Below are 143,082 nucleotides of genomic sequence, written 5' to 3' on the forward strand. Positions count from 1 at the left end.
TTATAGATCATCGAAAACACCAACTCGCCCAACAACTGTTTTCGTCGAGCTTTTTGAATGAAAGTTTTACTACACATGGTAGTTCCAGCCATTAGGTATGCACGGTTTTTACCTTCAAGTGACCTTGTCAGATACTGTGCCTTTGCTTTCTTGTAAGCTAATTTACGATGGAAACTAAACCTTCACTATGCTAAACAGGTCTTCATGCGACACTAAATTTGCCCTTCAAATGACCTTGACCTAATTAAGTGTGGGTGTCCACGATTTCATGGTGTTCACCCAAATGTATACTGTGCCTACCCAGCCTACCTTTTCGCAGTGGTTAAGATGCCCAGCTACTGTGCTGGAGTACCCAGGTTCAATTCCTAACTGCCCTGGTGGCTGCGTTTCCATGTAGCCAAAACAGAGGCGTCCATGTGCTGTGTGACATACTTTAAAGATCCCCAAGTGGTTGAAATTAGAGCCTGGCGGCTGCGCTTTCATGTAGCCAATACAAAGAGGCGTCCATGTGCTGTGTGACATACGTTGATCCCCAGGTGGTGGGGGGGAGGGGGGAATTGAGGTGTCCACAGAACAAGTGTAACAGATATTGCACCCTTTCCTCTGAACCAATTACTATTATCACTATTCCTTTCCTCAAAACCTAACAAAAAGAAAAGCCTGGGTTGTGCGATGTCACCTTGAACAACCTTGAAGGTCAAAGACAGATACTGCACCTTTCCTTTTTTATAAACCAGTGTACAACATAAAAAAAATGAAAACTGTAGGTGCCCACAATTATGTGGTATCCACTCAAAAGTATAAGGCTCCTTAGAACCTTTCATGACACACTACTGTACTCCACTGCAGGAATGAAGAGTGATGCCGATAACAGCAAAACATAATGAATATTTTTTTTAACATGATGCCAATAGACCGATCCCATCGGCCAGTTTCACGACGCCACTGTTGTCATGATACATACTGGTACATGTAGTCAACCGGCCGCTCCAGCCGCACGGAGAGCTTGCGCGCCATGCTTCCGAACAATTTTTAGCTCGTGTGTATGCTGGAGTACATTGGGAAAATTCACCTCTCGTTCCTGGGTGCTATAACAGCACATGGCACATATATTACTCTAGTTTTATGTATTTAGGCTGGCTTATACAGCTTGTTCGGCCAAAAAGCTGTCGGCGTTGTACTAGGAGAAGTAATAGTTGTCAGCACCGCATGCTGGAAATAAAGAGGGCTGCGTAAAAACCCATATCATGGTAATTTGTTCTACTGATTGATAATTGATTGCGTTTGATGACGACGACGAGCTAGTGGAATCAATGTGATTATTCAATTAAATAAGGAAGTTAAAAGATTGGAAAATGAGTGATTGAATATCTCAAAATGCTGCAACATGAAAGGCCAATATTTGATGATGCTAACTTAGAATATTTAGTGTAATTTGCCACTTAATTATTTGAAATAATTGAAAAAGGAAAACTTATGCGTGCTATTTGAATGAAAAGCCAGTGCTAGATGATGTTTATGAAAATTTAAAACGTGTAATTGAATTGAAAAAATAAAAAAATTGAAGTGGGCCTCAAAGGTGTCTAAAATAACTGTCACAATGAAAAGCCAATGCTTGATCATGCAAATTAAGAAAACTTAGTGTTAATTGATCAAATACTTTTGTAACAATTGAAATTGTGAAAAATTGGAAAATCAAGGTTCAAATGTGCTAAAATTCTGAAACCAAAAAGCCAATGCCTAATAATTGTAAAGAAAATTTAGTGTATAATTGATCAATTAAGTAATTGAAATATTTCAAGAATGAAAAATTAGAAAAAGGGGGTTGAAAGGTGCCAAATGCTCGGAATGAAAAGCCAACATATGATGATACTAATTAAGACAATAAAGTGTGAACTGAAATAGTTGAAAAAAGTAAAAACTCAAAAAAGTGTGTTCAAAGGTGTCAAAATGCCTGGGATGAAAGGTCAATGCTAGATGGTGCTAAATAAGAAAATTTAGTGTGAATTGACCAAATAATAATTTGAAATAATTGAAAATCTTGTTAATAGAAACTCCAGTTCAAAGGTGTCAAAGTCAGTTTGACATTGCTAAATGTGCTTTTTCATATACAATCATTGAAATTTTTAGTTGGTCACTTATACACTAATTTTTCATTATCATCATCAAGAATTTATCTTTCATTATGTGCATTTGATCTCTCCATAATTCTTGTTTTCTTTATTTTGAATAAATAATTGGTCAGTTTCACCCTCTAAATTTTCTTGATTAGTATATCAACCATTGACTTCGTTCTATGCAATTTAGCACTTTGAACCTTACTTTTTTTTTGTCCTTTCAATTATTTGATGATTAGTTTGGTTTGGTTTTGTGGGGTTTAACGTCCCAAAGTGACTCAGGCTATGAGACGTTGCAGTGGAGGACTCCGGAAATTTCGACCACCTGGGGTTCTTTAACGTGCACTGACAATGCAATTACACGCTTTAAATTTTCTTTATTAGATCATCAAGCATTGGCTTTTTATTGTGAGCATTTGGACCCCTTTGAAACCCCTTCTTCAATTTCTCATTTTTTAATTAGTTTGCTTAATTGATCAATTACATAATATAAATTTTCTATTAGCATCATCATGCATTGACTTTTCATTCTGAGTAGTTTGACACTGCTGAACCCCTTTTTATCCAATTCACTCATTTTTTTTCTTTAATTCATCATTTAATTACAATGATTTCTTTACCTCGCCATCGCCTATCACACACTAATCAACCATAAAACACCAGAATCACAAATTACCATGATACAATTTTTTGTATGCAGCCTTCGATTATTTCCCACAAGCTCTTCATAACTGAATAAGGCTACTGGTTAAAAAGCAAATTTAAGGCCGTTAAAACGCTTGCTTTGCATGTAACAGTCACAGTAAATTTCTGAAATAATGAAAACAAATTTTTCTTGGCAGTGAGGTATGTGAAATGTGCGTTGAGTTCCTGTGGAGTAAAGATTGCAATAGTGTAGTCGCATGTGCGCGTGCTGACCAGCCGACAGCCAACTACAACAAACATGGTGTTGGTGCAACTTCCGGAAAACTGGTGCATGCGCAGAATGGTCGGTGGGATCAGTCTATTTGCTCATGAACAGCTCAATTTATAGAGCGGTTCGTTTCTGACTGCTGCAAGTTTGGCAATTAAAGTGGCATCAAAACAGACTCAATAATGTTAAGAGCAAAGGCTGTGATGACTGTACTCCGTTTCACATTCTCCTCACACTAGAAAGAAAGCTAGCGGAAGGCAGCATGGAATAATTAATCTTTTTGTAATTCTTGCTTTTCATTGCTGTGTCATCTGTGAGGGCACAGTAGTCCAGGTAGCTAATGCAGCTTTTTATGCCTCACAAAGCTTTATCGTTTCATTTTTATTTCTGCGTACTGTCAATCCGATGAGGGTTTTTAGAGATGGGTGCAAGGAACACAGATTCCGGATATAGCAGTTATGGAATTGTAAGTAGTTATACAATGCAAACAATGGGTCTAGATAAAACAAAGGCAAGGGCAACAACTTTAGGAATACTAGTTGTACTTTAGAAAGGATATATCATCAATTCTTTACCACCCATCAGGTGGTAGGTAATACAGACAATTCGGCAAGCTACAGATGCATTACAACTGTAACATCAAGTGTACTCCATTCGCCAACTGCATGCGGAAAAACTAAAAATTAATGTGGAAAATTAAAAAAAAATGCTATTACAGCAATAAAATTCCTCAAGCATGAAAGGGTGTTCGGGATGGGCGATTCTTGAGTGGCTTATGTTGGCGAAGTCTTCATATTTAATCTTAAATGAATCATGTAGAAGTAAGTACGGGAATTACAAGCGATGTAGTTTACATGGGATAGATAAACCTGCACGATGCGAAAGTTCAGTGGGTGAATCTATGTGTATGTATCAATTATATATAAATAACACGGCATTGTGCTGCACACTTTCTAGTGTTGCTATACCAGTAACTGAATAAGGAAACCATGAAATGTTAGCATATTCCAATATAGGACACCTAAGCGAAACGCATGCCTGTTGCTTTATTTCGGGAGGCGAGTTTTGCAGAGAACATACGAGGAAGAACAGCTTATTCATTCCCTTTTTTTTTTTTTTTTTTTTGCTATGCACTGGACGTGCGTTGTCAAATTCAGGTCGAATGTGAAAAGGATTCCCAAGTATTTTGTGAGTTTGTAGCACAATATTGCACGAAGCACATACAACTTGTTCGGTGTGTCGGAAATATTCGTGCAAAAATAATCCTGATTAGTTGGCAGGGTTACAACGTCACAACCATATGACCTCAGACAGGAATTTCAAACATTTAACATTCAAATTAAAGCTATATGACAAACTGGGGAAGGGCCTAATGAAGCCAAAATTGGCAAGGATGTTCCTCTAATTGAGGTGTTTCAGAAATTAGAAGTGACTCAATGAAATAAATCTGTTGACATTTGGGTTTGAACCCAGGTCCTCTGTATGTCAGACGGCAAGCGACGAATAGGCCATGAAGGGCCGTTGGTACCAAGTGTGTTAAAGGGATCCATAGTGAATGCTTCGTGGTGCGTATGACTTACTAGCGTGAGCTTAAGATGTGTGCTGATGTTACAGTAATATTATATTTAAAACTGAAGTGATTTAACCAATAAATATTTTTTGAAATTCACGTAATGAAAATGCGATGTTAAAGGCACTTCGCGCCTACTCTTACCAAAGCCATAAGTGAAATTAAGAGAATTTTTTTTCTTCTTTGTGACGGACATTGAAACTCTCTTTTCTTTTTAATGATCATGTCCCAATCATGACGCCAGTGAAAAACTTTATTTAAGGTTCTGCTTAAGTTGATCTGGTCAGAATGATCAGCAAAGAATCTCATTTGTACATCACTTTAGTGAGTCATGTCATTAATATATAGCAAAAATAAAAGTGGCCCCAATAAAGACCCTTGGGAAACATCAGACAGCATGGCAATTATGCCAGAGGTATGCCCATTGAACTAGACAGTTTGTTAACGGTGGGTTGAGTGTAACGGGACCATCTCCATTTAAGTGCTCAAGCTTGTATATCAATTTACCATGGGATACCCAGAAGTCTAGAAAAATGTCACATTGCGACTGATTGCTAGCACCTTGAGCAAGACTGTGCACGAATAAAACTAGTTGTACTATTGTGGATAGACCACGTCTGAAGCTGTGCTGGCAAGGGTGGAATAGTTTATTATCCTGTATGTACTGAATTAGAAATTTGTGGATAACGTGCTCCAAATTTTGCCACACGAACGTGTCAGAGATTGGTCTCTAATTATTTGGGGGTTTTTATCACCTCATTTGTGCACAGGAATACCTAGACAATTTTCTATTCTGAGGTGAATGCGGCACTCATGAATTGATTTCTGGAAAAGGAGACAAAGATATTTACTGCAAGGCTCAGCATAACGCTTTAGAAAACTATTGGGAATATCACCAGGATCACTACTTTTCTTTTTGTTAAGATTTAGTAGCGAGGATAGCACTCTGACGATTGAAACTGCAGGGTCCTGCTGATCAGTTTCTCATGGTCAAATTGTTGTGGCACAAAGTGGCTAACAGGACCATTATCAATAGTGAAGATAGACTGAAAGTATTTATTAAACGAACCTGCTTTAACTTTGCTGTCTAGAGATGTCATCGGAAAACTTGTCTTTTGTTTTGAGTTCAGGTAACGCCAAAATTTGCTCAGCGCTATTTTAATAAAGTTGCGTAATGAACTTTGGAAGTGTTCTTCTGCACCTTGCATTGCATTTTTAAGTTGTCCATTTAATGAATGTAAGTGGCAGCGATGGTCAGGGTAGTGCAGAATTTGTTCCGCTGTCAGTCTTTTGATCTTCCATTTAATGTGAATTATTTTGCACATTATCCAGGAATTGTATTTTTTGACAACTTTCGACCAAGAGCATGGTCAGCGCACAGCAGTGACCGCTGCTACTTGACCCTTGTTGTTTCTCCTACTGTGCCAACAAAATGTGAAGTGGGCAATGCAGAAAAGATTTTCACCTAACTCTGCTAGTATCATTTACACGCACATTATTAATGTCAGAATATTGAAATCGTAACAAACCAAAACCACATTACAGATAACAATTACCAGACTTTCTTCCCTTTCCTGCATGAAGTAAAAGCCCCTACCCCCCACCAATGCCTCCACTTTCAGGCTAATCTGGGCTGCATGAACACACACATTCTTGGAAGCTGCAGCAAAGATCTCATACTAAGCACAACTGAGCGATGCTCATGCTTGAACTGCTTGCATGATTGCAGCTGATGACTCCATTTTTTTTTCTCTGCAGCACCCACCAGCGCTAGCTTCGGCAGACCTTCCATTTCTTTTTTATAAGCAGGTCTTATAAGCAGCACTGCACTCTTTGGCAAAATTGAAAAACATGGTAGCGGCACTATACTTCCTCATGTTTTATAAAATGCGTGACCTCCGATTCCGCCTCCCCCCACATCACACACACACCCACACAAAAAACAGGACAAAGCAGGCAAGATTTGCTACTTTGTTTGAAACGTGCACTGCAAAATTTGCATCACATAACTAAGCTGTGATACACTTCGTGAGTATGTGCCATTCTGCAAGGGCAAAACAACAATGTATTTTGCTGCTTTACGACCTCTAGTCAACCTGACTACTGTGTCAATCCTGTAATCATGTCGTAATAAATTTGTGAAGGTATGGGTGGCAATTATGAAATGTGAAATTCTACAATTGATGCATGTGAAGTAACAGAACTCCCAATCATATCCACTGTTTTAATAAATATTCCTGTAAGTACTGGTTCTAAACTAGAACATTCATTAAACAGTTTCTCATGGATGTAGTTACTGTGGTTGGTTTATGGGGTTTAACACCAAAAAGCAAATTTGGACCACCTCGGATTCTTTAACCTGCACTGATATTGCACAGCACACGGGCGCCTTGTTTTTCGCCTCAATCGAAAAAGAACCGCCGCGACCTGGACTCGATCCTAGCTGCACCCTTTGGACAACAGCCAAGCATAACACCAAAAAGCAAATTTGGACCACCTCGGATTCTTTAACCTGCACTGATATTGCACAGCACACGGGCGCATTGTTTTTCGCCTCAATCGAAAAAGAACCGCCGCGACCTGGACTCGATCCTAGCTGCACCCTTTGGACAACAGCCAAGCATCCTAACCACTGGACCACAGCGGTGGCTATATGTAGTTACTGAAATTTTTAATGCTAGGACATGGTGGCATATATTTTACCCTTCGTAAAAAAAGTTTGCGGGCGCTGCTAGAGTCTGCTCGAACGTTGCATTGCAAGAGTCGTTTTAAACGCAAGGTTACTACAGCATTTTAACAGCGTGTTAATTTGTCACTTGCGCCGCTAGCATAATGACGAAATCGTTGTTCACGGGTTCACGCGCTTTCGCTACTTTCGCTACGCTTTCGCCACCGACGACGAGCAAGAAAAAGAAAACGCGTAGTTGCCCCAACCAAGCGTTACTGCGGAAATCACGTGCCTCGACACAACGCTCCAAATTATGGCCGAAGACAAAAGGCATGCGTCGAAATTCAAAGGTGAGAACTCGCGCAAGTGACAGCCATGGCACTTAAGCATGTTAAAAAAGCAGCAGCCTTATGAAACGACGTCATGGATGATAAATGCGCAGTTCGAACGTAGTGCCAGTAGTGCGCTTGACGACAGGCAATCTTCCCTCAACTGAAACTAACCGCCAGAATCATTCATGCGCTGTATTCTGCTGTGATGCCCTAAAATTCGACGAAGTTCGACGCGAAGGCAAGAAGAAAAAAAGATATCTGAGCACGGTTGGCGCAGTTGGGGTTTTCAGGAACAGGTTGTGACGTGAATCATTTCGAATAACCACAGCTGGGACTGCAGACCGAGAGGTGCGTATTTTCTCCTGACGCACATGCCAAGCACAGCAAGCATGCTGACATGCCAGCTCGCAGAAGAGGCGGTTTTCTCATATTGGCACTAGACGTTAAATGGGAAACGCGTTAGTTGCTAAGCTGGCAAGTGCTACGCGAATGCTGTGTTTTGCAATTCACCTTGAATGCGCGCCTCGGTTCGAAGGCGTAGCTCTCTGGTAGGGTGCAAAAATTAGCAACTCCTCGAGGTTGCAGAAGTCAACGGTCTTGCGCTCTCTGTTATTGCTTCCTGGAGGGCTGCAATTTTTTGTTGTTTAATATTTTCGAAACTCTTCACTCAAGCCATGACATTTTCAGAGGTGGCTGCCCTAAACGGGTTCACCACCAGCTAAACACGTGCAATACCCAGCATTCGGGTTAAGCATGAGTGGAACGACCTTGCTACAAGTCTAGTACGCGTACTTCGGCTAATTTCAGAGCATTTCGGCTGCAACGTCACCTGCCTGCGGCGAAGATGAAAGCAGTTTTTTTTTTCTTTCGTCAAAAGCTTGCGTCACTGCTACCGGAAAATCTGTTAACGTCACCGCAGGAAGTGAAATAGCGTTCTTGAGCAAGGAACGTTAGCAGCGCCTCTGTTTCTCCTCCAATCACCGCCGAGGTTTGTGGTCACGTGACAAAATTCTGATCTTTGATTGTGGCAATCTGCTGCTCATCACGAAAGCGACGAAGGGCTGAGCATTGTCCCTTCTGTCCGTGGGCTGCTGTTGACTCGGCAGGATGTATTTTATTTCGTGAACCGCAAGAGACAAAGAACTTCAACGGCGTTGTCCGCGAATGATGCTTTTGTAGACTGGACACTCTTCGGCTGTGAAATCTCTTCGGATACCTGTCGCTTTACGTGGTGGACGCCATTTTTGCCTCGTCTTTCTGGTGGATGTGCACTTCGCTCTCAAGGAAGCGTTTATTGCGCCAGCCTTGTGACCTATTGCGGACTGTTCGTGGTTGCTACGGGCCCTTCGTCGGCACATTGTACCTGGAATATTGCCTCTGAGCCAAGTTAGGTGAGAAACCTCTATCAGCTGGGGAACAAGTCAGGCCTAAAACCTTGCTACGCCCAGGCATTTAATGAGGAGGCCCTTGGTGTAATAACGCAGCTGCATATTTGGTCGGGCTTTGGCAGCCGCAGTTTTGTGCGAGAAAACTTGTTAGCTTTTGTTTGATCTGTACCGTGATCGAAGACGTTGTTAGTAGCGTTTGGATTCCGCAATTGTAGGCCTATTGCGCAGGTTTGGTGTTCGGTTGTGTCGTGACTTGTGTGAAGTGTTTGCGTTCATTTCGTGACACGCAGCCCGTAACATCGATGCTTTCTGTACTTCATTCCCTCGAATGCCCTTTACTGGTAAATTTCACTGCTGCTGTTTGAACAGTGTGTTGCTGTTGAGCTACTGGGCATGACAGACAGGGTACGCTTTAGTGGCCTTGCTGCCTACGTGCCGCGGACCCCGCTGTTCCGTGCAATGAATTGCCGTTGTGCGTGACGCATACCTCGCTTTCAGCCCGGAACGCTTTGCGAACGTGATAAATACAAAGCCCATAAATGCGTACTCTGGCCTCGTTGATGTGCTAGCGTTCGCTGGTTTCCTTGTTCACGTGTGCTGATGTCGATGGCCGTAAAGTTTTTGGAGTTGTTCGTATCGCATCTCAAGGGCAATGACTCGCAGCGGGTTTTGCCAACGCGGGTGAAAGCCGCCGCGTTTTGCGCATGGTCTTTACTTGCCGATGTCCGGCCTGGCATAGTGCCTGGAGCCTCACGCAAGCCATTGTTCACGGGTTCAGATCAGGTGATGCCCTTCACCTTGCCCCCCCCCCCCCCCCCCCCCCCCCCTCTATTTTTTTTCTTTTTTCGGGTAGCGCATTGTCAACTTGTTGCTACGCGCGTCCTAGGGAAACGCGATGGGACGAAATTTATGGAAGTTGAGAAAATTGTTTAGTCGGACTGCGGACTTCGGAGTGCCTTGCCGGCTGACTTGTGCACGTCGGCGCTATTGCGGTAACAAGGATGAAAATGTGAGCAAACTTTCTTTTGAGCTTCGCGCAGAAAAGCACGCTCATTTGCATCGTTCTCGAGACATTTTATATAAGTTATATTAGCGGTACTACCGTAAGCATGGCCTTACTGACGTCGCTGAGTGTTCGGCAGTTTTAGTGCACAGCAGCTTCGGTTCTCAGCGCTTCTCTGCCTGGACTTATTTGAAGTTATTTGCAAGTGGTTGCTACAACTGCAGCTTGAACCTTCTCGGTTGTTGGTTCTGCATGATTTCCTCTCCCTTCTGCAGTGGGCTGGTTGAATGAGAATGTTGTCTGAACATTCAAGGGGGTTCTGGTAAAATAAAAGCATGGCATTAGTACTGCATGGCAGCACTAATGTGCTCACTGTTCCAGACGTCTGAATTTGGAGGATGGCAGGTGCTGAAGGCATATCTTAAAAGGGATGTTGGTGAGCTTGATGTAGTTGCAGTGATGAACATAATCGGTACTGGTGTCTTGCATTATTGATATGGCCAGCACATGTGTCCAGTGAAAACTGAAGTGTACAATGCACGTGTCTCTCTGGTTTATTTGACAGGCGTGTGGCAGCTTACCTGGTCCCCGTGTGGACGTGACTAAGTGACGCTGGGCGGAAGAGGTATCATGGAGCGAGACACGAATCAGATGTCTCAGAGTGGGGCCCTGTGTCGGTCCGGTTGTGGCTTTTATGGCAGTCCGGCCACAGATGGGCTCTGCTCACAGTGCTACAAGGATGCCTTGAAGCGCAAGCAGACAACTGGCCGGGGCAGCCCAACAGGTAGGGCAGTGTGTGTACACAGCATGGCTTTGAGGTGCAAAGAATTGAACTTTATAGTTTAATGAAATGGCGTATTGACATCATGAACAGTTGGAAGAAGTGACAGTTGAAAGATTGCATGTTTGTTTAACGGTGTTCTGAAATAGGAGTAATTACTTACTACCATACACCCAAGCATCACTATAAGGACGCTTTACAATGCGAGAGTTGTGTTCCTGCATCACCAAAGCTACGATCTCACTCCAAACGATCTTGGTAGCATTGTTGAAAGACTACCCTTTGCTGCTCGTAACCTCCCAGAGTGTGTCGTCTAGTTCCACGAAGAGAGTTGCTTGCGAAGCATTTCCTGAAAGGCTGCATGCGAATAGCTGATCTTTTTCTGCGGCACCACACGCCGAACTGTCGCTGAGAAAGCGGCCATGTTGCCGTTCGCTTCGGCAAACATCATTTTCCGGAAAGCCACTGTAAACTGCATCCACATGCCGTTATTCATTACTAAAAGCGCACATGAAGATAAATGCGCTTGGGATGGGAAGACAAAATGCCAGAAACTGCACGTTGTCGATGCGGTTTTGGCTGTCCGTTCACCAGCAGGCACACCACTTGTTGCCAGACTGTGCCTCAAATTCTGCTAAAGACCACTATATAAGACTAGGGGTGGCTTTAGCTTGCTTTTCTTGAGAAAAAAAACGACCTATATTCCAGTACACGGTTATTAGTTCTACTATGATAGAATTCCATGCTAGGATTGCGTGGCAGAAGAGAAAGCCATTCGCAAAGATGTGAAGCATCCCTCTATTGAAAGTGTGTATCGCATGTAAGCAATGTCTTGAAGCACGTGGGCAGTACGCTGCTGAAGAGCCAGCATTGTATGCAAGGGTGGCCTTCTTCGCCTGTAACAGGGGAGAAGTTGCCTCATTTGTTTTGTCTGTGAAAGGCTTGGTGGTTGGTCTTGCATAGATCTTGTGCAGTGAAAGAGCCATCGTTCACTGTCACATTGCAGATACGTGAAGATTATGCCAGGTCCCTGGACCTGATTTGTCAAACGTAACATACTTCTGCATTCTACAAAATAAATTCTTGGGTCATGATGTCAAAAGTGAACATGAGTTAGGGTGAGTCAATTTAGGCGGCTCCTGGATGCAAAACATTTGGTGTTGCATCCTTTAAGCCCCTGAAAAGGATGGATTGGTTTTTAGGATATGTTAGAGAAGTGTACAGAGTGAATACTTCTTAAATCTACTTTTTAAATACTAAGCATAGTTGCTGGAACAGAGCTGGTGTCTAATTCACGCCAGGTCAACCTCCAAATGGCAATTTTTGAAAACCTTTTTTATTGAACTTTCCTCTTTTTTTCTTTTTCCAAAGAGGCTTGTTTCAAGCCTGTTGATGTTGTGGTGAGTGACACTGAGCCCGGTTCTGCCATTCTCTGGGCATGATGTTGTGGCTACACTTTGAGGCAGAAAATGACAGTTGTCTCTGCAGCTGTTGGTCTGAAGGGGAACAATGGACAGTTGCATCACAGTTGGCCTGTGTGGCGAGCGGCATCCATGATGTCTTTGATGTTGAGGAAGTGAGATCAGAAATTGAAAAAAAAAAAGCCCTAGAGTGTGCCAAAAGAAATGTTGTTCCGTGTGTTGGCATGTGTGGACCCTGCCAATTAGATACTCAGCGTCAGATGTAAGCAAGGTTTAGCACGCGCAATCCTATACAGCTGAACATTTTTCCTTGCTATTTTGCACTATTTCCAGATAGGATGGAAAACTAAAAAAGAGCACTGTAGAATCTGCATTGGAGTAATGCGAAAACACAGATGCTGCTGTTCGTTGCTTCTGGTTGCTTCTAATTGCTTAATTCACTTCTTGTTTACCCATTTTAGTCTTTGGTACTTTCAAATTGCGCGGCAATTCCTTCCTATGCCCTTTTTCGGCTCTACTTCCGGTTGCATGTCGTCACATCCTCTACCTCGCATTATTTCACTTCTTGTTTACCCATTTTAGTCTTTGGTACTTGCAAATTGCGCACCAATTCCTTCCTATGCGCTTTTTTCCAGCTCTACTTCCGGTTGCGTGACGTCACATCTTTGGCGTCGTATACACACGGCACCCCTTTCTTTCTCTCTTTCCGCTTTCACTCCCACCTTCTTCACTTCTCTTAGGCACGGTTAGGCACAGGTCAGGTGTCCACAGAACAAGTGTGGCAGATACTGCGCCTTTTCTTTCCTGTGAACTAGTTATTCTAATTAATTACATAACTGACTTATTGGTCTAATTATTTTTTCTTCAGCAACATTACGTCACCCTCTATCCATTGACACCACTCATTACCCTCTGGCACTTCTCAATTACTCGCAACTTCTGCAGAGACGGTCTGGGGACAGAAGTCTGAAAATAGCGAATTAATGCTTTCACATTAAAAAGCCTCTTTTCTTTGTCTTGCCAGTCATGATAACGGAAGGCGCAATGTCTCGCATTATAACCAAGTCCTGGTAGTTTCAGTCACTAGACACTTCAGAAGTTTTACCCCAAGTCTGCCATTTGCACATGGATTAGTTACCCTCTTTCCAGCGAAAATGACAGGGCTGGAAGTGCTGCTCCAATTGCTCCATTCTGCTCCAAACTGCTTTTCCTGCTCCATCTGGCTCCCAAATGAAATATTGCTCTAAACTGGCCGATTTGATGTTCGGCTACCAAATTTAGCAGAACACGGAAACACTGTCATTGCATCAATGGCAAAGATATAATGCAGCTTGCACAGGGCTTAATCCAAATGAAATTTTTGTAAGGGAAAGAAGCATGGAGCATAATGAATATTTTTTTCAAGTAAATATAGTATAAGACATCGGTGGTTGGAGATAATTTTTCTGGGGGGGGGGGGGGGGGGGGATGCGCTGTTCATGTGACATAGCACCTCCTCCTCAGCCGAAACTTGTCCAACTGCAAAAGCTGCACAAGTTATTCTAATGATTCTGCTGTGAAGACAGGCAGGTACTTCACCATTGAGCCTCTTCGTCGATGACATGGATGGAAAAACTTTATTTTCGTCAGAGAGCATGTGTGGACGATTCCGTGTCAGATGGCCATCAACCCATGGCTGACGGCGACCTGGGTAGCCCACTCCACGGCCCTGGTCTGGACGACCGGGTCTGAGTTGGCCAACACGGCCTCCCACTGTTCGAGGGAAGGATCACGCATAATATCCACCGGTGGCGGTGCTATGCTGCAGCTCCATAATATGTGGTCATAGGTTGCCAATTCCTGATACCATTTGCACTCCGGCTGAATGTCCGGGTAGATTTTGCTCAACATGTATGGGTTGAAGAAATATCAAGCTTGTCAGGCCCACAGCAGACAAAACCATACTTGAAGCATTATGGGTTGGTACGCCAAAGCTGTCAATCACTAGTGAGCTTCTCGAGAGTGTTGCAAAGGCATACGGGGTCTATCGCCAAAATATTAAAGATGAGTCCCAGCATTGCTCAAGCTAAGAATGATGGAACTATTTGGCAGGAGGCAGTGCAGTAAAAAAGCTGTAGAATGGAACGGCTACCATGGACAAGACTGTCGAGGTTGTGCTGCAGTCTGCGATCCCACGGTAGGCAAAAAGCATGGGAGCGGAACTGGCGCCAAGCTTGTCAAGGCACGTTATTGTGGTCTGAAGGTGTCTTTTTGGCAGACGAAATACCCATGTGCTCAGGAATTTATCAGCCCAGGATAGGACCAAAAAGGATCATGTAATACCCCATATCTAGGGGCTTTGAGGTGTATTCTAAATAAAATAAAATAAGATGGATATGCACAAACAAGGTAGGGAGCTGAAATGTCATGCCCGCTAATCAACTCCAAATTAGTATCACTGCTAGAGCGCATCGAAGTGGTAGACTCGACATATGAATCTATCCAGTCAAAATAGGTAAATGCATTAGGTCAGACCAGATGTTGAGTTATGAAGCGTGTTTGCTGCTAGTGTTCTCCAGGTTTTTGTTAAGGTCGGCCCGTGTTATATATTTCTACATGCTTTGGCTGTTTGTCTTGTCAGAGATGAGTGCAAAGCTGGAAAGGCATTGAACTTGCATAAAAAGGAATCAAATTGGAGATTTTATATTTTAGAAAAAGAAAACTGCAGTTATCAAAGGAGTTTGACCTTAGAAACTTGCTCCAACATATAATTCAAATGCTCCAAAATGGCTTTACTACTGCTCTCAAAGCTGCTCTAAAATGCTGAAGCCTGCTTTCACTTCTGGAATGAGAATTGTACCAAATATGTCAAATATTTGTTTCTTTGCTTAGGTCATAGAGCTTTTCTCCTGAATAAAGTGGCACCATTCTTTCAAGTTCCTTTACTCGGAAATTTCTTAAATATAGTTTGAATGGTGCTTCACTGTTTGCCAATAATGAATTGCCAAAAAAGCATCTTGCAGGGTTCGATACAGGAAGAAAGTAATCTAGATGGTGCAAAAAAACTCCATATGGATAGTAGCTACTATTTTGGAGCTTCTAACATTTAGGAGGACATCTTTGTACGGTAGGATTCGTTATACAGAGGCCAACTCCATATCGTTCGCACCAACATTGCATTTTCTTCCTTTGCAAATTATCTTTGTTGCGAGATTTGTAGCAAACTGCACATTTCCTTTGAAGTGTTTTCTTCTCTGCAGAGGGGTTCTTCTGAGGAAACATTTCATGGGATCATTGCGGTTTCATGTATAGATGTCTGAAATGGGAATGTAACGAAAGGCAGGACAAAAATGGTCCATCATGGACAAATGTGGCCATCTTGTGCCAGAAATTGCAATTAGATGCAGTGGGATTTGGTACAGAACCTCATGACTACTGTACTTGTCAACGGGAGGGTTGATGCCATGTATGCATGGGAATAGCTTTTGGCACACATTGCAGAGGAAAACCATTGGTAAAGAAAGTGCGCATTCCCCGCGTAACATAAATTGGCAACTCTGGTGAAGCTGGAGTTGGGGGCCCGGTGTATAGTGAAGGGATGAGAAGGAAATGTTGGAATAGGAGGTAAAAGGTGGTGGCAAGGTGCAAGAATAGTGCTATTTTTTGAAGAAAAAAAAAAGGGGAAGGCAATGTGGCACTTGGCAGTTAAGCTCGATGACGTGGCCGCAATTGAAACTTCCTGATGCCAGGTGTACTTGTCTTCCCAGGTGATCGAAATTATTCTGTAGACTTGCACTGCAGCGTCCCTCATATTTGATGTTGTCACTTAAATACTAAATTCTACATACTGTGATACTGCATGAAGTGATGACAATGCAGCTGGACAGGCGACAGTGCCCAGAAGACACACCTTCGCATAGGCAAGGACCATGCTTTGTCTGTCTCTCCTGTGCATTGTCGCCTATTCAGCTGTGTTTTAGAGCACAGCTCTTTGGTGCCCGTTCCTGGGTTTCGCAGAGTCGGTGTTGTCCCTCGTAACCAGCTCCAATTTCGCTCCCACCTTACTTCCTTCCCTTACGGTGTGATTCAGGGGTCCATAGAAACAAGTCTGACAGATACTGCGCCTTTGCATTCCTGTGAACCAATTGTGAAAGGTGCGCTTCAGACCTCAAGTGGAAGACGTGGCCACACATGGTACACACTGCAAAGATAATTCATGAATAAGGCGAGCGCCCACACCGAACTGCAGGGTAGCATGTGCAGTAACAGAGAATTCACACACTCACTGAGGAAAGCATCATATTTTGATATAGTTTGCGTATATACAGCTAGTTTGATAGTCCGGAACTCTAGCCGATCGTCCGTTGGCTTTCGAGGAAGCCAGGAAGGCCTGGCCCGGATCTAGCCCGCCCTCATTTTCCTTTAAAACATATTGTTAGAAACTTGATGAGACGCTTGCTAACATTGGCTACAGCGTTTTCAAGTCGGTTTAAGATATTCTGGAAAGTTCTTTCTTCTCCTCTGCAGCTTGTGGCATTAGTCTCTCCACCATGCACCGTTCCTATGGGCCCACGTGCTGCCTCCCGCAACTTCCAGATAACTTAATTGCTCTCTTCATTTCTTCGACCACAAAGCTACCTTCATGACAGTCAAGAACTGTTAGCGGAGTGTTTCTTGAAGGAATATGTATGAAAAATGAAATAGTTGTCTGTAATTGTACATACATGTCTTGCTCGAAATCTTTGCCTTAATCTATCGAAAAAGGTAAAACAGCTGATCAGCTACGCTCAAATTTCGCTGAAATAGCATAATCGTCGACAAATTTTTATTTCATCATGTGCGCAGACCAACTAACTCAACATTCCACTGTATAAATACTGTGTTTCTTGGGAAAACTGATTTCTAAGAAGTATGCGGAGCCATTCATCATGGACTACTCACTTGGCTTGCTAGTTGCTGTCCTTGTCAGTATTAAGTTGCATTTTTCTTGTTTTGGGTGTCATTACAGTGTTGGTAGTGATGTCTGCTCCTTGGACTTTCAGCTTCATCGTCGTCCAGTGAGAGTGCCTCTTCCGCCAGCATCGCAGCTGTGTCTGATCCTGCTTTGAACACAGCCAGCCCCACAGTTCCTCCCGTTGTGGCCTCCACCTCCCAGGACGCAGCCGTCAGTGAGGTGAGACTTGCTGATTTTCTGCTTTGTATCCATGTGCCCGAAAATGTTGCGCCAGTACTGACGAAAAGATTTTGGTACGAACAAAATTTTCTTTGCCAAGCTGTGCCAAAGGGATTTTCGGAGATACCCATAAGTTTGAATAGTTTACGAATGGCGCTGAATTTCTACTCACTGCACTTTCGTCATTCCATCTGATTATTTGGGAGCATTTTTGTTTTGTTCATTTGAACTTGGCACCTCCTTGCACGTATGGCATCAGTTGTCATACTTTGCAAAATGACTTCCTCCACAATAAATAGCAATCGCGCAGTAATTTTATGGCTGCCGTAAAAAAGAGTGCTTTGACAGCCGTCAAGAGCTGCCTCTGGTGTGGCGGCATGCTGCATGCTCAGCACTGCGCATGCTGATCACTGCAGTGTATGATCGACAGTGGAGAAAGGCAAACAAGCACTATTTTGCTGTGATCGCATCACACAACCACCATGTGAGAGGAGGCGTTCATCTGAAGCGGGCATTAAGAGGATAGTGATATGCGAAAAACTGTGACACGTCGACACTCATGTAGTTGCTTGGAAACCTGTGCTAGCCTTAGCAGTCACATTAAGGGAAAAAGTGGATGACAGGAACAAACACCTTTGAGCTGATGTGCCGAACTGCTTATTCAGATGTATTCTGAAATTGTAACAGAGTAGGAGTACCAGCAGATACAAAAACTCTCACGTAAGAGACGCTGGACATGGACGGCACTGGTCCATTTTTAACGGTTCTTGCGTACGTGGAATTTGTGTCTGGCAGTACTCCCATTTCGTTGCAGTTTCAAGATGCAGTATCTGGCCCAATAGCTTGCTGTATTTTACATGTAGTGCAGGTGGTGCGTCCTGCGGTAATCTGCGGTATAGTTTCGTATTTCGCACTTTAGATTGCAACAGCATATGGGCCAATCCAGTGACCTGCAGTAAAGCAAAACTGGTGCTCCAAGCGAAGCAGTTTATGTCCCGTCGATATCTGTTCATGAGAGACATCAAAGAGTTTGTGAGAAACATGTAGATGATTGACTTGCTTGTTTCTATTCCTAGGGACACTATTGTGTTTTAAAACTGAAAACATATTGCTTATAGCCAACAGTGTAGTGTGCCGTTGGAATGTGGCAGCCTCATCCCAAAATTTGCATCAGCAAACTGGGCTCAGTATATCATTATTCTGCAAACATCACAAAAAAATTTGAATATATGGTTTTAACGGCACTGTCTCGCTGGCACTGTCTCGACGCCTGATGGGGTGGTGATTGGCTGCATTGGAACTGAAGGGGAAAGTAGGCTTCCACAGTGCTTATTAGCTTTATTATTTATTATTAGTACTTGTGTGGAAATAATTTTGTGGGATGCTGGCTTTTGTCTTGGGTCTTTGCAATACACTAAAACTTGGGTTAATTTGGATCTGGAGGGTCTGAAGGTATCTTATACCCCAGTCACACGGCACTTCTCTAAGGTCCTTACTGCAATGGAGGTTTACTGCATTAAAGAAGCAAAACTAAAAGGGAAAAATGCACTTGCACTTGCTTACACAGCAAGTGCAAAGGAGATCTATCGAACGGCAATCACAACGGCTGTTAACCGCTGCCCATGAAATGGCGCTAGTAACAGCTACCAAAATTGAAGTAAACAATATCTTTCAGCTTATGTAATAAGTGAACAAGACTGCCCTCGTTTATGCTAGTAAAAGTAACCAAATCATTAATAAAGAGATCCTGAAAGTGAAGCGGATGTTTAGTAACAAAAGTTTTTCTTTTTTCCTTTCTATTCTGACCACATATGCCGGTGCTGCTGCTGAAAACGTTCGAAGTCTTTTGTCAGCACTCGTGATTCTAAACGTTCATTGAAATGCAAAGTTAACTCCTAAGTAGAATAAATTAAGCTTAAATGTAATATTAAAAATTATATTTGCAAGCTTTTTTTTTTTTAAGCCCGCCTCGTGGTGCTCAGGTTTGGGCTGCTCCTTTACGCAGCCGAAGGTCGCTGACGACTGCCTTTCCCGGTTTGGGCCTTCATCGCAAAGGGCTCACGACTTTGCCATGTAGCTGCACATCAACCGCCTTTGGAGCAAAGAACATTAATTCTCAAAGGCCTTATTCGTGTGACTGGTATGAAAGTTCCTCTAGATACAATCAGGTGAACCAAAAACTGCCAAAACCCGTTTACCTAAGAAATTTATTGCTGAAAGACGGCAGTAGAAGTAAAAGGGGTTGACAGCAGTCAAAATCACTGTGTAGGCAATTGAGGATCTCTGAGGGCAACTCAGCGAGTCATTTGAAAGTGCAACTGGCATTGGCTTCTAAACCCCAGCTTTAGTCTAGACGAGTCATGAATTGTTTGATTTGCTTCTTTAGTGTACTTTCGAGCTGCTGTAACAAACCTTTGACCTTTTATTTTCTGCGGTGGCTGTTTTCATACTGCATTGTGCTCCTTAAAGGCTAGACTGTGCCAGTTACACATAAGCTTGTGCAGATTTGTGCCTTTTTTGTGTGTTTGCTTCATGCCTTGTTCCTAGTGCCCATTGTCTTTTGAATTGTGTGTGTGTATATATGTGTATTGTGAGAGTAGCTGATACACTGTCTCTCTGTATGGGTCCTATAAGGCCTGTTCCTTGTTGCAGAAGACAGACCTGAACCTGGATGCATGCGGTGCACCGTCAAAATCAGCAGAGAGTGTGACCTCTGAAACAGGCAGCCAGCAGGATGACCAGAAGGACCAAAAGAAAAAGAAGAATCGGTGTCGGATATGCCGCAAGAAAGTTGGCCTCACCGGTGAGTGATTGCTTGGTGTACATTTTTATTTATTTATTTATTTTTTTTTTTTTGACAGTAATAACACAGTAGGTTGCCTTTGGTAAGTTGAGGGCTGCAGGCATTCTTTAATAAAGGTTAAAGCTGAGCGAACAGTCTGCTAAACACCCTACCATGGCAGTTCCATTTAAAGCCAGTTTGGCCCAGTCAAGCAAGAATTCCAGTTTCATGAAAACACTCAGGACAAGCTTAGGTTTGACACATAAATACTGGGGGCGTGTGAATATTGAGATTTTTTAATGCAGATCGAATACAAATATGGGGGGAAAAATCAAAGAAACATTGTCTTTAGTTCAGAATTCATGTGGTATTTGCAAATAAAATTATGCTAGAATTGCACAGAAGTGTGCATCCCACTGAAAAATCCAGTACAAATTCTGTACAGGATTTCATATACCAGTTTATATATATATATATATATATTGTAATAGGGCGTTTATTGACGCTCAGATGGAGAGCTGTGAGGACAGGACCTTGCAACGGCGAGCCCAGCGTACTTCTTCTTCGTCGCACAACGCACAGGTGCATGTCGATGGCGATGACTATCACAGTACATTTTCCCCCCGGGTAAAAAAAGGAGCCATCCTGGCGACTTATGGCGCGGAAAACACAGCGGGGTCATAGAATGGCTTCAATCGGTTCACGTGAACTGTTTCACGACCACGGCGACGCAAGTCCGCAGAGGGCGTGACGGGCTCAACTACGTAGTTGACTGCAGATGTTTGCTGGAGGACCCTATATGGCCCGTGGTAGCGAGCAAGAAACTTCTTTGAAAGGCCAGGGGTTGTGGAGGGCACCCAGAGCCACACCAGTGTGTCCGGGAGATATGACGAAGCTTCGCCGGTATCACGGAGGTATTTTTGTTGCCACTGATTTTCTGTTGTGAGAGAGCGGGCGAGCTGACGGCATTCTTCTGCGTACGTGACGGCATCGGATAGCGGGGAAGATTCGGAAACGTCAGGGCGGTAGGGAAAAAGTGTGTCCATAGTACAGGGTGGCTCGCGCCCGTAAAGGAGAAAGAATGGAGAGAATCCAGTAGTGGCCTGTGTCGCGGTGTTATATGCGTAAGTAACAAACGGTAGAACTTGGTCCCAATTGGAATGGTCGGTGTTCACGTACATAGCCAGCATGTCACCGAGAGTGCGGTTAAAACGTTCTGTCAGTCCATTCGTCTGAGGGTGGTACGAGGTAGCGGTGCGGTGTATGATGCGGCATTCTTTCAGGAGAGCCTCAAGAGCGTCTGATAAGAAAACGCGTCCGCGGTCACTGAGCAGTTCGCGAGGGGCACCATGGCGAAGAACCAGGTTTTTCAGAATAAAGGCAGCCACGTCGCGTGCGGAAGCAGAGGGCAATGATGATGTCTCAGTGTAGCGGGTTAGATGATCCACTGCCACGATAATCCAGCGGTTGCCAGCTGAAGTTGTAGGAAGGGGACCGTATAGATCTATGCCGACACGATCAAACGGACGGGCAGGACAGGGCAACGGCTGCAACGAAGCAGAGGACTTGAGAGGAGTTTTTCGGCGTTGGCAAGACTGGCAGGAGCGGACAAAATGGCGGACAAAGCGGTACATTCCACGCCAGAAGAAGCGTAGACGCAAGCACGTGTAGGTTTTCAACACTCCGCCGTGGGCGCACTGGGGATCAGTATGGAAAGCAGCACAAATTTCGGCGCGGAGATGACGGGGGATGACTAAAAGCCACTTCCTTCCGTCGTGAAGATAATTGCGGCGATAGAGCAGCCCGTCACGAATTGAAAAATGGTGAGCTTGGCGGGCAAGCGCCCGAGACAGACGACCTGGAGAGTGACTTGAAAGAAAGTCCAGAAGTGTAGATATCCACGGGTCGCGCCGCTGTTCCGTGGCCATGTCAATAGTGGCAAGCGAAGACAAATCGTAGGCGCAGATCTCATCAGGCAACGAAGAGGGAGGCAGCGGTGAGCGCGAAAGAGCGTCCGCGTCAGTATGCTTGAGGCCTGAGCGATATGACACGAATGTCATACTCTTGGAGGCGAAGAGCCCAGCGAGCAAGGCGGCCGGACGGGTCCTTGAGGGACGCCAGCCAGCACAGAGCGTGATGATCAGTGACCACATAAAATGGTCGGCCATAGACATACTGACGGAATTTGCCGATGGCCCAAATAATGGCCAAGCATTCTCTTTCCGTAACAGAATAATTGGACTCTGCCTTGGTCAAGGTGCGGCTTGCGTACGCCACCACATAGTCTCGGATACCAGGTTTGCGTTGGGTGAGAACGGCGCCTATCCCAATACCGCTAGCGTCAGTGTGAATCTCAGTTGGCGCATTCGGGTCGAAGTGGCGGAGGATGGGAGGCGAAACCAAAAGACGGCGTAAAGTGTTGAAGGCGTCATCACAAGCAGGTGTCCATGCGGAGAGGTCGGAGCTACCGGAGAGGAGCTGGATGAGAGGAGCAATAATAGAGGCGAAATTTAAGATGAAGCGGCGAAAGTAAGAGCATAGGCCAATGAAACTTCGTAGCTGCTTCAGTGATTTTGGGCGTGGGAATTCGGCAACTGCACGAAGTTTGGTGGGATCGGGAAGAATGCCATCCTTAGAAACGACATGACCTAGAATTGTTAGTCGGCGAGCAGCAAAGCGGCACTTCTTCAGATTCAGTTGGAGGCCGGCGGTAGCGAGACAAGTGAGAACGTCCTTCAATCGGAGCAGGTGGGATTGAAAATCGGTAGAAAAGACTACGATATCATCGAGATAGCAAAGACAGGTTCGCCACTTGAATCCACGAAGCACAGTGTCCATGAGGCGTTCAAATGTGGCCGGGGCGTTGCAAAGCCCAAAGGGCATGACGTTGAATTCATATAATCCATCTGGTGTGATGAAGGCAGTTTTAGAGCGGTCAGCGTCAGCCATTGGCACCTGCCAGTAGCCAGATCGTAAATCCAACGAGGAGAAAAACTCGGCGCCCTGCAAGCAGTCTAGTGCGTCATCGATGCGTGGCAGAGGATAGACGTCCTTGCGCGTGATCTTGTTGAGCCGGCGGTAGTCGACACAAAACCGGAAGGAGCCATCTTTCTTAGGTACCAACACAACTGGAGACGCCCAGGGACTGTGGGATGGCCGAATGACACCCCGACGGAGCATGTCGTCCACATGATCAGCAATTACTTGGCGCTCCGAAGCCGACACGCGATAGGGGCGCTGGCGCAAAGGTGCAGTTTTACCGGTGTCGATGGTGTGCTCTACGACAGACGTGCGGCCCAAGTCAGTTTGAGGAAAGTCGAATGAAGAAGCGAAGTTCTGCAAGAGGGCGACAAGTTGATCACGTTGCGCAAGTGGAAGATCAGCATCAATAGCATGTTGGAAAACGTCGGAGGGCGTCGAAGCGGTCGCAACATCGCAAGAGCACAGACTAACGTCGAAGGAGGGGGTTGAGTCAGCAAGAGTGGTGATATGACTGGGATCAAGCTCTTCAAGACGTCCAATGCATTCGCCACGGAGCAGGACTGCTGGGCAAGAAAATGGGTTCGAGGCGTAAAGTGCACTCTTGCCGTCTTGAATTTCGAGAACAGCGAACGGAAAAAGGAGGCAGGGATGACGGGAGGTGGCTTCGGAAGGTGTAAAAATCGCAGTCAAAGGAGTTACCCACTCACAAGACAGTGGTACGAGGGCAGCAGAGAACGGAGGAATGTCGGTGTCATGGGTGACGAGAAGTTTTGCAGTGCGGGGAGGGGTATCACAGAAGGGGGCATCACAGAGGGGGGCGAAGGAAATTTGTGCACGAGCACAGTCAATAACGGCTTGATGAGTCGATAGAAAATCGTATCCGAGGATGATATCATGCGAGCAGTTCGGCAGAACAATAAACTCGATGGGGTACAAGACGTCTTGAATGAGCACACGGGCTGTGCAAGATGCGGAGGGGTGAATGTGCTGTGATGAGGCGGTGCGGAGCGAAAAGTCGGAAATCGGAGTGGTCACTTTGTGAATTCGACGGCAGAGCGCTTCACTGATGACGGAGACGGCTGCACCGGTATCGACGAGAGCGAGAACTGTGGCGCCTTCTACAGAAACTTTGATAACATTAGCGGGACGGCATGGAGGACTTGAGGAATTCGAAACAAGCGCAGTTCTTGCCCCCGGAACTGCGACTGTTAGTTTCCCTCAACGGTGCTGGTAGAACGTCGCAGCATTGGAGAAAGCGATCGGCGCCGAGGAGAATGTGATCGACGAGTGGTATAGGTTTGGCGATCTTGTGGGACAAATTGAGAACCGGGCGGAATCATTTGCGAGCGTGAGTCGGTATCGTACGGGTAAAATCGCATGTCAGGCTGTGAAGGTTGGAGGCGCTGGCGACAAAGGCGCGCAACATGGCCCGGCCGACCGCAGGCATAGCAAATCGGAAGGTTGTCCGTAGTACGCCAAGGTTTCATAGGATGTGGGCGGAACCTTGAGGGTGGGGCTTGAAACGAAGGCTCAGCATGCGGCGGTGAACGGTAGGCAGGGACCTGCACATAGGAGCCAGACGTGGGCGAAGGTGGTGGCCTAGCCGTTACTTGGGCATACGTGAGAGGTGCCGTCACAGGCGGCACCACGGGGTTGGACGGCAAGGCATCAGCGACGTGTTCTTGCACGACACGGCGTATAGCAGGGGCCAAAGATGGAGCCAGTTCAGGAACGAGGCGGCCCGAGTCTTGAAAATGGGGAAGGAGTGAGATTTGACGTGCGACCTCTTCACGAATAAAATCTTTGATCTTTTGATTCAGCGGGCTCCCTTCAGAAGTTGGCGAACCACCCAGGGCTAATGCGGATACGCCTTCGTCGCACACACTGGAGCGGCGCCTAGAAGCGCGCCGCTTGCGGAGCTCGTCGTAGCTCTGGCAAAGCTTCACGAGTTCACTAACGCTGGTGGGATCTTTCGCTACCAGCATCTGGAAGGCGTCCTCAGAAATGCCCTCGGGGATGTAGCGGATTTTGTTTGCTTCCGGCATGGCCGGGTCGACTCGTTTGCAGAGATCAACGACGTCTTCTATGTAGCTGGTAAAGGTCTCATCAGCGCGCTGAACACGATCGTGTAAACGTTGTTCGGCACGAAGCTTACGCACTGCCGGGCGGCCGAACACTTCCGCGAAATTCTTTTTAAATGTCGACCAAGATGACAGGTCAGCCTCATGGTTGCGAAACCAGAGGTTCGCCACGTCCGTCAGATAGAATATGACATTACTGAGCTTGTATGAGTCATCCCACTTGTTGTAGGTGCTTACTCTTTCATAGGATGACAGCCAGTCGTCGACATCTTGATCGGCCGTGCCGCTGAACAGGCAAGGGTCACGCTGGCGCACGACGCCAGCACACATGATCGTGGGTGGAACGGCCGGCTGCGTCGAATGTCTTGCATGGCGGTCGTAGAGGGTAGTGTACGGCTTCGCAGTTCCAGTTTGGGTGGGATCGTTTCCGGCACCTCCGCCAATTGTAATAGGGCGTTTATTGACGCTCAGATGGAGAGCTGTGAGGACAGGACCTTGCAACGGCGAGCCCAGCGTACTTCTTCTTCGTCGCACAACGCACAGGTGCATGTCGATGGCGATGACTATCACAGTACAATATATATATATATATAAGCAGATAAATGAAGGGGAAATGAGGGTGCTCGTTATGATACATGAAAGAAAGAAGCCAACAGTCGGCGAGGCCAAAACCTCGTCGACTGTTGGCTTCTTTCCTTCATACACGCGCGCGTGCACACACACACACACACACACACACACACACACACACACACACACACACACACACACACACACACACACACACACACACACACACACACACACACACACACACACACACACACACATGCAGGAAGATGCATGAAACCGGGTGGAGCTGTCTTATCCCTGCTGAATACAGCAAGCTCGGTAATTTGACCTTCGAGGGACAAGAAAAAAAAAGTCCAAATTATCCGAAACCTAAAATTATTGAATGGGCCTAAAAGAAGTGCCATAAACAGTTTGCATCGCAGTAATTTTATCTGGTGAACATTTGTACAGTGGATGTCTGCACTTGAGATAAACCGAAGTAAGAGCAATGTTTTTTTCTTGGCTTAGTGAGGTGCTTTGTGCACAGTTAGGACGGCCTTCACAAAAGGCAAGGTATTCATAAAGCTGCCCCATCGAGTTTTGAGGATGCTTCACTGTAAAGGGACACGTTCAAGCATTGCGGTGAAGCACACAGTGCGGGGAAACTGCGGTGAATTGGAAATTTTTTGTGTATTTGGTACGTTTCAAATACAAATCGAATAACAAACCTACTCGATTTGTATTCGAAAGTTTAAATATTTGCATACCCCTAATAAATAGCCACTTGAAGATCCAGTAACTGATAAGGTTCTGTTGGAGTATTTGCTTGAAGCTGGGACAGGCTGAAGGTTTGAATAGGTAGGTTATATATTGACTGCCCAAGCTACCGCATAGATGCCACAGTGCCTCAGTTATGCGTTGCTGATGCTGTGCACCTTGTGACTCTGTGCAGGCTTCCAGTGTCGCTGTGGGGGCCTGTTCTGCAGTCTGCATAGATATTCCAACGAGCACGATTGTACTTTTGACTATAAGGAAATGGGTGCCCAGGAGATCCGAAAGAACAATCCTGTGGTCGTCGGGGACAAGATCCAGAAGATTTGAGGGCCCTCAAGTGTAGGAGGGTGCTGCATCCTTTTTGGTCCGTGGGGGAGGAGGGGTTGTGTGCTCACGAGGAAGGCAGAAGAAAAAGCATCACGCAAGCAAGATTGCAGCCAAGTTGTTCTTTTTTCTTTTTAAAGCCTTAGCAGTCCTTCGCTTGCCTTCAGTGCTTCTTTTTTTTTTTTTTTTTTTCCCCGTTTTCACTCCTTGTCTCTTGCCATTGCCAGCTGTTGCTGCCTGCTCCGCTGCTGTTCTGGTAGTCGTGCCCTCTTTTTCGTTTCTTTTTTTTTTTTTAACTTTGTGAATGAACTGCTTTCCTTTGTTTCTTTCAGTTTGCTGCAGTGCTACTGCACTGCTCTCTCTCTGTTCTCATCTACTCAACATGATTTTAGCAGGAACAAAAAGCAGACCAAGAAGTGTTAGGAACATTTAAGAAATTCATAGCGTGCCCACTCTTTGGTGCACTGTTGTAAAGATTTTTCTTCTCCTTTTTCCTCTGCACATCTTGCTTCACTCTTTCTTGTTTGTGTGAGACTTCTGTTCTTTTAATTTGGAGCGAATGTACACGTGCGTGCATGTGTGTGTGCGTGCATGTGTGTGTGAATCTGACAAAGACTGACTTGCCCTGCCATTGTGCTTATACTGAAGTGAATGCGTACATCTGGATGCAGGCATTTTTTCTCGGTGGGCACCAGTGGTGTGCGGGTGTCATTGCCTCACAGAAAGATATGTTGGTAGTATGTTTCTGTACTTTTTTCTTTTTTTTCCTGACCAAGGCTACGCCAGTGCGCTGCCTTGCAGTAAACGGTGTTGCATTGTTGTGTGCTATATGCTGGCTCCTTGAAGCTTTGTTTTCCGTCATTTTTTGTTTGGGAAACAGTGAGAAGCTATGCATTGCGACCAGGGCTGCTGGAAACCAGTGTTCATTGGCTTGCACTGCTAGTCCTAAGGCAGATGCAGTGACTGCTGCAGCAGGTCTTGGCTTACTTGATGTTAAGAATTCTTCCCTAATTTACATTTAGACTGGCAGATACATTTCCCAGGCTTGCTGTTCATTGGCTAGCAAAGTGAGGAGGTTGTAGAGTTGCATTGCAAGTGATTTCAAAATTGGGCTGCTAAGATCATGCAGCTTGAGAGCTAGTGCTTAGCAGGTTTTTCGGGTGCACTGCAATTTTGTTTTTGTATGCTGTGAACTGCATGGTTTATAGTCCGAAACCTTTTTGACTGCTGTTTGACCTTGGCGGTACAAAGCTAGCACAGTAAAAATTGCCTCTACTTTTTGTGCGTGCATGTGTGTGGTGTGAGCGCTGTTGAGCGCTGTGGCCGGTCATTCACTTGGGTATTGGTAAAATTATACTGTGCAGTGGTAACTGTCGGAGTTAAGATTGTTTCTTTTTCTAGTAATAGGCAGTGGTTGCTGAATGCAGAGACCACTTTGTATTATATCTTCTTGTACAAATAAACATTTCGAAATCAGCTGGATTTATTTTACTTTGAAACACTGTATTAACTAGTGCTTTACCTGTGAAACGTAATGTTTATCATCGTGTTACAGAAAGTATGCATTTCTTAACATGTTTCTTCCCCTTGGATTTCTTTGGGTGGACCGTGCTGAGCATTCTTGGAGCTTTTTATTGCAATAGAAGCTGTACAACTTATAGGTGTGGGGATTGAACATTTTGGCCAATAAGAAAATTAACTTTCACTGTTCAAAAGGAGAGCTGGGAACTATCTGCAGACTGGTTAGAGGTTATTGGTTGAACATTAGGTGTGTGTTTACAAAGAAGTGAAAAGGATATATTAATAAAACCTTTAAGTGCAAGGGGATGGCAGGGTTGCTAGTGCAAAGGTAGGCCACTCCACATTACATTGTGACAAAGGTCAATCTTCCCTTGTGTAGCCATTCCCGTGCCAGAACAATAATGCTCTGGACACCTCTACCAGAACTATGGTTCAAGACCGCCTGCTATGTGTTGTCAGAGACAGGTGATCCTTGTCAGATGAACTATATGGGTCAATATATGTATTGATTTGGTTTGTATACCTATTTAGCCCTCTTTTACCTTTTTCTTAACAATCCCTTGTTTGCCCACAAGTCCTCTTGAAACTAAGTTTTCTCCATATCCGGAGAAGCTAGCCATAGGCAGGGGGTGGAAGTTCTGCTCCAGACTGCCTTTCTTGCTCCAAACCGGCTGTTGGGATGTTTTACTATCAAATTCACTTGCACATGAGAATGCTGGCAGTGCACCAGTGGCAGAGGTGTAACACGTCTTGCATTCTGCTTAATACAAAATTTTGGAAGCTAGGGAAGTGTGGAGCGTGGTAAATGTTTGCTAATAATGAGAAGTGATTGGAGGCATGTGATAAAGCACATCCTCCCAGTGAAGCAAATAATGCAAACTTCATACCAGAGACCATAAGGAAATTTGTCCAGCTGCAAAAACTACACCAGCGGTTCTATTTTTTCCTGTGGAAACAATCAGGTACTTCACCATCGAGCCTTCGTCAATGGCCAGCGTGTCGGGCCTGCATCGGACAAAAGCATACATGCATATTAAGAGGTACTGTGCCAAAGGTACCACTCGCTAGAAACCTCGAGAGAGTGTGAAAACCATACAGGGCCTATTGCTTAGAATGTTGAAAACAAGCCTAGCAGTGCTCGAGCAGACTGTTATCGAAGAAACTAATAAAAAGGTTACCCTTCAGTGCGCTCTATCCTCCCTGAAGGCCCTAGTAAACTGTGCTTGGAATCTGCACAGCTATACAATCTGAAAGGATATGCACAAGATAGAGTGGAAATGCGTCCATTGATGTGAACTTTGAACTAGTGCTGGTTGAACGCATCGAAGTTATCAGGTTAATAAGCAAAGTCTAGGTCAAACTGTGTTTTGTCAAGGAAGAGCATGAGCAAGCGTTTGCTGAAAGTCTGCTTCAAAATTGTTGCTTAGGTTAGCCTGTGTTGTTTTAAATATCTTTACATGTTTTTGAAATAGGACTGAACAAGGGTAGAGCGGGAGCCTCAGTTTGCAAACAGCCACGTTTCGACAAGTGCACTTGTTTGGCCCAACTGACTGAGGCTTCCCCTCTACCTTTGTCCAGTTCTTTCTCAAGTTCTATCCTGGATTCTTTACATGTGGCCATTTTTCTTGTTGTAGGTCCAGGCATAGCCTATAAAGCATTGAACATTGTATAAAAAGAAATAAAATGGGGATTCCTATGTAGGCAAACATTGCGATTATCGTAACTGTTCAATCCTAGAAGCATGCACAGAAACTAGACTGCTATAAAATTCATTGTAACTCTCCAAAGCAGCTCTAAAATGGCAATATTACTGCTCCTTAAACACCCCAGAATGCTTGAGCATATTTTTGTCCCTGCATAGGAGTCCTTTTGTGCTATTTCAACACGCATCAGTAACTGATTGTCCCTGAACCTCCTTTGTTTTTGGAACCAATTTTTTAGTTCCCCAGCGCCCCCTCTCATTCTCTACCCATGCCTGCAATTAGTTCCTTATAATCTGCATCACCACCCTGTAAACCATTGACATCACTGTTTGGAGATGGTAGTATGTATCAGGTATATCTCCTTTCATATGCATTTAATTGCATTAGCTGAAACATGAAAATTCGCTCCTTAAGAAAATATACAAAAAGGCCACAAAATATGCTGCATTACATGCAGCCTTCCACAATATGAGGGGTAAGATCCATAATGAGTCGCATATTCGCAAAAAGGGCATATGTTAAGCGTAGCGTCCAACTTCTTTGAAGAACACAAAACTGCTCTAACTAGTCGCTTTTATTGTCGACGAAATGAAGGGGCTCAGTAAAACAGGCCGCAGTATACTGACGTCCCTGGGTTACAATCCCCGAGCTCCTAGTCGGCAATCGTGCGAGATCAGCGATGAGGCGCGGGCCCACATCCACGTGGACCCCATCCCGAAAAACATGCACCCCGAGTACAACCAAGAACGGCGGCAGGCGCGGGCCAAAGTCCTCGTCGAGCAACATGCCCAGGACCCGCACGCCCGGTTCGTGGACGCTGCGGAATACAAGCGAGAAGGATTCGTGGCAGTAGCCGTTGCGGCGGCTACCGGCATCAAAACAACGGCAGCGAGCGTGCGGTGCACGGACGCCACAGACGCCGAGGAGGTTGCCATCGCTCTGGCGATCTCGGAGGCCGAGTGTTGCACCGTGCTCAGCGACTCGAGGAACGCTGTGCGCAACTTTGCCAAGGGGCGAGTGTGCGCGCAGGCGGCCGCCATGATCAGTAAGCTCCAGCTTCAAGACCGCGGCAACACTATCCGCATCAAGTGGTTCCCGGCGCACGCGGGAGATTGTGCAACCTCACCGAATCACAACGAGACGGCCCATTCGGCGGCGCGAGCGCTTACCTTCCGCGCCCCCGAGAAGGACCGTTCCGAATGGTGGTTCGAAACAAAAGACCGAATGACCAGGTACGAGGAAGTGACAAAATTTTACCGCTTAGCTCGACGGACAATGCCGCCGCCTCACCCGGCACTTAGTCGGGAGGAGGCGGTCATCCTAAGGCAAATGCAAACCGGGTCACTCCTAGCCCCGGCAATGCTACACGTCCTCCACCCAGACATCTACACGAGTGATATGTGCAGTGTATGTCAAGTGGGTCCGGCGGACCAATGGCACATCATGTGGGACTGTGCCAGGTTCCCGACCGAAGCTGCATCCAGGACATACCCGCCGGAAATTCAAAGTGCTGTGCAGAATACAGACAAGGACATGCAACTATGGGCCGTCCAGCAGGCCCGGGGTGCGCTCGAAAAGCACAAGCCTCACAAATGAGGTAGTGCAGAGTAGGGCTTAACCACGGGTAGACGCTTGGCCAGCGTCACGACGCTTTAACCCGTCGTTTGCCGGCTCCCTAATAAAGTTATACATACATACATACATACATACAAGGGGCTCAATCAACACAATGTTAATTGCATGCGACTCTGATGAATTGTACTAGAAATAAAATGACTATTCATGAGAATGTTTTATATAACTGCTCATCTGCAGTCTCATACCTGCATATACTTGGATGCCCTTGTGGAGGAGTATATATAGAAGCACTTGAGAAAAGTGCTAATCGCAAGAGTTTGGAAGTGTGTGTGACTGTGCTCTGTGTGTTACCATAGTATGCAACATTCCTTGTGCATCTAAGACAATGCCCCAATACTAGGTATGTAAATAACGCTGAATTTTAGGCTGAAGCATGCAGTGTTCAATGCCCTCCAAAATTGCTTCGGCATACGGATGTTAATCGAATCCATAGATTTTTAAAGCTGTTGAATCGGCGCATATTCCAACTTTGAGTTCAACACGAAAAATAAACTAGAAATAATGTTGAGAATGGTCAACTACAGCACGGTGGCCACCCTTCCGTTGAAATTCAACTCTGCTTCAATATTCTGCTCACACCAGCGCTTGGTCCCAACAAAGATGACATGTCTGCTTAGAACACCAACACGAGCTTGGAATTATATTGTAGAGAAGACTGGAAACACAATTTCAGACACGATTGTATGCTTCTTGCAAGACCTTGCAAAAGATGGCCTGGAATAATAATATGCAGAGACAAGCCTACTATAAATGTCCAAATGAGCTCCTAAAACACTCCAAACATGTCCCATAATGAAATTGTTTGGAACTTCCTGAGGAAGTCCCTTCTTGGTTAACTTCAAATTTCTGTGGGACTTCCCTGGTCATCCCAATCTGCCATAATTAGTCCTTGGGACGTCTGTGTTGTCTGGGTATATGCTCGGAATAACTGGACAATCAGTTGCAACCCCCTGACAAACTTGTGGAAGCGCAACCAAGAATTTAGTCACCAGACAACACAAGGGAAGTCCAAATAAATCCCAAAACATACCATAAAAAAATTTCGCTATGGGACACGTTTGGGGTGTTTTGGGAGCTTATTGAGACATTGTTTAGGAGGCTTTCCTTGGCATATTATATGTTCTGCCTTTTGCAGAAGCATGCAGTTATGATGTGCTCCAAAAATGCTTTCTGTTTCGTGTTCTCCCTTATGAAATAATTCCAAGCTTTTGTTGGTGTTCTGAGCAAACTCAACATGCCATGGTTGTGTTCGGACCAAGCAAGGCTGGTGTGGGCAGAATACTGAGGCAGAGTTAATTTGAATGACAAAGTGGCCACCATGCTATACAGGTGACTATTCTCAACAATATTTCTAATTATTTTTGTGTTCAACTCATGTTGACATCATGGGCTTATTCAACACATGCATATCATATTTGTCCGAATAAAAAATAAAAACGAACGCTACTGTGCAGAAGCAATTTTTGGGATGTTCAACATTAATTGCTGCAACTTTCAGTTCTAGGGGTTTTAGACACAAGGAATATGTGACAAAAACTATTATATATACATTAGCAGCTCACACATAATGCAAATTCTTGTGCACACATTCACAGGTTGCAAAGCATACTGTCACAAGTGCATATCTCAAATGAGTCTGTATATATATACTCCAAAAAGGCATCCCTGCATGCGCAGGTATACCATGGACTATAGATTAGCAAAGTTACATAAAGTATTCTCGTGAACAGTTACTTATTTTATTTACAGTACAATTATTCAGGTTCACATGCAACATTCTGTTAATTAAGCTCAATTTTTTGTTTACAATAAAAATAATGTGCTGTGGAGAAGTTCAGCACCATGTTAGTTGGGCGGCATGCGTATATCGTAACATATGCCTTTTTTATTGTGTATGGCCTTTCATATTTCTTTATCAAGGAGCTAATTTCCACGTTTAGCTAATGCAATTATGCTTACATTTGCTGTTTATAATCTGAAATATCACAACAGACCATTAGGTCCCCCCCCCCCCCCCCCCCCCCCCAGCCGAAATTTTAGTTCGTAAACTGTTGAGTATTGCAGCAGGGACAGCGGCAGTTATTTCTAGCTACAATCGAACTGTATGCCTTTTGTTTTTTGCTTTATAATAACGAAATTCTGCGGCGCTCGTTCACTCGCTTTCGTGCGACATATATAGTGCATGATCGCAGACAACTACATATCCTCGGACATCTCGGGATCACCCGGTTAGGATGTGGAAGGTTGGGAAACAAATGGGACGACCATGGAAAAGTTGATATGTTGTCTGGGTAGCAACTATTGAATGTCGTAGCAAGGACAGCGTCAATTATTTCTAGTTGCAATGGCTAACAGTGCCGTTTGTTTCTGACATCAAATTGTGCGGCTCTCGTTCACTCGCTTTTGTGCGACATGATGCAAATGATATACAACGTCCTGTAATGTATTTAGGTGATCCTCCTTGGAGGTTCGAACATACATCCCAGTTCGCGGGGACGTCCTGCGGATTACCTTGTTAGAATGTGGGAGGTAGGGACTTAAACAGGACGTCAATGGGAGTTGGCGTGTTGTGTGGGGAGCAGCCGCCCGTCTTGAGAAGTACTTATATAAAGTCTTTCTATATTTTCACTCATAACGTCGGCGCTGTATTTTCTGAAAAAAAAAAAAATAATAGGGCTTTCACCATGTTCGCTTCAGAACAGTATGGACGTCTCTTCTGCTTCTTTTCCTTATTTTTTTCATCGCACTCATCTTTGCTTCCACGACTCTGCATCATCTGCATCCGTCGCCACAGAGATCTTATTAGATCCTCCCCTGTACGAAACCCGAAGTGCCTGGTATGCAGCGCCGCAGTGGAGGCTTGTTACGGTCGTACGGTCTTGTGGCACACGAATAATCCTATTACAAACTTGTGGCCGTGGCTGTTTCTACTTTCGCAGGCGTCATCGATAGGCTAAATTTGGCACCTTACTTTATAACAAACTTTATATAACGGCTCTAATTATGTGTAGTTATTACTGTGATCTGAAATCGTGGCTCATACTAGCGCTGCATAGTTGTAGTGATCTGGGTATATAACTGAGGCAAGCAGCGAGCGAGGGCTATTCTGCGGATGCTAGTAAGTCTTTTCCACTTCACATTTCAGAACAGTTACTTTAGCTCCGCTCTGAAAACATCTGAAGGGCTGTTGTTTATTAGCATTCGTTCTCTTGCATATCTTGTTTGTTTGTGAAATGAAGTGCTAAGTGAACGCAGTATGCGATGCTCCGTCAAAGTGTTCTCCATGACCACGCACAACATCCGTCTTGTTTTAGTTTCAGGTCAGAGGGTTGGTTACTCTGTGACACAGTTTATGTAGCGGATTTTCTTCGAAGTTATTCTTTTTGTAGCACCGACGGGAACCCGTTCAGCTAGTATGTAATCGCATACATGCAGTGGTTTTCTCGAATATAGGGGTGCTTGTTTTGGTACGCTTTTACTTCTGTTGCTGATGTTCGATTGCCGTGGTAATAACGCACCGCTATTTATAGCGTTTAGTGCACTCCGAATTTTATCTGATCTCGTTGCTGCGCAGTGAGGACACTTTCTTTCTCTGCGGCAGTGCGCATGCTTCTTGAATTAGCTAAAGAACCAAAAGAACCTTGTCGGGACGTGCTGTTCGTATTCTTTTCTGACCGACGAACAGAACGCGTTTCGTCCGTTTTATACTTCATTTTTAAACTCGCATGTGTGGCATGACTAAGACATGAGTCTTAGTCATGCCGTTCGACCTACATATCTAATAAGGCTAATTAAATTGTTGCGGAGTCCGTTAATCCTACCCCTAACTTCGCAACGCGCTTTGTCGTATTGATTATAGAAAAGCCTTAACTGCTTTGCATCCAAACTAGCTCAACGCATGTGCTAAGAGGCGCTGCAGGCTGTATATATGTATGAACGAAGAAAAATAAGTATGCAGTGGTTTGTTTCACCTTGGAGGGGGAGTAACGATTACCTGCAGGCAAAAATAAATTCACCATGAGCCTATACCTTAGTTGAAATTATTTTTCAGTCCATTTGTGTCCAGGTTACAATACTGCTTTAAAAAAAAATTCTATTGACTTGTAATTTCTGTTGATCTGGCAAAAAAAAGAGTTAAGTCCAATCTGGGTTAGCGAACTACTGCAGTCGTAAACAAATGTTATAGCTTTCTGAGCAAGTAATTATCATGGTCAGCATGTCTGGTTTTGTGCAGGATGCTTAGATATGTGCCATTGGACTTGGTTTGTATGGTTTGTAGGGTTTAACGTCCCAAAGCGACTGAGGCTATAAGAAACACCATAGTGGAGGACTCTGGAAATTTGGACCACCTGGGGTTTTTTTAACGTGCACTGACATCTCACAGCACACGGATGCCACTCCGTTTCGCCTCATCCAAAACACAGCTGGCAGCGGTCGGGTTTGAACCCGGGTACTCCGGCGCAGTAGTCTGCGTCGTAACCACTGCACTACCACAGTGGGGCGCCATTGGACTTCATTGAGCAAATACTATATGACCTGTTATCAAATCAGAGTTTTCAAACAGCAAACAAATTCTGGGAGAATTACGTGGATCATTATGAGATATGTATGCTATATGCAACATAAATATTTCAAAAAGATTGAATAGCTGTTGCCGTATCTCACTTGGGTAGAGCACTGGATGAGGAAGTCGGGGGTTTGGATCCCACTGGCAGCATGCAGTTGTCTTTTATTCTGCTTTCTAATCAATTATCTCCACGACTGCGTTATTACTTCACTTTTATCAAAAGGGAAGAAAAAAAGTCTCCTATGCTTTCCCTTGTGTCAACAGAGTAGCCAAACTTAAGGATGTAGAATTGGCAAAAATGAGAAAAAAAATTTTTAATTTGTGGATTTCTGCTAATCTCGAATGCCAAACGATTCCTGGATATTATTTAGTGATATATACTGTTACATTGTGGTGATAGTGTCAACAGAGTTGCCAAAGTTGCTTAAGGATGTAGAATTGGCAAAAATGGGAGAAAATATTTTTAGGTTTGTGGATTTCAGCTAATCTCAAATGCCAAATGATTCCTGGATATTATTTAGTGACATGTACTGTTACATCGTGGTGACAGTGCCGTAGGCGACAAATGAAGCACTAAAAGAAACACACTATTGGGCTGACTTGCGCCCGCAAGATAATAAAACAACATGGTGGCGTTGATAGTTGTAGTCGTGCTTGTTGATCATCGAAATATGAATGCCTGTTGCAATTTTTAGTGCCCGGTTCAATATTGGTGAAGAAGCATCTAGATAAAGCTGTGAAAGATGACTAGTTCAACTTCAAACATTGTAGAAACAGACGCAAGTGGCCACAATCATTTAAGATACATCTCGTCGCATCTTGCACGATAACAAAAATCATAAAACCGCATCTTGATGACACTGAGGATAATAAACTAAGAACATAAGATTGTTCCTTGCGGCACGTACACAGTGAGAAGGCCACATGCAGCAGTAACAACTAAAGGTTACAAGGGTTCGTGGCAATATGCTTGTATGTCCTCTAGTAGAGTCGGAGCAAGTCTTGAATACCTAGTGGCTGGGCCTGCCTGATTTCGCCGGTGCTTGAATTCACTTGTGCTTGTGCTGTAAAAAATGATTTTGAGCAACACAAGGAATGTGTGTTGTATACTTGGGGCATTTTACTCTGCACTTCTTATCTAGTAAGGCATGCAATTACTTTACTATGTGATCGTTTTGAAACCTTGCTTTTCGCTTGTGACCTCAGAAATGTGTAGGTTTCTTTAAGAAAGGCCATGCATTTTCTTATGTTGGCTACTAATAGTGAGGGATTTTGCATGCTTTGTGGAAAGACTGCGACACTTTGTGTGCATGGAGGAGCCAGATGATGAATGGGCCTTTTTTCACAAATGCATGCCTAAGTCATTTTTGCATTCCATAAAGTCCTCTTGTCAGCATTCAGGTCTCAACAGGTTTCTCCATGGGGCAACTCAAGGTTCCAAAAATTCATTTAATGATGTCTTCAGGGCATGCACATTAATGAAGTACTTTTGAAGGGAAGCAATCTCTAAATTGCTATCTTGGATGCTATCTTGGATGCAATTCTCACTTTTATTTATGGCAATGTGGCCGAAGTTAACGTCTGCAGTATTCTTAGTCAGTGGTGTCACTAAGTTTTTGGCATCGTCTGATGTGGTGTCTAGCAACACTGTTTTCGTGATGATTCATAAGATTTTAGTGATTCATATCAAACAATGGAGATCTTTTTGTGCAAAATAGAAAGTCTTTTTCTAAAGTAGGGAGTATTGTACGAAGCTTAAGAAGCTGCAGCCTTCACAACTACGTCCTTTCGAGTGTGTGGCTCTAAATGCCAATACTGCTTGTCTTCAAGTTGCAGAGGCTTTCTGTGCAAAGATCATTGCTTCTTTACCAGCTCCTTCACTGCAAAATGTGCGCCCCACCTTTGTCCCATCGCCCAACACTTCTTTCCTAGACGAACTGTTTACTATGGAAGAACAAGCCGCGCTAGCAGTTACCAACAAAAGATCTTGCCCAGGACCTGACCGTGTAAGCTACATTTTGCTATCACGTCTTGGGAGGAAAGCCAAAACTCAGCTGCTTGCCGTCTATAACAACTCTTGGATAGTCGGTAGTCTTGTAGAGAGCTGGAAGACTGCACGTGTAATACCAGTCCTTAAACCTGGTAAGCCATCAATTGACCTAAACGTTTATCATCCTATTGGACTATTAAGCTGTGTCGGGAAATTGATAGAAAAAATGGTTCATTCATGCCTTACCTGGGACCGTACAAATAGGGGACTTTGCCCCCCATCAATGTCTGGCTTCCGAAAAGGCCGAAGCAGTATTGACAACGTTATTGCTCTCACCAACTGTGTCGGGCGCAGCAAAGCTGAGCGGCCTATAACCATTGCTGTCTTCCTTGATGTTGAAGGAGCTTTTGACAGTGTCACGCATGAGGCGATTCATTCAGCCTTGCGTTCGATTGGAATTGGTGGACGAATGTACAACTGGCTCTCTGATTATCTTTGTGATAGGACAATTTACATTTCAACGGATGAAGGGAACATGTCCCTACATCATGTGTCTAGTGGCATTCCTCGGGGAGGGATTGTAAGCCCAACCCTCTTCAATATCTCTCTTCTTGGTTTGGACAGTTCCTCGCCACCTACTGTTGAAATCTCCCTCTACGCAGATGATATCTGTTTATGGTGCACTGGAAGAAACAGGCGCATTGTGCATGCTCGGCTACAGAAAGCAATAGGGGGCATTGCATTATTCTTAAACAAGTGAGGTCTTGTTATATCTCCAGAAAAGTGCGCAGAAATTACATTTTCACGACGTGATCTCTCTCACTACATACTGAAAGTTGCTAGCACTCCTATACCATATGTCAGCCACCAAAAATTTCTAGGTGTGACCTTTGATAAGTCTTTTTCATGGTCACCACACGTTCAACAACTTAAGATCAAACTCTCCTCATACGTATCTATATTCCATATGCTCGCAACAACCAGAAGAAGCTGCTCTACCGATTCTTTATTAAGACTTTATGGAGCACTTTGCGAAGGCCTTCTGCATTATAGCCTCCCTGTTCTTCAATGTCTCTCGCAGGCAAGCATAAAACTACTTGAAGCCATATAGGCCAAAGCTTGAAGAGTTTGCTTTGGTCTTCCAGAGAATACCTTCAAAGTGGGTACTCCGGCGGAGAGCAGACGTCTGTCTGTAACCGTGCTGATACTGCAGGAGCTGCTTCGTACCTAGCTGCATTTTGCACGTGAACCTACCCATCCATTTTCAGAGCTGAGTATGACAGCACTGCCTGCGCAATATCAACGTGCAGTACCGTCAACTTTCCCACCGGGGAGGTTTGCTTCATGGCAAATTTGAACAACTATACCTGGCATCAAAAGAAAAGCCCACACCCCAGGGCCTGGACTTAAATACTCCGCCCTTGAGCACATCTGTGCATGCTACAGTCAACATTGCGACATCAATACTGATGGCTCGGTTACAGCTGTTTCTTCATCCATCGCCGTATGAGTACCATCAATGCACACCACAATCTCGACAACACTCAGTCCCTGCACTTCAGCTTGTGGCTACTGAGTTAACAGCTCTGAGAGAAGCTATTATATAAATTCTTCAACAACCCCCTGCAACATGGGTTATCTTCAGTGATTGTCACGCTGCACTACAATTGCTTAAATCATCAAGAATTCAGGAAGAGCTTGTCACTGACTTAAATAAGCTGCTTACTGAGACCTATGACCTGAGTCACCACATTGTGCTACAGTGGTTACCTGCTCACTGCGGCATTGCGGGCAATGACTGCGCCGCCGCCGCTGCAAAAGTGCTACCAGAAGACTCCTCAAGGACAATCCCATATCCATTCTCACGAAGAGATGCAGCAAGACTTGTAGCCACTGAATCATGGCGATTGCGATGCTCTCTGTGGTGTGACCCGAACCATCAATACCGACCTCTGCACCGAATAGATCCCACTTGCGTCTTTTGAATTCCTCACAATTTGAACAGGTGCCATCATAACTGTCTACACCCAATCCGTTTGAATGTGTCATACACAAACTACTTCTTACATAAAATAGGCATAGCGAGCAGCCCTCTGTGCTTTACATGTGATGTGTGTGAAGATTTCAAACATTTGGTAACCTCCTCTCAGTGGTTTACTGCGCTTCGCAGGACACTGCGTAATAATTTAGGCTTGACTAAAGACACAACCTTGCACCTTGAACATGTCCTGGGTCTTTGGTGCAACGGGTCGTCGGCTGCGCGAGCTACGAAGGCCTTATTAACTTTTCTCAAGGACACAGGGTTGATCGAGACCCTTTCAAACTCATCTGTGTGTGATTATGTGCGTGTGAAAGTGTACGACAGTGATTCTTTTTTTTTTTTCTATTCATTTTCCCCTTCCCTCCCACAATTTGTCACCCTCATCCCTCACCCCTTATCAATAGTAGCATGCTAGGCTCACCATCAGGCAGACATCTCTTGTTGTCATTAAAATATCTCTCTCTCTCTCTCAAACGTCAATTCGCTGCGAAAGCCGGGGTAGTGCAGTGGTAAGACGCCCAACTACTGTGCCGGAGTACCCGGGTTCGAACCCGACCTCGGCGGCTGCGTTTCGATGGGGTCGAAACGAAGAGGCGTCCGTGTGCTGTGCGATGTCAGCGCACGTTAAATATCCCCAGGTGGTCGAAATTACTCCGTAGCCCTCCACTACGGCTCCTCTTTCTCTCTTTCCACTTTCACTTCCCATCTTCCTCCCTTCCCTCATGGTGCGGTTGTGGTGTCCACAGAAAACAAGTGAGACAGTTACCGCGCCTTTCCCTTCCTATAAATAAATCAGTTAAATCATGAATGCTTGCACCTGAGTAGAAAGTAGGTTGCTAACAGCTTAGCCAGGAGAGTTTAGATATGCTTAGGAGAATGCCGGAGGCTACTTTTGTTAAATATTGTTGGGGATAAAGTAAGGTCCACAATCACGATCTGGAGTTTAAACAGGCATCCATGCAATGAAAATACTAGGTTCCTCAATTTAAAAAAAAAAACGTTTTGGCAGTGGCGTCGCGAGGGGGGTGCTGGGGGTGCGGTCCGCACCGGGTGCAACGCTCAGGGGTGCTGCAGCAGTCGGATGGGGGAAGGGTGGGGGGTGAAATAAATTTTGTGTAAAGACACGAAAAGGCACGCATTTCACATTTCACACTATTTCCACATAGAACTTTTTCTTTTTAGACTCAAGTTGTTTGATCTTGTATATTATGATATAGTGTTTTATATGAGATTTAGTGTCTTAAACCTGAACATGTTACTGAGGTTTAAGATTTATTTCGTCCACCTAGGGTTCTTTAAGTGCACTGACATTGATTGCACAGAGCACAGGTATTCCTACATTTCGCCTTCATCAAAATGCAGCTGCTGAGCCACTGTTTCAGGTCTCAATTTTTCTTGCATTATCTTATTGCTTTCTTTTCCATGCCCAGAAAGGTATAGTCACTAGTCACCCAAGTTGGAAAGTAAAGCATGTAAACAAAAGCTTAGCCTTCATTGTCATCATGCCTGCACTGTGCAGTTTTATATGAATCTAAGGTCATTTCTTGACCGTTTAGCTTTCCATGACAGTGATTGGTTCCTTGCAAGTGCCTTAAATGTCACATACTACTTTGCTTGCCTTTTTGATGCACATAATTATATCTATGCATTATAAATTGCTTTATATGAAGGGACAGAAAATGCCTTTATTAAACAGTGACAGTTCAAGCCCTCAGAAGATCCTGTGAATGGAGAACATGATGCTTGGCTAGGTGTGCTTTCATGATCTACAAAGTGCTATGCATACGAAGGACTCACAGCTTGTCTTAACATCACCCGTGTCTAAATGTGTCTTTGCCTTTTGTATATGAATAGTTCACAAAATGTATGCTTTTTTGTGTGTGTATATGACTTTATGCTTTTAGTATAGGGATGGTTTGGTGTTTTACTGTGCCCTTGATTTCTTATTTTTCTTCTTAGTTGAAAGGAGTGTGCTATTCCTCGAAATATTTCCTCCTTGCACCCCCCTCTTGCCAACACATGCACACATGCATGCACACACACGCACGTACACTGCCCCCCCTCCCCCCCCTTTTCTCTGGAGTAAAAAAATGGCGTGCCTCATGACAGGTGGTACTTGGCAGGTGACATGGCTGGTCGGCAGGTTGTGTATGTCATGCTACCACATGGCATGACTGATGGATCCCAAGTTACTGCCCATAGGCTACACAGGCACATCCATAGGGCTTGTTTAAAGCTGAGCTTTATGTCGCGTGCTCTTTCACATAATGCAGTAGCTTGTGACTGTATGCTAGTGAATACCTGTGAGATAATAGAGGCACAAATTAAATGATTAGGAAAAAGTACAGTCTTTGTCGAAAATATACAGGCTAGGGTATTTGCTTAGATTCTAAGCCCTGTAACAGGTTCATTGCACATCTCCAGTGTTCGCAGTCTCGCAGGTGACGAAAAATATAGTTTTTTATCTGCAAGTTTACGTATTCCGGGAGTGTTTCCAGGAGCCCGTTGCAGGGCCTAGGAAAAAAACAACAACCCTTAGGCTGTATATTTTTGACAAAGGCTGCACACATAAGCAAAAGAAGATTTGTAAGGGGAGCTGCAAGGAGGAAGCCATTAATACTTTTGCATCATGGCTATGGCAGCTGTGTTTCAATGGAGGTGAATTGCAAGAGACATCCGTGTGCCATGCGATTTCAGTGCATGTCGAAATTTATCCAGAGCTCTCTACTGTGGTCTCTCTTTCTCCCCTGCCGGGGTGGCACAGTGGTTACGGCGCTCGACTACTGTTCCCAAGGACGCGGGATCGAATCCCGGCCTCGGCGGCAGCTTTTCGATGGAGGCGAAAAGCAAGGCGCCCATGTGCTGTGCGATGTCAGTGCACGTGAAAGAACCCCAGGTGGTCGAAATTTCCGGAGTCCTCCACTACGGCGTCTCTCATAGCCTGAGTTGCTTTGGGACGTTAAACCTCATCAACCAACCAACCATCTCTTTCTCCCTTCTTTCTTCCACTCCTTCCTTTATCTCTTCTCTCAGGGCACAGTTGAGGTGTCCACCACGAATTGGGACAGTGATTGTTGTCCTTCGTTTTCTCGGAACCAGTTTCCAGAATGAGGAGTTTTGATGGAAGCAGTTTGTGCTCTCGGCAGGTGGCAGAGAGAGCTGGTCCAGTGCAGACACAGGTTCCTGCCCTGTGTTGAGCATGGAGACATCGCCGCCCCCTCAGGAGAGGGCCTCCTTGCCCCTGGCGCAGCCCTTCCTCTCGCAAGTCTGTCGCCATGGCCATGAGCCGTCCTCTCTCAATGTTTCATCAGCACACAGGCACGGCAAGTGTTGCTTCTCCCTTTCTTTCGTCACTGCAGGAGGTTGTACGTTGCCAGAATTTGAAAAAACAATCTGGTTACGAGCATGATTGTAGTCTGCACTGCATGCTTTCATGGAACGGTGCAATGATGGTATATTAATAACCTGAATGTTCTGGCACTGCAATCTGTATTAACTTCAAAAAAGGTTCCTAAACTAATGATTTTGTTTTGCAACCTAGCCATTACCATGACATGCTGCTTGAGGTGTTTCTTCCAGGGGATTGTTCCAAAACTATGCAAGGAACTTTTGTTATCCACATGCACCTCTTTGAGCTGTGCTAATACTTAGGTGGGGCATCAGATTTTAGCATCAGTTCTAAAGGGCACATTTCTTTATAGCAGCTCTGTAAATCTCCCATTTTTCTCATTTGCTGCAGTCAGGTGGGCCCTCTTTCATGATTCCTGCACGCATTGCTTTTAAAGGATGCAAATATTGTTACATTTCCTTTTTTTACCTCGGTGTTCTTGTGGGCTAAGGGTGAGGCAGTGGAGACGGGTGGGCTGCCTGTTTATTATGGTGGTTGCTCTGATGATGCAAAAGGGTCCTTGAAGTTTCATAATTTTTTTTTTTAATTAAATGAACACTGAAATCTGCACTGTCTGTCTGGTACTTTTGTATTACCTTTAACTTCTTACTAAGCTCTTAGATGGTTTATGTACTAATGTCTTATTGCCGATGGTAACTAACTCTGATTGCATGATGGTCAATCATTCTTAGAGCAGGAAATGTTGCTGCTGTGAAAATGCAAAGTGTAATGCTTTGGTTCCTTTGCAGCTGAGGCCAGGTCGTCTCTCTGGCTGATATGGCTGCGCAAGTATGTCATTCTCTGCTTGGTGTGCGGTGGCTCGGCTGTCTTTGTCGGGGTGCTCTTCATCGCCATCTACTTCACCCTGAAGTCGTATACGTCGTCCCTGCAGTTTTTTGAGACCATTCCCACCTACGTACCTGCTGCAGTGGTAAGGGCAAGCATTTTACTACACCTATTGAGAGTAGTTCAGCACAATGAAGTGAACAGTGTTTGTTTTGAGCGTCATTTTATTTGCAAAACGTTTATTTATAGTGTTTGATTTTTTTTATGATCAGCTGTAAATATGCCACATTGGCAGTTTTCCTATGAGAGTAATGTTCACGTCTCTCTGTTTTGTATTTCTAGCTTATTCTGACGGGGCTGATGGTCATGTGCTTTGCCAAGCGCCGTAACCGGTACACTTACCTGGTTAGTATTTGACAATATTTTTCTTTTTTTGCTGCAGATTTGGAAGTTGAATCTTCCTATGTGCGATTGTATTCTGCAGTTCTGCTTGTATCTGCTTTGTGTCTGTACTTGTTCATTGATCAGAGCGCTGTCTAAGCAGTTTTATGAGACAGCAAAAGAAGACAGTCAGAGCCCTGTTGAAGCAATATTTATGTTATTACAGGACAGAAATAGTTGGCTTTTAAAGTTTAATCGAGTAGGACGTGTGAAAGCTTTCGCAGCCACATGGAAGTTTATGGAGACGACAATGCGCAGTGCGATGGTGTGTTGCAGTCTGCACGCGGGGCATTTGGCTGCGGCGATCGATAGCTATGATACTGCATACTCACTTCCCACGAGAAATTCCTAGTTTCAAATCCTCTCCACTCTGACGGTTTTTCTTTTCTTTTTTAGTGTGAAAACATTACTAGTGGACATACAAGCGTTCAGTAATTTTGTTAGGCTCTGAGCATCCAGATTATTGCTTTTGCTCTAAAAACAAAGGAAGTTTACAGTCCAGAAATAATGTTTTAAAATATTGATAGATTAAGCCAGTTGTTGCGCACACTGTTTGATTAGATGTAATTTTCAATGCTTGTGCAATGACCATGTTCCTAGCTTTTAGCTTTTGCCTTTTTTAAATGCCAAATGTGCCTCGTTATTGTTTCGTTTTTTCTCAGACAATTGACATAAGTTTGCTAAGTGTCTTTTGTTTTATTTGTATAACACAAGAAGATTGTTGTGCAGCAAGTTTCGAGAGCTTCCAAAAGGTGGATATCCAGCCTTTGCTTTTGCATAAGCACTTTGATGCATACGTCGGAAGAAATAAAGCAGTAGTTAGAGTGAAACTGTTGCAGTACAGTTAGTGCCTCGCATGACACATGGCTGAATCAGCATTGGGGCTGTTGATGCTGTGGATTACCTTGCTTTGCTAGTTTGTGAGGGTGCATGCAAATGATTTAAGGGCCATGGGCCTAGCATGAGCATTCAGCCTGGGCAGCTGCTCGCTTTTTTTTTTTGTTTTTCTGTGACAATATTTTGCCCCCAGCTTACATTTGCTGAAGCTGAATTTTGACAGAACTTTGACAGTGTGGAACCGCAGCTGCTTTATATGCTTACGAGTATACAGGCATGTTATGAGTATTGGAAGACTTGCTGCATGGTGTGTAGAAATGGGCAACAGCTGGCCATGTTTTGGTGTCGTTCTGCTGAAATTTCTAGTGTTCTTCGGCAGTGACGGAGACATGGCAAGATAGATGTCTTGAGACAAAGCTGTTGTCGCGTAGGATAATCACACTGCAAATGCTTCATTGCCTGTTTTTGGCTCAGTTCTTAGAAGGATATGAGCAGCACCACATTCTACAGTAAAGGTTGTTCGTAAAATCTTGCTGATAGTCTATAGCCACCAAGGAAACATTTTTTTTTTGGTCCCAATTCAGGTCATCTGTTCCAGTCCGTCCTGCTTCTTTCAGTGTGATACAAGGGCAGTTTATGAAGCATAGTGGTGGCAGCGCGGTTGTTGTCCCACTTGCTCAAAAAGTGTCACCATTTCAGATATGTTTTTTTATAGAGTGTTGATTTCTTTTGTAGAGGTCACTGCACATAACCTTGAAGGAATGACCTTTGTTTTAGTCAAGGAAAGGCGCGTACAGTTGTCAATAATCTGTGTTCCCTTGATGCTTGTTTTAATGAATGAACTCCATGGAGTGACATCTGTGTTCTTTTACCCAGGTGAAGTTTGCAGGTGGCTGTTGCCTCACGTGCGTGCTTCTCTGCGTGGTCATCACGGTCACCACTACAGTTGTGCACATGAACAGGCTACAGACACTGCACAAGTGTGACTACTCGTCTAAGGACAGGGCCTGCATGTGCTTGTCAGCTATTGCCGAGTCTCCTGCCCAGGATGGTGAGGATGCAACCTTGCCGACTTCAAAAATGATGAAATTAAGATGGAAAAACTGTGGTTCACTACAGTTGAAGCTAGTTAATTCGACCAATCTCGGCCAGTGCCCGTGTAGCACTGTGGCATCAGAGTCGCTGGTTCAAACGCTGCGGATCTGACTCTAAATAATTTGAACGGAGCTCCTAAAATGCAGCCGAGTCTAGTTATGACCAGCGTGGCAAAAGTCGATGAAAGTGATGAACGTCCAAGGGGGGGCATGATAAAAAAGAGACCGCTGTCTTTGAGAATAGCATGCCGCATAGTTTCGTTTTCACTTTTCTGAGCTTCTTGCCAGCCCGCAGCAACAGTGGTTGTCAACGAAACATCACCGGCCAGTCAAGCCCTGCAGCATGGTATTTATGATGCAAATTGGCGCTGCTGCGCGTTTTTCTCTCTTTTACGGCTAAATTTTTTCCTTTGCATCAAAACTACATGCTCATCACGTGCCATTTGTTCTTCGCCCAGCGAAGCCTCCTCTCAAGTGATGTAGCTGCTTGTGAGTGGTCTCATCACTACAGCCCCGAAACATGAAGGGTGTTTATTATCTTGGAGGAGTTCAATCATTGTTGCACTTTTTTTATCTCAGAAGCAGGCGACTATTGCCCAATTTTCCGGCAATAAATTTTTCGTGAGGCAAGCTGCTGTCGTTGCTTGCTTTTTTCTTAGCCAGTATATTATTTTCATGGAGCAGTGATTGGTTTTCATTGGTTTTAAAAGGGGCAATCTATTGTACTAAAATAGTCATTTATAGTTTACCTTGGCTTGCTTATTAGCAATTTATATACAAGTAATTATCACCAATCATAGTGCTTGAAGGAGTTGCAGTACAAAATGCTATTGTTGTAGAAACAAAGACAGCTACAGAATGGAAGTGATCAAGACCATAATGCAAAGACATAGATCGAAGTTTGTGCTGCTTAGTGAATATTCGTGGTGAAAAACAGTACCAACTGAATGGGCCGTACAGCTCATGCTGTGTCTACCTTCTTATATGTCCCTTCCAGTTTGCATTATTTTTCCCATGTCTGAGAACTGGGTTTTGCAGAAGGCCAAATATTAAGAGAAAAAGAAAACAAAGCAAAAGCAACATGCAGAGGTAGAACCAGACTTTTTCCTCTTCTCTTCTTTAGGCACAGGTTCACCGCCTTATCCAGCATACTTTTTTATTTACAATACCCTTAAAGACCCGCAGAGGGGTATTACTACGTGTTGTTGCAGCGAATTCCTGGCTTCTGCAGCTTAGTTCTCTCTTGTGACCGCTACTTAATAACTAGCAAGCTGTGCTGTGTTTGTGGAACACCCACCTTTTTGGTTAAAACTGACCTCCAGAAAATGAATTCAGCTTATGTTTATGTGTGAGAAGGGACCCAGAATTAACCGGAATTTCTTTAAAAGCATGGACTTGATTTTGTTTCATTGAATACAACTTATTTCCAAATCCAACTTTAATCACCCTCAAAGTACTCTCCATTAGTACTAATGCACTTGTCCAGACATTCATTCCATTGTTGGAAGCGTTTTGCAAATTAAGCCTCCTTGGTACCTGCTATAGTGCTCTCCCGACATTGCATTTTGACTCTGTCGACATTGGCAAAATGCTTGCCCTTCATGACCCTTTCTTCATCTGACGAAACAGGAATAAGTCTTTTCAGTGCACGTAAAAGAACCCCAGGTGGTCGAAATTTCCGCAGCCCCTCACTAGGGTGTCTCTCATAGCCCAAGTCTCTTTGGAAACCCCATAAACAACCAAACCAAACCAAACCCTTCCCTCTGGTTTGCCTGCAGGAGAACACCAGTTCGTGTTCAATGACACACCCAGCTGTGAAGTGGTGCATGGTAGCCTGTACGGTTGCCTGCGTGCGCTGTTCGGCCTGTCTGTGGTTGGGATTCTGGTGTGCATCTTCTCCTCCATGCTTGTCTACCAGCTCCTCAGCCACGAGCGGAAGAAGGTCTACCTCGAACAGGTAGCTTCATAAGTGCCGTGCCCCAGGAATTTTGGCCTGTGGAGTGCATCATTTCACTTGTTCTGCCTAATCTTATCGGTGTCACCTTACTTAAGCCTGTCTTGGAAAATTTTGCAAATTGCACAGCATTTGGAAGGTTCAAGAGTGTTTTTTGCGAAAGTGCTGTAGAGCAGTTTGTCTTGCATGTTCTTAGAGTGTATTGTCAACAGTTGCATTATTTGCTGCACTATTGTTGTTGGGGCATCGTCGTACCAGCCAAAAAGTTTCTTCTCTCGAGGATGAATAAGACGCAACAACAACAGCAAAAAAGTTGCTCTTTGGAATTTGAAAATGGCCGGCGTGAAGGCAGAGCAGTTTGACATTCAGGCAACATGCTTTTTGGCGACAACATAGAATCATTGACGTTGACAGGAAAGGCCCTTATAGAATGGATGAATTATAAAACTATAATATTGATACGTGTAGTAGAGGAAGAAGAAGAAAGAGAGTGCAATCGGTACAAGTAGAGGACGCGGAAGTGTAGGTCCGTTTTCTGGTGTCCTCGTTCCCTTGTTCAGCTCTCTCGGTACTCTTCTTCAGCCACTGCAGTTCCCTTTCAGTGTAACAACTGTTTACAATATCAGGCAAGCAAGGTGCAGAATTATCAATATGCTTGCTGCTTTTCAGAAAACAAGCTAGATAAGTTTTCCAGTCACTCTTACCGAAGTTTTAATTAGCCAAAATGCACCGATGCATTTTTTTCTTGCTCATAAATTGCATTAATTATATGTTAATAAGTATCAGTATTGTGTGTATAGCTAGGAAGAAGTGACAACAAGGTCATCTGTTTTTTGCATACTGTCTTCAGTGAGTACATATATTGAGCCGTGGATGAAAGGCGCTTAATGAACATAAGGCAGCTGCATCATGATTCTTTTCTTGCTGTCGTCTTATCTTTCCACCTGAACCCAACACCAGTGAGGGCATGGGGCAATTTAAAGAAGGGTCATTCCACGCCATCTGATCCAAACTTGCACTCAACGACCTTCAATTTCGTTTTTGAAAACCACGGCCTATTTTGCTACTGTCACAAACATTGTCCCAGCTTGTTCCTGGCGAAGAAAATTGTTTAGGGCAGTGGCCGCCATCATAAGTCTGCAAGTGGTAGCAAAACCTAGCACACTCACACAAGAAAAAGTAATGTTTTTTACACATAACTATGAAACTTTTTCGTAAAAAATATACCTTGCACTTTCATATCAATTAAATGTAATGAATTTGTTTAATTGTTGTTTAAATATAAACCATAAAAATGGTACAGAGATAACATATTGATTTTTTGTTCTCACAGTCGTCATGTCAGCTATTTTTTTAGGTTGTCTAGAAGGATAAAGAAGTGTATAAATCAGAATATGTCAGAGAGAGAAAAACACTAGGTTTTTCAGCCAATGAGAATTACCCCCTTATTAGAAAGGCTCTAATTTTGAGGAAATTTGCTTTCTTTGTTTTAGGCATGTTGAGCCGTCAATTGCATGATGAGGTGGTCCTAGCAGGGGTGTAAAACTCCCTATATCTCCCAGTAGCCACGAATTACAGACGCTAGCGCCAAACTCCCCATTATAGCAGGAGGGGGAGCGTAAAAAATGGACTTGACGGGGGAGGCCGTATAGCCGACCAGTCCAAAAAAACGGTGCGCTGAAAGGGGTGTCGGTAGGTTGCTTCAAGCAGCGCGGGTCATGCGCTCGAGTGCGCCCGCGCCTGGGAGAACGCTCTGCCCGTGGATTTTCTACCGCATCATCGTTCTGCCACAGCGTGACCGGCTCGCGGCAGGAACAGAGTGATGGAAAGAAAAACCACAAGCATAGCGCTCTCGAGGGCGCAGGCGCTCACGAGCAAGCGTACCCGACTGCAGCAAGAAATAGCACAGAGAACAGCAGATATTGTTTCCCTTTTTTATTAACTGCACGTGAAACAGAAAATGAAAAGATGCGACGAGGTATCTCTCTCTCTCTCTCTCTCACACACACACACACACACACACGCGCACACACACACACACACACACACACACTTTACAGAGCCAACAGTTTACAGTAGTGTTTTGTGTTCTGCGCTAACATTGTAATCTTGCATGCTTGCTTTATCACTACAAAAGAACCCAGTTTGCCGGCACTGCTTCTGTCAGCATGTGTACAGTTGACATGAAATTAAATAAATGATGCACATATTCATTCTACGCATTCCATACCATCAATGCAGTGTAGAAACATGGAGCAAATACCTGCGTTCTAGTTACCTAGTGGTTGGTATTTGATGCAAGTAATCACATGTAACTGTCCTATACATAACCAAAATGCATGATTAAAAATTTACACTACCCTTCCTGGAAGAACCGTCTTCTTCAAAATGCACTTACGTCTCTCCACAGCACATGAAGGTAACAAGTTCAACAACACGAACCACAGCGGTTATCGCAGAGTGTAATGGCCAGCACAATCAGCAGACGAGATGGGTCCATGAAACTGGAGCTGCACGCAGACAAGTCTCGTCTCACAAAGGGGCGAAGAGCCAGCAGGAGTGAGATGCACAGAGTAAAACAACCGCGACGAAAAATCGCGACTTTGGCCGATAAGCCAACACGCAGAGAATTCACAGCGCTAGGCTACGCAGACGACCGACGCAGATGACGGTTCTAATTCAAAACGAGCGGAGCAGCGGTTGCAGCGGTTCACGCGAGGATGAAGCAAGCCACGCAGCGGAGTCGGCGGCACCCTCAGTGCGAGGGGAAAATTTAGGCGCGAGGAAGAAGTCCTCCTCCCAGCTTTTTCTTTCCTCCTTTCGCCCCCGCTTGGGAGAATTAGACGGGACGGAAGTGCCGCTGACTTTTCGCGGCCTTGTCCTAGTAAAGATGTGAAAGGTAGTCAGTTGCATAGTGCCAGTCAGTGGCATTTAATTAGAATAATTGTTGTTTTAAGTGAGAAAATAACTTTGCAAGTTCAGTCGTCATATTCAACTATGGCATTGCTCCGTGTTGGCTTTTCACTACAGTGTACTCCTCGCCAGCTGCAAATATACACCAAATGAGCACTGCGCTGCTCCAGTGCGACTGTGCGCTATGGTAGTATACAATTTGCTAACTGTCGACTGAACAGTACACGAAATCAGTTTTTGAAATTGGACTATCGTTTTTACTGCACAATGCTCGCACTTGCGTAATGCTCGCACCCCCCACATTGGGCGTTAAAAATTGGAATTTTTTTTTCCTCGCATAATCATCGCACCACCAATATTACCACCGGGAGAGTCATCTGATGATGATTTGTGACTGTACCCTTTGTATCGGGTGGGCTCAGTAATGTGTCCTAGCCGGGTGAAATAGATAAACTAAAAAGGTACGAGAAGAGCAAAAAGTAATAGAAATGAAAGAGGGTAGGATGGAGCTGCTATGGACACTATCAGCTTCCAACTATTGTCCACCACATACGAAGCCGGGCTTTCGTCGTGCGGATGGCGCCACTGTGCTGTCCTCGTTCAGCCGATTCGAAACCCAGAGCGCGCGGTAGCGTGGTGTCCTCTGTCGGCTGGGGCGATAGTTTTGTGCAACGGAGAATGATGTGCTCCGCCGACTCATCTGCACTTCCACATGCCCTGCACATCGCCGCCTGTGCTTCTGGGGAGGGGTCAGATCGACGGCGGTAGGTCAAAGTGCGGAGTGCTCCCGCCCGTGCCTCGAACAGGAGCGTGCTACCGACGTTGTTGTCGTATAGCGGCTCCGTCGATACTGCTTCTTTGTGTTCTAGGTACAGTGCCAGTGTCGTCTTCTTCTGTGCTGAAGCAATCCACATGGTATTCTCCTCTTGGCGTACTTGCGTCCGTATGGTAGTTTTGCATTCGGCGTCGTCCGCTGTACCGTTCGACCAGAAGCCGTATTTCCGGTGCAGGGACTGTACACGGGTACACCATTGCGTGCGGATGCCCTTTAGGTGCACATAGCGAAACGCCTTCCGTGCCCAGCGAATGTCCCTCATTGTCCGTAGGCGTGCCTCATATGCCATTTTTCTGTGGACTTCACGGCTTCAAAGGTCGACCATCCTATGTCGCCCTGAATTGCCTCAACAGCAACTCAACCGTGACAGCCAAGCGCTATCCGGCCCACTTCGCGCTGTCCGTGCTCAAGCCAATCTCTTGTGGGGTTGGAGAGGCACACGATGGCGTTGGCGAAGGTCAGGCCTGGCACATGCACCCCCTTCCACAGATCACACACCAACACATATCGGTTGCAGCCCCACAGGCATTGTTTGCGTAGGATACTAGTTGCACGGGTGGATTTCAGCTTTAGGTGTTGTTCATGTGCTACGTATATGTCACCTTCCGTGCACAGTTGTACTCCCAGGTACCGATATTGGGTTGCTTGCGGTATGCTGTCTCTGTTGGGCAGCAGCACTGCAGGGTTGGCGTCGGACAGGCCCGAGAACCGGAGCACAGCTGATTGGGTGGGGTTAAAGGACAATCCCAGTGTAGCTAGATGTTCTGCACACACTGTTACCAGCCGCTGCAGCTGTGCCTCGGTTTCAGCCAACAACACAATATTGTCCGCAAATGCTAGCCCTGGCAACGTCCACAATTCCGGGAGACCTGCCAACAGGAAAGGGGAGCGGGAAGCCTATACCAGAATCGAGTAGCAATTGTTCTACTTCTGACGTGTACAGCATGTACATGAGCGGGGATAGGGGACATCCCTGCTTTAGGCGCCGTCACACAGTGACTGGTTGCGATATGCTGCCATGAAGGCTGGCCACCACTGTGTTGCTTGTGTATAGGCGGTCCAGCAGGTTAGTCCATTCCTGTGGCATACCCAACTCCTTCATTCGACGTAGCAAGGGTTCATGGGGGATACTGTCGTATGCCCTTGCAACGTCGAGGAAGCATCCGATGAGTCCCCGTGACTCCTGCTGTGCGATTTCGATGCACTGAGTCAGGGTTGTCGTCTAATCGTCGGTTGCGTCGGAATCTGGACTGTAGTTCAGTGAGGTGACCATGTGTTTCAGCCGAGGCGGCCATCCATTTCTTCAGGATGTGGGCGAAGATGCGGTACAGCACACTTGTCACTGTGATCGGCCTGTGGTCTCGCAGAAGGCCTTGGTCGCCTCCCTTCTTTGGCACGAGTGACACTCGCCCTTGAAGCCAATCGGCGGGTATGGCATCCCCTGCGATAAAGCCAGTATAGATTCCAGCGAGTTGGTCTTGTGCCTGTGTTTCCAGACATTTGACCAAGCCTGCTGGAATGTGGTCGAGGCCTTGTGCCATGTGTGCCCCAATATGAGCAATAGCTCGTTTCAAGGCTTGTGGTGTCACCTGCCATGACACTTCCATTGGGGCACTGACGGGTTCAGGGCGCTTCTCTGTGTGGTTATCGCATGGCTCATATGTCGGCTGGTCGTAGACCTTTTCCAGGTGGCGCGTCAGCAGTTGGGAGAGATCAGTGCCTGGCAATCCTGTAACCTCGTCCCTGATGTCATACTGTGGTGGCTTGTGGTCGAGCGTTTGCACGTACTTCCAAAACCGCCGGCTGCTGTCGTGACCCGCACTCGTGATTGCTTGTAACTGCCGATGGTTGCACTGTGCGATTTTTCTTTGCACAACTTCTTGCATATAGTGCTTGCAGCAGAGATATTCTTCCCATGCTGGGCGGCAATCTTCGGCCGGGTAGAGTCTGAGCTGCTTACGGTGTGCCCTGTTCGCAGCTTGCCTCGCTCCCAGTGCCTGTTTCACCTCTTGGTCCCACCACGGCTTCCTTTGAGTGTCACCCTTCGAGCTGGTGCGCACCTCGTGCTGGCGCATGATGTGTTTCAGCTCGGTGACATACGCATCGTATGTTGTGGCTTGTGTGCATATCTCGCTCTATTCGAATTGTCTGGCCACAGCTTCGTATGATGTTGTGGGTAGGTATCGACGGGCTGGGTCGCGGCGTTCTGTATGTCTTTTGTGCCAAGAGGAGGGTGAGAACGATAGACGGAAACGGTTGTGGTCGCTCCCTAGGCTGAAGCGTCCGTCTTCGTCAATGTGCACCTGTGTTACGTGCGCTGCCAGTTTCGGGGACATTAGAGCATAGTCTATTGTGGTGCGGCTGTTGCGAGCACACCGGGTGAATTCACCTTCACAGTCAGCTCTAAGGTTGGCTATTTCCAGGCCAAGCTCCCGCGCACATCTGATCAGTAGCTCACCATTCCTGTCCTGGTATCCTTCGATGGGCTGTATATGTCCGTTGAAGTCACCCATCAAGAGTACTTCGTGCTGTGGGGCCCATCGCTTGACGTCTTCTATGATGCACTCCAGGACACGGTCATTAGCTTCGTGTCGCCCGTGTGCAGCCGTGAGGTACAAGACGCCTACAAGCACCGGGATGCCTACGATGCTTCCGGATATCTAGATATGTTCATCACAGACCCGCCATTTGTACCCATGTGGAGTTTTTTCGCCACAGCACACCCATGCCACCACCTTTGCGGTTTGCACAAGAGCGGTTGCGTCCTGCCCAATTTCATTCCGGATGTATTGGAGGCACCTGTAGGTCACGTAGATGGGTCTCCGCAACATCGTACAGACTGATATCCTCGCTGCAGGTAGTAGCAAGTGCCATCTTTGGAGCGCTATTGAACCTAGCTGGCCTTGCGTGCTCGCGCTACAAGGCGGCTATAGCATGCTCGGGTAGATTATCGTCATCCTCATCATAGGCTCGTCTTTTTTTATTTCCTACGTGATGCTCATAGTCGTCGCCATTTTAAGAGATGTCTCCGCGTTTCGTTATCGTTGTTCCTTCATTCCGTCCGTGTTACTTGCTTTGTTCTACCGTTCTACATAGCTTTTTGAGGTTCTTTGCCTTCTGGAAAACTTAGGAAAATAGTTGACATGACTGCTGTGAAAACATGGTTTGATAAAAAAAAAAATAAAAAATCAAAATTCGATTTTTTTTTTAAATTTTCTCCGTGGTCTATATTTGAGCAAAAATAAAAGAAATTCAGTTAAATTTTTGGCATATGAAAGTGAGAAGTGATTTGATTGTGCGAAAAAGTTTCATAGTTATGCTTAAAAAAGGTGTATATTTAAAAAAAATTCTCATTGTGTGATTAGGTTTTGCTACCACTTGGAAACTAAAGATATCTGCCATGGCCACAAAAAAAGGTGCTCTTTCCACAAAAACGAGCTGGGATAATGTTTGTCATAGTAACACAATAGACAATGATTAAAAAAGAATCTTTGTTCAAGCGCAGTCTTGATCAGTGCTTCAAATGACCCAGAATGGAAATAAAATCTAATTTTGAAATCATTACATAACCCCCTCTCCATAAATAACAAAGCACTGTATTCATAACGTGCGCATGCCATAATAAGGGCTGAAATTACAGAATCATCCACTGAAGTTTTCAGTTAGAACACGCCCATTAGGCATGCACTCAGCTCATCTTTTATGCGAAGGCCCAGTTAGTCCAACAAAATCTTGCCTTGTTTTGGTCCTGCAAGTGTTCTATTACAGCATAGAAACCGTCCATTCCCATGCTCAGTCTGTATTGCTGGCACAGAAAAACTCACACCACGACAGTCGCATGCAGTTCTATCTTGTTAGCTTGTAAACCCTAGTGTAGCCAGATAAGCTCTGGCAGAATTATCTAGAGATGCCAGGGAACCACTTAGGCAATGGGACAACAAATGGTGCAATCCTACGCACCGATCCTTTGTGAACCAGTTTGCGGCGTCATTTTTATGAAAATTGTCAATTGCTTAGCTTTCAAAGGCTAATGTGCCTCCCTTAATAGTTCGCTTGTGTTTCCATGCATTACGCTCTGTCTTTGCTACTAGTGTGCTTCTTTTTGCGTGCAGTTGGAGCTTCGTCGCCGGCTGCTGTACCGGCGCCACCCCAACCATGGCCTCTGTGCTTGCTACGGTGACATGTGCCACCCATGGCCACTCTGGGATGTGCTAGACTACCGGCTACTCGCACATCAGCAGGGCTCTCATGAGCAGCCCGAGGAGTTTGGCCAATCAAGACACGCACGGGGCCGCACGGCACTGCGGCGACGCCGCCCGCCGCTCTGGTGGTTGCCATGGACACGACGCACTCGCTCTTCATCCTCGCGCCCCGGCTGCAACGCTGTTGAGCGACTCTTGGTTCGCGACGGCTGGCGGTGCAGCTCCCCTGCTGAGCTGGTGGGCCCCCCCGGTTCACCTAGCCCGTGGCGCAATGGCTGCAGCCATGCTGGCGCACGGGCTGAGGCACGGGTGTCGTCGCGCACTGCAGCAGCGGCTCGTGCTGCGCATCGGCGTACGCGGTCTAACGATGGAGTGTTCCATCACCTCCAAATGAACCCCAGGTACGGTCCGCAGTCATTTCCCGAACCACCGTGTGGTTACGCCGAAGTACCAGCTTACCTTTGGGGCCCACCACCACCCTACTCGCAACCGCCATCTTTAGAAGATGTGGCCTGCCTTGGTGGGGAAAGTTCGCCACCCGAAGCTAGCCGCTGCAGTGTAGCCGAAGGTGCACTTCAGGGAGAAGGCTGCTCATCCAAGAGAAGCACTCCGTCAGCAGAACGGCATGTTGTAGTTACAATTGGTGGCGATTTCCCAGAGGTGCACTGTAGGGCAACGACAGCACGTGATGGTAAGCATGGCACGGCTGAAAGCAGTTCGTTCATTGTGGAGGTACCTTGCTTTCTGCACAAAGGGGGCCTGGTGTTCCACACGCTGCCGGCCCGTAGCCGCCGCAAGCGACAGCCTAGCCCATTCAAGTCCTTGTCTAACATACCTCTGTGCATATCAAGGAGGCTCAGCCTTCTGCGCCACGAAAACCTTCGCAATGGTGGGAGCCTTGCGTTTCTCCGTGGCAGAAAAGCATCTGCGCTGGAGTGGCAGGACGAAAATGCGATAATATCTGAACTGGGCCGTACAGTTCGCGTCATCTGTGAGAAGCCTCCCAAGCAGACTTCCATCGAGGAGAGTAGCAACAATGCGACGGAAACTGCCACACCCACTGTTGTGACGCTGCCATTGGAGACTAGCCAGCTTGCACCCACTACGGAGCCTTCTTGGGTGCCCGCAGCCAGCACCAAGGTATTTGCACCAGTGCATGCCCACTCGATGCCAAATCTGAGCATAACGGCATCTTCAGGCTCAATACGCGGTTCACACCACGATGAAGAGGAGGAGGAAGAGGAGGAAACGTGGACATCGCGGGACTTTGCCGACACTGGCAGCGATGGCAGCCAAAATTCAGATGCCACATCGGCTCCTTCCATACCTGACGAAGAGGAGTACATTTACGAGGGAGAGTCTAGTCAGGCCAGTGCAATGCCTCCGCCACTGCCCCCCAAGTGTCTCACTTGGGGGGAGAGGCGTCAGAGGTATGTGGTGTTGTCAAAGCGGCCAGGCTTGCCGCCTTTGCCCGTGACAAGGGACCCGGTGACGTTTCTTCTCGAGACTGGCAGCTGCTGTGCGTGCCCCTCGCAGCCGCAGGTGCGTGCAGTGGCTGCAGAGACGTCCACATCAGCTTGGGGCTCCGAGGGTCAGTGGCCAAACAGACGACTGTGCAGTGACCACGAACTGCTGAATAGCTCACGATGCTGACGCCCGGCCACCGCACGCGCGTACAGTGCCCCGGCTGGCTCCCACCTGCTTAGCTTGAGGGTACAGAGGTGCTCAACATGCGACTAGATGTATGTTGGAACATTGCGTGTGCAGTGGCGTGGGCAGCTTTTCAATTGGTTGCATGGCAGTGGGGCATTTGTCACCACTTTTTACAGCTTAGGAGCTGAAAGCGAGTATGTTGAGTGTGCTGGCGTTGTGTTATATGCCTCATTCCCTCAAGTCTCACACATTGATCTTCCATATCACGTTATGCTTTTAAAGGAATTGTAGTGTTCCCAAACAACATGCGTGTCACAAACTCAAGCAGTGGCATTGTGTGGCCACTTCCGTTAAGCACTGGATTGTCAATTTTCCTTGGCCATCTGAAGTTCTTAATATTTCAAATCGGCATTTATGTGCTTCTTTTATTTTCCAAGAACTCTTGTACACAGCAAGACCCTGCTGCATGCTGGTGTGCGTTATTTTTCGTGGTGGTCACGCGCATTTGTTTTATGTTTTTACTTAATTACACCCAGTACTTTTGCATTTATTTGCCTCTTAAAAATGTCGGCATACTATGGTTGCTACTTTGTCTGTGCTAATGAAATGGTGCTTTTAGAACATCAGTTGTGCTGCTCACAATTCTTTACATTTTAAATACCTTATGAAACCATTGCCCTGTTACCAGATATGTTTTTTGAAGATTTGGGGTGGGCAACTTGATATAGAGGTTGTGCTGTAACCAAAGAAGACAAAATTTAGAAGAATTTTATTCCTTTGACCAGAATGTAGGGCTGGCCTAAATCTCAATCTTTCTTCAATGGTTTCCTTGCCTTTCGAAGTGAGAGAGCCTTGTATATGGTGTAAAAAACTGAGAAAAATGCCACGAATCCCACCATCACAGTTCTTCTGTGTTCCTATAAAAGAATAAAACATTCTGTCACAAAAGTCTTGTGTTTTAAAACAAAATGAACTGTGGATTTATGTCATTATATACAGTTGCATGAAAGTTATGCGTATCAAACTGTAGCTACCAGGTGTTGTGGAAAAGCCTGTCGCTAAATTAAAGATAGGTACAGAGGTAATCAGCTGGCTTTAGCAGCATAATGATGCCATGGTTGGTGAACGTCAGAAAACAGGTGAATCATAATTACTAAATTTTAATAGTTAACCATTTCAGATTGGCACCTGGATGCAACTGAATTTGTAACCGGCCATTACTACGAACCATACCAGTTTTTTATACCGCTGTCACACATGCACTTCAGATCGTGATCAGATCTATTGAAAACGAGCTCGATGCAGATCCGGCTTTGCTATACAGCGAATTCAATCACAATCTCCCATAATCCTGCTCTATCGCCACGACAGCGGTCGAGCTGTTGCTTCCATCCTCGTTTGCAAGGGTCACTCAAAAGATTTATTATAGAATACAATTTTAAAATAACTTTATATTTAAATTTATGCGATTTAGACTGCAATATGTTCAAACTCGGTAAACAAACGTGCTGGCTTGACTACGTTTGCCAGTTTTCGCGTGTGCTAGCCTGCGTGCGCAGTGGATGACACAACTACTACTTGTCCAACGAAACTGTGGTCAGAAAATAGTTTTAATCAAGCTTGTATTTTTACAAATTAAATCACAATTTTCATCGAGCACGCAGCGCCATCTCTCGTGTAGCGATCTACTTTGTCGATCGGAATCGAGTGGGCGCGTGTAGTACAGTCCATCTTGACCGGGCTTGAACCTTCAATCAGAATCGTTACCGATCTGCCCGTGTGACAGCAGTATTAGAATTTTGAAAACATGCATTAGCCTCAAGTGTTTTGACCATTTCATGTAAGATTCGAAAAGTGCGCACTTTTCTGTGCATTTCACTTTATGACTTGAGTGCCATACAACTACTTCTGCCCTGCCTAGGCCAGCGCAGCGAGCACCTTAGGACGTACGGAACAGAGGTGGTCACACGGCTTATGAAATGGGGTAAATTTGCGCACAATTTTCGAATTGAACATGAAATTGTATGATTATCTTGTGAAACCAACTTATTGAAATAACTTATCTGTAGCTGCCTTGGGAAATTTAATGCTAATGTTGAAATGCATGCATTTCGTTGTTTCCTATTTCACAATTTGCTTGCAGGAACGAAGTTATAAGCTGTGAATGGGGAAATTTTTAGTGTTTTTTTTTTTTCCCTAACACTTTGACTAGACATGCTGAGCATTAGCATTCAAGGTAGAAAGATGCCAAGTTGTAACAATTTGCATGTCGCTGAATGAGGCTACAAGCACCCATGGTACTTTCCCCGTAAAACATATTCCATGTAGAAGGTAGAACAGATTTCAATCAAGGGAGTAATTACTCACTAGCATCACCTGAACACAGTTCTGCCACAAAGGAGAGTTCTGAGAAAAAAGTGCAGTATTTTTAGAAGCAATGTTGAAGGGTGCCCAAAATATGAGATACACTATCAACAAGATAACTGCTGACATTTTCCCTTACATTAGGACAGCTGGGCAACTACAGTTGGTGACAGCAACATACACCTTGAATTTAAATTACTACTCTGAGCATCTTTATGCAAGGTAACATACTCCTGTGACACATGGCTTTGATGCTTGGCAGGATGGCAGGGCTTTCAAGACTTGCAAAGCTTTTGCAACACTGTTGCAAGTTTCCATATGAATATTAGCCATGACTCACCTTCAAGAACAGTGCAATCTTTTCAACCATTTTATCACTGCAAAAAAAAGAAAAAGAAAAAAAAAGTGGGCACAGGTGCCAACAGGTGGTCAGTACATGAAAATCTAAGACGAAAGATCTTACAATGGTGTCCGAGGCAGTGGTACTGGATGAGCCTTCATGTTTTTATACAGGCCGTCTGCGAAATTCTTTAATGACTTGATCTCCAGCTTTTTGAGGTTGTACTTGTACATCTTGCCAAGTCGGAATCTGGAAATGAAAATGCAGAGATGAAATTATATTCAGGTGAATGTATTCAAGCGTGTCAGGTACAGTCACAATCATCCATCACACTTACAAGTATATGGTGGGACATTCCTTGATTGTAAACCTTTCTGCCAAGCCTGGAGAACGGTCAATGTCAACTACGGCAACATTTGTAGTCCCTTTAATCCTAATGCAGAAAGAAAAGTATTGAACAAAGATGAGTGCTGCATTTACAAGTGCTATGTTTTGTACTTACTTTGATGACAGTCCCTCCAGCACGCATGTTGCCAAGTCTTGTTTGACGCAGTTATCTGTACGGCTGTAAGTTAAGTGAAGGAGTGATCAGTGAGTAACGTGAGTCATCGCGGCGGAGTTGTAGGCAACTCACAACACGACTAGCCAATTTCCTGTCGTGGCCCCTGTCGCAGCTTGCGTGAGATGCTCGAAAGAGTTGTCGTCAAGGGCCTTAACAGAAGGCTCTAAGCTCCGGCCAACCCATTCCAGTATGCTGTCTGGGTCGTAACGACCTGGAAAAAAAAAATAAAAAAAAAAGTATATAAACGCGCTAATGGCATCTACCTCTTATTTCGGAACCATGTGCTGGTACAAACCAAACCTTCGAACAGGGCTGGAACTGATCTTCGGAAAAATACCAATGCTGGGCGGGAGGACACACCATAGCGTTCCTCAATGCGTGGTTTGTTGACTACTTTCACAACACCGATTCCGTAATCGTCGCTTAACTCCGGCTGCTTCGCATGCAGAATCTGTTCGACTTCGACGCATTCCGTGCAGGTGCAACATTCTTGAGCTGCAGTGGAATTATAGCGCCATTAATTTGTACACTGCAAGGTAGTACTTACGCTGTCAACTACACGAGGATGGTACGCACTGAAAATTACGAGCACCCTGTCATGCTTCGCTATCGTCGTACGGAATTCTTCCAGGTCAGAGTCCCCGGAATGAGCCAACAAAAACTGTGCCACTAAAAGTACTGTCAGCGTAAAAATCACGCCGTTGAACATAGTAAATACAGCACAGATCGGAGCTTTGCCACAATCCTCCACAGTCTCGGCTCCTTTTTAGAGACGAACAACGTGCCATGCAGCGCTTCCAACACGACGCAGGTGATGACAGGTGGTTAGGGGAGGCCCATTGTTTTCCCTTCCCTTTACACCCAAACAAGAGGTTACAAAACGGTTGTGCTGTGGAGCCAACGTTGTGTGGAGCAGAGCCGTCCGTGTATAGTGAACATTCTATACGTCCGTGATAAAAGTGTAGCGGCGTGGGCGTATTTTCTCTTTTCTGTGGCGGTTGTTTTGAGCAAGACCGACTGAAATACAGACCTGCACAAAAAACAGGGTCCTATGGGACCTCGTGCGCCAACTTTCGTTACCTTTCTCGTCGTTGAGGGCGCTCGGTTGACCTGTTCGTCTGTCATTTTCATCATCATCAAATCACAAATTAATATAAACAAACTGTACCCAAATTAAAAAAAAAAAAGATCTTTGCCCAAGTTATACTTCTAAAATTTTGCCTTTTTGTATTTTAGCGGACAGTGTTTATTTTTATAATGTTTTTCTGTCGCCAGAAGACATACCGCGATTCCGCTTTGTGCGACGGCACTGCAGTTACTCGCTGCACATGCGCAGAACAGGTGCTTGTGCATTACAGCGTGGACAGATAAATAAACTATAACGACGAAGAAAAATGACAGAACTAATAGACCCTTCTTATTAACAGGTTTACAGTATCGCCAGGTTACCCGTAGTGTTCGTTCCCTAGCGGCGAAGGCTATGAACTAGAAGGTGCGCGCTGGAGCAGTGCTATCTGTGCAGGTCTGTATTTCAGTCGGTCTTGGTTTTGAGCATGGAGAAAAAGTATCCGCTCGAGCCAGCTCCATCCCTGTTAAGCCAATCCGTGTAGCCTTTGACGTCACTAGGACTAGAGCCCCTAGAAGTATTTCCAGGGCAATATTTCCAGGGACCCTACTAGGACGGACCACTGGTAGGGTCCCTACCACTGGGACCACGAGCGGAGTTTTCGCGAATGCTGCGTTGTGCGCGTCGTTTGAAGTCGTATTTGAAGGAGTGTGGCAGTGTTGGTTTTGAAATATGAAGTTTCGCGGACGGATAGTAGATATTGTTTGCATTCAGCAATTCGCAAGTAAGTTCTTGTCATTATTTGTCATTTGTGATCATTGACTTCGAACTCGTTTGAACCGCGCGTGATTGGAAGTTTCGTGCATTGCATAAAATTTATTTTGCAGAAATCGTGCACACTGTTTCTAAACTGGCTAAAGACGTTACGATGCGTATTACTACGGATTACGTCTACTTCATTCTGAACGAAGATGCCGTGAACGGCGGCGGGTGGCTTTGGGCCGATATACCGCAGGTAAGTACTACGTGCTTATATATTGTTTCGCAATTAGCTTTCGGACGCGGTCATATGCTTATCGCTTAAGTGCTCATGTTACTGCTGCCGCTCTCGTTTCAGGAAAGCTTATTTCAGGAGTATAACATGCAAGGTGTTTCAGAAGAATTCAATGAAATATACCTTGACGTTGTAGCTGACCACATCGTAAAAGCACTGAAGTCAGCAGCAGCTGCAAAGTCGCTGAAAGTCAAGCTGACAAAAAAACAAACTCCTTGCTTAAGTTTCGAAATTGAATTGGTAAGTGAAGCAGTTCTCTGCACTTGATTCTTTCATTAATTTCGTTGCCTGCACTGCAAGAGATATGTCGAATGTCTTTTATCCGCAACGTTTGCAGCCATCATTAGTTTCAACGTCTAGAACTGTCGTTCACGACGTGCCAGTATCTGTGATACCACGACGGTTGTGGAATAATTTTGCGCAACCCGAAGTGGAAGAAGGCGATGTAAGTACTGCTTCAGAGAACAACAGTTCTAATGCGCATGTACGCATGCACTCTCGCGCTCACTTTTGGTGGAGTCCAACGTCTGCATCTTAGTTTTGCACATGTAGCTTTATGCATTGGTGTTTCCTTGTACAATAATCCAAACCTGCACGGGACTTTTCCATGACTTTCCTGTGCTTAATAATTGTCATTTTTGCATGCAGATGTGCACCCCAACTTGTAATGCACAGACAAAATTGCTTAGTTTACGAAGGAAGGATTTGGGGAAGGATGAGGGCAAAAACAAAATTCATAGCTATCACCAGTTTTTATTACTGCTTGAAAAGGTATCCAGATATTTGTCAGTTATTCAATGTCTTGCTGTGTTGATAATAGGTAACTGCTTTTTACATGCTATAATTGAGACGTTGTGGAGTGCTCAAAAATAATTTCTGACTCGGGACTTTTTCAGTGTGCGCTAGCTGATATCTCAATATCCATACATTTCTGCTTCCATGAAAAACCAGCCCTTTTAGCCACAATCAAATGTGTCACTTAGTTCTCAGGAGTACTAGCTAGAATGTCATAACCACTGAGCGATATGGCGCATGTAAAGCATTGCTGATGTGTGCAGATTGTTGCCAACATGCCGTCATTAAAGGTCATGAAAAATGTTGTGGACAAGATGAAGAACCTCGGCTCATATGCGGTGAGAGTTCTGAAAGACTTCTATCAGCTTTTAGTCATTTGCTTGGTATTGGAGCTATTGAAAGACTTCTATCAGTGTTGAGTCATTTGCTTGGTATTGGAGATATAAGTCTGTTTTACCTTTGTATACTTAACAGGTACATCATTGTTGTACAAGGCGATGTTCTGCATTGTGTCGTGTGGAATACTTATGTCTTTGCAGTTGCATAATTATTTTCTATTTGGGATTGATCGCTTTTTGTGGAGCCTAGTAGCTGCCATCATTGCTTGTCATGCGGGCTAAGTCAAAATGCCTCCTCTACACGAATAGCTCATATATGTAAATTTGTCACAGCTTCACAGTGGAATTGTAACATTGAAACAGATATACTGCCAAACTGTAGCTCTTTATTGGACCCAGGAGAATGCTTTGTCAAAGTAACCATAGCGATTGGTAAGAAGCCGCGAGCAAGAAGTCTAGCAATTGAAGTCTTTCTTTTCTATTCATCATTGCATGAAGTAAGTATAAGTGCTTGGATTTTATTTCAGACCTTAACAATTTCCAGTGACCATGAAATGACTGCATCTGTTCAGACAGACATGGTCACTGTGACTACACATTTCAAGGGTTTGCTGTTTCCAGTCTCCGGTAGGTCATATTTACACTGTGCATATTATCAGAGCAATGGTTGTGTTACCACTTCTCTCCTTTTTTTTTATTTTATAAATGGGCAGTATTTGTGCTTTATGCATTATGCATTCGAAAACTTCTGTGTTGCTGTTTTAAAACGAAGAATAATTGCTGTGCCTCATAAAAAGCTGGCCTTAGTGAAACTAAGCCTACCTAAACCATTGTGTTGTAGAGTATGAAAACTGTAGGGATATTGAAGTTTACATGAATTCGCTGTTATTATGATGGGAATCTCCAGTGAAGTAGCTGGTGCTTAGGGCACAGTCGGGTGGATTGATTTTCATCTTTTACCCTCTGCACCAAGACACTCTGCTGTCTGAACTGTCTGAACTGCCACTTTAGGTGAGGTTGAGTCAGTGATGACAGGATGTGGACTTGTATTTGTAGTATTTTGTAGGCACCCAAGTGGAACTGTGCATTCTTGGTATGTTGTACACAGCAATTTGAACACTGTCATTATAGATTTTATTTAAGAAACTGTTCAATATGTGCTTTCCAAGAAAACTCTCAGCTATAAGTTGCGTTAGTTCTTGCTGCAGGTGATAACCTCTAACTTTGTATTGGCAAAAGGGCTAAGCATTTTCTGCCCGACGGTTATTGTCATCTGATAGCCGTGACTACAATAGACTCTGTGGTACTTTGTGATAATATTTTTAAGTCCCTTTGTGTGCACAGTATAGACCAGTTGCTAAACCTACAAGTCAGCTTCTCTGTGAGGCAGAAATTCATGCACAATGGCGACAGAATTTGACTCAGGGATAATAGGTGCAGTGTATGCATCTACTTCAGTCCACGCTGCTTTGGATGCAGTTCACATCTCACAGGCTATTGTGAGAGAACAGGTTTTCGGGCATCTTAACGCAGGAATAAAGGTGGGAGCCCTGTCACCCTGGGGGTAAGGAAAGAAGATTTAGAATAGGGGACATTAACCGGATAGGGTAATAGTGGGGCGACAATGCGCACGCACGGAATGCTGCGAGGAATGGGCGAAGGGTGCGGGAATTACCCAACCCGCCAGGCGATGTGCCTAAAGCCCTTGTATGATGTGCCAGCACTGCACCCAAATATTACCCCAAAGTAAGTCTATGTCGTGATTGTGCAGGAATTTCTGCTGCACAGGGAAGCTGACTTGTAAGTTTTGCAACTGGTCTATTTTTGCTGTGACTTCAGATTTTCTTGGAATTGTCAGTTACTGTGAAATGTTTTAATTTCATTACTTGCCAGGAGCTGATGAAGTAACCTTATTTTTGTTTGAAATTCTCAGTGATTGCATTCACCAAAATAAATCGTTCTTATGCAATATTTTCAAGATTAGCAGAATATAGGCAACAGTGAAAGTATGCAACTTGCCATTTACAGACTTTTTATGGAAATAACAAGCGATATGTGATTTTATTTTGTCTAGCAGCAAAAGGAGCGCTAATAGCAGATCACTGGCAGATATCGAAGGAAACCTGAATTATGGAAATAGAAACCCAGCTTGTATTTGACCTTGAACAAAAGACGTCATTATTTTAGTTTTAAAAAAATTCTCAGAGGGTCAGTACGACTTGTGCAATAAGGCATGCATTAGCATCATGTTTTCCTGAAAAAAGTAGGATATGTTACCAGACCGTGCGGTGGTGGTGGTAACAAAGACATTTATTTGAGATATAATGAGAATAAAAGAGAGCAAAATCGAGTTGGCATGATCCAATCAATCGGTCAGAGTGAGATATGCCTTACTCCATTCCACTGTTCCTACCCTCGACTTTGATTGGCGATCACAGTTCCCCTCTTGCCACTTGTCTCCTCTAACTTTCCCTCTCCCCTCATGTGGTGAGCGGAATTTTCCTCTCTCTCCACTAAGCTTTATAGGCCTAAGCTAGATGCTTTTTGCAATAATGGGCATTCTGATGCTAATACAATAAAATTAATGATTAAGAAATGTAGACAAAGGGCTTTATGTGTAGTGGCATGTTGAAGCATTAAAAAATGTATAAGAGGGTGTTTGGGATCTGCAGCAATTTTGTCCTCTGTTCTATAATGTTCTACAGTGTGAACACTTCAGTGTTCCAGTGCAGGCAACCTCTGCATTTCCAGCATGTCATGTCACCCCCCCCCCCCCCCCCCCCCCACTTCCTCCACGCCACCTCCTTGGCCATTTCAGTGGGATTGCTGTGGCTGGGTATAGAATTGCATTGAACAGTTTTTTTTGTGTCCTGTCTGTTGGCAGGATTTGACTGCAAACATTGTGGCAATCCGCTAGTATGCCAAATTCTGAGCGGTGGAATTGAGCAGCCTTGGTGTTTCAGGTGACAGCTCTGTTCCTTCTGCTGGCGTATATGAAGCCCGCATTGATTTGCGCAAATTGGTGCCTGTTCTTTTGGCGCAGCAACTAAATCCAAGACAGGTTGTATGCAGTAAGTTCAGCAATCTTTCTTTGGAACAGTGTCTGCCTTTGGAACGAGACTTGTACGAAAAATTGCATTGACTTTGGAGCTGTCCGAGAATTTCCGAAATGTGTGTCTTTTGACTGAGATCTTCTCGAAAAATATGTACTCTTTGAAAAATAGTGTTTTTTTGTTGAAAAGCATAATTGAATAGCTATCTGCTCTGCTGTTTTCCTGTTAATTTTGAAGCACAAGTTCAAATTTGATACAAACTGTAGCACTGCAGTGAGATTCTTGTTTTCTCCCTTTCTTTTCTTTTGGTAATTCGGTAATCTTTGTTGAGACCAAGTTCATCGGAGCGATTAATCGATTTACATAACACTAATAGTACATTGTATTGAAGTACTTCCTTTGTTTTAAAGAAGGATCTTTCTCTATGATGGTAAAACTGACTCCAGCCATGGCGTGGTACTCTCACCGGTTAGCGCATTTAACTGGTTATCCCAAGGATGTGAGTTTAATCCTGACCCTAGCAATCACGATCCAGAGAAACGTAAGGTGCCGATGTACTCTTTCTGAGATGTCGGTGCACTTTAAGAACCCAGGTGGTTGAAATTTCAAATGCCCTCCGCTGCTGCTGCGTTCCTCAGCCAACGTCCCTCTGGGACGTTCAACCCTGTAAACTATTTTAACTGACTTCAAAACACTTTCCCTGAGGAAATCTTAGTCGATAAAGTTGGAGAACACTGCTTCGAACTGTGGCTAGATGACAGGTGTGTGTTAATTAGAGCACTTGAAAGCCACATTTTGTAATCTTTTTTTTCTTTGCTGCGCTAGGAGCATAATGGAAGAGCAGGGATGTTGTAAGCATATATTAGAGCGTGGCCCTGTAGTAGAGCATCTGCCCCGTATTTTGTTCGAGAGGTGCTGGCTTCATTCAGTACCCAGCGCTGCCGAGTACTCACTGGTTTTCCGAGTACAGCATTTCTCTCGGTCTGGTGCTCGCCTTTTTCTGAGGTGCAGTGCTTGAGAAAAGGGTCTTCTTCTAAACCACTGTCATTTTATTTTGTCCTTGCGTCCACATTTCTGTGGTTTGTTAGAAAAAATAGCCTAGAAAGGAGTGTTTACCTGAAAAGTACCTTTCTTGGTAGGGGTGTGCAAACAGCCTTTTTTTTCCAAACTGAATCAAATAAGAATGGTGTAGCTGTGCAGCAGAATTGAATATTGATAGAATAATGAGACCTGCTAGGGTGGCGCAGTGGTTAGGGTGTTTGACTACTGTACTGAAGGCTGCGGGATCGAATCCCAGCCTCGGCGGCCACTTTCCGATGTGAGGCAGACAGCTAGCTGCGGAAAACATGTGCTCTGTGATCTCAGTGCATGTTAAAGAACCTCACATGGTTGAAATTCCCGGAGCCCTCCACAACGACGTCTCTCATAGCCTGGATCGCTTTGAGACGGTAAACCCCATAAACCAAAACCAAACCAAATCGAATAATGAGAGAACTGAATCGAGTATCTGTTTTATTATTTGCTAGTTTTGCAAATGTTCGTGTAAAACGAGCAATAGTCTTATAAAAAATGCAATGCCGCATTTGCATGGTGTAAATTACGGAGTTAAAGCTGTTCAATGATGCAACATTAAAATCTCTCCTGACGGGCTGCAACATGACTCTATGACCATCAGGTTATATATGTAAAAATATAACTTTTTCTCGTGGTTGACAAAAGCGAATGAACTAGAGCTCCACCACAGGACATTTTTTATATACTAATATTCGAAGCCTTTTGCCAAAGCTTGATGCACTCCGTAATATAATTCACACAACAGAATCTAACCTGGTCATTCTTACCGAAACGTGGCTCAATTCATCAATTGCAGACTCCGAAGTACTTTCGCTTTCTTCAGATTTCAATATTTTCCGGCGTGATCGAAATAATAAACGTGGTGGTGGTGTACTGATAGCCGCCCACCGCAGCCTTCAGTGCACTGAATTTAGGACATCCTCCCCCTTAGAAATTACATTTGTTATTAGTAACGCCTCTTATCCACCTATAGTAATTGGCATCTGTTGTCGCCCTCCTGATGCTGATATTTTTTTCGTTGCCGAGTTCCACGAGGTCCTTTTATCAGTAACCAGCGCATACCGTCTATCGCCTATCCTGCTTTTCGGAGACTACAATTTCCCTGCGATAACTTGGTCAAATCTTGCCTCAGTTCTATCACAAAACAACAGCGAAAGTGACTTCATAAACACTTGCCTAACGTTTGGACTAACGCAAACAGTCACAGAGCTGACGCGTCGCTGTAGCAAATCATCAAATACACTCGATCTGGTTTTAGCTTCCGAGCCCGATATGCTGTCTCTGTTCACATATTTGCTAGGGCTTAGTGACCATTCAACTTTGCACAGTTCCTTTCATTGTCATCTGCCGCATACGCCTAAAATAACGAAAACAATAACACTATACGACAGGGGGAATTATTCCATAATTAATGCAGCACTCGAAGAATTTTGCATCTGGCTTCTTCACGATTTTTCAAAACGCTCCGTAGAAACTAACTGGTTACTTTTTAAGAACAAAATACATGAGTTGATACTAACGCACATACCAACTACTACTATAAGAGAAAAACAGTCATCACCATGGTTTAACATCATGTTGAAACATCTTAATAGCAAAAAGAAAAGGCTGTTCCGCTCAGCTAAAAAAAACTAACAACCAATGTTCATGGCAAAAGTATTACGCAGTGGAAAAGGAGTTTGAATCACTTGCTAGCAAAACTAAACGCTCTTTTTATTCATCAGTCTTGCCAACAATGATAAAAAATAACCCTAAAAAGTTTTGGAATACGATTTGCCCCAAACACTCGCAATCGTTACAACTATGCGATAAGCAGAACCGTCCAATCCCTGACAATAAAATAGCTGAAGAACTTAACCACACATTCACATCTGTATTTACGCAAGAACACGCCAACACTTTACCAGATCTCCCTAGCTATGATCACGCAGTCATGCCTGATATCATTTTCAATCCTTCCGGTATCGCGAAAATTATAGACTCACTAAAACTTACATCTTCATCAGGTGTCGATGGCATCAACTCAAAAGTACAAAAACACACCAAAACTGTTGTAAGCGTCATTTTGAGTCATATTTTTCAGCAATCGTTGTCATCAGGAGTGGTGCCAGAAGACTGGAAAATAGGCAAGGTTGTTCCAGTTCCGAAAAAAGGTCCTCCATCTTCATGTTCTAGTTATCGTCCTATTTCACTAACAAGCGTCTCTTCAAAACTAATGGAGCATGTGCTTTACTCTCACATGATAAAATTTCTAATTTCTATAGCCTTTTTTCATCCTAATCAACATGGTTTTCGTAAAGGACTGTCATGTGAAACTCAACTAGCTTTATTCATCAATGACATAAGTTCTAACCTGGATTTAAACGTACCTGTAGATGCTCTTTTTTTAGATTTTGAAAAAGCATTCGACAAAGTTCCCCATCAGCGACTTTTACTTAAACTTTCACGATTACGCATTAACCCTCTTGTATTGGAATTGGATACGTAATTTTCTGACTAACCGGAAACAATTTGTGTACGCTAACAAACTCTCATCGACTTGCTCTCCAGTCCTCTCCGGCGTTCCCCAAGGCACTGTACTTGGACCCTTGCTCTTCCTAATCTACATTAATGATCTGCCTAGTAACATTGTTTCTAACATCCGCCTATTTGCAGACGATTGCGTCATCTACCGTCCCATCCATAACAGTTCCGATTCTCGCATTCTTCAAGATGACCTTAAACGCGTGGAAGCCTGGTGCGACAAATGGTTAATGTCTTTAAACACTAATAAAACGTCATTACTCTCTTTCCATCGACGACAGCACTATCAACCCTCCAGGTATGTCATCTGTGGCTCCGAAATTTCATCTGTCCAATCATACAAATACCTTGGCATCACAATTTCTAACACACTTAATTGGTCTGCACATGTAACGAACATTGCTAACGAAGCCAATCGCACTCTTGGTTACCTCTGTCGAAATTTGCGCCTCGCCCCTGCCTCGATTAAAGCACTAACTTACCTCACGTTCGTTCGATCTAAGCTAGAATATGCATGCTCAATCTGGGACCCTCATCGAGCTAACCTTTGTAACATCCTCGAATCGGTTCAAAATCGCGCAGCAAGATTTATCTTTTCAGACTATTCTTATCACTCCAGCTTAACTGCTTTTAAATCTAAAGCTCACCTTACTAATCTCAATTTGAGACGTTGCATCTTTAGGCTTTGCCTTTTTCATAAATTTCATCACACACCACTTGATGTTTCAGTGATATTACCAGCTCATCGCTTCTCAAACCGCACCAGTCATACCAAAGTTGTCTACCCTCCACCAGCGCAGACTACAGCTCATCTTCGCTCGTTCTTAGTAAAAACTGCTCGGGACTGGAACAATCTGCCAGTCGACTTCGTGCACCACTCCAATCCATCTCAATTCAAGGCAGCCATCGAATCTATTTTCATATGAAATAGCAGCCCATCCCTCATGTAATACCCCATTCCTGGGGCATTTGAGGTATTGATAATAAATAAATAAATAAATAAGACAGGTGACAACTACATGTGAGGATGAGGAAAAAATTTTTGAGACACAGCCTCTGAGATTGAGAATCAAGGCAGCAGTTGCCGCATTTTCCTGAGCCCTGCTGCATTGTCCAGCCTTTGTGGCCATCAGTGTACACAATAATATGAACACAGCCACGTGAATGGACCGCACAGCTGTGTTGAACTGCTCATCCCACATTTACTGATTGTCATACAATGGCACGGGTGTCGATGGGCCCTGTTTTTTGAACAGTCATAGAAGAAGAATACTTTATTACGTATTCAACTTTTGAATAATTTTGAATATAGTACTACCCTGTTTGATTCATTTGAATAGTTGTATAGATTTGCTTTTCGAAATTCTTTAATATTTACATGCGCAAACTCCATGGTCTACTTCACCCAGGAAACCATAGAGTTGTCATAACATGCATTTTCGCTATGCTGCGAAAGGGGTGCGGGCATGTGCAAGTGAAAGTAGGGACAGCAAAATTAGGACAAGGCCAGAATAGTGTATAGTGTGCTGTTGTATTGGCACACATTTCTGTAGCAGTTTCTGCGCATGTTGTAGTAGTATAATATTGTCATGTAGTGGTGACAAGGCCGTACACACCAAAAGAAGACACAGGCGTGATGGTACTGAAGTCAACTCGGCGGCAATATAGTTGGCAGAAATTACAGATCGCTGAAAGGGTGTCCACTGAGATTATGAAAAGACAATGAGTTTGATAGAGATTGAGTCGCCTATCCTCCTCCTGCAAAACCTATCAATCTAGCGCATATAGCACAGCTATATTGGCAATGCAAAGGAGCTTTCATGTTTTTCCTCTGAGGTTATGCGCCGAGCTGAACGAGAAAAAAGTAGAAGGGTTTTTATATTGTTAAACTCGAGTTAAAACTTGTTTTAGCTTAGTTTCACTTGGTTTAACTTGATTTAACTTGGTAGTAATTCACTCACTTGATGAATTGTTATATTCAGGCACGAAGCATGCAGTCACAGATGTGTGAGCCCCTTCATGGTGACGTCATGCACATGCTCAGGGGTGGAAGGAATTTGCATCAGCGGCCAGCGCTGGTGGCCGGCATAAGCCACAGAAATGGAATTTTGAACATATTTGCAAATTATTGGTCTAATCCCGAGGACTTGTACGCAGCACAGTGCCAGTGTTTAAATAGAGACTTACTCGAACCCCTTTTCAAGGACCCTTAAACATTGAGAAGTCATTGTGTGTACTCTTTATTGGGTGTCCTATGAAGCTGAAGCCTGCAAACGAGTATAAATACCAAATTTTCGGGGCTGCATATTTTTATCTTTGTAATGATGCGTAAAAGGTTAGTATACACAGACGAAATAGCTACATTGATGTAGTGATTTTGGTAAACTTGGTACCTGCGCTCTTTCTTAGCATGCTGGTGTTTGTCTGGCTGCAAAAGGCACATTTATAGTTTGAAAAATTGAAATTTAAAATCTCTCACTATTTAACACAAACTCGTGGCACCTGCAGCAGGAAGGATTGGTTGCCATCATTTGGAAGTGTACGGCTATGTAACCTAGCCTCTGGGATCCCTGCCAAAAATAGCTGGCAACTGACACATTGTACTGGTTTCTAGCTTACATAAGTTCAGTTTTCAGCAAGGCAAGAATGCCACATCGTAGTTTGTTTTGTAGAATGCCATACAGCTTTCTGAGCGACTGTTTTATCTTAAGACTTGAGGTTAGTCAGGAAAACAGTTATGTAATTGTTAGACAGTAGAAAAAATTAGCCAGGGTTTAATTCTGCCTAAACCGATTGAGACATGTTAAATCACTGTTTGTCATGGTTTTTCCTGGTGAAAAACCATTCAAAGAGTCAGCATTGAGGGACTGGCACGGAGTTTGGTTAAGTGTTGAACGTCTTTATTTGGTTTGGTTTCTGAGGAAAGGAACGCACAGCATGTCTCACTTTTTGGTGGATACCCACTCTTACAATGAATGGCACACAATTGGAAGTGCATATGCTGGCATTTCGAATCCCTGTCGCAGACTAGCCTCCAACTTGGCTAGCAGATGGATGTTAAATGTGGAGTGAAATGGCATGGCACCATTTTGAACGCTTCACTAAAAATGGCTGAGTCATGGTTACGATACGAAATCGCATATTTTTATTGCAATTTCCTGCTCAAATTTTCACCATTCAATTCTGTATACGATCAAACCCACTTCTAATAATATTCAAATGCCAAGGAAATATCATTGTTATAACCAGGCTATGTCAAAAACAAACGAAAGAAATGACAAACTTCATAGAATATAATAACAGGAAAGTAGCTTACAATGTTGATTTTCTTGTAGGAAAACTCTCTCGGTCATCTTTGACTGTTTCACGGTATACTTAGTTCACATCTCCTTTTAGGGTGCCTAATTCTGCATATGCCCAAGTGGGCATCTTTTAGCAAAAGTCCCAAATATCATTTGTAAGGCGTCTTTTGCACATCTTTTTGATCATCATCCCTGTGCATTGTCAGCGTGCAAGGATTCAAGTCTCAACATGTAACCATTACTATTACATGGTTGGGGGCTTTACGTCACTGTCCTTGCGAATGGAGCCGGCTTTTCAGAAGAAATTCTTGACGCAAAATCTGATAAGCTGAGGAAGCAGTGATGGCAGAAAGGAAAGCATTTGCATTATGTGCATGGTTCGGCTGGTGTGATTACAGTGTTTCAGTGTTTTTATCTCTCGTTTAAGTTTGTTTTTGGTGCCCAGATGTAATTGTTGTAACCGATTTCCTAGACAGCATTGTTATAACAAGTTAATTTTACCATAGAAATCATCAAGAAGCTGGCGATGCCGTGTCAGTCCATTGTTATATCCAATATATTGTCTCCTGTCAGGCAGCAGCCTACCAGCAGTTGTCACAACTTCAGGAACGCTTCGAGGGTACAGGCTGTCCACACCGTGCTCTTGAAACCAGAGCAGGGCGACACTTGAACAGAGAGCGGAGCTTGAGCAAGAGCCAGCGACTGTCTTTGGTGGCAGGCTGCTGGCTGACACAGGACAATATTGTTCTAAGTGGTATTGTTATGAGCTTAACTGGTTTCTGGCAGTTCTTTTGACTCTAGTTGTTTGGGGTTCCCTGCATACGCTGGATGAAGCAAGTTTTGTGACTCCGCAACTTCTTTGCACTGCAGGGGAGAGCAGGGTGAACGAATCAGCTCACCGATTATCTAGTTTATGCTGGTGCTACGCTTCGCAGCTCTTGAGCTCGACCAAAGTGGCACTTACAACATGGTAGCGCTTGTTCGTGGCACACATCACCTCGAGAGGCTTGAAAGCTTTATTAGTGTCTTGGGTGTTGGGATATATTGCCGAGAAGCAGTTGTGGCCCGAGACCATTTGACCAATCCTGTACTTGTTCACAGCATCTTATTCTGTGAAGGGCCATTTGCCTTAAAGGGTCACTGTCCAGGGTATATTTAAGCAAAGGAGCCCAATGCTTCTATCTGGTACCGGAGATAGTCTGTGCAAAATGCTACAGCGATACGTGCGCCGCCAAAGCAGCAAAAATACAAATCAAAGATCTCTCATGCTCACCTTCGGGAAACCAGCTTCTCCATTCTCTGTGCTGGCCCGTCAAGCCACAAGGCTGACATCAGAATCGCAACGACTTCCATTGAGCCGTCTCGCTGACTGACGGTGAAGGATGAGCGTACACCACTAATCGTGTCTGCCGCTCGCTTTTGCCACGGCCGGAGTCAATGCAGAGGCGCGCACTCCCTTATTTCGTTTTTGCGCACGCAGAGTACCACGCCCCACCTCCCGCAAAACGCGGAAGAGGAAGGGGAATTTGGCTTGCGGAGGCTAGACTACCGTGCAGGAGAGTGAAAAACCTCAGAGAAGGAATGTTAGAAGAGGAAAACGCAGAATCGTTTTATTGCGGTGGCTGTAGCCACATTATTACTCCCTTCTTAAAAAACGTTTTGCGGCCTTGCGTTCTGGGGGCGAAGCCTCTCAGTCTTCGGGGAAGAAAATATTTTCGACCGGAGGGTGGACAGTAGCCCTGTAAGCACAATAGTTGTTTTAATGTAGTGTCGTGCTGATGACTATGGCATGTTCACAGGAAAAACACCACTGATGCAAGGAGCTGGGCTATTATTTTGGAATCTTGGGCGATGGATGGGTGTAGTTTAATGCTCCAAGGAGTTAATGAACCGTAAAACTACTGACATTTATACAGAATGTATTTTGTGTATCGTGCAGGCAACTAGAAGAGAGTAGGCTACTCTCAGCTCGCAGCCTGTGGTGTTTGTATTTCTGTGGGCTCCTTGGCTGTGACATGCTTTTGCGGGATTAATTGCTTTGTGCAATCTTTTTAGCATTAAATTTCACCACAGAGAGGAAAAAACGAAAGGTGGATACTGTATTTAGGTTTGTGTTTCGGTCCAAAGCAAGCATAGAGCATAAAGATAACCATAACTAATAATTTACTAGCATTTCTCGGAGATCACCTGGCAGTTGCAGCAGTAGAGGCATTAATTCTTATTGGGCGATCAAGGTAGTCGTCTTCCAGTGCTCCAATATAGTTAGTCGTGATGGTTACACATAAATTTTGCCATATTATTTAGAGCTGTTGTCTGTATATTGTTATTGTTCTTCTTTCAGAAATTGTTCACAAGAAGTTGTGCCACATCACCTTCAACCATGACTATGGCTCCTTACAGTATTTGTTGCCATGCGTGTACAACTAAGCAAAACAAGGATGTCCTACTGCCTGTTTTAAGTTTATAAAGTAATGTAGTCATGCGAGGTTTTTTCTCGTTTCCTCTTATTGTGTATCTATGGTGGCCAAACAAGTTGTTACAGGACAGAATGCCTCGGCATGGTATTAGGTTGTTAATCCACAATTTCATGAAAAATAGAACACTACTGACAGCACCTTTAGAGTAGTGGAAAGCTACAAGCAGAATGACTAAGGTTTTTTTCTGAAGCACTAGTTACAGCATGGTATTAGGTCGTAGCAGCATGCCTACCACTTCTGGAATTAATTTTTGTAGCGAGAGCTACATTGGCCACAGTCTTGCCATTTCGGCGTGCCTGTTCAAAGAGAGGAGGAGTAGTAGTCGTGGGAGGTGGTAGCTGGCAGCTGACATGGCCGAGCATTAACTGGACATAAGGCTTTCCGACATTACGTTTGGCAGGAGCTGCCAACTCGGTGCTCTCCTTTCATATGCGAGGGTGATATCGCAATCAGTCTGCCAAAACCCTTACATTCACATTATCTCTAGGCCACAGGTGCTGTAGTGGAGGGCTTCGGACCACCGCGTGATAGAGGCTTTTGCCTCATCGCACTTTAGGGGTCACAAGTGCCCCTATGGCATAAATAAAGCTGAAACCATAGAGTAAACTATTATGTGCAAAAGCGAGGTCTTTACTTTCAAGCAGAACCTAAGCGTAGCCATGCAGATAGCTCTCGCGTAACTCCAGGTTTAACCACAAGCCAAACCACAGCCAACTTTTTTCGATGGAAAATGGCCAGGAAAGACAGCCACACAAATTATTAACTAGTAACATAGTGGCAGTACAAAATGAGGCAATTTATTCACACTTCTGCCTTTCCAAGCACACATGATCCCATGTCAACACACCCCTGTGCTTATCACAGCTGGAAAGAAATAAATCACACACTTCTTTATTCCCCGCATATCCAGAGCCAATTTTCTTTTTGCTCACTTCAGCTAAGCTAAAACAATTTGCGTTGGTCTTGCATCTGCTTAAGTAATTTGTTTATGCAGTCATATGCGCACACACACAAGAAAAGTACCTGGCACGTCTTTGTTTCGCGAGGCTGGAACACAACTACAGGACACACATATTTGGGAAGCTCCCGAATAAAATATGTCATTCCATTCTCAATGCAACTGTGTTGTGCAGCGTGCTATTTTCTCCGTGAACACTACTGTAGGGAGCAGACGTTGTCGTCAGCTTTTGGTGCCAAAGCTCCATGACATGGACCCTCCACACGATAGCAGTACACTTTCGTTCACAAAACTCTCATAATATTCACTCCAAAAGACCTTTTTCTGGTGACACCAAGAAGCGTCATGCAGATAAGGAGTCTCGGTACTTGAGTAAAAAAAACCGATGAAAACAAAACTTAACAGACAACAAACAAAACAATGAAACGGTGGATACTGAAATGATGACAGCGCCACTGAGAACGGAGAGATTCTGACAGCACATACGCCTTCCACCACACTTTTCTTTAGTGACCTTGTCATTATAGGAGAACACGGAACAAAGAGAACAGGCTTCTGCTGCTGCGAATATCACAGACAAAAGAAAAATGAGAAGACAAAACTAGTGTCCATGTCCCATCTTCCCGAGGGAGAGAAAAAAAGATATGTACATGTGGATACACCTGAGTAATAAGTTGTACCCCGCACACTTCTCGAAACTGCGAGGACTTTCTTCTACCCCCCCCCCTCCCCCCCCCTTTTTCCCCTGTGTTTGTACGAAAACAAGGTTAACGGAAAAAGTTGTCCACACACAGCTGGACCCCACACTGGTGGATAGGGCAAAGGAGCAGCTAAAGAAACAAACCAACCCTTACAGCACAAGCAGACTTGATGTCTCATGCAAAGCACGCAGAATGACCCAGTTTCACAGCTCGTTAACACATTTGTAGGCTGGAACAGAGCCCAGCTCTCCACATTTCCTGCTTGTCACTTTTTCCTGCCGGGTTGTCGGGCAGAGATACACAGCACTACAGATGCAGAGCTTGTGGTAATCGTTTTTGCTTATGTGTAAGTATTTACATAGTTTTCTCCTTTTGAAGCATGACAAGCTAAAGCAAATATATTAACTTTGCTGCTTGTTCTACTTCGCACAATCGTGTCCATGATGGACGGGCAATTAGGGTGTAGCACGTCTTAATTACGTGCCGCTGAGCCTTTAGTGGGGGCGAGCTCTGGAAGTGAAAGCAAAGCATGCAGTAATTCACTACCTGATGAGCATACGTTGCATGGGACACTGAATCTTGAATGCGCACACACTGTCTGCCCTTAACAACCATAATTTCGCTCTTCAAAGGGAGAATTACTAAAGGTTAACACTTTGTAAGACAGTTACACTTAACACAGGGAGAGAGAGTTTGCACAGGGCGACATGGAACCAGCACAGCCATAAATAGAGTTGTTGGTGCAGTAAGGACACTAATGAGCCTTTGCTTTCCAGCAAGACCCCTGCCTGCAGAAGTTCACAAAACAGTGCTGCCAGGAGGGTGCCATTATGTATTCTACCTGCTGCTGCTGCAACCAGTTGTATGATTGACTCAACTGGCACGCAGGTGGCGAGAGTCTCACATTCCTCAAGAGGGGGGGCAAATTAACAAAAACAAAGCACACAGCGACAAGGCAGGCAGGAAGCGTCCTCCGCATCATGCCAGGAGAACTGCACGGGCGAGCTGTTTGGCACGGGGTACGCAAGCCCCATCATAGCAGGTCGGAGGTGACTGGGTCGGCCACGCTGGAGGGACCGCTGCCGCCGGGCCGAGACTTGTTGGTTTTCTTCACTGAGCTACCAAAGGGCTGCAGGCGCTTGTCCTTCTTTTTTCCCACTGCCCCTACATTGGTTCGTGGACAGGGTCAAGCATGAATGCATTGCAGGGAGCCAAGCGGTACAGTATGTGATGCATCAGATCTGCACTTTAACGATACGCATTTTGCAGGGGCAAGAATTAACATAATGATCAGTGCGCAAGGAGGAAAAATGCCAAAAGGGAGACTGGGGCACCCCAGGCTTCAGCTTATATGGCTCGCATGCAAGATGTGCGAGCACAACCATGAATTTTTAAAAATACTGTCTTTTCGAAACAGTGACTTAGTTTGAAGAAATTGTGTAATGCTAACGTTCATTTATTGCCCACTTTTCTAACAGCCATATACAAAAGTATATACGCTACCCAAAATTGCTAAAGAATGTACAAACTTTGTTTCTGCTTTGGCCATCAGTCATTGCAGCCATACATATAACACAAACCAAGAAGCATAGAAACTACGCATGCTCAACATAGAAGCAAAGTATATCAAAGCAATGTAGACCGAAGTCCAAGATATATCCCAACAAAGGAAAAATTTTGCGTCGCAGTGCAACATTTGAACTCTGTAACACTGAAAAAAATTAGGATCTATATTTTTAATTTAGCAGCGAAGTTTGCAGAAGACAAGCACAGAAGTGACAGCCTGCAAAATCTTGCCATTATAGGTGTATTCCACCCCTGTATTTGTAATATGCATAGTGTTTTTCATTTCTGAGATGTTTGTCATATTTAACATAACTAATGCTCCCTTCAGTGTACCTTTCCTGAAAAGCAACACTGCCTTCAGGTCGCCTTGTGAAGTGCTAAGAGTTTTTATTGATAGGCAACGCTACAGCATTTTGAATTTCTTGTTTAAAGCCTCAACTGGGGTCAACTAAAATTGTTGACAGTGTGGCTTACATCACTGCATGTGGGAACTCGAATAGTACTAATGTGAAGCTGTCTAATTACTCTCATGCAAGAGGGGCTACATTAGTTTATGGTTCACCACGCCTGCTGATATGCATTTTCGACTGGGCTCACCGATCACAGTTTTCAGCATCAGGATATATTACACATACTCACACAAAGAGGAAAGAAATTAGGTTTTTCAAAGTCATTTGTGACTGTGCCTAATTAATTAGCAGCCAGTAGTTCACAGAGGTGATTTTGCAAACTGAATTGAACTATCTTCATTACGCTACAAATGACGTGCACAAATCAAATCGTTTACACGAATATGCAAACTACAAAGTTGTATGCTACCTTGCTACTTACTGCGCTTTCTTCTGCTACCCTGTCCTAAAATCATCAAAAGCATATTTGTTTGCTGCATTTCATGAAAAGGCAGAGAAAAAATTTGCCGAATTATTAACATGTTCAAACATACCGCATATGAGATCGTTCAATGATTATGAGTACAAAGTGCTGCAAGCCATCTTATTACTGCACTTCGTTACGCTGCCTCATCCTAAAATCACCAAAAGCATGTTTGTCGGCTGCACCTCGATGAAAAGGCAAAGAAAGGCCACAGAAAAGAACTTGCCAAATTATTGTCCTGTTTTCCTATATAACTTCTGTGACATTTGCGAAAATCCTATTTACCACTTTTAACTTTAGTTCTACTAGCAAGTCACTGTGAACCAGACCAGAATAATGTAACTGTGCTATCTCCACATAAATTGCCCTTGGTTCAAGGTGCTGCTGGAGTAAGTCAAATTGTGTCACAGTAATAAGATTGCAAAAATTCCAAGGAGAGAGAATCCAGGCACCCATTACTAGCCGACACAGCTGACAAGGGTCCCTGCCAATCACAGTGGTGGAACTGGCAACTGGCTTTTTGTAGCAGCTTTTGTAGCAGAAATTTCAAGTTTTGTAGCAGAAAAAATGGCATTTTGTGGAAATGTTTGAGCTTTTGTAGCAGAAAAAAAAACTTTTGTAGCAAAATTTTAAATCTTGAGACGCTTAAATAAAGAAGGTTTGTTTTATTTCTGGAACCAAATTGCTCAGATGTTTATAACGACCATAGTCATGCAAAAACAAGCTTCAAGCTCAAATGCAATCTAAAGTGCTGTTCTTTCCTTAAAAAGCCCCAAATTAAGCAGACAGGAGGGGTTTTGCTAAAAACAAAGCCGTTTTTATTCACAAGGAAAGCATAACGAGATATGTGATTACACTATAAACCCCGTAGCCTTTAAAAGAAGGTTGCTAGCTGTCTTAATATAAAAACTGTGAAATTCAGAACTGCCGCTTCTTAAAATTGCAACTTTAAGGCACTATCTCTTCTCTTGCCTTGATGACTCCAGCTTGGACAGTGCCGCTGCGAGCCTTTCCTGTCGATTCTTCAGAAGGGCTTGTCCATTCTCAACATCTGCAAAATTTTTAGACTTGACGCCTTTTGAGAAAAGCAGCTCAGCATTGGTGCTGATATTCCTGGCCAGCCTGATCTCTTCCTATACCTTTTCCTGATTCTGACCACTTTTCTGGGTGTCCTTATCATGTACATCAGGGTGACGTCGAGGTGCCTTTTTCTTTCAATACCCGGGCTGATTGGAGGGAAAGAGGGAAGAGTATTTTTGCAGGTCCTGGGAGATTTTTTTTTTTTCCTCGAGAGAGGCGTGCTGCTGCCGCTGCTCAGTCAAAAGGCACGATGCGCGGAGATGTAGAGTGAGCGCCGATTCCGTGTGTTTGGAATCTTTGCTTTCGTTATTTTTCTTTCGGTGGTTTGGCGAAGTGGTTGGTTATTGAAGCGACGCAGGGTCTCTGAGTCATGAGTCGGCTTCTTCGCAGCGCACTGCAGGGATTGTGCGTTTGATTTCCTCATTTGCTTCCGGAACAAAGTATCGACTTTGGAGCTTGCCGACACATCACTACCAATTTCTTTATTCAATTGACCCACATCTAAAATCAAGACTTCCTCCGACATATCCTCGCCAACTAGAAACTCTTTACCACCGACTTCGTCTAAACTGTGCATACACAAATGGATTGCGCTACCGTTTTGATGAAATGAACAACCCGTATTGCGACAACTGTGGCTCGAATGAAACTGTGGAACATATCCTACTTGAGTGCACTGTGTACACTGACGAGCATGCAAACTATGAACACAGCATGGAGAAGCTCTCCCCAGTGCCTTTAACAATGAACAATGTTTTAGGTCCCTTAGCCTGCCCTAGGCAACAGAGACTCGCGATGAACTTTTTATTCACATATTTGAAAGACATTGGACTCCTTAACAAACTCTAAATTCACCTTGCATTTTTCCCTCAGGCATTTTGCAAGCTGTGAACTCTATAAGCACATTTGTCGGATCATGCATTTCATTATTTGATTTTATATCATTACTCCACGAAAAACCTTAACACATATTTAATGGCCGTGCTTTTATCTCCCCCTCCAATTCTATTATTTCCCTCACCATTCTTTTTTCAGTCTTTCCCTCCCGAATTCCCCTACCCACACAGAGTAGCATGCCAGCGAAATCTAAGTGCCGGCAAAATTCTCTGTTTTTCCATTAAAGAGTCTCTCTCTCTCCTCATTGTAATGAAAAAGTCCAAGGGTACTTACTGACTGTATGCGAGGCTGCAAATATATGGAGTACCTGCGCGTGAGTTATTTGCACGCGTGCCCACACACATGCAGTTTTGTAGTCGCAGAAAAGAAATAACTGTCAAGACTGAGAATCTTTTAAAGGGTGCATAAACTTTGACGTTTGGAATTAAGCTGTGGAATTATGCAAGATGTTTCACATAAGGGGTTGAACTTAAGGCGAAAAAGCGACCAACAGAGTCCAGTGCACGTGCACAGAGGCAGTCAAGTCCTTAGCGCTCCCTCCGCTGCTACTCAGGACATCGCAGCCCATGCCTCAGTGGTACGAAAAAAAGAAAAAAGAAGGAAGCAAGCGAGCATAGTGCCCCAGCTGTGCTTTGCCAAGGACAGTTACAAACCGTCACTCGTTTGAAACCGTGCAGTCTGCGTTGGCCAGCCTGCTCGCACGCGCGTGCGCGCACACACGCACGCACGCACGCACGCACGCACGCACACACACACACACACACACACACACACGCACAAATTAAGCAAACGTCGAGGGCAGCTCGAAGCCGTCAAGCGTTTGAATGCATACGTGCTTCGACCCTTTGACGCCCAGCCTGCCAGCCCGTCCTTTCACCCTTCCCGCGCATTGGACTTGATATCTTGTAGCCCCCTCTCACTTCCTCCCAGTACATCGGGAAAAAAAAAGGTAAAGGGAACACCGGTAGGAGGCACAGAAGTGACGTACGCAAACGTCAATTTTGTGTCACATGACTGTCCGCCCAGGACCTGCAAATATATTCTTCCGCCTTGCACAGTATTGCCAGCAGATGCCAGTTTTGGTTTTGCTGTCGGCAGAGTTATTCACGACTTTTGGCGCAGGCGTGGTGCAGAAGTAGGCAAAAAATCGATTTTGTAGCAGCATGTAGCAGGATTTCTGATTTGGTGCAGTTTGGTGCAATTGACGCAGCAGTTAGATATGCTGGCTTGATTTGGCAGGAACCACGCACTGGTTCTTAACAAGTAGTGCATAAGCAATTCCGCTCAGTCTGCAGGGAACTCACAAGCCTTGCCAAAGCTACTGCTTTTATGATGATGCCAATAGGAGGGCTTTTTTTATCATCACAAAAATTTGCTCACCGTTGTTGCCTTGGAAACTTCCATCTGCAGGGGACGAATTGGTGGAGCTGACGCTCTCCCACATCTGCCCAACAGTGTCGTGCAGTGAGTGGTTGTCTGACTCGTCAAAGGTGTCGACATCAATATGCACTTCATCACAGGCGTCTGTAGAAAGTGTGCTGCTCCTAACAAATACAAAAAACAAGAACAAAAAACACGAGTTTAGAAACTCGTTTCTTTTGCGGTGTTAAAAGCCCAAATATAACTTTAGAAAGTAGATGTAGACCGTTGATCACATAGCCCAAAACAATGAAGGTTATCTTATAAGCGAGAAAAAAAAAAAAGTCTGGGCAAGACCAGACACCTTGTTCGGGATAGTTGGTTGGCCAGAGTGATGAAACATTTTACATTTGTTCCCATACAGGAGGCCGGTTTTTGCCATATGATCATGTGAAATTTCAATAAAAGAACTGCCAATATTTCTAAAGCTGCACTGAAAAGCCATACAACACTGACTCCGATTCAATTGATCGCTTTCAAGGCCTTATATAAGCTTTCAGAGTGTCTGCGTTTTCCCAAGACAATGAAACCTACCTGCAACAGGTGTTCACTCTCATGCCAATCTTTTCATCACATGATCATTGATTCTTGACAGTGCTTACACAGAACTGAGCTTGTAGCAATAACATTAAAGGCCCCCATTCACTGATAATCCGATGTTGACCTAGTGAATCACTAGCATGGCGCTGTCAGGCAGCAGCTGGCAGCTGACATGGCCGAGCACTACCTGGACGTAGAATTGCCTGACATTAGGTTTTTGAAGCGAAAGCTTCACTGGGCTAGCTGCGGCATATTTTGTGTACGCCGCAGTTTGACCTTCATCTGCGTGCCTAGTGGTGCGTGGCCTGCTCGCCATCCGTTTCTTTTTCTTCGCAAATGTTTTCTTCTCCTTCTGCTGCTGTTTTACTTCTTCTACATCGCAAACCTGCTTCTTCACATACCTGGAAAACTTCATCTGTACCAGTACATATCGCTGGTCTCCGTGAAGTGCCGCGCGTAACGTCATCACTTAGCTATGCACCTCACTGCACATGCGCGGTGCTCTTCAGCTGCTGTGGCACAGTGGGGAATATAAGTCAAGGTGCAGCCGCTCGCTTCATATATGTAAGCTAAAAATTGCAGCAAGTCTGTAGTGCTATGCCATAGATGAAGCAACAACGCTTAGTGTGCTTACTAAGCTTGCCTACAAGCCGAGTCACTAGCCGACATCGCTCGCTGTGAAGAATCGGCACATAAAAAAAATTAAACAGAGAACTAAACTAGCGATGGAAATTCTCAAAGAGCGAGAAGAGAGGCTTGAACAATAACAGAGAAGCGATTCAGTCTCATGTATGACTGCTGCTTTTGCTTTGTATATCCTGATTTAGCCGAGTTAAGCCGCTGCCGATTTTTTTCTTATGTCACTGCTTGCAGGGGTGAATAGCATTATCATAATGGTGATTTATTTGTTCATCCCCCAACCGAAAGCTAAAATTTGGTAAAAAAAAATAAAATAAAACGTTCTGTCAATGCACTGGCATGCTACTTTCTCAGTCTGCTCCAGAGAGCTTTGGAAACAGTGTCGTCCTTCGAGAAAAATAGTCATGATACTTGTGCTGTCCAAAGGCAACAACAGTAATAGTGTCAAGAAACATTTCTGCTCTGATTAACACACATCATCAATTCTGGGGTCTTCTTATTGTTAAGGAATAGAGCCACCCGAGAAGGCCAGTGAGACGTAGATAGGTGCGAAACTTAAGTAGGGATGCGGGGCTAAAATCACAATTTTCGTCAAAAAACCGTGTTTTTAAGTTTTTGTTGTTTTTGATTCTGCACATATTAAAGAAATTTTTCACCAAGTTTGGTTGTCGTCTGCGCGGTAGGAAAATTAAAATTAATTCTTTTTTTTGCGAGATGGGGTACACGCACCACTGAAAGCACCTATGAACACAGATTTCAAGACGCAGCTGCATTGTGAGCAAGAAACTGAATGTGGAGTGCATGCTTAAGTTAGAATGCTTGTTCTTTGCGCTTTAAAAAAAAAAAAATAAAAAAAAAAAGACCTGCTATAGAGAGAACAGAAGACAACTAAAACCAAAAACAAAAATCGCCAAAGAGAAATGCTGAACTGAAAAGGACGGCCCAGTGTATGCACCAGGCAACTGTAATTTATTAATTTAGGCCATAAATTGGAATAGCATGTTTTGAAATCTTTGTAATTATTTTTCTTAGTTTGCACTTTTTGCAAGAGCACAACCGTTAGGAATACTACCATTTCCAAACTCACCAAAGGCTGCTTTTCAAAGTGGTTACTAGACTAAAATTTTGTTAGGAACGAAATAAGGTAGTTTTTGGATTTCTAATTATTCTCTATCAAATATGTTATATACAATGACAACAAAAATAATAAAGTTTGTTTTTAACATGTCGAGATTTCTACAAGAATATCACGAAGAACCCGAAATTGGCCTTATCATGCACAATCTACCTAGAAGTTATCTAAGCAAAACTGTTAGTACATCTTCATTAGTTTTGAAATGATAGTTTTCCTAAGCTGACACACCTAATTACACACTATGACAGCTTCAGCTTTTTTTCTATTTGTGCTAAGGTGATAAAACCTAGAATATATCCTAATAAGAAGATACGCCATTCCTGAACATTTTATTGAAATTGGTGTAACAGTTCAAAAGTTGACCCATGCTGCTTGTGGACACAATCGTCTATCAGATAGATGACTCAGTTGCTGAAGGGGCATTGTGTTGAACAAGTGCCCTTATTCAAGTTAAGAGAATAATATGCATTGCCTTGCACTGAATTGTAGCAGCCATATTTGATTTCAATGAATGCACGCTGGCAGTACGCAAGGTGCGTTGGAAAAATAAAAATATTTGCTGTCGCATTATTCATCCGATCACGTAAATATTCAATAGGAGAGTAATCACTTGTTAGCACCAACCCTGAGCAGCCACACAGTTTTTCTTTGTAAATGCATGGTTGCACTTGGGTGGATATAAGTAATTACTCCCTTATTACCTCTATTTAGGTTTTAGGTGGGTTCCTATGGAGGAAAAAAAAAAAAAAAAAAAACATGGACCAATATAAATTCTTCTAAATTTGTGGGATTTATAGCCATAGCTATGGATGAGGCATTTAGTGTGCAAACGATTTTGTCAGGACCAGGAAGTCCTCCTTTCCTTTGTTACGTAAACGCTTGCAATTATAAAGAATAAAAAAGGGAAGAAAACAGGACCATACCCAGTGCCTTGATTTAGAAGGAATTGCCTGACTGCTTTACGCTGTTCATCTGTGTGCTGAGGGCAACGCTGAGAGCGGGTGCACATTTTTTTGGTATGTTCAGAGATCACTCCGCACATCTGGAGATAAGAAACAAAAGCAGGTGTGATGTTACAGCCAGTATAAACAGAAAAAAATAGAATCGGCTCCAAAGGCTCCGACAACAGTCGGGATATTGGTTCTTATTACTGCTCTTACTATTTCAAAGCATTTGGCACTGCAAACACCAAAATTCATGCACTTGTTCTCAACAGCATTAACCAAGGTTATGAACCTACTGAGTGCAGTAACTAAGAACATTTGCCAGCAATACTTACATCACTAGCAATCCTCACTAAAGCTGGCACCATGCATGCCTATTTAGTTGCTGTATAAGTCCCTGAAGGAAGTCCCTGTATAATCTCAGCAAGAGTTAGCTATGGACATTACGCTGTGAGCCAGCACTCCAATGCTAACACATTCCTTGCAAAATTCAGTTGTCCTCTTCGTTGGACGCCTATTGGCAGCACCTAAGCAGAATTGATGAAATTACATTATTCAAATTCCCAACAAAAGGTTAAAAAAAGAAAAAGAAGAGTTGCAGATGGTGGCAATCAGTGACGCAGTATTCATCCACCTGTCGAAAAAGCAAGTCTTTTTTCCTCGTATTTCTGCGTATTTTCAGATCATAACTTTGATTTCATATCAAAGGTAAAAATAAAACACACGTCCAGGGGTCAAAATTATCTGTACATGAAATTACTTCATTTCCTTACTTTAAGAATTTCTTGTATAATTTATTGGATGTCACACTAAGCTGAAACAATCGGTGCTACTGAGAAAATATGTGACACTTTTGGCATTCATAATATTACTCATTCTAAAAGCTTAAGGAAAACTAACCTTAAATGCATCCTGGGCCTTTGGGAAGGGAGAGAAAGGGGGGGGGGGGGGGGGGGGCTAAGTGTTTATCACTATTGGCAGCAAAAGTTTACTACAAGCGAGTGTGCAGAAATATTTTTATTTGGCACAGTCACATAACATGGCCACCTAAACTGTCGTAAGGGCCTGTATGCTTTATCCAGTTGTTACAGTGACATTCGAATGGAGTGCAAGGCAGAGCTACAATGATGATTTTTTTTTTTTTTTTTTTTTGCAAGAAGATGTATCTCGTAAAACTGTGTTGACAATAGTACACCGACTGGCAGACTGCTATGTTTTCTTTTGCATTACTTGACATTGCCTTTGGCATTGTTTCTAGCATAATATGTTCGAGCTAAATATTTGTCTGACTATAACAGTCAACGCAGCATAGTGCCATGTCTTTACAGTCTCTCAGTGATTTCAGTTTTTACCAGCTGCGAGTACAACAGCAAACAGTTTTGTGTGAATGGTTATGAGTACACTTTTGACGGATATATAGAACTAAGGTGAACACAGTTAATATTTGCTAGTTCAGCGTTAAATCTTTTAGCACTAAGGAACTACTCTGAGCCACTAGCAACTCACCTGTGTCAACAAAGCTTTTCTTTCCTCTGGAATAAACAAGACAAAACATAATTACAATCATTTATTACAGCTGCCAACAATCACTAATTCGTAACACCCTAAACCCTTTAAATATATATGCCAATGTGAGCTCGTTTACCTATTGAGAGGCTTTCATAGGTTGAGATGCTATTAGATGGCTCTCCAGACGTGTTGCTACTGCTTGCCTGCTCTCCTGGAACAGCATTCCAGATACACACCATTGGATAGCATCAAAGCACTGAGAGATATGCATATATCACCAAACTATATATGCCATGAATGCAATGAAAAATATATAAAGAAAAAGACTGCTCAAAGTAACTCACCATTCTTAGGTTTTCCTTTAATTCTACGTGGAGAATTCTTGTCTTTCCTCTTCTTGGAGGCTGCTCAGAAAGAAATAAATAAATAATGGAAAAAGAAAAGCTGCTATGCTTTCTTTTTTTTTAGAGTCAGCAGACTTCATCACCAATTTACAACCCTCTGCTCTCAAAATATCACCATAAAATGAAAGTTTTCTGAGAAAAACTTGTATTTTACTTTGTTTCCTATCCCAATATGAACATTTCTATGTAATGCTTTGGAAACTTACATCCAGCTGTGTATTAGCAAAAAAAAACTCACAAAACACACAGAAGCTTGCAATGGTAACCTTGCAATTAAATGAAGCATTGTGATAGCAAACTTGTATGAGAAGTGAGTGAAGTGTGTGCAACACAAAACATGCAACATTTGAAGAGAAATAAAGTTCAGTGACAAGGTTCACAACTTACGCTTCCTATCTGACAAGTAGTTCCAATCACTATCATTGTCATAGTCATCTACGTCGCTTTCTGCTCTTCCAGTGTTTGCAATCCTGCAGGAAAGAATGTACAGTTAATATACCCATTAAAAGCTAAAGGTAACAAAAGACTGCACGTGACTGTGTGCAAGCTGGTAGCTTTTTATCTGTTTAAGGATGTTTACAAGGGCAATGAGAATATTACAGCAACACCAACACTAGTGCCATCACTTGCCTTTTGCTTGCAATCCTTGAGCTGTTTCTTCCCATACCCATGCATTTCTCTAGATGAGGAGCAAAACGGGAAGCGGCTAAATTTCTCTGACAATTGGGACATACACACTCAAACTGCTTTTTTAGAGGAACTTGACCAAACACATCCAGGCCTACTTCGTCCACTATTTCTGAAAGAAAAAAAAACAACAACAACAACAACAACGAAATGTTCGTTAGCCAGGAATTTTTTTTCCTTCGCCATGCAGGGCAATAAGCAAGCAGCGATAATTGACCAGGCAGTACATACCATATTTCTTTTCACTGAAAAGAAACGGAAGTAAACAGCACCACATTAGTCCGCGTCGCGAAACAGAAAACGAAGAGCGGACATTCATATTTACGTAACGACAATGAAAAAAAAAAAAAAAAAAAAAAAAAAATGGGCTCACTCGTCTGTGGCTTCATCCAGAAAGAAGATCCCTAATTTGACAGACCGGTGCACTTCGAAGCAGGCTCCCAATATGACATCGTCGACAAGTTCTTCAAATATGCTCATACTCTGCTCCTGAAACATACAAAGCAACGCACGCATATCACTGCGTGATCACAACGATCGCAGTAACAGCACGCACATCGTGTGACAAGTCGATCACAGCGGACCAGCGCGCAACACGTCGGTGCCTCCACGATCTGTGGCACCGACGCTTACAGCGCAGTATTAACTGTCAAATGCGTGCTCGGTCACAGCTCAACAGGTAAGCTCACATAAATGGACATAACACTGGTGCATGCAGGACCTGCTGCATACAACGCACGGCCGAACAAGAGAGATGCGAAAACTAAACAAAAGAGTGCGGAGCGTTACTCACGTCCAACACCTTGCTCGAGAGAGGGGCATTCGCCGTCGTGCTCGCATTTTCAAGGTGAGGCTGCTGCATCCTTCACATCGACAAAGCTGGGATAGTTCGGGTAGTGCAAGCTACCGTAGCGGGTACTCGCGGAGTCTCCTAACGTATCATATCTGGAATGCATACACTTCCCTTGCCGCACCACTTTCACAATACGGTTCCATTTAGAACGTCCCTCGAGCAGCGAGGCGAGTTCGCCAACTCTGGCATGCCTTGTCGGCGAGAGATAGGCGATCGAATTCGCTTGTTTAAATGCGACCGGTGTGAATGAATTTCTAGTTCACTAGGGCCGAGGCGAAAAGCGATATCATTTCGTTACTCTAAAAAAACATAAGCCGGCGTCTCCGATCGAGCACATTACAAAGAAGTTTGCGAACGCTGAACCGACGGAAGCGACACCTCGCAATTCGTTTGGAGCGAGACCGAAACCGAAAGTGAAACTGAGTTTTATGTTCCGCCGTTCTGCCAGGTTCCGCGCTGCAAAAGGACGCTACCGAATGCTGTTCGTACAATGCCCATATCGAGTGTAGGACAGGATCCGTTAGATGCGCTGCTTAAACAGACCACCACAAAGCCACCCATGTACTTCCATGGAATATCATGGAACACAAACCATACATTTACCTTTGGTAAACCGTCGCTCATCGTTATATACTTCACCCCGATGCCTTCCGCTATCTCTACATGAACAGTTGTCAGTCAGCAATGTTATTGCAAGGTATTTTTGGCCGTTAGTTCAGCTTTAGTGCATTGGAATTAGTTTCGCTTAAATTCGACACTGTGTTAGCTGAAAATCTTGATTCCTACCCGATGACAAAAATAAACTCAAAAGCGTCGACGCACCGATAGTTGGACACATGCTCACGCGTATTTTACATACATTTAAAATGTCTTGTGAAGTCGGTTGCAAGTAAAGAGCAGCAAAAAACCTCTTCAAAGTCGTTTTCTCATTTCATGGGGCACCCATGATGTTGTTATTCGGCACAGAGCAACCATATGAACATCCTAGAACAGATCGTATGAAATCTCATTACCGACGCGAAGTATTTTTTAATCACGGCGAAACGTATGGGGGTGCGAAATGGGAGGGCGACCCATAGAAACACATATAAACACAACTTACCGCAACACTTTTCTTGTTTCGCGGAGCACCATGAAGTGGTGGCCGGTCATTAAACGTTGGCCAGCGCTTTGAAGAAGTGTGTCAAAGTATGCTGCCTCACTGCAGAGGTAATCTACTTTTAAAACCCCTCGTTGTCAAGAATCTGAGTTAGAAATGCATTGCGGTAGCGCGGCCCATACAAAATACAGGGTGTTGCACAATTAGACCCGCGCTGTAGAATGCTTCTCCCAGCTAAACCGCGGAATCCTTGCAGTTCAGATTTCGCACAGAAATCACATTTTGTCGCTAGTATTTGTTAATACTAAATTTGTTTGTGGTACTTGCCTGATTCGATCAGAAGAAGTAAAATATTCCCATCGCCTGCGGCGGCGGCGACGCCAGACGAACCGCTGCCCCAGTGATGGGACTGGTGGCGCCACCTCATGCTGCTTACAACAACTCAAACCTTCTGCCAGAAACGCTCGCCCCCTCTTTTCCTGCTACAGAGTTGTTGTTAGCAGCATGAGGTGGCGCCACCAGTCCCATCGCTGGGGCAGCGGTTCGTCTGGCGTCGCCGCCGCCGCAGGCGATGGGAATATTTTACTTCTTCTGATCGAATCAGGCAAGTACCACAAACAAATTTAGTATTAAAAAATACTAGCGACAAAATGCGATTTCTGTGCGAAATCTGAACTGCAAGGATTCCGCGGTTTAGCTGGGAGAAGCATTCTACAGCGCGGGTCTAATTGTGCAACACCCTGTATATGTAACGAACAGTTTTTAAAGAATCCGAGTCAAAGAAGAAGGAAAGCCGTCGTTTGTTAAGAGCTGGTGCATTCTTTCAACACCATGAATATACGTATGCAACAACATTTTGCTTCTGACATTTCTGCAAAGCATATTTATCAATAAATATATGCGACGCGTTTCCAGACGAAACCCCACGTCTAGGAGGCGAGTCGCCCAAGCGGAGTTTATTATTATTATTTTTTGGTAAACCTCTTATGTCACGCCCTGACATCATGTTGCACGGCGTAAGTAAAAAAAAAATCCATGTGCTGGCGAGGCGCATAAGCCGAGTAATGACGCCGTCTGCACAGTTCATTTTGTAAATTGAATTGAATAAAACGCAAAATAACGAGCACGACGTCATTCCGTTCTGAAAACATCTATTGTGGCTAAGTAGAGGAGGTATTAAAATGAATGCATATGTAGTTGAGTCGCGATACAGTAATGTGGTAAGTCATAAGTAAATATTTTGAGAAGTTTTATAAATTTCGACGTCCGTAAACGCGATAGGCGGTCTGCGCCATACGGAAAGAAAAAAAGAAAGACGAGGAAGCCGCACAGAAAGCGCAGAATGATATATGAGAACCATCTAGATACTACGGGGGAAAAGAAAGTAAACGAAAAAATAGCTAACTAGCCTATATGCCCGTTGGTGAGCTCACGCACCCGCCTGATTCAATATATCTCTTGGAAGAAGGCAGCAGAGCAGGTAACAACAACACAAAGAGATGTGTGACCAACTAGCTCATCGTTCGACTCTATTATTGATTCAATATAATTGTAGGCCTCCAGGGACTTGTATGCCTGGACGATCTTTGCATTGAAGCTACTCTCTACAAATACACTATAATGTTTGCCATGTCCAATGGTGGCAGAGCGTCCGTGTCAGTTCAGAGGACTTCCCAATGCGTTTCAGGCATAGCAAATGGGTCCGGATGCACAACGCCGCCAATGTACAGCTGTTCATTGTAGCGCTGTTTAGCCGATTCCGACAAGCTTTTCACGCAGTTCGACATAGCTCCAGTGCACAATACATTCCCCTGCAAGTACTGCAAGTCTGAAGATCTACGGGACTGTTCACAACACGATAAACTGACCGCGCACAGTTGCAGACGACCATGCACCACCGGCGCCGTCGCTAGCAGACGCTCCGGAGCTGGAGGCGGCGGCGCCTGCTGCGCCGTCGTCTGCTTCAATACGCGATTCACGTTCGGTTCATATTGTTGTACGGCGTTTGACATTTGTTTATTAAACGTAATTCCGTCTAGGATGTATAATTTGAGCAACAATATTATCAAGCTAATTTACTCAATGCGCTAGCATAGCAGACTGCAAACAAAACTGTGCGATTCGCATATGAGCCTTTTGGGGGTGTCCGGATTCACAACATATATTTTTTGAGGAGTTTTAAAAGTGGAGTGCTTCCGCAATGACGCAGCATACGTTGTCACACACTTCTTCAAAGCGCTTGCCAACGCTTAACGACCGGCCACCACTTCTGGTACTCTGTGAAACGAGAAAAATGTCGCGGTAAGTTGTGTTTACATGTGTTTCTATGGGTCGCCCTCCCAACTCGCACCCCCATACGTTTCGCGGTATTTTAAGAATACTTCGCCTCGCTAATGAGATTTCATAATTTCACGATCTGTTCTAGGATGTTCATGGTTGCACTGTGTCGAATAACGACATCATAGATGCCCCGTGAAAAGAGAAAACTGCTTTGAAATCTTTCGCCTATGGGCGCTAACCCTAAATTTCACCCCCATGGGCTTCCGCGCAGCCGCGCCCCTTTTGTTTGTACACGGTATTCACGTGGCGTCAAAGCTGACGTCAGTAGGCAGCCGACGCTATCTTTGCGTCCTCTTCCGACTAGTACGGTCAGCGGCTTATCTGCTGGTGTGAGTTCGTTTTCTCTGTCACTCTGCCTCATTAGCTCGCTTTAGCCTCATGCCAGCACTGGTGTAATGAAAACTAAATCGACATCATGAGCGACAGTTCGAATTATCTGCAAAGTGTGCACGATGTGGATAGAGACCGGTACTTAAAAAAAAAAAAAGAATTGTGGCACCGACCCGTTTGCAGTCGATGCGCAGCTACACGGTAAGTGTCGACCTGTGACCGCGCATAAACATGCGCGGCATCCATGAGTTTGTTGTGCTACGGACGAGCTTCGCCATAAGAAACCGACTGAAAGGCTACAGACCACTCCAAGGACGCAACTACGTTACAAGAGGCTGGTTAAAGAGCCGCGTTTGAAGCAGACGAACTCGCGCTTTGCGCAATTACATGCATGCCGTACAATGCTTATCCCAGCTAAACTGCTAAGTCATTGTAGCGCAAATTTAGAATAGAAATGCCATGTCGTAGCCCATATTTTTTATACTAAACTTGTTTGGTGTACTTGCCTCATGCGTTCAGAAGGAGTCGGTTGTATGCATCATCTGTGACGGCAATGAGGCAAAAGAAGCCACAGCGATTGCCCCGGTGGCGCCACTGGCGCCACCTCGTCGCGTTGTGAACTCGAAGTGATTTTTTTGCAACAAAACTCTTCAAATGCAGTGCAGTTTTGATTAAACTAAGTTTCGGGGGTTATTATTTACGAATAAGTTTATAATCCTCATCAAACCTTCCGCAAAACAACTCTGCCCGCCTACGTTTCTTCGCCGAATATTGCTTCACAGACGACACAGACGATGCGAACATCCCACTGCTTCTGATCGAATGAGGCCGGTGCGCCACACACAGAGTTTATCTGGCTCTCCGAAGGCTTGAATTGCTGCAAAACACGACGAGGAGGTGTTGTCGGCGCACTGCATGCGCATAGCTAGACATGGTGATGCATGTTCACGTTGCCGCGCTGTTCATTTGCCCGGAATATGGATTGTGAGTGCGGGAAGAGCAGCCGTGCCCGGATCGTGGCAACAGCTGGCTGCCAGGGAACATCCGGACGATTCCAGCCCACCCCATTTTCGACATTGATTTCGCATTTTACGTGATTTCGCAGTTGAGCCGTGCCAGCCATACGTGACGTTGCATCTCCGTGAGTTGTTCATTCAGGCGGAGTGGTTCGCGCGCACTTTCGGAACCTTAAAAAAGCCGATGCCGTTCGCGCAGCTCTCCAGCTTCCGTTGCTTGCACTGCGTACGGCTATTGCAGTCTACGACAGCTCAATGAACAACAGCTGCGGATGCCACTGCTTGCGGAACCACGCGCGCGAACGACAGCACTTGGTACGTAAGTTCGCTCTGTTCTGAATTCGGTGGACACAAAATGGCCGACTGCGCCACAATTACCCGTAATGCACTGCGCACGGCGCGTTAGTGAATACCCCCTATAACTGCACCCTCTCAGAGGGAGGTACACCAGCGTTTTTTAATGTCTCCCTGGCTGAGAGGTTGCTCCCCTTTCTTCTCGGGACTGAGCTCTATCGTTATTAAAATGCCATTTATTACCTATAGTCGAATGAGAGGGGGTATTATTATTTAGTGCCTCAATTACCGGGTGGAGGGGGGGGGGGGTTCTTTCTGCAGATGTCAGTGTTTGGGGGTTTCCTTTGCGGTGTATTCGTCGCTGCCTTCGTGACTAGTAACAGACTATACACGTCTTGTAGACTTCTGGGAAAGACGTATAATTTTTACTGCAAAGTATCCTGTGCATGTTTTGTGCAGATTTGAATATTTTAGGTTTCTGGATTTTTTGTTTTTGTCTGTGGTTCTGAATCGTGTACGGTGTGTTGAGTAAGCAGCTAAGCATGTAGAACTTTCAGGGAAAGCACAAAATGACTTTCTGAGGCTTGGTTGTGTTGAATGTTTCCTGTTATAAACTCTCATACAAGCCTTTTAGACACCTATAATTTGTCTTTTAGCGATCTATGCGAAATCTCGCGTCTTCCTAAAGAGATATATGGTGCATTAGCTTAGCTAGAAGATATATAACTAGGTATAAGATGTGTCAATGTGTCTATATAAATGTCTCATACTTTTCTTCAAGACATCTTGCAGCATGCGCGCTGTAGAATGCTTCTCTCAGCTAAGCCGCTGGACCCTCACAGTTCTAATTTCGCACAGAAATTGCATTTCGTCGTCAGTATTTTTTTTTATACCAAATTTGTCTAGTTCCCATCTGATTCGATCAGTTCTGTGGCAGCGAAGACGCAGAACAAGTGTCTCGGCGATGGCACCGGTATCACGATCTCGTGCTGTTTCCAGCAACACTGCTACAAAGATTGGCGAAGAAAGGGGGTGGAGTTGTTTTGCGAAAGGTGGGTCTGAATTCAGAGCTTTATTAGCAATAATGGCCAAAACATCGTCTGGTCAAAACTCCACCAACTGTGAAGAGGGTGTTTTTTTTTTTTGCGTATCGCAGCACATCTTTTTGAACTCAGAACTATATGAGATGGCGCCACCGGTGCCATCGCTGGGACAGCGGGTTGTTTTTATTTGCCGTCGCCGCGCGCATACGATGCTGACCCCCGACCTCTTCTGGTTGAATCAGGTAAGTACCCACAAAGTATTAAATATAGTGACGACAAAATTCCATTTCTGTGTGAAAGAGCTGCAAGGATTGAGCGGTTCAGCTGGGAGAATAATTCTTCGGCCCAGATGTAATTTCGCGACGCGCTGTATAAGACGGCTTGTTAATCTTGGCGAGACACCACGTGCAGCAATACACATTATACAGATTGCTCAGTATAATGTGCTCAGTGAAAGGGAGCTTTTTGTTATAACACATGTGCGCGCCACAGGAATCGGATAGCATGTTCAGAACAAAATGTGAGCGCTCGATATGGATGTGTACGTGCTCAAGTAAAAAAAAAAGTTAATCTTTCCCCCCTTAAAAAGTCTAACGTGCAGTATTATTTTTCACACATGCCAAGTTCTCACCCACCGCTTTAGCGTAATCATTTTGGCGCTTGATAAGCAGCGGTACAAATTTTGGAGCGAATGCTCTACTTGTAAAAGTCGAGCACCAGCGGACTGCGTCTGTTTGAGCGTCGGAGTCAGTCTCAGTAGAGAGATTTAGCTTACCGTGATCCGCGATCCGTCACCGTGACCCGCTACCGTGCGTGGGCGGGGCGCACAAGCTGATTGGTCCCGACGCGGCAGGTCTATGTGCCGACATCCAGTATGTGGCGCCATCTATCGGCGTCAAGGGATCTGGGCATGCGCAGTGGAACGCGCGGTGGCGGATCACGATAGCGGATCGCGCATCACGGTAAGCTAAAACTCTCTAATGTCAAATTTCGAGTCAAGCCATAGCAACGAAGTGTTATATAGTTGTGTAGCTTATGTCGAACACTATAGCAACACTTTATCGTTGGATAGCTTATGTCGAGTATAACTGAGCTTTAATAATTACGTGTCAAAATAATTAATTAGTTCATTCGGATAAAAATGGACCATTATGCTGCAATATCGAGTGATATCGTAATGCACTAATTGTAAGCCATCATTTTAATTAATTAGTTAATTTGAATAAAATTGAATTAAAATATCAACTTGTATGAACATACCTAGTATTCGAAGTTTGTGAACTTGTGGTACTGGCTGACCACTTATGGTGATGAGCATAGGGGGGTGGTGGTGCTTCCGCGGGCTGCGGTGGAGTATCATGAGCTCGGATTTGGTAGAGGAACATGTAAGGCCTATTGAGGCTGCGCATCTCGACATCAAGTCCACCCCCTCCTGAAGAGTTCCTTCCACGCTATCGATATTCCCAGTGGTGGCCCACAGTGTGACATCATCTGCATGTAAAGAATGGGAGAGGTTTAGGATCTGTGGCAGTTTTTGAGCCATGGGGATGAGTGTTAAATAAAAAGGGGAAAGGACTGAATCCGGCGGGGTACTCCTATTACCAAGGGTAAATGTGGGAGATTTTAGAGGACGGAACCTAATTTCTGCTGTGCGATCCCGGAGAAATGCTGAAATATAAGCGTGTGTTCGGTTTCTCTATCCAGATTGGATAATGCATCCAATCTAGCGGTGTGATAGACCTTGCCAAATGCCTTTTGTTAGTCTAGAGCCAGCAATGCTGTTGTGCTTTTGCGGTGTCGTGGATGGATGATGTCTTCGGATATCTGTAGCATGACATCTTGGGTGCAGAGATGGCTGCGGAAACCCAGCATTGTGTGAGGAAAATGGCCGCGGGTTGGCATGTGTGTATGTAGCCGATTCAAGACAATGTGTTCAAAACGTTTCCCAAGACATAAAGTTAGCGAGGTGGGCCTAAGGTTCGATAGAGTAAGCGGTTTGCCAGGTTTAGGAATAACGGTAACATGAGCGTGAGTCCACTCTGACGAAAGGAATCCCACTGTTCCCTCTTGCCAGTGTTCGTTAAAGAGTTCCGTTATTCCCTGAATTCAGTTCTCGTCAAGGTTTCTGAGTGTTTTTTTCGTGATCTGATCGGCTCCTGGAGCAGACGTAATGCGGAGTTGGAGCATGGCTGCTCTGACTTCACACTTTGTGATGCCTTCGTCTAGTTCAGGATTTGGGGCACCCAGGTACTGCGCGGTAAGGGTGTCTTATGTGTGGTTGTCAGGTATGTATCTTTTAAGGATGGAATAATTTTGTCGCTGTCCATGTTAGGCTGCGGATAAGACGAGTCACATTGCACTACTGTACATTTTTGGCGTGATCGCGTTCAAGAAGGCATCGTAGAAATCGTTACATTTTCTAAAGTCGTAGATTTTCAACAAGGCGGTCGCATATATATATATATATACCGCTCGTCGCTGTGCCGTGTCCGTGGAAGGAGAAGAAATAGAAGAAGAAGAAGAACGCTCGGTCACCCGCAGCTAATCATCATCATCATCATCATCATCATCATCATCATCATCATCATCATCATCATCATCATCATCATCATCATCATCATCATCAGCCTGATTATACCCACTGCAGGGCGAAGGCCTCTCCCGTATTTCTCCTCTTAACCCGGTTCTGTGCTAGCTGCATCCACTTTACCCCTGCGAACTTCTTAATCTCATCCGCCCACCTAACTTTCTGCCGCCCCCTGCTACGCTTTCCTTCCCTTGGAATCCAGTTTGTTACCCTCAGCGACCATCGGTTATCCTCTCTTCGCACTACATGTCCTGCCCATGTCCATTTTTTCTTCTTAATTTCTACTAGAATGTCGGTAACTTGAGTTATTTCTCTGACCCAATCTGCACGCTTTCTATCTCTTAATGTTACCCCTACCATTTTTCGTTCCATAGCCCTCTGGGTTGTTCTCAACTTAAGTAGAACTCTCTTGGTTAGCCTCCACGTTTCAGCCCCATAGGTGAGTACAGGCAAGATGCAACTGTTGTATACTTTCCTCTTGAGCGATACCGGTAAGCTGCTAGTCATAATCTGCGAGTACTTGCCAAATGCGCTCCATCCCAATCTTATTCTTCTTGTTATTTCCTTTTCATGGTCCGGATCTGCGGTTACAACCTGTCCTAAGTAGACATATTCGCCTACTATTTCCAGTATTTCGCTACCTAATGTAAACTGCTGTTCCTTCCCGAGACTGTTGAACATTACCTTAGTCTTCTGCATATTGATTTTCAAGCCTACCTTTCTACTTTTCCTGTCTAGGTCATCAATCATTATTTGCAGTTCATCCTCCGAATTGCTTAGCAAGGCAATGTCATCAGCAAATCGCAGATTACTGAGGTATTCTCCATCTACCCTTATCCCTAACTGCTCCCATTCCAAGTCTCTGAATACTTCTAAACAAGCCGTGAATAGTACTGGGGAGATTGTGTCTCCTTGCCTAACACCTTTCTTTATGGGAATTTTGTTATTTGCTTTATGATGCAGAACTATGGTTGCTGTGCAGCCACTATATATATCTCCCAGCACTTTCACGTACGGCTCGTCTACCCCCTGATTTCGCAATGCCTGCATCACCGCCGAGGTTTCAACTGAGTCAAATGCTTTTTCGTAATCATTGAATGCTATGTATAAGGGCTGGTTATATTCCGAGCATTTTTCTATCACCTGATTGATGGTATGGATATGATCGATATTAGAGTACCGTTTCCTAAACCCTGCTTGATCCTTTGCTTGATTGCAGTCTAAGGTTGTCCTGATTCTATTAGCGATTACCTTAGTAAATACCTTATACGTAACAGACAGTAAGCTGATTGGTCTGTAATTTTTAAGGTCCTTAGAGTCCCCTTTCTTGTGAATGAGGATAATGTTTGCATTCTTCCATGGTTCCGGTACCGTCGATGGCACCAGGCACTACGTATGCAGGGTGGCCAGTTTTTCTAGCACGATATCCCCCCCCCCCCCCCCCCCCCCGTCCTTCAGCAAATCTGTAGTTATCTGATCCTCTCCAGCTAATTTCCCCCTTTTCATAGTTTCTAGTGCTTTCTTGACCTCGTCCTTCGTCACTGGTGGAACGTCTGACTGTTTTTCCCTACCGCCAATCTCATTACGGTCCCGACTACTTTGGCTACTGTAGAGATCTGTATAGAACTCCTCGGCTACTTTGACTATCTTTTCCATATTAGTGATGACGTTGCCCGCCTTGTACCTTATCGCATACATCTGGTTTTTGCCTATGCCCAATTTCTTCTTTACCGCTTTAAGGCCTCCCCTGTTCTTTACAGCATGCTCAATTTTCTCCATGTTATACTTCCTTATATCGGCCACCATGCGCTTATTGATTAGCTTTGATATCTCGGCCAATTCGATCTGGTCTGCTGGATTGGAAGCTTTCATACTCTGGCGTTTCTTAATCAAATCTTTCGTCTCCTTAGACAGCTTACCGGTATCCTCTCTAACTATCCTACCGCCTACTTCTACCACGCACTCAGTAATGATATCTCTGAAATTATTGTTCCTTGCCTCTACGGTAATGTCGCCATCCTCAGTTAAAGCTGAATACCTATTCTGTAGCGAGATCCTGAACTCTTCTGCCTCCCCCTAACGCTAATTCGTTGATGGGTTTCTTTCTTACTAATCTGTTGCGTTCCTTCTTCAGATTTAGGCTAATTCGGGACCTCACCATCCTGTGGTCACTGCATCGCACTTTCCCGATTACCTCTACATCTTGCATAATGGCGGGGGTTGAGCACATCATGAAGTAGATTTCATTTTTAGTCTCTCCGTTAGGACTTTTCCATGTCCATTTCCCGTTCTTCCGTTTGTTGAAGAAGGTATTCATGATTCGTAAGTTATTGCGCTCTGCAAACTCAACTATTAACTCCCCCCTGCTATTCCTAGAACCAATGCCATAGTCACCTACTGCCTTTTCTCCTGCCTGTTTTTTCCCTACCTTGGCATTGAAGTCGCCCATTAGTACAGTATACTGCGTTTTTACTTTTCGCATTGCCGATTCTACATCTTCATAGAAGCTTTCAACTGCCTGGTCATCATAACTACATGTAGGTGCATAGGCCTGTACAACCTTCAGTTTATACCGCTTATTAAACCTAATTACGATGCCTGCAACCCTCTCATTAATACTATAGAATTCATCTATATTACCCGCTATATACTTATTGACAAGGAAACCTACTCCTAGTTGTCGCCTCTCTGGTAAACCTCGATAACACAGTACATGCCCATCCTTCAGGATGGTATATGCCTTATTCGGCCTCCTAACCTCACTAAGCCCTATGACATTCCATTTCATGGCCTCTAGTTCCTCTAACAGCACTGCTAAACTAGCTTCACTAGCTAGGGTTCTAGCATTAAACGTTGCCAGGGTCAGTTTCCAATGGCGGCCTGTCCAGCGGAGCACGGCTTTCTTAGCACCCCCTGCTGCGTCACAGGTCTGACCGCCGCCGTGGTCAGTTGTTCCGCAGCCGCTGGTGACTGAGGGCCGGGGTTTTATGGAGCTTATCATGGAGGTTGCGGTTCTGGTGAGGGAGTGCGTTGCCGGAGGTGTTCACCGGCATCAGGTCGCACCCCAAACCTGTGTATGCAATTCCATCGACACGCGGATTTTTTTTTTTTTTTTTTATCCGGTGGAGAATGGCGCGGCACCGGGATTTGAGCCCCGGTCCTCTTGCATGCGAGGCGGATGTTCTGCCGCTACGCCACCGCTGCACCCCCAGCAGCTAATGTTTTCGCTTAATATTCGGTTCAGCAGCGTTGAACCCTTCAAATGTTTAAGCCATCGCTCCGTAAGTTTGAGTGGACTTCCCACATGTGGAGTAAGCGGCTGTCAATTACTGCTGAGTTTTGCGTGCACAGCATTTCTGATGTGGCCATGTTGACGTTCTTATTGAGGTTAGCCAACCAATTTGTAAGTTGGTCACTTTGCGTTGGGGGCGGTACGAAGATCGCGAAAGCGATCCCAGTTAGTGATTTTGAGTTTCCGATTTACACGGGGGTTATGGAGGTTAGTGAGGGAGATGTCTCAATTATATTGTGATTGCTGCCCAGAGAGGTTTGTGTGTTTGTCGATTGGCTTTGATGTTTTTCATGAGTGTGAGCTAAGCGGAGTGGAAGGCAGAGCTGGCCCACACGGGTCTCTCTGAGCAGCGCAGCCTGCTCACCAGGGAGTCGGGACCGGGAGACAGCCAGGCCAATGGTATCCTGGACTGAGGAAGCCACCCACGCTATTCCGTTAAACAATTAAAGTTTACTCTCTCTCTTGTTCTGTGTACTGTTGCCGACGCGCGTGTAAAGTTGTGTATCATTGCCGAGGATTATTCCCTTGTTTTAGAAAAGTGTCCAGAGTCAGGCGGATTTAGTGCAGGTCGTTTGATATCCCCGTGTGATATGGCGGGCTAGGTCTCCTGCCACTATGAAAGGATGGTTAGCGCTGATCTGAAGGGCTTTTTCATGGCCGCCATTAGAGGAGCAATTTTCTCTTTCGGGGGGGCTGTAGTTATTTAGAATGAATAGACTTGGTCCTTTCAACTTTTTGGGAAGCATCTCTATTAAATGGAAGTCGATATCTGCAACGTCCATATGGTGGTCAGTTGCTGTGTAGTTACGGTGAAGCAGTATCGCCACTCCTTACTGAGGACAGTTTGCTGGTGTATGAGGGTGTAATGGAGCAGTTTTACAGGGGAGTTTGTTTCCTGCAATGCGATTACCGTTGGTGTTTCATCAGCCGGGAGGAATTTAATATAGAGCTGCAGATTACTACGCTTGGAGCGGAAGCCTCTGCAGTTCCACTGCCACACCTTAATGTCCTGTCGATGTCCTGCCATCTTGACCTTGGGATGCGGGTGGAATCAGTTGAGATGCTATAGCGAAGAGTAGCTTTTCTAGAGCAGTTTGGATTTGGAGCTGTTGCTGCTGCATCTGCTGCTCGAGTACCGCTATTCGTGCGTCTACTCCAGCTGCCCATGTGTTCGTGCTGGCGGTCATAGATCCAAAATTTTCAGGAAGCTTCTCCTCGAGTAAAGCTATGGAGGCGACAAGATCAGGTTTTTGAGAGCCGACCTCTGTAGAAATGTCTTGGTGAGGCGCTTTCCGTTTGGCGGGTGTATTAGTGTTAGTGGTAGATGCTATGTTGTTGCATGCGGGAGAAAAAGTGGGGTGGGATGAACTGGGAGGGGAGTGGGAGAACTTTCCATTCCCTCTGCGGGGAGAGCCTATGAATTAGCGTTTGCATTTGCTGAGGGAGCTTTGCAATATGGTCATTGAGTTTTTTTTTTTTTATTTGATCATTCTGTTGCTGAATTTGCTTGCTAACGTTTCTTTAAGTTGCCTATTTTCTTGGACCAAGGAGGGAGATTATGGGCCTCAGCTCACTTTATTTCCGACGGAGACTGGTCGGTTAGCGGCGCGAAGGACGGCGAGCGGTTCCTGGCGTTGGTTGAAGCGGCGTACCTGGAGCGCGGTTAGTGGAACTTGTCTGGTGCTTGCTTTGGGATTGCCGGGTTGTTTGCTCGGCGTCTGCACCAAATGTTGAGGGTATCAGTCTCGTGTTGCCTGGTCTGTTGAAACGCTCCGAGAAATTGCGGGAGCCCTTAAAATGGGGGCCGTCGCATAGAATGCACTAGTGTGGACATATTGGAGGGTCGATCGGTACATGAGTATCTCCACATCGTTTACATAAATACTTTTTAGGTGCCGTTTACACGTCGCTACGATGTCCCGCACGGCGGCAGTTGAAACAAGCTTCTGCTTTGGCGAGAAATGGATGGCAGTAGACCGCTCCATAGAAGCGTAGCTGTTAGGTAACGATTTGTTATTGATGAAAGCGTCCAGGTTTGATTTGATGCAGCCTAGTTGGCGTGCATTTTTGATGAGATAGGAGGGGCTTTGGTAGAATGCTTTTAGCTCTGTAAAAATGTCTTCAGATGTTTGGTCGTAGATAGCATAAACGATAACGCGGAAGCGTTGTCCAGAGGAGTGATGTACGTTTTCAGTGGGTAGTCTTGGTCGATTATCTTGATATATTTTAGTTTTACACATCTGCGGGCACGGTCTTCGGTTGGCGTGCTGATGGTGAATGAATTGTGCCTGGCGTTGATTCGGATGGCGTCCTATGTTCGCACTGCGTCTATCGGTAGCTGCAGCGCGCGGGTGACCAGAGACAGCATACATAGGCCCCGTTGTGTTTACTTAGGTCGAGGCCTCCACTTGAGCGGAACTCGATTTTAAGGTCTCGTGTCGGCAGCTTGGGTAAGGGTGGCGGATGCTTTAGAATGGTAGATGATGACTTGCCTTGCGTAGGCTGCGTCAGTGTGGCTGTGCCGGCCGGTGACATCGCGTGAATACCCCGTGGTGTTTTAGAGCGTAGCTCTTATGGGCTTGTTGGCGGTTAAACCGGTGGTGCCGATGTAACCGAGAAATAGAGTCATGAGCAACGAGAGCCACGAGCTAACGAGAATTTCTCGTAAGCGAGAGAAGAGCCACGAGCTCTGCGCCGCTCGTTGGTTTTTCTCTTCTGAGGAATTCTTTGGCTCGTGAGAAAAATAGAGAGCTTTGAACAGTGCATACATACATACATACATACATACATACATACATACATACATACATACATACATACATACATACATACATACATACATACATACATACATACATACATACATACATACATACATACATACATACATACATACATACATACATACATACATACATACATACATACATACATACATACATACATACATACATACATACATACATACATACATACATACATACATACATACATACATACATACATACATACATACATACATACATACATGTGCACCCTGCCGGGGTGGCGCAGTGGTTACGGCGCTCGACTACTGTTCCCAAGAACGCGGGATCGAATCCCGGCCTCCGCGGCAGCTTTTCGATGGAGGCGAAACGCAAGGCGCCCGTGTGCTGTGCGTTGTCAGTGCACGTTAAAGAACCCCAGGTGGTCGAAATTTCCGGAGTCCTCCACTACGGCGTCTCTCATAGCCTGAGTTGCTTTGGGACGTTAAACCCCACAAACCAAACCAAACCAAACACACATGTGCATCTCAAATTCTTTACCTCCATATATCGCAAAATGCTTAAACAGCTGCGCTCAAATTTCGCTATTTTGCATTATGGAGTATCGTAATAGTTCTTAGAATTCTTTCATCATCTATCTTGACCTGTGCCTTTAACTGCCGATCCCTGATAGCAAAATTGTATCGGCCATCGTCATCTTGTATTCGTAGCATCAACTTCACTCTGAGCAAGCGAGACGGGGAATATGCGCCGTAGGACCTTGACCAAGCGTTTCTGTGGAAGCGGCCGCCTCCAGACCTGCCTGGTTGGAATGTGTGAAAGCACCATTCTAAAGCTTCCGTCGCGCTCGTGGCTTCTACAAAAGCTATAAATGTCACAATAGCAGCTGAATGCTATTGAATATTGATTTGGCTTCGTTTAGAACCTCGACGCCTGAAAGGTGCGTTGTGCGAATCAGCAGGATCGCAGGTAAGCATCGCAACTTAGATGGGCTTCTTTTTGATGGAAAAATCCTTGCTCGAGGCAGCTCTTTCTTGATGCTGCGGGCTTTCGCCAGAACAACTACGATCCTACTGCCTAGTAGTGTGGCATATCCTGTTTTGTAGCGAATGCTACAGGTTTTCAAGTCGTCGGCGTGGCACCGTGGAAGACAAAGAAGAAAAAGAAGAAGAAGCAAAAAAGAACAAAAAGGAAAAAATAAGAAAAAAAAAGAAGAGGAAAAAGAAGGAGAAGACGGAAAAGAAGAATAAGGAGATGGAAAAGAAGAATAAGAAGAAGTAAAAGAAGAAAAAAGAAGATAACTCGGTAGTTGGTAGATGCGAATGACAACAGCGAGTTGGACAGAAGGTTCGCTCCAACGTTGTGACGTGGTGCGCCCCGAAGTTCGATGAACAGACGATGTACTACCGCTAAAAGTCTTCTACACCCGAATCAGAATAGCCAACGACGAGAGGCAAGGGGTGCTCATACGTGATGTGATTCCCCTATGGCATGAATAATGCTGAAACCATAAACTACTAAGTGTAGCCATGCAGATTGCTTTCCCGTAACTCCAGGTTTAACCACAAGCTAAACCACAGCTAATTTTTTTGTTTAGGCTAAACCTAGCTTAAAGCAGAAATAAGACATTTGGCCGTAGCAGTATGCCTTGCTTCCGTTCTCGCCTACCACATGCAAGCAAAGCGGATATAAATACTGTACCTCTTGAATAGAATCCGGCTTCTGGAGCCCAAATGGACCTGGCTCACTGTTGTCGTCAGCGCTGTGTCTTGATGGGCCCGGCTCGCTGTTGTTCACCGATGGACCCGGCTTACTATTGTCGCTGCTGTGTCCCGACTCACCTGGTTCATTCTTCATCGTAGCTAAGCCATTTCCTCGAAGGCTACGCCACTCTTTTTCCAAAGCCTACGTCTGCAGCATTAACCGACTGGGGCTCTAGCTTATGTCCTGCCCGCAACACGCGCTCGCCAGCGCGAGGTGAGAGCGTAGTAGCCGCGTGAAGCGGGAGCGTGCGGAGTTTCGTTTACGAGCATGTTTCAATGGCTCACTGTCCCCGAGGCCAGGAGCGGTAAGTGTAATCTTTGTAGGGAGAGAGGGACTCTCGACCACATAATATGGGATTGATCATACTCTCTAGGGTGGACGCCCAGTAGAGGAACCTGGGAGACCCTGCTTCGCAGTTCGTACCCTGAGCTTCAGCTCCTGCTTGTCCAACTGGCTGAAGAGGCTGCCGGGACCGAAGACCTCCCAACCTGCATCTGAAGGCGGCACCCGCTCCCTTACCTGTCTGTCGGGGTTGGGTAGATCACCTGATCCGTTGGATATTAATGTTTATTCTATCTACCTTGCTTCGCAGGATCGCGAAGTTTCCTCCACGTACCGGATGGGGGAAACTTCGCGAACCCATGAGCCAAAAGAAATTTATTTCGAATTGACATATGCTCGTACTAGAAGCGGAATGGAGGGCGGAGATTGTAAGACTTAAAATGAAGTCGGCTTCTAGCCCTGACGAGGTAACGAACCTTTCGGACACTGTACGTGCCTAAGGAAAGCAAAACGTTTCCTGATTACTTAAAATTTAACTATTCAGGCAACGTTCTTCTTCCTTTAGGTATCAGTGCCTGCAAGGCTTACCTCCTTTATGTCGGCAATCGAACACCAGCCAATATAATGCCAATAACCAATCCCAACTGTATTGGCCTACCTCGGATCAAGTTCAGCCACAGTGTCTGTTAGACGCGCACCAACATGAGGACAAGATTGTTTTTCAGTTGGGTTCACATCGGCTCCTCCCCGAGGCACGGTTTCGTGCCGATCGCCCGCTACTTCCACGCCCAAATCACCCTCTTAAGGTGAGCCCTTCTCAAGATCACTGTCGATCTATGGCGGCCCCATGCTGACAGGGCCACCCGGACCTGAAGCTCGACCTTCGCCGAGCCGCCGCCCGCTGCTAGGTCTGCGTCGGAGCTCCCGCTTCACAAGAATAAGTGGAGGTGACAGTGCCGGAGACAGACTTGGACCCTGGAGATTACGATGCCACAGACTGGGCTCACGTCCTTGCAAACACAAGAACCATGCCGGAGGACACTGCCTCAACATCTACAACCTGGGTCCGTATTCCGAGTCAGCGTCGTTAGTGTCGCTATCTGCTTGACCTTGAGTCATCTGGCAGCGCACAGACCACCATCAAGACGCACGTCAGGCCTGCGACAACCATTGCGTCGCAAGCCAACACTTGCGTTCCTCAACCGACAGCCGAAAAGCTGCAACAACTCTGCGCAGCTGCCCACAAGATTCGAAATATACCATGCATGCATACCTTCAGAGAACTGACGCAGGCCTGTCGAGCCGAGTGGCGGCTCTACCAAGAACCCCACCCAGCCTGTGGCGCCGTCTGCAGAACCAAATCCTCCCCATCCATACCGACTATCCCGCATGCACCCGGGTGCCTTCACCCCATCCTGTTTTTATTGCGAAAGCAATACTACGCCAGGTTTCGCCTTTTCGCCGTACCGGAGTCTACCCTTCACGGTCGATGGTCGGTCATGTGACAACTGACGTCATATCAGAGCGAGAGACAGGGTAGCAAGTCGGCTCTTCAGTGCGCCATAGATACGCTTCACGGTCCAGCGACGGCGGCGGTCAGTCGCGTCACTACTGACGCCATACCAGAGCGAGAGACGGGGTAGCAAGTCAGCTCTTCGGCGTGCCATAGCTACGCTTCACGATCGAGCGGCGGCGGTGGTCGGTCACGTGACTACTGACGTCATACCAGAATGAGAGACGGGCGACCAAGTCGGCTCTTCAGCGCGCCACAACTACGCTCCACGGCCGGTCGACCACCTGCGAACGGCGGCAAGCGATTGACGTCATACAAGTTGCAAGAGCTTGCAGGCCTTGCTGCGGTTCATTGGGCTACAGAAAGAAGAATCTGTGAATGAATAATAAAGTTTGGAGACGTCTAAAAATAATGCCTTTCATTTCGTGGGTACACAGGAGATTAGCAATGTGCACCACCACAAGCGAAACACTTTGCGTAGCCAAGCGGACATTGGGTTCGCAATTTCCAGGCTTAACTAAAGTTAAGCCCCGGCTAATTTTTTTTTGTGCTCCCACGCAGCGCCCAGATGCTTTGACGTTTCGCTTCCATCGACTACATCGAAATGCGGTCTCTGTAGTCGTGTTTGACAGGAGTGCTTCGGACCAGTAGACAAGCGTGTCACAGAGCCCCCGGAGAGAGGTGGCGATAGCAAGTTCTTCCCGGCCGAAACATATATGTGGCCCCGGCTGAGGTGAATGTCTATAGAGACGTCATTACAGCTTTACTGGCAACCATGGCACGCACAACGCGACGTCCGAGAGGGGGAAAGAAAGAGAGAGAGACTACAGCGAATCCTGACACGGCGTTGGTGAAATCCGAGCTCTGGTTGGACGGCGTTGCAAACGGCTTCTAAGTGTCCGACGAATGAACGGCGCGCAGCAGGGAGGACGCCGGTAGACCGGCGCCGAAACTTGTTGGAAACATTTTTGTGTGCTTTTAGTTTCAAACCGCCCAACGTTATGGCGCTTCCTCAATACAGGGTTGCCCGAACTACCGCCTGCTAAACCTGATAGTGAATAGGGTCTATAGTTTTCGGTATGGTGCATTCCGACGCTACGCACCAACGGATGGTTGAATGTAAAACTTTTAATGTCATCGGTTCAAGGGTGGGCGATTAGTGAAATTGTTGGCCGCGACAGATGGCCGCCAGTTTTGTCCTGGCACACAATACCAATGAAACGCAGAACAACACAACTGGCCCTCATCACGTGAGATCAAGAGGTCTCCCTCGACTGAGTCACCCTGGACTCGCCCCAGCTCCAACTAATATACCTTGCATTTTGTGGCAATAAATGCTGTTACCACCACCACATTACTTCTCTTACGGCGCGATTCAGATGTCCACAGAAAAGTGACAGATACCCTTTACTTTTCTCTAAGTCAATTATTATAATTATTATTATTATTATTATTATTATTATTATTATTATTATTATTATTATTATTATTATTATTATTATTATTACTATTATTATTATTATTATTATTATTATTATTATTATTATTATTATTATTATTATTATTATTATTATTATTATTATTATTATTTCTTATCACCACCGGCAGCTGTGTTTTGATCGAGGCAAAATGGAGAGGCGTCCATGTGCGGTCCCATGTAGTGCCTATTAAAAATTCCCAGGCGGTCGAAATTGCTCTGTAGACGTCCACTATGGCACCTTTGTATCCTCTTTCACTTTTACCCTGCTTCATTTTCTTACAGCTTGGTTCAGGTGTCCACAAAACTGTGACAGATACTGCTCCTTTTCTTCCCTGTAAACCTAGAGAGGGAGAGAAAGTAGTTTTTTTTTACACCAGCGGATGGAGGAGCTTCGACCCTCCGTCGCTTGGAATGGATGGCGGGGGCTTCGCCTCAGACGCAGGCTGGCAGACGTTGTTGGCTGGCGGCGTCCCAGGCCAGCTGGATGGTGGCTAGCTGGAGCCCAGGGTTTGAGCAGCGCAGCATGGTCTCCCAGATTTGCGGCGTCAGATTTAGGCCCCACCCGGGAGAAAAGGGGCAGTCCCTGACGATATGTTCGAGTGTCCCTCTCTAGTCACAGTTTATACAGAATTCTGATCTTTCTTCTGGGAGCATATGGCTGACCAGAAGTGGGTATGGGAATGTCCCAGTCTGAAGGCGACGCCAGGCGACGGCCTGCCTGCAATTTAGGGTAGGGGTTGGTGCAGCAGCCACCTGCCTACTCAGTCGATAATGCTGTAGAATTTCGGTGTATGATTTGGCACTATCTACGCGATCGGTCTACCCGACCCGCTCGTTACCGCCGCAACCATAATGGGGCTTGTCTTTCTGGCAGCATCTACAAAGGCTACTTCCTCCAGCGGCAGGAGGCTAAATTTCTGACTGAGCATTTGAGCTCTTTCCCGACGCTCCTTACGGTGTTCGGGATGCATGTTTTTTGGCATCAGGGGTTTTTATAGCCTGTCCCGTACAGCCATGTCTATTTCAGACGTTGGCTGGGCGCCTCCGCAAGCGTTGATCCCTAGTTTTTCTATTATGAATCTAGATGCCGCTTTCAATTTTCTCAGTTAACGTCACGGATATTTCAGTCAGTTCGATTATTTGGACCAATATACGGGTCACACGGAGTCCAAATGATCAGTCGGCGACTGTATAATTCCACGGCGTATACGCCAAATTTTTGTTCTCCAGTGTCACTGCACAGTTTTCGCTTACTAATTCAGCATATTTAACCCGTATGCCGTAGTTTCTCCCATTTCCGTTTTTCGCATTTGTTGTACTTAAAAATAAATCACAAAATGAATGTCATTGGTCAAACTTGCGCAGGCTTAAAGAAGAAAAAGAAGACAAACAACACTTCTAGAACATTTTTTGGAGATCGCTCAGCTATGCGAAGAATCTTGGTTTACGTCAAATAAGGAACGTCCCATGAAGAAGTTTTTCATCAGATGTGAAGACTGTCACGTTATTAAGCTCTGAACAAGGTGAAGCGAATCGCACCCTCAGGCACAGAAAAAGTGGCGCAGCGGCGGCAGCAGCAGACAAGAGTAATAAAGGTACGTTATTTCAATATTTTTCTGCTAATCGTATGAAAGATGCCTGGAGTGACCTTGCCGCAGCGCTACATCATTAAATAGTTTTCTGATGGGCATGTAAATAGCGGGATGCGCGTCTACAACCGGAGGACCCGGGTGCGATTCCGGCTGCGGTGGCCGTGTATTAATGGAGGCGGAACTCCCAAAGGCTTCTGAGTGCTGTGAGGTGTCAACGCATGTCGGAGGCCGCCAGGTGGTCGAAATTATACGGAGCCTTCCATTTCGCCATCTATTTTTCTCTTTCTTCTTCAGTCCTCCCTTTATGGCGCGGTTCAGGGGACCAACAAAAGGGAAACAGTCACTACGTTCTTTCTTTTCCTTAAACCACAAAAGTAACCATGCATTAATGCCATTTACTCCAGTTGCCCAAATGCTAACGGAAGAAAACCAACAATGACACATTCGCCGTATATGAGGAGAAATGAGCAGCTCAGTGAATGCTAGTGTCTATTCCTGCAGCAGTCGTTCATTGCTTTAAAAACGGCTGCGTCATCACTGCTTTACTAATTTATACTATAGCCACATAGCTGGCCATGGCAGAGTGGAATGGAATTTACGTGAGTAAACATCAGTTTAGTGACGAGCAGTTGAACAATGAGAAACAGCGTTTGAAAAGAAAATATTAAGCACATAAGAAGGAAAGTACAACGCACAAATTAATCAAACGACAAGGAACAGTATTCATAAACTGAGCTATATTAATGACTGGAATTTGTGTGCTTCATCCTCTTCCACCACTATATCGTCATGATTGTTCCACTCGACTACAGAGCGAAGAAAGAAAGAGAATTTGAAAACATTTTTCTTTGGAAAAGAAGCAGTGAACATATATTTCTACGTCGTCATGCGCAACCCTACAAAAATGTGACGTACTCATATCTGTCGGCGTTCTTAAATATTTCATTCACAAATTTAAACAAGAAAAGAAGAAAAGCAAGCGCGAAATCTTGATTCTGTCTGATAGCTAGCTCATAAATACTCTCTTCATAAGCTCGGGAACGGATTTATGCCATACTGGTTACAGATAAATCTGACTGATTTCTAGTGCAACAGCGCAACGGCATGAGGCCAGAGGACAATAAGGGGCGAGACACAGTTCTTGTTGACTGATTTCATTCGTACCTTTTCCATTTTGTTGACTTTGAGAAAAGTAAATGAATCTCAAACAGTACTGCCGTATTCAAGAAAAGGCAAGCCAAAAGTCTTGTACGCCATCAGAAGCTTGAAATCTGATGAGTGACGAAGAGACCGCTTGAAGTAATATAAATCTTACATGGCGTACATGGCGTTGTTTGCAGTGTGGTAATGTGGTGGTCGCAACGTAGATCCTGGGTTATGGTAAGACCACGGTTGTTCCACCGTGATGAAGACTAAGATTATTCTAAATCTCAGAGGGGTTGGTTTGCGGCAGCTGAATTGTTAAAAAATCAGGGGGCACTTTAACGATTTAAAGTGCGTACATGCGAAACCTTTTAACCACTACTCTAGCCTCCCTCTGTTTGGCCACTGCTTGGCTTCGGTTTGGTGACTCTTGCTGTTGAGTGTTGATTGTGACATCATTACGCGTACGTAGTTGTGGTGGCTACTGGGTGTCAGTTGAGGTTTGCGCACGAGGACACTTATCATCATTTGCTAAATATCTAATTACCACAAGCAATTAACTAATTATTAATAACAAATTAACGTTGTCTAACAAACTAATCATTGCTAACTAATGTTCATAAACCAGCTACTACATCATTGATTAACTATCAGTACTGAAACCACCCTGATCCTGCTGAAGATGACTGACAGCTCCCGCAGACGCACGCACAGACACGCCGGCGAGTCATGAGTCATAAAAGGCTTTCGAATTAAAGATTACAGGTGTGAAATTATGTCTCCTTGCGTGCGGAAATGCGAAAATAATTGCAAGTGCCTGTTTTTTTTTTATGAGCTCGTTCTGCGTTTCGTTGCTTCCTCTGCTTATACCTTTGCCTCGTTGACAACTTCTTGTCGAGGCTCGTTGGTATCACGTGATCAGTCGGTGACGTCATCACTATAATTAGCTGCCCCTGTTACTATCACATACTGTCACTATATTATCAGTAATATTATCAGTAACTATGTATATATTCTGGTGACGTCATATGGTTACCGTTAATGGTGACCTAAATTCCCACTTAGTTATGTCTTCTCATATCGTAACTACACCTATCACTATTGCTATAATGAACTACCAGTATCTTATCAGTAATATTATCAGTAACTCTATTTTATCTTATTACGTAATATAATTATCGTTAATGTTGAATTTAATTCTGATTTAGTTACGTATCAGCCTCATCTAACTATATTTGCGCATTATCCTTATCATGACTCATCATAAACTAGAAATCGAGACGTTGTATATTATGAATTATCTCATTGTCATTGATGATTATGTGTTAATTGTCTAGTTATTCTTACCGTCGTTCTTATAATCAATTATCTCACGCACACATCTCGTGGTCACAGATCCTGTCCACACCGTCCACGAACCAATAAGTGCTTTCGCATTAAAAATCAATGAACGTTTGTAATGATAAACACAATACATTTAGCATAAATGTCACGTATATAGCAGGCATAGTGCGAGCTCAAAAGCAGATTTAGCTTAGCATTTCGCTAACTTGGTTATCATATGAATTTATAGTAGAATACAGAACACAGTCGTCAGTATACAACCCGTGGTTAGAATTGCAACCAGTAACAATGTTCAGATAAAGGAAAAACTAAATATCCCAATACCGTACACTGGAGTACTTGAGAAATACACTTGGTAAAAATCTGGAAGGTAGTTCTTCAAAAACAACATATTAATGTCGAGACCTCAAGTATGCCTGAAGCCAGTTTCATAAAACAGATTTTTTAATAGGAGAAAAATTAACTTGAATGAGCAATTCTTGGCAAATCTTATCAAAAGCTTTTATAAGTTGTACAACAACAACAACGACAACAACAACAACAACAACAACAACAACAACAACAACAACAACAACAACAACAACAACAACAACAACAACAACAACAACAACAACAACAACAACAACAACAACAACAACACATCTTTCTACTTCGGTGAGGGAAAATTGTGAATAGCTTCTAACATGGGTCACGGTCTAGATAGATATGCGTGTGGCAGATAACGTCCTTGCCCAGACGCTCTCGATGCAGCCCAGTTATCTTAGGCACGTAATTCAGGGGTTCGACAGTGCGTGCAATTTGATCTCTGTAAGCGCATGCAAGTGGAGAGAAAACGCCCTACGAGAGCGCCTGTAAAGTATTTGCTCTTCTCGCTAGGCTATGTTTTACAGCGCGGCCATCGATACAGAAAACTTCTTTGCAGGTTCCCTATTCGATTTCACGCAAAATACGATCGATCATAAGGGCAGTTCAGAGTAGCGTAGCTGTTCTTCGCAATACACCGTCCAGAGCGAATTTTCTCCGTCTTCGGAGCGCTTATTACTGTTACACCGGGACTGTTCCTGTCACTTGCCGGTTTCTGGTTTTGTATAGTGACAGACTCGAGCTTTACCTTGTTGAAACCCTAACTAGATTTTTAAATTTGTATTTTTTGAAGGCCACAAGGCATTACAGCGAGAACAATATTCGTATGCCCGTCGTAGCCACCACTCTAGATTCTGTTTTTTTTTTTTTTTTTTTTTTTTTTTTTTGCATTCGTAAGATACGCAGCTATACTACGTATAATAAAAAAAAGCTCGGTGGTCTTGACATTTGTGGTTACAAAGAGGTATCAATTGGACAGGACGGCGGTTTCGGGGCATACTTACTGTTAATATAAGAAATATACGATTACAATTCTTTAGGAAAGAAGCTTTACGCCACGAGGTGATATGTACAGGACACTGCTGAGCTAACAGGGGTTAAAATTGGAAAGGCAGCCCGATGTTGTTACCAAGCATATATGCGTCAGATATACATAATTAGAGTGCATTCGACTGACGCGGCACCTTCACATCCTAACTTAGTCGAGACGAAGGGCTGTGTAATTCCGAATTCTTTCGGCGATAGCAGTCAACGTACTTTGTGAAGCATCTTTTACAACAACGAACAATAGCTTCTTATTGCAGGCTGAATTGGAGTGCGCAAGGCAAAGCTCTGGTTTAACCGCAGAAATTAGGGTATTTGTCTTGAATAGTTGCTTATGTGGTAATTGTGTACTACCTGCTATGGCATTTTACCATAGCGATAGGGTTAGGGCAGTTATATGAATCGCCCCGCCGTGGTGGCGCAGTGGTTACGGCGCTCGAATACTGTTCCCAAGGACGTGGGATCGAATCCCGGCCTCGACGGCCGCTTTTCGAGTGGAGGCGAAAAGCAAGGCGTTCGTGTGCTGTGCGATATCAGTACACTTTAAAGAACCCCAGGTGGTCGAAAATTCCGGAGTCCTCCACTACGGCGTCTCTCATAGCCCGAGTTGCTTTGGGACGTTAAACCCCACAAACCAAACCAAACCAAACTTATCGCAAGGGCTTGAAGTAATGCCATTGACAAAATGACTGCATTTCAGCAGCAGCTGCATAAGACACGAGTCAGGAAAATCGCGAACACATGGCCACGACGCTGTGCTCCTTGCTGGTTCGCAAGCTGTTCACGGGCCGGCTGCTGTTCTGGGTTCAACAACAGCGCTACATGTACAGCGTACGTCGCGCTTTGGAGCGCTACAAACTGGAGCGGGCGAACTCGTGGCGGCGCCGCTGCGGTCAGGAGCCCGTGTACCCACCACTCTACCGGTTGCAACGCTTCGTCAGTCGGGTGCTGTGCGCCTCCTTCTGTGCCTGCTGCCATCGCGGCCGCCTGGACAGGAGAGACTTCCAGGGTGGTGGACGCTTGCTGTGAGCGTAATGACTCGTCAGATGGCATCTTGTTATACCTTGTATTTGTCATGTCGGTCTCTATTGAGCTATTGAGGACCGCAGATGACATAAGGAAGGGCCACTACGGTTAAATTTAGGCAATTCAGGTTATCCGGGCCATAGAGATCATGTATGGGTAGGTCAGGAGCGCGCACCTTCGATATCGCGTCTCTGTGATAGTGGTAATCCAGAGTAATTTCATTAGGCACTGTCAGACGAGGGTGGGATACGATAACAGGTATTACCCCTGATGTTGGTTTCATGGTATGTTCTTCCTACAAGACAGCTATTGTGGTTTTTCGTACTCGATCTTCTTGAATTCGTATAGAGCTAGCAAAGGTCCTGAAGACGTTTCTTCCCTCGACTTGGTCTTTGTACCTACTGTCAGCGCGTGGCGCGCCTCTTCGGGAGTGCCATGAAAGAGGAGGGCCCAGGCCGTGCAGAGGGCGCCGGCAAGGGCGGCTGCGCCTTCTCGCCCATTCTAGAAAGTTCTGGCAGCTTCCATCGTGCTCTGTAGACAGACGACCTGGCACCCGCATCGACGGGGGCGAAGAGGCACTATACGCCGCGGGCGAGGGTGCGCATTCAGTCGAGCTGCCTACGCGAGGCATCTCGAAATTTCCATTTGCGTCTTCTTCGATGGGCGCACTGAAACTGTTGAAAACGACCACCAAGGCCTTAAAGCCTACGCTATATCCCTTGAAGTACAGAACTGATTCATGCCGACCTGGTACGTAGTCATAATTTGTTTTTCGGAAAATACCCGAGTTTAAAAAGTAAGCGTAGCTTTTCGGACCACTTGGTGCATGTTTATGAAAAAAAAAAAAAAAAAAAAAAAGAAACCGACCAGGAAAGGACTAGTTAATAAGAAATGGGAAAGGGCCGACGGCTTGCGGCCAGCTGCTAACAACAGGAGGCAGGAGGTGGCGCCAGCTACATGGAATGGAAATGATTTGGCGCCGAACCAGCCACGGATGGCGGAAAAAGAGGTAGAAAGAGGGTGTGCCGTGCGCCCTCCTTAAGATAAACAAAACTAAATAAAGCTGAGCAAGGCCTTGGGTCAGTACTAGAGCGTCCAAGTCTCATTTAGCTAGTCCAGGTAAATTGGGAACCATTTTTTCTTTACTTTTTGGGCGCGGACCTTTACCTCCGTGTGCGCAAAAATTTAATTTTCCTGGGCCTATTGTATTATACCTATATTTATAGTTATTGCCTTATTTATCAAACCTTCAAAGGCTTCTTTTAAGGGGCATTATATGAGAGGTGGGTGGGGAGTACTGAAGTTATGATAAAAATGTTTTCGAATGGCGGTCTTGAATTGTTGAATTATCTGGTAGCGAAGCGGTGTGGCCGGGAAAGAAAGTCGTTCCAATACAGGGAAGTACGAGAAAAAATGACTTTTGGAATGTTGTCGTATGGGAGTGCTGAGCGTACACGAATTTGGGATGAAGATGACTAGATGACCGATGGGCCTGCATGGATGATTGTGTTTTCTGGTAATAAGCTCTAAAAAAAAAACAAAAAGCAAGAAAAAACGTAAAGAGAAATGCTAGCTAGTGTTTGCGGCGAGATGTCAGAGTATGAAGTTCAAGTTTGCACTTTAGTTGGGTTACACTGCTGCGATAGGAGTAATTTGAAAAAAAAAAAAAGAAAAAGTGAACCATGACTCTGAACTGTTTTCAGTAAATCGATGAGATCAATTTGGCGAGGCCCGAATATAGAGCGTGCACACTCTAATTTAGGTCTGACAAGCAATAAGTAAGCGGTTCGACAGAAGGGGATGCTGTGGCGATGCTGCGCAGCAAGGACGCAAGGACGAGATTAGCAGTGTTATATGAGTGATATGATTGGATAAGGATAAGTTAATAGCGATATGAAATCTAGGTATTTCTTTGATAGCGTCGGTTTGAGCTACAGGATAACCAAAAGCGGGGTAGCTGGGAGATGACTGGTTACGTTGATTGTGGCTCGCGACAAAAAATTTTATTGGCATTTAACCTCATAAGCCAGGTGTCACACAACTCTTTTGCTTTGAGGAGGTTGATCTGTAGGAAAGTAACGCGCAGTCGTCGGTAAACAGCCGGATTAAGTCTGTTATATCTGGGCGGTGCGGAAGGGCATTCTTTTTATTTACTTCACTACGAAAGGCCTGGTAAATATTCCAGTCTAGTAAGTGTTGGCAATGCAGTAAATCGGAATCGCTCACAGATTCGGTTAAATTTGAAGATTCATTCATTGCATCAAGATGCGCTACTTCATACTGCGTGATGAGACATATTCAAGGGCAACTTTTTTTTTCCGCATTCATTATGAAGCTTGTTAATCATCATCATCAGCCTGACTATACCCACTGCAGGGCGAAGGTCTCTCTCATATTCCTCCAGCTAACCCGGTCCCGGTGTGCTAGCTGCATCCGCTTGACCTCTGCGAACTTCCTAACTTCATCCGCCCACCTAACTTTCTGCAACCACCTGCTGCGCTTTCCTTCCCTCGGAATCCAATTTGTCACCCTGAGCGACCATAGGTTATCCTCTCTTCACACTACATGCCCTGCCCATGCTCGTTTCTTCTTGATTTTCAAACAGCGGCCGAGAGCCATCCCTTCCCTTCAATAAAGGCTTCATTCATTCATTCATTAGAATGTCATTAACTCGAGTTATTTCTCTGACCCCCTCGGCACGCTTCCTGTCTCTCAACGCCCGACTACTGTGCCGGAGTTCCCGGGTTCGAACCCGACCGCGGCGGCTGCGTTTCGATGGAGGCGAAACGAAGTGGCGTCCGTGTGCTGTGCGATGTCAGCGCACGTTAAAGATCCCCAGGTGGTCGAAATTACTCCGTAGCCCTCCACTACGGCTCCTCTTTCTCTCTATCCACTTTCACTCCCACCTTCCTCCCTTCCCTTACGGCGCGGTTCGGGTGTCCACAGAGCAAGTGTGACAGTTACTGCGCCTTTCCCTTCCTGTGAACCAATTTAACCAACGTTACACCTACGAATTTTCGTTCTATAGCCTCCTGCATTGTCCTATTTTTTATTCAAGACATTTCTTTACAGAAATACCTTGGAGGACACGACAAAAGGCAAAATCGTGCCTGACGAGGCCGCGTCCCTATTGGCTGCCGCGATCATCATCATCATCATCATCATCATCATCATCATCATCATCACCACCACCACCACCACCACCACCACCACCACCACCACCACCACCACCACCACCACCACCACCACCACCACCACCACCACCACCACCATCATCATCATCAGCCTGACTATACCCACTGCAGGACGAAGGCCTCTTCCATATTTCTCCACTTAACCCGGTTCTGTGCAAGCGCACATACAACACGGCAAATTAATAAGCAGTGAAAGTATTACACTGACGTTTCATCAAAAGACTAATGCATTAGTAACACATAAATGTAATTTCTTTGAACAGCAGGTTGTTAATAGAGTTATATATTTTAAACCAAAAGAAGAAACAGCGTAGAAGCAGGACGAAGAAAATTAGAACAGCACAATATCGCTGATATAGGAAGGTGAAGTGTCCCTTGTAGAAGAAGTAAAGTTCACGAGGGTGTTGTTGCGGCCTAGTTCTTCGTATGTGTCTGTGCTGTTCATTCTCTTTAATGTTGCCCCAACTAACCCGCAATAACACCCTCGAAGCTAGTCTGTTTAGAGCCGGCTTCAGAACGTCAGATGGGCTTGGACAGTAATTTTTCCCTACTCCGAAGGTAAGCATGCGCCATTAAACCTGGAAATAAGCTCGCCGCGGTGTTTCGGTGGTTTTGGTTTTCGGCTTCTGATCCCGAGGTCGATGGTTCGATCCCAGTCGTGGCGGCTTCATTTTAAATGGCGATGAAATACAAAATCTATTTTTGCTGTGCGACGTCCACGTACGCTGAAGGTCTCCGCGTGGCCTAACTAATGTCGATGATGATGATAAGCTCTTTATTTACTCCCAAAATAGGGGAACCAGCCGAAAGACTGGTTGCACTGCTTAGAGAAGGTCAGCAGGGATCCCTTGGGACTCTGCGGCCTCCAATGCGCGCAAAATGAGCTGGCGCTATTGGGCGAGCTCGGTGGTACGCAGGAGGGACTCCCACGCATCCACTGTAGCTGTATTGTATGCGTTGTGTCGTGTACATGTCCACACCATGTCAATGAATGTGGCCGGTTGTGAGCAGTGTTTGCACGTAGGTGCAATAAGATTTGGGAAAATTTTGCCCTCCACTATGGCGTCGCTCACAGCCTATGTGTCGCTTGGAGATGTTAACACAGCCTATGTGTGGCTTCGAGATGTTAAATCCCACATTTTAATCTTAAAGTCGAAAATAACTACGTCTGTGTACATATTAGATAATGATACGCAGGAAATTATTCTTTTACTCAATATTTTGTGGACAAATATTTGCATACAAATTGTACTATCGTTGGATGGAATGACGAAACAGCGCTGACAGACGGGACGGGAGAGAATACAGACATATTGCTGTTACGTCGTTCCGTCCAACATGAACCACCCAGCCGGACTCAGTCCTCTTCTTTGATACTTATCAATCTGTCATAAACTTTTGTTGAGTAGTCTTGAGCACGGCGAAGTTTCTGTTGGCTATTGTGCTTTACTGTAGAGATTTAGTGGTTTTTATTGAGCGCATACAATATCATTCCGCTGCATTTAATAACGCCGTGAAGGTTGTTGTTGCCTCCGTTCGCAGAAAGGCCCTTCAGCCGAAAACCTTCGAGAACAGAGTGCTCAAGAGCTTTCTGGGCTTCGCTATGGGGGCGCTGCTGACCGTACTGCTCAACCTTGTATTGGTCAGGATCTACCAAACAACGAACTTCATCATCTTCCTCGTCGTGTTCACTTGCGGTAGCTTCCTGATGTTGGGTGCGGCCTTTTCCGACAGCTTGCGATGCCTCATCATGCTCACCCTACCCCAGTTGTTCTCCAGTGAGCACTTTCCTCCGTTGTAAGCAGGTTTCAAGGGCTATAGTGCCTCGCGCCGGAAATAAGGTGTCACGTTATGGAAGAACTTCAAATATTCGTTCTGGAGAGTGCCAATTTCTTGGCCAATCACCGTTGGGTCGACGTGACCGCTAATTATTCGAGGCGTATTATACCATAGCGGGTGACAACGAACTGTACCGCACCAGTTGCCCCAGAAACGGTAATTTTTGTAGAGTCCGTGCATAATCGGATGCAACGTACGAATGCTGCCGTTAACACCCTTCAAAGGAGCCCGTCCAAGCATGAAGTCCCTGCAGATTGACTTGCAGAGGGCAGCCACCTGCGATGTCACAATGACAGGCGCAAAATCACGATATCATGGCAATAACCCGCTGCGATTGGTTAGAGGGCATCTTTTGGAGAGAAAATGCACTGCGTTCTTGAATTGTACGCGCTTATAATACTGGTATTTTCTACAGAGTTGACGCGGGCGCCGTGCACGACCGACCGACTAACTGATTGTGGTACCACACCCTTTTACTATGGAGAACCACTCTCACACTCATTAGATCTTATAGGTTTCGATTCCCGTATGTGCCACATATCGGCGTGACTATGCCGCAGGGGAAGGACGGCTGGCGCTGATGACTTATATCTACTTCCTGGTGCTGACGGGTCCGGCTGAGAACTTCGCGGCCAACGTGGAGGTTTTATCGCGAGGTCTCAGCTGTGGCCAAGAAAAGGTGGCTAACGAGACACGTCGCATGTTGGAGGTGGCCACGTCTCCACTCAAAGGTGAGAGATGAGGAAAAGCGTACGTAGTGTCTCTCCGTCCAGTTAGCAATTTTTACTAAACAGGGCTTTGCACTCAACACTTGACGACGCACTTACGCCTGTAATAAAAAAGGACCTGTTTTCTTTTCTTTAAAGATGTGTGAGCACATGACAACTACACTTTTTTGGTGCTGTGAGAGTTCCATTTATGGCAGAACTGCAGCATTGTCTTCACTGTCTCGAAAAAAAGATTGCTTGCGTCTAAAAATATACCAGTTTCTCTTTGCCGTCAAGCAAAAGTACAAAAATACTCAGAAGCTCGTATGGCATTGTATTTAAATGCAGAATCCGGGTGTTCTCAGCGTTTCTGTTTCGCTTCTCCCCTTTGTAAGGCCTTGAAGAAAGGCCTTAAAAATTGTCTACATTTAAGCCTCTACGTTCTGTGACAATTGGGACACTTTGGGTTCATTGGATTCAGGGGAAGCCTCCTATGGCTATGTCCTCTCCCCTTTGCCAGAGAACACACAGCACGATGGTTGATGTGAGGAGCGACAGACTGCGAGAAATCCAATGTGCCTTGTTCAGCGCAATGTTATTCCTTTTGAATTTTATCAGATTCGACGTCCGCAGATGCATTGGTTTCACTTTCTCAGAACAAATTGCCTACTGTCTCTTCAGGAAAGGAAACAATTTGTAGTCTTAAACTGGGATCAATTAGTTCACTCGTGACGACGTGCATCCCTATTTTCCAGATCGTCTATCGATTGACTTCAAGCGCTGTTACGAGATACAAATGTTTTCAGCTCGTCACTTCTAACGCAGAATCATAGTGACCGGAAAATGAGGGCTTAGGTTTCATTACTCTATAATTTGTTTCCTCCTCCAGCTGTATATGACCGGGTTAAGAAGGTTATAAAACTGCTGCTGGATTTCGGGGCCCTTGTGAAGAAAGCGTTCTTGTCAATCAAGGACCTATTCACCGAAATATGTGAGTGCCATTTTCTCTTATCGTTAGCCATAGCGCTTCACTCATTCCTTTTTGTTTTTGAAAGGCGACTTTACATAACGTTCTCGCGTGACCTTGCTTTCTCCGCGCAGCAATAAGCTGTAGCAATTACACAACGCCAACGCCGGCGAACGGCCGCCGACGCCGGATTTTCGGTGAACCGGGCCTTCAACGCTATCACGCAAAACTATGATGATGATGATGATGACGACGATGATGAAAAACACACAACGCCAATTTCGGTGAACCGGGCCTTCAACGCTACCACGTAAAAATATGATGATGAGGATGAAAAACTTTATTGCTTATACAGAGAGACGATGGTTTTAACATGAAAACGTTAAGCGTCCAGTTCACCAAAAATACGAAGTCGGCGTTGTCACTGTGAGCGAAAACTTCCGAGCATGGCGCTGGCAGCTGCATGGTAGCTGACATGGCCGAGCACTAACTGGACGTAAGGTTGCCTGACGTTGCTTTTGGCAGGAGCTGCCAACTCTGGCCTCTCCTTTCAAATGGGAGGGTGATATCATAACCAACCAGCCATGCAGGACCCTTGCATTTACGTTACCCCTAGACCACGCAAGTACGTTGTTTATAAGGCTTGGCTGAAGCGGGGATTTATATGTGGGCTGGTAGCATACGCTGTCGCGTCATACCCTTAAAGGCGGAGCTTAAGTGTCCCCTACAATTTTTGAATTTAAAACTGGGACTACTCGCTTCATTTTAAGCTTACCACGTGAACTCTCAGTGGAGGGACCTTGCGACCAGCCGTATAGATCCCGCGTTTTCAGTTCTGAGAGCATAGTTGCAAAACCAGTCATCAGTTCTTAACGAATTCTCCTACTTTCGTTCTGAAAACTAGTCAATTAAGTATTTCCTCTCAAGCAGAGCCTATGAAGAATTTGTATTCTCCCTTTTTATTTATTGTCACGTGGCGTGTACAATGGCCAAAGTAGCAAACGAAGGGACTTGCGTTGAACTTAAACCGACTCTACTGGAGGTGACTTGACTTGTGCGCGCGCAAAAGAGCTAAGCAATTTATAAGCGGCGATAAATGCAGACGTGCTCGGCGGTCGTTGGACTTCGAAAAGCCCTAGCATTCGGGAACGTTCAATTTAAAGTGTACAAACAATGAGCGCAAGGTCGTTCAGCGCGCTGGAAACAAAATGACAAGGCCGTTTGCCAGTGGTTGGTGGAAGCAGCAAATGAAGATTAGAAGGGTCTGCGGCAATATGGCAACTTTTCTTGGAAACTTGTATTCGACTCAATAAGCAATTAATGCTGGTATGCACTAAATACCAGCTGCTAGGGGGCACTGTAAGGAAGTTAATTGGGTCAATCAAGGTTGTTAACGTTGACAGAACTTTCAGTGCGAGAGTATTTTCCCGTATCGTCCCCACCAAAACGCGGCCGCGTAGCCGGCGGTATCAAGTTCGCGACATCGCACAGATCACACAAGCGCCGTAGCCCCTTTGTAATTGCGATGGAGGACCAACCATTAATCTTTTTAATTAATGCATGCCTCGTGACATCCATAAACTTGATTTTCAAAGCATGACACGCTCGGTATTCCTATAGGAAATGCTAGCAGCGTTTATTATGAACTGTCGGCCTGCTTTAATTATACGGCTCGTCAAGCCAAAGTTCTTAAGGTTAAACATAGTTATGATATATCTGAGGACACACAGATTGAAAGAAAACCAACTCGTCTTGTTCGGCGACTTCTTTGTAGGCGGGATTCTTGACCGAAGGTTAAGGCTTCACCGCGAAGTTAAATCTTGCCTTTCTTTTTTCTGCTGCATCGTACTATTTTCCCGTGGAGTACGTTCAGACGTAGCGCTTCGGGCACGAATGAAGAGATAATTGCAAAAGAAGGTAGTACAAAGCGGAAATTGATGGCACTGAGAAAATACGTGCGGCATGAAAACAGGAAATAGAGCGAGAGACGTCCGCGTGGCTAAGTCACGCGGTCGTCATTGGCGGGTCATCGGTCCGAATGTGAAAGTATTCGAAAACATTCAAGAGACGAAGGCAGAAAAGCAAAATACGTTCAGCCTACCATAAAAAATAATTCGTGTTATCTCCTCGTTCCGCGCTAATTAAAAAGTTCAACGCTTAAATGAATAACGTTTTATTAATAGACGGACTTTGGACTCGACGCGGGCACCACAGGGATACGTAGTCGTATAAGGACCGAGCTCAGTCGCTGTCGCTGCAGCCTGTAAAAAAATAAAATAAAAAATAAACATAAAAAAAACCCCGATAAACGACGGTGTTTCTTCATCGTCTTGGGTTGACGTCGGTAGTGACGTCATTGCTCAAGCGAAAACGTTATATGGCTCATCGGAAACGTAACCCGGCGTCGTCCTGGATAAGTGCCGTCCTTAAAACCGGTGACGTTATATTCACGTGACCTCGTGCGAGAACTTCAAACGCCTCTCAACGTTGAACGTGACGCGACCTGTGGAACGAATGTGTTTAAACATGACATAATGCGCATTAAGGCCGGAATACATGCGGCGTTTTTTTCCACGATTTTCACGCGTCGAAAACTGCCGCGCCGACGCGACGCCCAGCTCGAGATACATGGAACGACGAAGTGGCGCGAGCGCCGCCGCGGATTCCTCGATGCGAAAGCAAATGCAGCAGCGAGCGGAAATAACCGCAGAGCGAGGTACGTGAGAGAAGCGATGCTGTCCCTTGTGGTAGAATCCCGAAAGTGTTCATTCGAATGCTACTGTGCTAAATGTAGAAAGCGTACATAGGTGCGCAAGGATTTGGCTCGCTCGAATGAACGAAGATACTTCGGAATGCCTGCTCGGATACCAGCGGCACGGTTTTCTTTTTTATTTTTACAAATTTCACTCCAGGGAGTAAACAAACACACAACGATCCGAGAGTAGGTCGTATACTCACAAAAAAGCGACATTCCGTGCTTGATTAAGCGTTTATTTTTACGATAATCACATTTCTGCGACCAAACTGCCCCATACTTAGTTCACTATACCTATACCAAGCCCATACCTCGTCAGCTTCCTCCATGCTCGTCAGCCATGGCGGCCATGTTGACAGCGGCCGCTCAAACCGGAAATACCAGCTTTCCGCGCTCCTATTGGCTCGCGTCGACAGTAGTTTCCGGTTCAAAAGGACGCCGCGCCGCCCGCGCGTCAAATATCTGGCAGGGCCAGATCGGTGGCGGCGCGCGTTTTTTCTGACGCGGGGCCGCCGTCGGGCGTAAAACGCCGGTTTGACGCGGCAAAAACGCTCCATGTATTCCGGCCTTTAAGGATCATCGCTTGTCTCTAATGATTCAACTTTCGTAAAATGCATTGACGTCGTAAAATGCCCCGCATGTAGTTCACGGTACACACTACACAAAAGTCTATATAGCTTTCGTTTTAGCGATGTTACGCTACATGAGTAGATGAAGCAATGAATTCGAAGACTGCACGTTCTTGAGTGCCTGAAACAATCGTAAACATCAGTATAAGGATACATTCCGGGTGTAAGGGTTGGGACGCTGAATCCGGATAAGTTAGCTTATATCGCAAGTGTTTATCGATGTTATGTTAAATTACCGGACTGCGAAGCCAGACTTAGCAGAATACGACATGATCTGCTCAGGCTGTGTGCCATCTCCCGCTGTTCGCTTGGAGCTCCGGCTGCATCGGGGCAATTGAGTTTTGACTTTTTACCCACAGATTTGGGCAAGGATGAAAAAAAAAAAAAAATGTATTTCAGATGCCCGCACTGTTTGACCCATCGCTGAGCACAGTCGGAACTTTGGCAGTTTAGCCTCATTTAAGCCCAGGCTTATGCTCAGTTAGCAGGCCTCGTGCTGCTTACCGAACAACTTTCGGGCCGTGTGATCCGTTATCTTCTTTGCATTTTGTTGCCGTATACAGTTCGACGAAGTCGGCTTGTATCCGGTAAATTTTAAATGTTCGTACATGTAATCCTCCGGACAGGGACGTCTGAAGATCGAGTCAGTGTAGCGACCGGCCTTTTTTTTTTTTTTTGTGTGTGTGTGAGTGTGTGTATGTTTGACTATTCTCCCTTTGCCGCTTCTATCTGCTTGAAAAATTTAATGACCTGCTGCGCTCTTTAATTTTTACTGAGGGCTTCTTAGTACAACGCGATACCGCGTTTTTTTTCTTTGAAGGCAGAGTAGTTGCTGTGAAACCACTGTATACCCACCAGGACAAACTATTTCATGCTAGTATTACATGCTGGTATCAGTAGCGACGATTCCGAATTAATGCTATACAGCGGCAAGCCTCTTCGTGACGAGTAATATATGCAGTTAAGTACGAAATCGTTAGGTAAAATAAACAAAGCCATCGTTAGCAATACAAAATACAGACATTGTTGCAGGGTCATGCCAAGCGTGTTAGACTCAGCACTTGATCACCTGTGTTTTATTCGGACAATTGGGCTTTAATATTTTAAAGAGATAAATATGTTTTTCGAATGCATCTGAGTAGCTACTTTTTTTTTTTTTAATTTTAGAGAAATGGCATTACCTTTTCGGCTTGTGGAACTGTCATGAAGTCTCGTCAAACGCATATGCAAAGTCGTGAGGTTGGGCGTTGTTTGTGGTGACCTTTATTTTGCTGTCGTGCTTATTACGAAACATGTTCAGTTTTTCTCAAACATACACCGCGTACAAGTTTGCTTTCCGGCCATGCCGCGAACCTCATTCTGCATCGCCAGTGCCATGAATTCGTAGAATAAGAGGGGAAGCTTTATCTACCTAATAACTAAGGAGGCTTACGACTCCCGGGAGTGCTGGCGCCACTGCTTGCTTTAGTAGAAAGTCGTTTTGGATAACACGTATCTTAGCCCCATACACACGTCAATTTCACTCTCTCCCGTTCGCACCGTTATCTGAAACATTATCTGGGGTATATCTATAGTTTATCCAACTTGAGCAAAAATGGTGTATATTATGCACAAAAAGTATATAATATGCCCTATATAATACAGAAAGGCCCAGATTATATATAAATATATTAAATACACGCACGAAGTGGCGGCATTGTGATTTCCCTCGGATATATTGACTTGCCTAAGAGAGGTGTTGCCCGATGCTCTCACGTACTCACTTTTTTCGTGATAAATAGCGCCCGGTATTTGCGGAATGCTTGTCAGATTTTCTGCTTGTTCATACAAGAGCTCATGGTGATAAAAACTGAAGCTCTAGCGTGTAAACAAATTCCACCACCATGGTTGCAGTCGCGGCCATACGTCGTGCTATTCAGTGGCTGCACAACCTGGTGAATGTGTGCAACCGTCGCATGGGCGAGCCGTACGAGAAGTGCCGCAAGCCGCTAATGGACGCATACAAAGACTGCCTGGAGATGATGCCTGACATCCTCGATTGGATCTGCTCACCCGTAAAGGTGGTGGAGCATGTCTGCTACGTAGCCAAAGGTGCACCTATCCTTTTGTTCGCCTGTTCTAATAGGGCATGTCGAACTTATTGCTTCAATCAATCAATCAATCAATCAATCAATCAATCAATCAATCAATCAATCAATCAATCAATCAATCAATCAATCAATCAATCAATCAATCAATCAATCAATCAATCAATCAATCAATCAATCAATCAATCAATCAATCAATCAATCAATCATATGCGCGTGAGTTTGCAGCCGGCATTCTCGCTGTATCCTCTCCTCTGTTATAATATTTATCAATACTGGAGGATAAACAGTGCGCTCGAATTGCAAGAACAAAATATAGGAATCTCTTTTCCTTTTGTGAAATGAAATTAAAGATAACATTCAAAATTACAGTGCCGGTCAGTAGTTGGTCATATACACGGAGGGAGTATATTTAATTACTGCTTCATTCCACGATTCTGAACGCCTTTATATATTTTCGTCTTTTCCAGTTCATTCACTGCTGATTGCACCAAACATTCATTTGACAGGAGAAAAGTCTATTCCCTCAATCGGTTTCGCATCTGCAGCCTAGAGGGATATGCGCACAATTTTCTTAACCACCTATGCAAACACAGGAAGATGAGACAATTAAAATGTTTGTTTAGAGGTCGAAAAACCAAACAAATATAAAAAGGGGAGCTGCACTATTCTTAAGAATATTCGTTGCCCATTGAATTCAAGTGTTTGCGGAAGCTGACATAACGCCGTTTGTTCATGCCTGGACATTTTAGTGCACCGTGGTTCGATTGAAAGTCTTTCAATTAGCCTTCAGGGATATTTGTAGGCTGAACGTAAGGTAAGCGTAAGGAAAAAGTAGAAGAAGCGGCTATAGCGCTTTGTGGTAAAAGCTCGGGTGGGGAAGCAGGGCCTTAATTTCGCGTATTTGTGTTCGCCGAAAATATATAACGGCTCACTCCTGCCTATTGAGCTGCTCAGACCTTGCGTGAACAGATACGCGGACTGCTCGTGTGGGCAGTGCGGCCGCACCAAGTAAGGCGAGAACAAAGAATCGACTCGGAAAACTTATTATGCGCCTGAGCAGTCTTGAAAATTGGGCAATTGTGAGCTTCACGTCCCTGAGCGCTGACCAAAAGTGGCTCGCGGACTCTGTCGTGTTAAACTTGGTGCGCTGGGCAATGTTTGGGGTCTGAGCTATAGATATACAGTCATCAGTGATATTTAGATTAAGAACTTTTTTCGAGGCCTTTTTGCAGCTATTCTCTAGTTGTTGGTATGTTGCTTTTAGCCGTGACGAAGCTATGCTCGTGGTGACACGCAAAGGGTTCCCGTTTATGTGGGTTTCTCCTTTGCTGCCTTTTAAGGTCGCACCTGTGTTGAGAGCTTAAAAAGGAAGCCAAATTCTGGTGACAAGTTTTGAGAGTCCCCACTAGGCTTATATTTGTCGGTGTTTCCGTGTGTTTCTGCAGAACGATGATTCCTAAAATACCAGTACAGGGATAAGAGAGAGAGGTGCAAAGTGCCTTATTTAGTGACTTTCTGCTGCTTGTTCAGCGCTTCTTGATTTGCAGGCTTGACGCCTTGTTTCCAACGTTAAGCTTTCAATAGTTTAGAATCATGTCCACCGAGAAAGCTCGCAGACAATTACAAGGGACTGCATCGCTGCTGGTATGCTCACGGTGTTTAGCATTCCAAAGTGGCATGGCCTTTCAGGGACGCCGTAGCAGAGGGCTCTGCATTAACTACAGCTGCCTGTGTTTAATTAGCATGGGCTCACGTGACAATATTTCCTGCGGCTTGGCGTAATTAAATCTTCAACTAGCATGAAACTTGCCGTAAAACTCGCAGATAGTGCGTGTTATAAATTGCGCGGACAACGCAGAAACTTTATTCTATGGCTTTGTCTATTCACCTATTCAACATTATCGCCTATAGGACACCACACACATCTTTGGCTATGTAAACTTGAGGCTGTGGTATCTGTTTGGAGGTAGTGCATGAGTTGCTTGCGTAAGCTTTATAAATTATAGTGCTCAGGCCTCATCCTCATTGCCTTTTGCTTCTTGCGAATTGTTGATTAGGTGTGTCTCACTGTTGGGCGGGTTTTGAATTGAAATATTAATTTACCATTTCATAGAACTTCGGATACTATTCTAAACGTTCGTATTACGTTAGAAAGATGATCTTTATGACATTTTATTTTTGAAGTTTCGCTAATGCTGAAAAGAAGACATTAAGCACCGTGTGTCAAAAGTAACAGTGTCAGTTCGATAACATAATGTGGAAACGTTCTGCACGAAGAAATTAAATTTCAGCGCATTGTTTTAAACATAACGTAGCTTGTCATTTTCAAGCCACTGCTTCGTTGTTAGTGGCGCACCAGCACAGAAAACGTCTCCTGAACGAGGAAATTACATTTTTTTATCTTAGAGTCATATCTAACTTCCAAATTCAGTGCGAAGCATCAGTCAACATTTCGACAAGAGGGTCGTCTTCGTCTGGGCAGCGTGCTCATCACTGGCAAGTTTGCGTTTTTGTTTCCGCAGGAAAAAGCCAGGGGAAGAGAGAGAGGGGAAGAAAGAGGCTTGGCAAAGAGTGAAAGAATGTTTTCTTCGGCATGAATTTATATGAAGAAACAATCTTTCACTCATTTGCCTGCTTCCATGCTTCTTTCTACCCCCTCTTTGCTCCCTCCGTGAATTTTCTTCTTCGGAAGCAAAATATCACTAAAACCCCGCCAGCGATGATCGCGCTGCCAAGACGGAGACAAGTTCCCTTTTCGAAGCGTTGGCTCCACCTGCGAACTGAGGCTTGCCTTCAACCCTTGTTCAATACCTCTTTCATACTGTGTAGTCATCTTCTTTCTCCCGTTTTACCCTAGCTTCTTCTCATTTTAAGAGATTTAGCGAACTGTTGCTTTCTTCCGTTCTATAGCCTGAATTTTGTGCTGGTCTTAGTTTATCGATGCCAATTTAAACTAATCTGACCTCTTTCATTTTGGCGTGTTGCTATGTTTTTTGTCTGCTGGCACTTACAAGCACGGCACGTTGGGTTTTTATGGGAGTCGTAATTCCTTTTTCTGAGCGCAAGGCACAGTTAAAGAAGACTTGGTTACGAGCGTAGACAACTTTTATCAACATGTTCATAAAAGTATTTTACAACACTCCACAGTTAACTCGCAATCATTTTCAAAAACACAGCCCATTGGTTTTTATGGCAGTCTTTAACTATTAGTGCGAACTCTAGAGAAACTTTATGAAAACGTTTTTGCTGCGCGTCGGAAGTTTAGCCCAGTAATAGGCAGGTGCGCAATAGTATCTCGCAGCATCCGACAGCTGACTCACAGTTAAAAGAAGTACCGGAAATCTGAACTTGAAAACATTCATAGCCAATGAAGCAAACAAAAAGAGATTGACTTGGTTTTATGGGGTTTAACTTCTGCCAAAGCGACTAGGGATATATGAGAGACGCCGTAGTGGATGGCGCCGGAAATTTCGACCTCTTGGGATTTTTTACATGCACTGACATCGCACAGCACATGGGCGTCTTGCTTTTCATCTCCAACGAAAAGGGGGGCAGGGATTCGATCCCACATCCTCGGGCACAGCAGTCGAGCACTGCACCACCGCGGCGGGGCCAAACGAAAAGAGAGTAGTCATAACTTTTACTTGGTCGAGTCTATTTGCAGGTTGTTTTCAGTGTTGCTTAGCGTCACATCATGTCACCAACGTGATGCATGTGTGATTGGGGAGTGTTGCTCCATACAAACGTACTTTTGCCATTGACGTTCGCGCTTTTAGGCTATACTTTTGGCTAGGTAAGTGCACGACGGTAACGATATCAAATATGAAAGTACATCCCGCATAACGCCTTGGCATGAGCTATCATGGCAGTTGCAGAGACACAGAAGCTGCAGTTCGGCGTTCAGTGTAAACAGTGATTTCACCATATTTCTCAGTCGAATGCTTCGGAATCAGGCCTTATTCTCATTTCAGCGAACCAAAGTGCCCTGCCGAAGTAAAGGAGTTTTCCGAGCATGGTCCAAGAGGCCGTAGTTTTGCTCCGATGATTCGATTGCTCCCACAACCTTGCTTGCATGGTGACCTATAAAGCGCACATGTGCTCCTTTTGCGAGTACCCGGCGTATGAGCGGGGCTCTAACGCTATTTATTCTCTGCCTTGTGGCATGTATAGGGTTCTATTAGACTATGACTTCGGCGAAAGCAAGCTGTCGAATGCGATCTATAAAACGACGAGCACGCTTTGCTTGCTGCTCTTCGAACTCTGGGGGACAGAGGTAAACAAGAACTATAGGTCATACACGTAGTCGGTCAGTACAAATGACTCTAGAATAAATTTCGATCAAGTTTCTCATTCATCTTACAATTCTGCACACCGCGCAAAATATTTACCATGTAGCTGTCGCTGCGGCGAAAACAAGAATAAAATAATCAGAATAACTTTGCAATGATTAAAGTCCTATTTCACAACGCTGTATGGTGCACATATAAATAAATATCAGCATATACAAAATAAAGTGAACCTCGCTTTCTTTTTATAAAGGAGACCAACTTGGCGTCCTACAGCTCTGCGAGTCTAACGCTCATTAAGTATCCGTTTCCGATTATACAGGCTTCGATGTACCCTTGTTCGCTACGTCAGCGCAATTATGAACTTTGCAATTGGCTCTAAGTAAAATATTATTCCTCTCCAAATGCTGCATGCAAGCAAATTCGAATATTGCTGTTCTCGGTGGCTAACTAGGGGAAAAATGGAGAGCCAAAATAAGCATTCTTATTTTGTTTGTCTATCCACTCGTAAGATGTTTCCTTTATCAAAGAAGCAGATCTCGATTGATGGAGCGGTTGCCTGTTTAGAGATCTGCGCACTGTGTGTCGCGGAACTGTACACCGAGAAGTTCCAGGGTGAACTCTCTTAGGCTAATTAGCAGCGAAAACTTACACTCATTTTCTTTACAATTGGATGATTGGTTGCACAACTTTTATTTCCATCGGAAATGGGCGTCCTCTTTCCCGCCACCTGCACGCGTGCCAGGGAAGACGGGGAGTCGTGTGCCCACGGATTAGAGGCTGGCAGGTAGCCCTTGGCTTGTTGCGGCCTCTTCCGCCAGATGGACTGTGCGGTGCTGGATTGCAGGGTCTGCGCTTCGCAGCTGGGTATCCCAGGCTACTCTACTTGTAATATTTTGTCCTATCCCTGGAGATTGTGGGCACTCCCAAATTATGTAGTCGAGGGTCCCTCTCACCCCACAGTGTTTGCACAGATCATTGTCCACAATGATTCATTTTACAATGATTCATTTTACTAACAGCAAACGTTTCCTTTTCCTAGTTGTATCTTTAAGCACTAACATACAATGCGAACTCAGCTACCCGACTCAAAAACTACTAATTATTAAGAAAAAAGCCTGAAGTTTTGAAGGTTCAAATAAAAAAAGAGAAATCGTAAAAAGAGACTATCACATATCCGATTTTTGCGATGGCTATTTTTTTTTTTCTTTAATGAAAACATAGCACTGAAGTCTGCACAATAGGCGATGCACGACGGGCAAGCGTCATTCCTCGAGTACCCCGACTCTCGTCCAGTCTTCGTCTGAGCGCTAATTCTCGATCTCGAGGCTATTTGAAATGTCCCGATCGAGCCAATGCTTTTTGGTTGTCGGATTCTAAGGCGCGCGAAAATGTCTCAAACCAATTCACCATCAGCACTTAGGAGTTAGGAAATTTGCCCGCTTTTCCAAGCTTTCGCGCTCATTGTCTCGCAGATTAAAAAGCACAAAAGGCTTTAATTAGACGTTTCATACGGTTTTATTTTGTAGGCTCATTTATAATTAAATTAACGTTCTGCAGTTTAAAAACCAACTTATCGGTTGTGCGTGATTAATAATAAATCAGTCAAATTTGCCCTACTCATGTTAGAAAACTCCCAGTAATGTTGCTTCGCTTCCGGTTTCTCAGTGAGATAGCGTTCTTGAATCTTTGATTCATGAGAAGGGAGAAGCCACGTATGCACGCGGGGAAGAAGGTAATATTTTGCGTTTTCAATTCAATTCAATTCAATATATTTGCCATCCTGGTACAAATGATGGCGGGAGCCCGGGGTAAAAGCTGCCGTTTGACAGCTAGACAGAGCCACGGGCCCCCACTTTGGCAGCACCACAGTAGTCAGGCATATATGAAAAGCACATGTCATGTGAATTTAAACACAAGGTTTGGGCAGGGAAATCACTTTTTTTAGCATGCCACTTGCTTCTTGCATCTCAGAGTTAGATGGATGACGGCAAGAGAAGCCATAATCTCCCACAAGATTAGTTGCGCTGGAAATGCTTCTTATTTCATTCATGTCTAGAGTGGCTGAGGGCCACGAGACGGCGTGGCCGAAGAGCGGCCTCCAGACTAACAAAGCCCGCACCGATCATGGTGCCTATCGAAGAGCAAAGATGAACATCAGACAAGAGGATGGCGATTAATATTTGACCTGCGAGTGCAATGTACATACTTTAATAGTCAGCGTAGTTTCTTGAGATTCAGTACTTCGTTTTACTCCCAGCAGGAAGATAGCCTGCAATTGCGTTTTTGTTTTTCCCAGTGATCACTGTCCTCTGCGCGATTCCGGCCATGATTATTGACTTCGTTAAGGTGCAAGTAATCGACAGAATTGAGCAAGGTGAGTGATGTCACTGACCATTGTTATTAGCTGGAGACACACTCGTGGTTAGCTTGCGCTCCGGACACCTCGATTATGCGCTGGATCTGCTGTGGAGTGGTTATTTGCGGTGATGTTTGCGGAAATTGGTTCGCTCGGCTGACGTGGCGACACGTATCTCGGTAGCTCCGTGGAGACGGTCCCTCAGAGTCGAAGGAACAGAAATGAATTTCTTTGGAAGCATGCTTCATGACAAGCGATCATGAGCAGACAAGCGGAAATATTCAATGCGCTTTTGTGCATTACGAAAAAATGAAAAGTGCCAGGCGCTGTCCGTGGATAACGGCTTGACCAGCTGCGGACGCATTAGGGTGTTCACTTTTTCTTTGTTTTTAATAGCAGGCTTAACTCAGTACGAACTTTGTTTATAGTGTAATGCTTGGTTTAATCAGTCACTATTACCTGAGCTGTCTTTGTGACGAATGCATGTGTGGCCTGTCAGGATTTGAGGACCCGAACCGCTTGTCGCTCTATTCTGGTGCACTCGGCCAAGCCCGCGATGGGTGTAAGCATGGCCATCCTAGTGTAGCAGGTGCGCGTGTCACTCTTCTCCTGACCGACCATGGTTTCAGCATGCACAGGGCCTGGGCGCGTTTGCTCGGTGCACTTACCGAAGCTTTAGTATTCTGAGCCCTTGAAGAAATATGACTTGGTATTTTTGTTCTGCAGTTAGATTCAAGCAACAAGGCGACAGTCCCTTTGGCAGCCTATGTAGCGCTTAAGCGGGATAAACAGAAACCACACTCTAGTTTCAGTAATTCACTAACAGGTGATTTTTTGACGTCTGTATAGTAGAATGAGATGACGCCAGTGAAACCTGGCGTAAATTTTGTTTTAAAACTATAACCTTTTTGACTTATTTAAATGCTTAGCTGCAGCGTGCTGAAGCCATTGTTAGAAATTGAGAGATGTATCTACGAGGATATATTCGAACTGTTTAAGCCTGCTAGCAGCCTTGTCATGTCGTCGAAGCGTTCTTAAGGTAAAGCCAGCTGTTTGTAAAATGTAGATACGCTGGAGTTTTATTGTCATCTCAAAAGTCCCTCCCAAGCCAGCGCTTCCCTAGCTGATTTTTGAGCATTCGCAAGAGGTATCATTGCACCACAGTGCCGTTGCCGCCACAAACAGCGTAAAAATGTGCCGCGAATTTTTTGCTCCACATTAACCGAGCGCAATATATGACGTGGCCTCATTGTGTTGCAGCGATGCGCAGCTTCTTGGAACGAGTGTACACGGCCTTCTACGTGAACATTACGGTGACGCACCAGTACAACTACAGCCTCGAGTTTAGCCGCACACCCGGCGAGGTGCGGGGCCACGTGCTTAAAGAGTTGCACGCTAGAGTCGCTGTCTTCGCCGCGCTCTTCAGGCTCCTCAGCAACGGCGTCCTGGTGGCGTTTCTCTACGTCGCGTATGCGTGAGTGTGCCCCTACGTACTTACCAATCCAGACTAGAGCAAAGGCCCGAGTTGTCGTCGGAGTGGAGATAAAGGCAGCCACCAAAGAGCAGACCCTGTATGCGTATATGTGCTTGAGCAGGAGGCATACGGAAAACCCGACGCCATGATGACCTTACGTGTTCCTTGCGGTACTTAAATAGATAACGATATTGCGTGTGTCTAAACTTCTCCACAATGCTACGATGTTTCCTATGCTAAATTAGTGAAGAGAAAAAAAAACTGTGGCGAGACTGCTCTTATACAATTTCTCGTGTAATTAGTTGACGGCTGTGGCATAAACTATGCACTCCAGCCTTTGCTCTGGCTGCGGCAGCCGTCTGCAGTGAGTATTTAATTGTTCAATCAAATGGGAGCATTCGGATTGTGCCCGTAACCTCCGGTAGGATGTGGGCTCTCTCTTTTACGCGACAGTGGTAAGGATATCGTTCAGCAAAGAACACGGAGACACCAGCGTGAGCACAAGTCAAGATCAGTCGAAAAACCCTGACATCACACGTTTAGGAGCGGAACTGAAAGTTGAATCGTACTGAACAAAAAAAGAAAAAAATACGAAGTGAAGATTCGAATTAAACTCTGGAACCTTGGATACTGACTCAGATCCTTGGCCACACAAGCGCTTTTCTTTTTCTTTATTGCACGGGAGTGTAGCAACACTGGAGTGCCTTGCATAATCAGATCACTAACCTTTCACACACAGTTCGCACTAGCAGCCTGCCGTCACTCTGTCTGCTAACAAATTCTGGGAGACTTACAGATGGTTATTGTTGCTGCTGCAACCGAGACTCGGCGGTAAATGTCACGTCACACATGTGGCATGGAGAGATGAGCACAGCTAGGTGTCGCCCTGTGTGCACAGCTTACTGTATGAACGGTAATCAATTTTACAAAATAAAAAAAAAATGAAATGGTTGTTGCTATAGCTAAGTTCAAATCCTTAATAAAAACTAGGAGTGCGTTTGGAATACCTAAAACATTAACTAAATTAGAAGTCTCTAAACCTGGTTACAGGTTAACATAGTTCACTTTATTTTTCTGATATCCTCCAACTATGCTTAACATATTTCGTTTTTTTTTTCTGATATCCGCCGACAGTGCTTATGAGTATCATTTTGAAGGTAGCGCAAAAAACTAGGACCAAGGAGTAGAAGGACACAGCACGAGCGCTACAAGGTTCAACTCGCCCAACTTTCAATCTTACTGCTTATGAGTATGCCACAAAAGTAGTCATTTTCGCCTACCTGTCAGAAACTGCCTTTCATAAATTAATGATGGGCTTCCTGAAAACTCATACCAACGTGCTGTCCCCCCCCCCCCCCCCCTCCCTTCCCACACACACACACACTTCAGAGGAGATACTCCTAATACATTTTCAACCATTCATCCATCCCATCGCGGCTTGTTAGTTTTATTTTCTCTCTCTTATGGCATGGCCGTATATAGGTGATGCAGTACTATGAAGCATGTAATCAGACTGTGGAGGCAGTGAGGGCTCGTGCTGTTAAGCCGCATCTCGACTGAGACCGCTGCGTATAGACTGGTAGATGTTACAGTTTCATTTTCTCGCCGACCGCTACTTGGTGCATAGCACACGTAACCTTGGCCTTATTTCTTCCGAGCCACTGAAGCTGGGCTATTGTGAAAAACGAGCGCGTATGACAGTGAAGAATGAGCAGTCCCATTATTGAACAAAGGAGATCATTACTTCGGTCCGTTCTTGGCAAAGCGTTGGAAAACTGAACTTCCGCTAACCACGGAGCACACTAGTAGCGTAGGCGGCATTGATAGCTTTAGCGGAGAAAGCACAAGTCGCGTTACAACACCATTCTAGTCGCCAAGCGCGTGGCAGGTATTGGCGTTCGGGTGGGATTAGATGGCTCGATTAGTCAGGCGAGTTGCGGCAAAGGCGATGGCCGCTGCGGTCGATAGTGTTCGGTCGTTGGCACGCCAAGTCATTCGTTCCGTCCGGTGTCAGCCATGAACCCTGCGAAAACAGCCTTGCTGCACCTCCTTTTAATTTCCTCAGCTGCCCTGTCTTACGAGGCGGCGAATGCAGCGTTCTTTCCTGTGAGAGCTTGCTGTCAGCACATTCTGTACAGCATGCTGCTTGGACTTGTCGTTGTTTTTAATTTCGTCGATCGCCTTCGAGGACAAGACGTTCACAAGTCAGCCTATAAGAGGCGTTCGGTTTTTGTTTCTTTCGTTCTATGGACAACCTGTGTGTAAAGGGAAACAACAAAAAATAGTATATAAAAAAAAACTAGAATTATTTGTTTTTATTAGAGGAGAATCACTATAAGATGCTTGCTTTATTTTCTTATCTACTTTCGAATTGTTCCTTTCTTTCCTAGCTTAACTTGCTGTGAGTGTAAGTGGCCATGGCTGTCGCTTTACATTCTTGTTTGTTTTCAAACACCGCAGAAACGTTGACGCTCTCTCCGTCAAAAATTGCTGTTATTTGTCGCTCCCTTCTGGCCATTATTAAACTATGACATCGCTATTGACAGCACGTATATTTCAGCGACTGTGTCGGCCAGTGGGATAACCTTTTCTGACGCAATGTTTCCAAGTGCTCAGTACTCAGTGTTCAAGGTTTACCCATTGTATGCCACATGTCTCGGCTTCTTATTCGTTGTCTTTGCGATGATCTTTGCAGCAGAGCTCTTGATCGTGTTCTTGTTTTTATAGAGCGCCTTTGAAAGGTGTCCCGGATTGCAGCTGACGAAAGAGCCTTTTAATAAGTAGCGATAGATGTAGCGATGGAAAGCGTACCTCCTTCTACAAGACGTAGTGGCAGTCCGCACTTTCTGTCTTTCCGCTGAGGAAGCAAAATGTTTCCGCCAGTAGAATTGGAGAGGGTTAATTTCTCCCAAAACGGAAGTCTCTAGCCGTATCGCAATTTATGGTCGATTTAAAATGGCCCGACGGTGTTTGAAGCTTTTTTGATGCGTCTTTTCGCACAATCCTGGAGTATTTCGCAAGGCCTGGTTAATGCCTGTCATTGGGCTGCGCGGTAATTTCTTTACATCTTGTTATGAGCGGCGCACGAAGTACGCATGACATCATTATAATTATATTATCATTATATATTATTATCGCGGACAATTTCGGAGTGCGTTATACGATGGGCGTAGGACAGGTTTGTGTGCCGGTCTTGATCGACGTGTGATTAAGCGTCGCGCCGTGTGCGCCGTGTGACATCTGGAACCAGCGTATCCTACAGATACAATGATGCATGCATTGGCTACAGGGAAGAGGATTAAGAACTCAGTGAACTTCTGTATACGTACAGAGACGGCTCAGCTTAGTCAACTTTATTTTCTCTGTTCTTCAACGAGACATTTACTTGCGACGTTCGGCGATTCATGGCTTCGTTGTATCCGTTGTCCGCGCATACTTCTACCTCCACAATACTTACCGCCTCACATCGGCAGCCAATGGCTTCCAATGGCTGCCTAAGGCACCCGGTGACTCTAACACGTTTTTCATTTAGTAAAAGTTTTCACCATCGCCCCACATCGTCGCTGCGCCTGTCACGATAGACTCCCGCCTTAAGAGTTGAGCAACATACTGTATAAGTACGTGGCGCACATTCAGCCCCATATTCCTGCCCAGACTTATTAAACACTCCTAATAGTAACATTCAGCGCCATCGTAGTTTTACAGATGAATGGAGGGCAACGAAAAGCCAGATGAATTCGGGTCAACTTGGTCTGTACCCCTATAGAAGTGGCGCTCTATAAGGCGTGAAAATTTAAAGTTAAAATAAATTGCAAACGGCAAGAAAGCATAACTAAACACTGGAAAGCAAAAAATGTGTACTCACAAAATACACAAGTTTACAATTATTTTCTACTAAGTTTAGTAAAGGTTACAGCGAGTGACGAAACATTTCATTACTGTAGTTAGCACGAGCATTATGAACGTATCTTGCTTTTCTGTGACGTGTGTTTTAAGTGCTAGAATTAGTTCTTAATGCGAATAATTTCCCCCAGATTATCGCTTTATATCTTCCTGGTAATGACGCGCTTCAGTACAATGCCATGATAGAAAGTAGGTGCCAGCTGTAAATGAACGATACTAAAGAAAGCTGAGTATGTGCGTCATTTGGAGAAGTAATAATTCATAGCGCACACTGCATTCTTCTGCTGTAGAAAAAAGCTTTTTGATGTTAAGGACGTATTTCCCCAAATTTAATGGTATTTAGATTAGAAATGAAGGGTTTCTTTACGCTGAACGAAAAAAAAAAACGATGTTTTGTTATCACTCCCATTGGTGATGACCCAGCGCTGTTCTCTAGCAATGAAGCTGGCCAGGAGGGTCTCCCAGTATGACTCCGCCGTGGTTGGGGATGGAGGTTGTGAGAAGGTAGGACATGTGAGGAGGACGTGAAGAAAGTCTCCCGGGTTTCCGCAATGCTTCCAGGAGGAGAGCGACTGATCGGAGTATCGGGCATGAATGAGAATATGGTAGGGAGCAGTAAGCGCCTGGAATCGGCGCCAGCGGGAGGCTTCGGTTAGGGTAAGGGAGCCGGCGGTGCGTAAAAACGCCGGTTATCTCGGTAGTAAGTAAGGATATTTTTGAAGGTAAGCAGATGCTCCTGGACTGGCGGAGGGGGTAGCACTCCTGCCCGGAAAGTGAGACCAAGGGCGAGGAAAACAGACCTCTTTGTTACCCTTGAGGCCTGCGTGTGCGGGGATCCAGATGAGGGTTACAGGGTTTGTGGGGTGCCAAGAGCGTAGAAGCTGAGCCGTGGTGCAGGATACCAGTCCACTGACAAAATTGGATAGGGCGGATCTTGAGTCGGAGAGAATTTTGGTTCCAGAGGTGGGGATTAGAGCGAGCCCAATGGCTGCCTCCTCTGCAATTT

The 143,082-nt window shown here is 44.9% G+C and overlaps 6 protein-coding genes across 11 annotated transcripts; 4 read left to right on the forward strand and 2 right to left on the reverse strand.

Moving 5' to 3' along the window:
• The first annotated feature begins 7,470 nt into the window (after positions 1 to 7,470).
• Positions 7,471 to 28,317, forward strand: drn (zinc finger AN1-type doctor no). 4 transcript variants are annotated; one of them, XM_084606983.1, is made up of 5 exons: positions 7,471 to 7,618; positions 10,557 to 10,775; positions 17,215 to 17,345; positions 19,980 to 20,148; positions 26,695 to 28,317. In XM_084606983.1, the coding sequence occupies exons 2-5, from the start codon at positions 10,622 to 10,624 to the stop codon at positions 26,841 to 26,843; spliced, it is 603 nt and encodes a 200-aa protein (XP_084463109.1). In that variant the 5' UTR covers positions 7,471 to 7,618; positions 10,557 to 10,621; the 3' UTR covers positions 26,844 to 28,317. The 4 variants fall into 4 exon arrangements, with proteins under 4 accessions (XP_084463109.1, XP_084463110.1, XP_084463108.1 ...); XM_084606984.1 differs by lacking the exon at positions 7,471 to 7,618 and adding an exon at positions 7,715 to 7,948; XM_084606982.1 differs by lacking the exon at positions 7,471 to 7,618 and adding an exon at positions 8,544 to 8,991.
• A 6,230-nt stretch (positions 28,318 to 34,547) lies between these two features.
• Positions 34,548 to 59,005, forward strand: LOC146186066 (uncharacterized). Of its 3 annotated transcripts, none has more exons than XM_084606987.1 (7): positions 34,548 to 34,820; positions 43,431 to 43,623; positions 44,438 to 44,619; positions 44,817 to 44,879; positions 46,629 to 46,803; positions 48,625 to 48,803; positions 56,661 to 59,005. In XM_084606987.1, exons 1-7 carry the CDS (start codon positions 34,815 to 34,817, stop codon positions 58,401 to 58,403), a joined length of 2,541 nt encoding a protein of 846 aa, XP_084463113.1. In that variant the 5' UTR covers positions 34,548 to 34,814; the 3' UTR covers positions 58,404 to 59,005. The 3 variants fall into 3 exon arrangements, with proteins under 3 accessions (XP_084463113.1, XP_084463114.1, XP_084463112.1); XM_084606988.1 differs by having other exon boundaries at positions 43,447 to 43,623; XM_084606986.1 differs by lacking the exon at positions 34,548 to 34,820 and adding an exon at positions 34,890 to 35,022 and having other exon boundaries at positions 43,447 to 43,623.
• Positions 59,006 to 59,154: 149 nt separating this feature from the next.
• Positions 59,155 to 62,658, reverse strand: LOC146186067 (thioredoxin domain-containing protein). Its single transcript, XM_084606990.1, has 8 exons — positions 62,246 to 62,658; positions 61,970 to 62,164; positions 61,742 to 61,880; positions 61,610 to 61,672; positions 61,445 to 61,540; positions 61,231 to 61,356; positions 61,108 to 61,144; positions 59,155 to 59,320 (listed from the first exon to the last, which is right to left on the reverse strand). The coding sequence occupies exons 1-8, from the start codon at positions 62,376 to 62,378 to the stop codon at positions 59,210 to 59,212; spliced, it is 900 nt and encodes a 299-aa protein (XP_084463116.1). The 5' UTR covers positions 62,379 to 62,658; the 3' UTR covers positions 59,155 to 59,209.
• A 666-nt stretch (positions 62,659 to 63,324) lies between these two features.
• Positions 63,325 to 77,985, forward strand: Hus1-like (Hus1-like checkpoint clamp component). Its single transcript, XM_084606991.1, has 8 exons — positions 63,325 to 63,519; positions 63,623 to 63,750; positions 63,853 to 64,029; positions 64,127 to 64,234; positions 64,848 to 64,922; positions 65,450 to 65,549; positions 67,886 to 67,993; positions 77,216 to 77,985. The coding sequence occupies exons 1-8, from the start codon at positions 63,468 to 63,470 to the stop codon at positions 77,299 to 77,301; spliced, it is 834 nt and encodes a 277-aa protein (XP_084463117.1). The 5' UTR covers positions 63,325 to 63,467; the 3' UTR covers positions 77,302 to 77,985.
• Positions 77,986 to 78,126: 141 nt separating this feature from the next.
• On the reverse strand, positions 78,127 to 91,926 carry Sgf11 (SAGA associated factor 11kDa). The gene is made up of 11 exons (XM_084606989.1): positions 91,497 to 91,926; positions 91,077 to 91,192; positions 90,935 to 90,948; positions 90,647 to 90,815; positions 90,404 to 90,486; positions 89,957 to 90,016; positions 89,749 to 89,823; positions 89,610 to 89,635; positions 88,083 to 88,201; positions 84,807 to 84,970; positions 78,127 to 80,174 (listed from the first exon to the last, which is right to left on the reverse strand). Exons 1-11 carry the CDS (start codon positions 91,563 to 91,565, stop codon positions 80,044 to 80,046), a joined length of 1,026 nt encoding a protein of 341 aa, XP_084463115.1. The 5' UTR covers positions 91,566 to 91,926; the 3' UTR covers positions 78,127 to 80,043.
• A 25,662-nt stretch (positions 91,927 to 117,588) lies between these two features.
• On the forward strand, positions 117,589 to 138,177 carry LOC146186070 (DC-STAMP domain-containing protein 2-like). Its single transcript, XM_084607985.1, has 7 exons — positions 117,589 to 117,872; positions 122,610 to 122,845; positions 123,467 to 123,637; positions 124,503 to 124,604; positions 129,858 to 130,055; positions 136,640 to 136,717; positions 137,960 to 138,177. Exons 1-7 carry the CDS (start codon positions 117,589 to 117,591, stop codon positions 138,175 to 138,177), a joined length of 1,287 nt encoding a protein of 428 aa, XP_084464111.1.
• The last annotated feature ends 4,905 nt before the right edge of the window (positions 138,178 to 143,082 follow it).

Source organism: Amblyomma maculatum, chromosome 6 (genome assembly GCF_055883805.1).
Source record: "Amblyomma maculatum isolate TAMU_Amacu chromosome 6, ASM5588380v1, whole genome shotgun sequence".
NCBI classification, from domain to species: domain Eukaryota; kingdom Metazoa; phylum Arthropoda; class Arachnida; order Ixodida; family Ixodidae; genus Amblyomma; species Amblyomma maculatum.

Coding starts and splice junctions, on each gene's coding strand:
- Hus1-like (XM_084606991.1), top strand. CDS start 63,468: ATGAAGTTTCGCGGACGGATAGTAGATATTGTTTGCATTCAGCAATTC. Junction 64,235..64,847: donor CCGAAGTGGAAGAAGGCGAT/GTAAGTACTGCT, acceptor TGATGTGTGCAG/ATTGTTGCCAACATGCCGTC. Junction 67,994..77,215: donor TCCAAGACAGGTTGTATGCA/GTAAGTTCAGCA, acceptor TTCTTCTTTCAG/AAATTGTTCACAAGAAGTTG.
- Sgf11 (XM_084606989.1), bottom strand. CDS start 91,565: ATGCAGCAGCCTCACCTTGAAAATGCGAGCACGACGGCGAATGCCCCT. Junction 90,017..90,403: donor CTACTTGTCAGATAGGAAGC/GTAAGTTGTGAA, acceptor CTTTCTGAGCAG/CCTCCAAGAAGAGGAAAGAC. Junction 89,636..89,748: donor CTATGAAAGCCTCTCAATAG/GTAAACGAGCTC, acceptor TGTTTATTCCAG/AGGAAAGAAAAGCTTTGTTG.
- LOC146186070 (XM_084607985.1), top strand. CDS start 117,589: ATGGCCACGACGCTGTGCTCCTTGCTGGTTCGCAAGCTGTTCACGGGC. Junction 117,873..122,609: donor CAGGGTGGTGGACGCTTGCT/GTGAGCGTAATG, acceptor CTCCGTTCGCAG/AAAGGCCCTTCAGCCGAAAA. Junction 136,718..137,959: donor AATCGACAGAATTGAGCAAG/GTGAGTGATGTC, acceptor ATTGTGTTGCAG/CGATGCGCAGCTTCTTGGAA.
- LOC146186066 (XM_084606986.1), top strand. CDS start 34,959: ATGCGATGCTCCGTCAAAGTGTTCTCCATGACCACGCACAACATCCGT. Junction 44,620..44,816: donor CCTACGTACCTGCTGCAGTG/GTAAGGGCAAGC, acceptor TTGTATTTCTAG/CTTATTCTGACGGGGCTGAT. Junction 46,804..48,624: donor CGAGTCTCCTGCCCAGGATG/GTGAGGATGCAA, acceptor GTTTGCCTGCAG/GAGAACACCAGTTCGTGTTC.
- drn (XM_084606983.1), top strand. CDS start 10,622: ATGGAGCGAGACACGAATCAGATGTCTCAGAGTGGGGCCCTGTGTCGG. Junction 10,776..17,214: donor TGGCCGGGGCAGCCCAACAG/GTAGGGCAGTGT, acceptor TTGGACTTTCAG/CTTCATCGTCGTCCAGTGAG. Junction 20,149..26,694: donor CAAGAAAGTTGGCCTCACCG/GTGAGTGATTGC, acceptor GACTCTGTGCAG/GCTTCCAGTGTCGCTGTGGG.
- LOC146186067 (XM_084606990.1), bottom strand. CDS start 62,378: ATGTTCAACGGCGTGATTTTTACGCTGACAGTACTTTTAGTGGCACAG. Junction 62,165..62,245: donor CAGGGTGCTCGTAATTTTCA/GTGCGTACCATC, acceptor ATTCCACTGCAG/CTCAAGAATGTTGCACCTGC. Junction 61,881..61,969: donor AGTTCCAGCCCTGTTCGAAG/GTTTGGTTTGTA, acceptor TTTTTTTTCCAG/GTCGTTACGACCCAGACAGC.